This window comes from Neovison vison, chromosome 8 (assembly GCF_020171115.1).
Source record: "Neovison vison isolate M4711 chromosome 8, ASM_NN_V1, whole genome shotgun sequence".
NCBI classification, from domain to species: Eukaryota; Metazoa; Chordata; class Mammalia; order Carnivora; family Mustelidae; genus Neogale; species Neogale vison.
Window position 1 is genome coordinate 106774635 of NC_058098.1, and position 144179 is coordinate 106918813.

The 144179-nt window shown below is 43.4% G+C and overlaps 4 protein-coding genes across 6 annotated transcripts; all 4 read right to left on the reverse strand.

Annotated features, from left to right (window-relative positions):
- Positions 1-10620: 10620 nt before the first annotated feature.
- On the reverse strand, positions 10621-17607 carry IL1F10 (interleukin 1 family member 10). The gene is made up of 5 exons (XM_044261600.1): positions 17523-17607; positions 14151-14210; positions 12022-12107; positions 11590-11717; positions 10621-11308 (listed from the first exon to the last, which is right to left on the reverse strand). Exons 1-5 carry the CDS (start codon positions 17567-17569, stop codon positions 11096-11098), a joined length of 534 nt encoding a protein of 177 aa, XP_044117535.1. The 5' UTR covers positions 17570-17607; the 3' UTR covers positions 10621-11095.
- Positions 17608-20597: 2990 nt separating this feature from the next.
- IL36RN (interleukin 36 receptor antagonist) lies at positions 20598-26129 on the reverse strand. The gene is made up of 5 exons (XM_044262500.1): positions 26092-26129; positions 25836-25896; positions 24183-24268; positions 23014-23141; positions 20598-22837 (listed from the first exon to the last, which is right to left on the reverse strand). The coding sequence occupies exons 2-5, from the start codon at positions 25862-25864 to the stop codon at positions 22613-22615; spliced, it is 468 nt and encodes a 155-aa protein (XP_044118435.1). The 5' UTR covers positions 25865-25896; positions 26092-26129; the 3' UTR covers positions 20598-22612.
- A 23642-nt stretch (positions 26130-49771) lies between these two features.
- On the reverse strand, positions 49772-55709 carry LOC122915757 (interleukin-36 beta-like). The gene is made up of 5 exons (XM_044262501.1): positions 55442-55709; positions 54511-54596; positions 53838-53945; positions 51150-51289; positions 49772-50350 (listed from the first exon to the last, which is right to left on the reverse strand). Exons 2-5 carry the CDS (start codon positions 54524-54526, stop codon positions 50120-50122), a joined length of 495 nt encoding a protein of 164 aa, XP_044118436.1. The 5' UTR covers positions 54527-54596; positions 55442-55709; the 3' UTR covers positions 49772-50119.
- A 9885-nt stretch (positions 55710-65594) lies between these two features.
- LOC122915758 (interleukin-36 gamma-like) lies at positions 65595-108910 on the reverse strand. 3 transcript variants are annotated; one of them, XM_044262502.1, is made up of 6 exons: positions 108794-108910; positions 106721-106848; positions 103169-103231; positions 69333-69437; positions 68504-68643; positions 65595-65936 (listed from the first exon to the last, which is right to left on the reverse strand). In XM_044262502.1, exons 2-6 carry the CDS (start codon positions 106797-106799, stop codon positions 65730-65732), a joined length of 594 nt encoding a protein of 197 aa, XP_044118437.1. In that variant the 5' UTR covers positions 106800-106848; positions 108794-108910; the 3' UTR covers positions 65595-65729. The 3 variants fall into 3 exon arrangements, with proteins under 3 accessions (XP_044118437.1, XP_044118438.1, XP_044118439.1); XM_044262503.1 differs by lacking the exon at positions 103169-103231; XM_044262504.1 differs by lacking the exons at positions 103169-103231; positions 106721-106848; positions 108794-108910 and adding an exon at positions 69908-69977.
- Between the last annotated feature and the right edge of the window lie 35269 nt (positions 108911-144179).

Here is a 144179-nt window from a genome sequence, read left to right on the forward strand (position 1 = left end):
TGATTTTTGAAACCAGCTCATCAGAAATTATATAGCTTCTGCCTGGCTCTCTCTCTCTCAAGACACTCACTCTTGGAATCCAGTCACCATGTTGAGGAGAAGCCCACACTGTGTGGAGAGGTCATGTGAAGGTGATTTGATCAACAGCCCACTACAGTCCCACCAGAGAACCCAGTATTACCTCAGACCTGTTAGTGAAGGAGCCATCAGAAGACCCCAGCTCTTACCCTTTGAGCCCCACCCAGCTGATGCTGGGTGGATCAGAGATAAGACTGAGCCATGTTCAACTGCAGATTCACATGCAAAATAAAATTGTCTTCTTTTTTTTGTTGTTGTTTAAGTTACTAAGTTTCTGGATACTTTATTTCACCATAAGAGATAAATGGAACAGTTGCCTTGGGAATAATGATGAAAAAAGCATTTCCATATCCTTAAATGGCATAAAGACTTAAAAGATTTCTTGTTAAATCTGAAGAAAATCCTTGGCACTTTTTTTTCTTTTCTCACAGATGCATCATGGAAAGAAAAAAGCTACCTAATCTTAAAAATAACTTGAGTATGCCTATTTCATTCAGTTTACTCACAGGAGAAAGAGAAAAACAGGAATTTAAAGTTGCCTAGACTTACTCCAGAGCCCACACACTTACCCACAAACCCACCTCCCTCTGCTTCTTTCAACCCATCCTTCTCCATTAGGGTCTTCCTCGAAGCTTTTACACTTGTTTAAATCTGTCACATCTTGAAAAATTCTTTCCTTAGCCACACGTCTCCCTCTAACTATACCCCCCTTTCTCTCCCCTTCACAGACAAATCTATTAAAAATTATCTCTACTCATTGACCCTCTGTTCTCACCCTCCACTCACTCCAGAAGACCCTTTATTTCAACTTTTGCTTTAGGGTCACCCAGCTCCTAGATCCAATGGACACTTCTCAAACTTTACCAGCCTTGATGTACTGCTAGTATTTGACACTGTTGATTCTCACTCTGAAACCATTCTTTTCTAGACTTCCATACTCCATGCCTCCCTGTCTTCCTTTTGCCTCTTCAGGCCTCTCCTTCCAAGCCTCCACTGAAGGCTCTGTGTCCTCTACCTACCAAACATGTCTCTGTCCTAGACTATTTTCTCTTTTAATCTTTCTGCCCGTTTTATTTACCCCACAAGTTCAATTATCTCCTAAATATCTCTCTAAATACAAAATTTAAACTTCCATTTCTGATTCCTCTCTTGAATACCAGATCCACATAGATAGTTGCCCACTGAGCACCTCTATCTGGAGTTCATATATACCTCAAAATTCAACATAGTCAAAAACAAAGCTTATCATCTTTCTCCCAAAGCTGCCACTTTCTCCCCCATCAGTCCTTATGTCAGTGAATGAAACTACCATTCATCAATAGATTCATTACTGGGGGCACCTGGGTGGCTCAGATGGTTGGGTGACCAACTCTTGGTTTGGGTCCCACATCATGATCTTGGGATTATGGGATCTAGCCCCACACCAGGCTCTGCACTCAGTGGGGAATCTGCTTAAAGATTCTCTCCCTCTGCCCCTCCCCCACCTCTCTCTCTCTCTCTCTCTCTCTCTCCCCCTCTCCCTCTCAAATAAATAAATAAATCTTTTAAAAACCCAGATTCACTACCCATCAGTAGAAACGTGCATCAATAGACCAAAAAAAAAAAAAAAAAGAAATTTGTTGATCAATCTCACCAATTACACCTCCATTCTGCACATAATAAATCACTAAAATCTATCAACTCTGCCTTCTTACTATGCCTTAAATCCATTCACTTCCTTCAAAACCCCTGTGACAATTGTTAGATACTCATCTCTCAACTGGATTGGAGGCAAGACACACTAGAGTAGGGAAACCACTTGAGAGCCTATGCCAATATCCATTCTTCAGCCACACACCAGAAGCAGCTATATGAGGAGGCAAATTCAACCACATCATTCCCCTGTTTGAAATTGTCCACAGGGACTCCATGCTGTCCTGTTAAAGACCAGGGGTTAGCATGTATAGCCTTAATAAATTTCATGATCTGGTCCCTATTTTCCTGTGAGCCACATCTCTTGCCTAAACCCCCTTCCTTGTACTCTGCTCAAACCACTCATCCTTGGAATGAATTGGCATAAAGCTTTATTTTTTTATTCTTATCAGCTAGAAAGTCATTAGAAATACTGTTGTCGTTTTTTTAGTACAGTCACTTTATTGTCAATGACCATAACGTTGTCATAATAAATATTCAAGTAAATGATATCAAAATGTGAGTGGTGTCCTCTAGAATCAGTGTAAAACCTACATGCCCATATGAGGTGATGTTAGAAACTTTGTGCTCATTTATGAATGTATAGAAATAAAAATACCAAGTCTCTGCCCTTTAAGAAGCTCACAGTCTGGTGCTTTTTAATAATAATGTTGATAAAGGGTCAAGCATTCACTTGCCACCAGCAGTGTATGTGGTATGGGCTCTGTTATTCCAATATTCTCTTGTCAGGACATCTACAGAACAGGAGCTCTCACCCCTACAGTTAGGTGATTGGTGAGGCCTAGGAAGTGCCACCTACAAAGTAAAACAAAAGTGTACCCAAGGATAACACAATTAGAAAAGACACCCAACTTCCAGAATGAGAAAGGTAGTAACATCAACCTTGACCCCTCACCTAAAAACCATGCTCCTACCCCCCATACTAGCCAATCCTAGGCAAAGCATCTCCTACCCTAATAGGGTCTATGCTAGTGAATTCTTAGAAGCCATGCTTCCCTGAACTTCCATGCTGGGCACCCACTTTGCCTCTCTCACAGGGAATCTGGGGGAAGTAACAACTAACAAGCAGCCCCTTGTAATGAGGATGATTTTCCATGATCTTGTATGACTAATGAGCCTGAGCAGAGAATGACATTTTAGGTCACAATCATGGCACATGTTTTTTTATAGAGAGTTATGTTCTGATTCTCAACTTCCTGTTTCAGTTATTCCCTTTTTTGTCATGGAAATATACACAGACGGAGTGCCACGTGCCCTGATGGGATTTATTTCTATGGGGCTTGTTGTGGAGGAAGTGAAGTTTCGTTTACACTGGGGATCCTCAGAGACTTACGAAAAATCACTCACAGGCTCCCTTGAAACTCAGGTTTCTGGACTTAGCCCCACAACTCTGTACCAGTTGGTTTGAGGGGGACTTAGCAATCTTCATTTTTAACTAGATGATCTGGTATAAGTGGTCAAGAGATTTGGGGAACCCCTCAAGCTCTGAGAACAAAGTAAACATGCAAATCTGTGCTACCTACAAGGTGATCTGTATTCTAGGAGCTGTATGATGTGAGGGGGAGATAGTCTTGGATGAGGGTCACCTTTCTTAGGATATCTGTGAAGATATTCTTTGACCTTCCTCTCAGTTTACCTCTGCAACTTATAATCATCCCAAGCCATTGACTAAGTCCTCACCATGTGCTCAACACTGAACTCTGGGTTTGGGAGAGCAGGAGAAAAGTATGAGCTTGAGAAGGCTAGGAAGTAAAAACTTAACAGATATCCTCCTAACAGAATCTAAAGTAGGATTCAGTAAATACAAATGGAAGAGAAGGAAGGAAGAAAAAAAAAAAAGAAGGAAGAAAACATGGAAGAACAGCATGCGTAGCTTTATCATAATATTGCCAGGGCACCAGAGGTCAGTGACTTCAAAGAACATGGTATTTTCCTATTTCAGAACCCATTCCTGGGGCCACAGGCCCTTTGCTTTCAGATTTTCCTCTTCTCCCTTAGGTCTGTTTCTCTCAGCCTTGGAGATATGCCTTAAATCCTACCCTCGCTTCTACCATCTGCCTCCCATAGACAAGGGCTCCAACTGGATCTCACTTTCCTCTGGACATCATCCCAAGGGCTAACACTCTTCCTTGGGTTCCCAGTTAGCCTTAAAGTCACTAAGAAAAATGAAGAACATCTGAGAGGGCTTGATCAAGGTGGCTTTCCCATTTTCTTTAGACGTACCAAGTGCTAGACACCACTCATTTCTATATCCCCGCCGTGCCAGCACTACATCATAGGTGCTCCGTAGTGGTCAATGAATGAATAAATGAATGGATGAATGAATGAAGAGTTTACTGCCCTACACAGCCCATTGAATTTGTTGTGAAGGCAGGGTAATGGGAAGGTCAAGAATGCTCGTTCAGTCAGATCTAACCCCTTATTTTCCTCTAGTGACTTTGGGACAAATTTTTTGCAGGGCTTCCCATTAAAAAGTGGAGTTATTTCTCCACCCCCATTCCCTTAAATCCGGGCTGGCCTTGTGAGCTGTTTTGACCAGTAGAATATGGCAAGAGTGACAAGGTGAGTTCTAGAGCCAAGGCTTCGTGAGGTTTTATAGCTTCTACCTTTCCCCTTTTGAACAGCTTCCCTGAGGTTGCCACATAAGGAAATCACTCTAGCCTGCTGGAGGACACACGGAGGAGAGCCAAGGCCCCCAATCAACAGTCCATATCGACTGCCAGACAGATGAGTGGGACCATCTTGGACCTTCTAGCCTAGCTAACCTTTAGCTGAATGTGTGTGAACCCAGGAAAAAACAGCAGAAGACCCACCAGCCAATACACAGAATCTTGAAAAATAATAAATTGTTTTTGTTTTAAGTTCCTAAGTCTTGGTTCAGTGCCTGGGGGGCTCAGTTGGTTAAGCGACTGCCTTCAGCTCAGGTCATGATCCCAGGGTCCTGGGATTGAGCCCCTCATCGCGCTCCCTGCTCAGTGAGAAGCCTGATTCTCCCTCTCCCATTTCCCCTGCTTGTATCCACTCTCTCACTGTCTTCCTGTCAAATAGATAAATAAAATCTTTAAAAAACGAAAAAAATTTCTAAGTGTCGGTTGGTTGTTACACAGAAATAGGTAACTGAGGTACCATGAGAAGCACTTCAGACACTGACTGGAAGCCCTGAGACCCCACCCACCCATACCAGCCCTCCTGGAAACTAGACCCTTTCTCCACTACTCCCACCTACTGTCAGTCCTTCCTAACAAATCCGGACAGGTGTCCTGGCACTATACTTCCTAGGTTCTGACATCCAAATTGGACCATTTGGGGGAAATTCTACTTGAGTTTCTGGGGACTGAGCTCTACAGTGACCTAAATAATGAATATTCCCCCCAACTTATTGTATTCATGCAGCAAATGTTGCTAAGTACCTGACACACTATAAACACTTTTGAATGCTCATGATATATAAACAAACAAAACAGACCAAAATTTCTACTCTGTGTGACTTGCATTCTAGTGGAACAAGAAGGAAAAAAGTAAAACAAAAACTAAATCATAGAGTATGCTAGAATATGATAGTATTATAGAGGATTTGGGAGTGCTGGGATTTGGAGACGGGTACATGTTGCTATTTTAAATGAAGTGATCAGAGTAGCCCTCATTGCGGAATTGAGACGTAAAGACAGAAGTCTAGTGCAAAGGCCCTGGGATGGCATCAAACCTGGAGTGTTTGTCTTTGGAGAGCAGTGAGGAACCTGGAATGGCCAAACAGAGAGTGAATAGAGAAAGGGATACAGGAGAGTACAACAGAGATAACTATATTATGGCTCTCCAGAGAAACAGAACCAAATGGACAGATTAGATAGATAGATAGATATAGAAATACAGAGATATAAATAGCTATATTTATTTATAGAGAGAGAAAAAGAGAGAGGGAAAGATTTATTACAGAATTTATTACAGGATTAAAGATTTATTACTTAACTCATACAGTTATGGAAGCCAGGAAGTTCCATAGTTTGCCATCCACAAGTTGGAGAACCAGGAAAGCCAGTGTCAGAACCCAGTCTGGAGTCTAAAGGCCCCACAGTCTGGAGCACCAGTGTCCAAGGGCTTGAGAAGATGGACATCCCGGCCCAAGAAAAGAAAGAGAATATTTTCACCTTTCCTCTGCCTCCTTATTCTATTGGGGCTCTCAGTGGATTGGATGAAGCCCACCACACTGGTGAAGGCCATCTTCTTTACTCATCCTACCAATTCAAATGCTAATCTCTTCCAGAAACACTCCCCACAGACACTCCCAGAAATAATGCTTTACCAGCTATCTGGGCTTTCCTTAGCTCAGTTGATTTGGCACATGAAATTATAATAACCCATTTTCCTCATAAACCCATGAGCATTTGTTGGAGTAGTGCTCCCTGGAAGAAGTCTAGAAAATACTTAGCTAGGAGACACCTGAGTCTCTAATCCTCTGAGTAGACAGGGTCACAGGACCATGACTTTTTTCTTTTCTTTTACTTTTTTTTTTTTTTTTTTTTTTTGAGCTCAGGTCCTCTGGCTATGGGCCCTCAGAAAGTGTCAGTGGGAGAAGCCTCTGCCAGAACTCCAGGCTTCCAGCTTTCTTTGTCACTCTACTTCTATGATCAGAACTTAGGGGGAGTCCCAAGGGAGTATGAGAGAGGCATTGGTGTCCCCGGGAGAAGGGATCAGGCATACATGTTTTGCTCCTTCCCATATATACACAGGGAGTAGAAGTGAGTATGCATTTACTATCTGCCTTCCCTCCTAGGCTCCAAGCTCCTAGAGCACTAAGAAGGTACCAGGAAACTTGTCAGAAGGAAGGAGCATTCGGAGCTCTATAACGTCTTCACGTGATTTGGATCTACAGTCACACATCGTTTGAGAAGGAAGCATCTATTGGAAGGGAGGCAGAGATCTGGTGCACAGGGGCTCACACACAGGGGATACCAAGCACAGGAGGAATTAAATTGCATGGTTCGAAGTTTCAAAAAGGCAGTGAGGAAGGCTGATCTTTGTTGCCACCTGCAGCCCAAAGGCCTTACTGCAGGCGGCTGGCCTCAGCAGATGGACTCTGGGGACCGGATCTGGGATTGCTTGGAGTTTGTGCCTTTTAGGGACGGAGCTTGGAATTTGCTTTAAGGATACACAGACTTTGTTTTGGCAGAATTGCTAGTGAACCTTCTTAGTTACACAAATGTAAAATCCAACCGGCAATGTTGTCGAATAACTCAAATGCCAGTGCTTCTGAGATGTTCACTTCTCTGTCTACGCTCACTTTTGTTCATTTCTGTGGTGTTCATTGAAGCAGCGGTGGTACGTGTTAGCAGAATGGTATCCGGGAAACCTTGGCTCCCGTTCGAGACTTCTTCCTCGCTTTTATTTCCCTCCCTGAATCCAGGTTTAGACGTGCCTAGAACTGCCATATGTTGTGTAGCCTGGGGTTTGTGTCCAACGTTTTAAGCCATGGTTTGTAGGGGCTGTGATAAAACGCAGGAGTAGGATGAGATGAAAACTGGGGTCAAAGGTAAGTGTGACTAGATGCTGAATCCTGGTTGGAATGGCACATGGGTTACAGGAAACCCTGAACACATTATTCTCTTGTCTAAGACTGCTCCAAGCCTTCCTGGAATAAAGACAGGTCCTTTATCAACAGCTGCCTAGCTGTCTGGCCCCTCTTGTAGATACACAGAGCACACACACCCAGACATTCATGCATACATACAATGCACATAGGTACACATGCGGACACCAGCTCATGCACGCACACAGGCACACCATACATACGTGTGCACACGTACGTGCTCGCAGGCACACACATACACATGGACACTAACACACACACACACACACACACGCAGCCACACTCAGGACTTGCTGCAGCCATGTGGCTGCCTCTTCTGCCTGAAACGTCTTGACCTGCTCCCAGAGCTCCCCGTGTCCCTCACTTGGCTGGCCCCCATGCACGCCTCACTGCCTCTAAACCCCCTTGAGTTGGGACCTGACCCCCTTGGATGGGACCGCTTGTCCTCCCCACCAGCCTGGCTCCCTGATGCTGCCTGAATAAGAGGTTATGACACTGTCTTCCAATCTCTGGCTCCCAACTACCAGTTGTACATAGCGAATGAGACCTAAAGAGTGCCTCTCCCAGAAATTTACACAGTCACAGTTCTGATTGGCTGGTTTCGGAATGAAACCTTTGGTGCGGTCGCCAGGGAGGAGGAGGAATTTAAAAAACAAGTCTTGGGAGGTGGGGAAAGAACATTCCTGGCAGCTCTGAGCTATATATGTTAGAAGTTACTTTCATTTCCCTCTCTTAAATCCCAGCATCAAAACTTCCCATCATTATTTGGAACAGAAGCCTGCAGAATTTCAGTCCAAGGCTCCCTGAGCGCTGTTTGAAGTGTCTTCCAGTCATTCTGCAGACAGCAGTCAATACGGTTATTCCTGATGCCCAGTTTCCCCACACTACACTATCTATACCTTTAAAGGGTAGGTACTGTGTCTCCTAAATCTCCTGTGTCCTCTTCATCTCACAAGCACTAACATAGGACTGGCACATATTAGATGTTCAAAAAGAATTTTTTTTTTTTACTTAAATAGAGAACTTGATCCAATTGACCTTTCTCTTGTGACCCGTGCTCATGACCACCCAGACAGAACCAGTCTTCCTCCCAGCCACAGGCCCTGCACCAAGTTGGATCAAGTTGAGTTCCCACGAGTGAAGGAGATGAGCAGGCAAGAGGAGGCGACAGGGCTAAGTAAACCTTGGAACCAAAGCACCAAAGCCGATCCCAGGGTATTACCAAACAGAGGGCAGGTGGGATGAGAGGGGGAGTGAAGAGGAAAATGGGTGAGGTTCTCGCAGCAGCTGGGTTGGTCCAATGTTGACCTCAGAGGCCCAGGCTTAAAATCCAGGTCCTGCTTGAAATACTTGGATGACTCCTCCAGGTCTCCTGGATAAAGGTAACCTCCCTCGCAGGGCATTCCTAGTCAGGCCCCACCTAACTTCCCATCTTCATTTTCAACAACTCCTCAGCCACAAGCCCTGAGTCCCAGCACATGATGCCTCCTCACATCCCAGAGGTGCTAGGAGCTCTTCTCCATCATGCCCTCCCAAGTCATTCCCTCTGCCTAGAAATGTCCAGGCCCACACTCTCTGCCTGGAAACTACTCTTCCCTTGAGGCCCAGACTAAGTGCCCTTTAGCTTTTGAAGCTCTGTCCAGCCCTCTCTGCCAGCTCCGCCTCTGTCCCACAATGGGGACCATCTACCTTGCTACCATGGCTCTCCTTACACTGCATAATCCTGAATGATCGGCAAGACCCGAGTGATCATCCCCTAATCCATTTGAGACTCTACCTCTTCAGCACCTTTGGTGTTCCAGCAGCTATTCTGGGTACTGGTGACCTGAAACTGAACAGAACATGCCCTCCAAAAGCACAGAGTCGCTTCAACTCATAAACACACAGGTATGACCTGAAAGCCAGGTGACAAAGGAATCAGGGCATATGCAGGCCATGGGGAGGCAGGATAAAGAATCTACACTTACTAAAGGTATCAGGCCAGCATGTCTCTCCTCTGCTAAAACCCTTCCCGTAGCTTCCCTTCACACATAAAGATAAACTGAAGCCCTCACTTTGCCTTTAAGGCCCCCATGGCCCAGCCCCTGCTGGTCTTGCTCACCTCCTAACCCTCTCCCTTATTCTCCAGGCTCCAATACCCCTGCCTCCCACTGCTGTTTGGACACACCAAGCCCCTTCTGTCTCAGAGCCTGCAGTCTTGCTATTCCTCTGCCTCGTCACTCCCAGGCCCGCTCACTCCTGTCCTTCAGCCTCAGCTCAGACGTCAGCTTCCCAAAAGGAGTCACCTCCCCTGACCACCTTCTCCCAAGTCATTCCATACCTACCCTGCCCACACCCTATCATGTAAACTGCACTTGTTTGTTTTCTTCTTCGATTAGTTGCCTCTTTAGTGTTTCTCCTGCTCAATTATCACCTCCAAGGAAGCTTGTTCTTATTTGCCAGCCTGTCCCCAACTCCCAGAATAAGAGTGGAATAAAAATGTGTGGAATGATATTGCGGTCAGATGGGCCAGGATGACCTTGAGTTCCATCATGTACAGCTCATGCGACCTTCCCCAAGTTATTTCATCCCTTCTAGTTCAGTGTCCTCATCTGTCAAATGGGTGCAAATGCTTGCCTTGCAGGCTGGTTCTGAGGGTGAAGACAATCTGTCCTTCAACGGCCTGGCCCCTGGTGCATGTTGAATGGACGCAGAGTAGTCCCACAAAGGAGGAAGAGGGCTGGCAGCCCACTGCTCTGAGCACCGACATCATGGGCTCTCTGCCCTAGCCTGCTCCTGACCCTAGATTGTCTGTGAAATGGAGAAGGCTCCCAGGACGAGTGTCAGTCCTATTCACAAACTCTCAGCCGAGTTCCAGCCCTGTATCGCCGGCTGGGACAAGTCACCTGACCTGAGCCCATCAGCTTCACCACAGCCTTAAACTCTAGCAGACAACCAGTGGCATGGGTCAGTCGGCTGAATGACATATTCACTGTGAAATATCTGATTGGCAAATCACAAGATTTGAACTAGAACTACAGTTGTGAGCAGCTCGAGATGTTGTCCATGCATGGATGGGTGGGGGAGAGCTGGGTTCTTCCTGCAGCTTCTGGCTATTTCTAGAAGCTCTGGAGCAGATGGGCTACAGGAGAAGCTGTGGGCAGCCTTCCAAATACACACCGAGTGACCCATGCACCTTTCATTAAACACTGTTCACAGGAGCCTACTAAGGCCTCATACTAATTTCCTACTGCTGTTGTAACAAATTACCACAAATTTGGTGGCTTAAAGCAACACACATTTATTATTTTACAGTTCTGGAGATCCGAAGTTTGAAATGGGTTTCACTGGAGTAAAATTCAATTGTTTCTCCTAGAAGCTCTAGGGAAGCATCTTTTCCCTTGCCTTTTCCAGCTTCTGGAAACCACCAGCATTCACTGACTGGTAGCCCCCATTCACTACATTTGAAATTAGCAGCATAGCATTTTCTAGTCTCTGGCTCTCATCCTCCTGTCTCACTCTTATGAGGTCCCTTGTGGTTACACTGGGCCCACTGGGATAATCCAGGATGGTCTCCTCATCTCAAGACCCTTACCTTAATCACGTTTGCCAAGTCCCTTTTGCCTTGTGAGGTAAAGCATTCACAGATTCTGAGGGTTAGGATGTGGACATCTTTGGGGGCGTTATTCTGCCTACCACACAGATCCTGAGCAGGAGGAGGTTGCTTTGGGGGATCAGCCTGGAACTCAGCCTCCTGCCTCCCTACCGACTCTGTTCAAAGTAGAACTCAGTGCGGGCCAATGGCTCACTCTCCTTGACAAGTTGTACTGGCTGCTGGGGCTCAGCTGGGCCACAGACAAACCAGCCAGGCCAGGCAGCGGCCTCAAGCCTGAAGGCTGAGCCCAAGCTTCTCTGGAAGAAGGTGAAGCGTGTGGCCTCTTCACCACCCTTGTACAGGTCCTCGATGTTCACATCCTGTGGGGGCAAGGGGGCTGCTGCAGGATGAGGCCACTGGTTGAGATATCAGCCCTAGAAGCCCGCTGGGGGGCAATGAGGGACTTTACAGGGAGGGTCTGTGCCCAGGGCAGTGCCTCCAGCAGGTTCTGGAGGGCAGGGGTCTTGGCATTAGGTGCAGAGGGAAGGGGAGGCAGCTGTGGATCTGGCTGGGAGTCCACAAATGGGTGCCGAGAGGCCAGAGCACCCTGGAAGCCAGGCCATGTCCACAGGGCCCCCCAGAACACAGCGTGGTTTCTCACCTCCAGCTGCAGGGTAGGCCCCTCTCCTGTCTCCACACAGGCTAGGCAGCGACGGCCTCCCTGGATCCCCAGGAAGATGGGGACTTTGGTGCGGTCCAGGCCTCTGTTGGGAAGTATGCAGATCTTCTCTGGGAGGAAAGAGAGAGAAGAGAGCCAGGAGATAAAGGACCAAGATGGCAAGCTCTCAGTGAGCTAAGCCCGGGCAGACAAGAGCTACGCCAGGGATACCTGGCCTGGCCCCTGCATGGAAGCTGCTGGGCAGACTGGGACCCTTGCTGTGGTCATGACACCCTCAGAAGGAGAGGTCCTCAGCTGCTCCATGCCTCTTCTTACTGTCCCCAGAGGCAGGAGGGAAGGGGAGAGCTGACAGCAGGTGGAGCATGGGTGTGTCTGAGGGGAGGGGGACCCCACATGCTCACCCCACATGCTCACCTGCACAGCAATTGTCCGCACTGGGATCTCCCACCAGGAGCTGGTCGCCTCTTAAGTATAGAGCCTTCTGATCCGCATCCTTAATTCTGTAACAAGACAGTGGCGCTGATGGCCTGCTCCCTTCAGGCACCGCCAAGCCCCAAAGTCTTCCCCACCTCCATGCTCTGGCGTAACCACACACAGCACTCAGGTGTTCTTCTCCTACAAGTGAGAAGTAGGTGCATGACCCCACCCATGAGCGAGTGAAACCAGGTCAGCCTTAAGGCAAGGGAAGGTCTTCTGGAACTTGTGGTTCTCAGAGGCTCCATTTACCAGCGTTGGCTTTGGTCAGGGCCCCCGGGGCAGTGAGGAAATCTAGTACCTTCTCACTGATGGGCACACAGAGTTTTCCTGATTATGCTACTCCCTTTACGTGCCCTTCCTGAGAAATTTCCTAGTGAGGCTCAGACGTCTCTAGGATCTAGTGAGCCTTATCCCAGTTTTTCTGGGCCTCACCCAGTTTCACAAAATGTTTCATTTTCTTCAGCAAAGAGGATTACTTGAATGTATAATAAAGTGTGGTTTGTGGGGCACCTGGGCGCCTCCGTCGGCAAAGCGTCCAACGCATGATTTCGGCTCTGGTCTTGATCTCAGAGGCATGAGATCAAGCTTAGCACAGAGTCGGCCTGAGCTCCTCTCTCCCTCTCCTTTTGCCCCTTCCTTTTGCGCTTACTTGCTCTAAAATAAATAAGTAAATAAGTAAGACATAAATAAATGAATAAAATCTTGAAAAAAATAAAGTGTGGTATGCTTTTCAAATATTTTAAAGGCTTTTCTATAGAACAAAATCCACAAATCAGGAAAAAAGTATATCCTATGTTGACAGCAGGTGTGCCAACGTGCCCCCACCCCATTCCATGTGAGGTGTGTTCTGGGGCGGCTCTGCATTATGGGTGCCAAGTTTAGGAGGTTGGTGAAGAGCCGGAGCAGGGCGTGATTACACTCATTTGGGGTTGGCGGTGGTTCCAACGATCAGCCTGGGAGGGTAAATACGTGCTGGGAGCAGGGAGGAAACCATGGAGAGTGTGTGCAACATCAAAGTCACACAGGTTATTAGCTCGGTGGCTTGGCTGGTTTCAAAATGTCTGTCAGCTGCTCTCAGGACCTGGGGAGCCCTCCCAATCTCCCAAGGGCAGAAACTTGGGGCCAATGCCATCGCCTCCAGGAGATTTTTCTCTCTCAATAACAGCTAATTATACTACCCCTAGCTAAGGACTGTATGTATGTGAACCCTAGGTTCACTGGTATAATAAAAAGAAAGATCTGGAAAGACCTTGGGCTTGCTAGCCAGCCTTCCCTCTCCAACCTGGACAACCAGGGCTTGGGGGAAATTCATCTGCGGGCAACATTCTCTTTGGAGACCAGAACCCAAGTGAGATACCCCAAAAGGCTGACGTCTGTCTTGTTATGTGGGTGCTCCGTGCACACATGTTTTGTCTTCTCAGGCACGTTGTAATTTCTAGAGACCCCGACCGGCCCTCTGGTGTCTAGGACAGGGCAGGCCCATGGAGGAACTGAGGAAATGCGGCCTAGAAGTCAGTCCTGTTTTATTCGCCTTAAGTCTCATCTCGTTCCTCAAAGGGCTGGACGCAGTTTACAGTGAAAAATCATAGGCAATAAAGTGTAACCTATAAGGAAAGTCTCAAATGTCAAATGAGGTAAAAGGGAGTTGGGAGTGCAGATAGGGAGGAAAGGCCACAGAGGCCAACCTATAAAGATGCCATCACTGAGATTCAAAATTGTCTCTGAGCCCTTAGGGAAAGGACAGAGCAGCATAGAGGGTGAGTCCTGGCTCTGTGTGACATGCGGTAATTTATTTAACCCCTTTGAGCTTCAGTTTCCAAATCTGAATGGACTCAGTCATGCCCTCCTTGTAGGTTACTCAGGAGGGAGGCAAGATAGCAGAAAGGCTGGCATCCATGGTCAGGGAAGAGAGCTATTGTTATGATGGTGACGATTAAGCTTAATTATGGGACACTTGAGATTTCTCGATGAGAAGGAGCCGCCTCTCTCCCCTCAGCCTTCTTTCTGTCTTCCCACATCATCCCCAGACCCCTGGTTCAGAAAGTGAGAACTCCAGGAAGACTTACATGTAGTATCTTGCCATGGGGAGGGAGCACATTCTTGTGGTTGTGGGCGACTTGTCCTTGCTGAGGGGGAAGGAGAGAAGGGCTATCAGAGAAGGGTGGGTAGAGCTGGGGGGCAGACCTCCTGGGGAACCCCCAAACCGCCAAATCACAGGGTAGAAAAATCTCTCTAGATTGCTTATCTATAACTGGCTTGCCAGAATCTTCCATGGTCTCCCCAGCCCAGCAAGCTCCAGGCAGCTCTGCTTCACTCTCCTTTGGGGCCATCATAGTGCTAGCTTGGGAAAACTAGAGAACAGATTCTCCAAAGAGTTTAGACAGGAGTACTTCCAGGGGCTGAGACTGAGGTTGGCTGTGCGCCAGCTTCCTAGTATGAGGATGAGCTGAGCTCAAACCCTGTCCCACTGCCCAGCCAGGCCCTAGAGTCACATGAACTTTCTGATTCACCAGGGCTTGAAGTGACTCCACGACCAGCTAGGTTGGGGAACTGGTACACCATCTCGATTTTTCTCACTCTCCAGGAAACATATACATCACCTGCCAGTTCTGGTTCCCAAGGTCTGGGCTGGAACCTGAGACTGCATTTCAAACATGCAACCAAGTGATATGAACACCGCTGGTCCCTGGCCACACTTTGAGCAGCAAAGTACTAGATAGATGATTCTCGGCCCAGCCAGGTCACCAGCTGTGTGGCCTCAGTGCAAGCACACTTTGTCGTGCTCTCTCTCAGCCAAACTACTGGTGCTCCTGTGGTTATAGCTGCAAAAATAATGGGCAGGCTAGCAACTATGCCAAGTTCTGACATGGACAGATACAGTGGAGGGCTCTTAGTGGGGAGGATGATTCTTATTCCTGGTCAGTGTGAACATAAGGGATGGGCAGGAATTTAGGGCAGGTCCAGTCCAGCTAAATCTCCAGGGGCCCCAGAAGCCTCCTGTCCTGGCCCAACCCCAAATCCCAGTATTTCTCCCAAAGACTGTCATATCAGGCACCCCCTTCCTGGGTTCTGGCTAGACTGCGATGAAGTAAATTGGAGTGAGAAGCCAGCTTCTAGTCCATCAGAGAGCCTGAGGTCCTGGGGCTGAGAATCTGTCATGGTCCCTCCCAATGCACCACACCCTCCTTCCCCTAAGCTTTCCCTTCCCTAGTGCCCCCAAGTGAACTTTCCCTGGACTCTGGCCTATTGTCCTCCCTGGATACCATCTCTGGCTGTCTCAGACTTCATCAGTTTACCTGTCCTAAGTCAAAGACCACCACCCAAGCAGCACTGGGCTTTCTCCATCACACCCCCACCTTGTTCTTCTACACATTTTCTATGTGGACAGTGCTCTCTCCGAGGCCAATATTAAATCCTCTGGAACGAAATCTAAAGACTGTTTTGATTCTTCTGGTATTTGCCTTCTGCCTCCTCAGAGATCTTGACATTAACTGACTCCCTTCACACTTCCATTTTCCCCTTCTCAGGTCCCTGTAGATTCTCCCTTCCATTTGGCAGTGTCCCTAAGGCTGGAAGTCACAAGTGTAAGCTCTAAGCACTTCTCAGTCATACCCCCGTGGAGTTGCCATTCATCCACTGCCACAGCTGCAGTGATCCCCTTGGTCTAAAGCCTCCCAAGCCCCGACTGAACATGCTTCTTTATCTCCAACAGTCCATAGGACACCTCCCTTTGACTTCTTGCCATCCCACCCAACCAAATAGATCAGAAGTCAAATCAATCTTCTCCTCCTCCCAGCCTATTCATCCCCCCCTTCTCCTTACTCTATGTCTGATTAACCAGCAAGTTCGATAAATTAGTCTTTAAAATATAATTTTGTCTTCTTTTTAAAGATTTATTTATCTTTGAGAGAGAGAGAGAGAGAGAGAGCATGAGAATGAGTGAGAGGGGCAGAGGAAGAGAAACAGAGAATCTCAAGCAGACTCATGCTGAGCATGGAGCCTGAGGCAGGGTTCAATCCCACCACCATGAAATCATGACCTGAGCTGAAATCAAGAATTGCATGTTTAACCAACTGCACCACCCACATGCCCCTGAAATGTAACTTTGTCTTCTTAATAGCCATTGTACCTGTGCCTGTATTCCTGGCTTTTCTATCTTCAATCCAGCCTGACCTCTGGGAGGTACTGGACCTGTGTTCTAGGTATTGCTTTCACAACATCCCCACCCAGCTCCATAGTCTACAGTGACTGCCCATTTCATCATCATCTGGCCCTGACACACTTATGAGTATATCTTGTGGACACCAAACCACCCCTCCAGGCACATGCCTTCTTTCTTATCTTCCCAGTGGGCATGCTTAGAGTTGTCTTTGATTTCCCTCCCTCAAAAGCCATCCCCTGTCCTTGCCAACAATTCAGGTCTTTTGGCATTAGAGCCACTGGATATGATATCATTTATCAACAGGTTGAGCCTCCAGCTCTGCCAAATTAATTATCAGGTCAGAGTAAGCTCAGACATACAAGGTCATGCCACCTCAACTTCAATTCTCAAAGTCAGCATCTATAAGATCATGGAATTAAAATCTGTGGTTACTAAGATTCTTTCCAGATCAAACGATCTATTCCATAACTCAGAGTTTAATGTATCTTTCCTGTATCCTTGCAACTCCTACTCTGAACTCCTATTAAATTTCTCTGTATGGTGTATTGTTCTATATATAAGCATTTGTTTCCCTTATAAAAGTTAACAATACCTTGATCCATGAAGTGTGGCGTAGAGCGCCAACCAACCTGACACAAATATACGCCTACAAGTGGGCCATAGAAATGCTCACAGAAGAATTCAACGGCAAGATTGGGTTCTAGACCTAGCTCTGCTACCAACTGGCCCTGCTGCCTTTGAAAGTCCTCTTTAGTCCCTGGACCTCCAAATAGTCATCACTAGGATGAGAGGCTGGGTAAGATCAGTATTTTTCAAAACTAAGTTTCACAATGAAAATTTACATAGAAACCTAATGAAAGGAAAATGGATAAAAGGGACTTGTTTTTGCTGAATCAAAGAATGAGGGAGACACCAGACCCATGCTAACACTGTCTTTGACCCTAAAGCTGGCACCAGGGTATACATAATGAATGCCAAGCCTCATCACACACTATTGAATACCATTGGCCTGGCTGATTTCTTCTGAAATTACTTTCTAAAATCTATGGCTCTAAATGTTCAAAAGTCTTGACTTGGCTTAATCTATGCCTTCTCTCGCATTCTTTCTATGTGCTCCCAGACTTATTTAGCATCCCACAGTGTTCTGTGGAGGGGATACCTTGTTATCTAGAAAGCTTGCCAGGAGGAGTTAAGAGAAGGGGTGAACCAGAGATATTGATAGAAAGGAGAAGGAAAATGAGAAGAAGAGATTGAATACTGCCTATCAACCACTGACCTGAAATCCTGGGTCCCTGGGACGTCCGAGTGATTTCTCCAGGGCATCTGTCCTGAGTTTATACTGTCCGGTCAGGGTGGGTCAGGCCTGCAGCAATCATTATAATTGGCTTCAGGATGGGAAAGAAGAGCCTAGGGATTTCACAATGTCTTTAGCACAGTATGGATAATAAGGATGTGGGAGCATTAATGAGTGTTTGTTGAAGGGGGAGAGAGTCATCCATAAAGCCCTGGCAAAAGCCAGTCACTGGGCCCCTGCTCATAGCTACTGTCATTGACACTGTTATTGGTGGCTTCAATAGCCAGATAAACAGGCTTGGGGTCAGATGGCTTCATATCACCTTCCCGTTGGTGCCCCCATGAGGCTACATCCTAGGCTTAGAGAGGTAGAAGTGGCAAGAGGGGGATGTGTTTAAGGGGCCCAAGGACAGAGCAACTTCTGGTGTTTTAAGCCAGGCTGTGGCCAGCGAGACAACAAAAGAGAGGGAACTAATGACACTGGGAATATGGCCTTGTTTGGAAAAAGGGTAGAGAATTCTCTGCTTTTCAACAAGTCCTATTAGCTATTACCAGGTTGATGAGATAGAACATTTAAGGAAACCCACCTACAGAAGACATTCACCTTAGATCCATCCTGGGACTGAGCGGCCATCATCTGCCCTGGAGGAGTAGGACACATGATACAGTGTGAGCAGGGCAGGAGTAAAGAGAATACTCAAGCCTCTAATCAACATCTCTTACCTCAGTGCATCCATCCACTCACCCGTCTGCCCAACCATTCGTCCATCTGTCCATCCGTCTACTCATAAGGGGTGGAGAAGCTTGACACTGTGCCCTCTAGAGACTCTATGCCTTACTGTACTTTTTACTCTTAGTTCCACAAAGGGCCTGGTAAGAAAGTAGGAGAGGTTTATCCACATTACAGAGGCTGCAAGAGTGAAAGGTAAGAAAAGATAGGCAGGGAAGGGGACCCAATTTCTGTTTCCTAAGGCCAACAATCATTCTTCACCCCCTCCCAATCTCTTATCTCTCTATGAAAAGGACCAACGCATGGGGTATTTGTCAGACAGTCAATGAGCATTTACTGAGCATTTTCACTGCTGGGTGACAAAGATGTGCATTGCATGGTCCCTGTTGTTAGGAAGCTTTACAGTCCAGCTGGGGAGCTAAGTCATAAATACTTAAGAAGGTAATTAAGAAGACCAGACTCCCTAATCTGCAGGACAATGGCACATTGGAAACAATAAAGGCAGAGAATCTCCTTGGGTAAAAAAAATTCCTAGAATTGAAAGGGCCTTAGACATGGCATATAGGCTCCCTCCAAAGGGAGAAATCTGTGCTATGGCACCCCTGAGACATAGTTAATCAGGCTCTCCTTCAATATCTCCACAGTCTCTTGAAGAAACCCTAACAGTGCGTATGGTCCCTGAGGTTAAAATTTTGGGGTCACACATAACTTCTGCTCTTCAGTCCTGCTTGTGCCTCCTGGAATTACACAGAACAAGTACATTTTTCTACTAGGAAGATCTTTGAATGTTTGAATGGGGATTTCTGTGTATTGCTTCTCCAGGGTAAAGACCTTCAGCTTCCTAGCATCTGTCCTAATGACTTGGTCATGGGACATTCTCTACTATTCAGGACACACTCTGAGTCCTCAATGCCTATTCTTGGCACAAATGCAGTGTGATGTGGACACTACACCTCTGTAAATACAGGTTAAGCTGGGGGCTTATATTGAAATTGAAGAAATCTAAAACCACCATATCTTTTTCATGTGGTTCCCAAGCTCATACATTCCTAAAGGTAGCATATTACATTCCTTCTTTTTTTACGGACTCATGTCAGGTCATCCCTGCTAACACCATTTGTAACTCTATCATCCTACAAATGATGAATCAATCACTTTAGGCAGGAGAAAGCTTCCAGAAAGAGGTGATATTTCAGCTTCTCCTTGAAGGGTGGGCCCATTTAGATGGGTAGAGAAGAGAGAAAGAATAGTCCAGGGTGGAGGAATAGTTTCCACACTCTATATTCGCCAGTTTCCATGTATTTGTCAAATGTTATTTGAAGTGCTTGGAAAAAGTCAATACAGCCTTGACATTAAGGTCATTTCAGGGGTCATACACCCCAAACCAATTATTACAATGAGGGGAAGTTGGCGTAGCAATGTATCACAGTCAGAGCAGATGACCAGAGATCTCAATTCAACAAAGGCTTCTTGGAGGAGGTGATGATGAGACTATGGCTAGGCCCATGGACAAAGAGAATGTGAACTGGGTCTATAGAAACAAGCCTGGTGCCTGGAGCCTGTGTTCTCAGCACTCCTGGGAAGCCTGTGGCAGGACTTGTGCTGTCTGCTACCCAAGGGCTTTAGCTGCATCTGGACCTCAGCAGCTCCACAGAGACAGACCCTTCTGGTCCAGCCACCTCCTTGCTGTGCCTCAGCAGAATCTGAACCTGCCAAGCTGGTCTGACTGGTGAGTTGCAGGAAGGATACCTGGGGCTCAGATTTAGGCCTCTCCTCTGGTTTTTGTTCTGATCACCTAGAGTTTAGGCAGGGGTGTTGGAGTCACAGTCCCAGATACATTGGACCAGAGGTGAAAGGGTAGTCAAGAGGAGCTAAACCTTGCAGGCACAGAGAATAGTCAAAAACTTTATTATGATCAGCTGTTAAACATAATGGTGGAATAAAAGAGTTGATGTTGATTTTGAGAAGGAAAATGAAAATATCAGAGAAAATTGCAATCATAATAAGTGCATTTATTTCTTTTTCCCTATGTATTAGTTATCTATTGATGTGTAACAGGTGATCCCAAAACTTAGTTGGGGCACCTGGGTGGCTCCGTTGGTTAAGTGTCTGACTCATGGTTTCAGCTCAGGTCATGATCTCTCAGGGTCATGAAATCAAGCCCTGCATGGGGCTCCACACTCATCAGGGAGTCTGCTTGAGATTCTCCCTCTCTCTCTCCCCATCCCCACCACATGCACTCTCTCTCTCTCTCTCCTTCTTTCCCTGTCTCTCTCTAAAAAGATAAATACATAAATCTTCTTTAAAAAAAAAAAAAACCTTAGCAACTGAAGGCAAAAAACATTTATTTCCTCAGTTTCTGAGGGTTGGGAATCTAGACCAGTTTAGCTAGGTGTTTCTGCTTCAGAGTCTCTCCTGAGGTGGGAATTGAGCTGTCAGTCAGAGGTGCATCATCTGAAGGCCCGACTGGGGCTGGGGAACTGCTTCCAAACATGCTCATGTGGCAGCTGGCAGGAGGCTTCCTTTTTCAACACATGGGTCTCTCTATAGGACTGCTTATGAGATGGGAGCTGGCTTCCCCCAGAGCAAGTAAACAAAGAAGCAGAGAGAGAAAACAAGATAGAAGATGCAGACTCTTTCATAGTCTAATCTCAAAGTGATGTAATATGACTTCTGCTTCTGCTACGTTCTGTTGGTCACAGAGACAACTCAGGTGCAGTGTGGGAGGGAACACACACATGATGAGAGATGGGGTCAGCAGCAGCTGTGTTGATGTCCTAGGACTGCCATAACCAATTGCCACCAAGTTGGTGGTTTAAAATGATGCAAACTTGTTCTCTCACAGTTCAGGAGACTAGAAGGCCGTCCTCCCTCTGAAGCCTTTGGGGAAGAATTCTTCCTTGCCCCTTCCTAGCGAGAAGTTGCCTCAGTAATAGCATTTCTCGCCTTGTTGCACATAAATGCAATCTCTGCCTCCAGGTCTGGGTCTCCTGTGTTTCTCTGTTTGTCCTCTCCTCTTCTTGCAGGTGTAGTCCTGTTGGATTTAAAACCCACCCAAGTACAGCATGGCCTCTTACCTAATTTCATCTGCAAAGAGGGCCATGGTCTCTGCAAATAAGGCCACGGTCTCAAGTTTCCAGAGGGACATGGATTCCAACCAGCATGGGACTCTTTGGAGGCTAAAACCCACACCTTGAAATCTCAGGGAGCTGTGACAACTCTAGGTCCAGGATTGCTCATTCTATAAACACTCTCTCCAGGAGATTCTAGCCATGCTAACTCATCATATTTTCTTTCTTCATGGCTTTGCTGAGGCCTGTGAGCTGCTTCTCATCACTGCTGAGCAGAGCAGCAGAGCTCCATTCAATTTGAACTTCACTCAGGGAAGTGGATGCTGAAGATGATCAGAAATAGTGTTTGCTCTCTTTTTCTCAAGATTAACTTAGTACACAAGAAGTCCATCTTCACTGTAGAATGATTTGAATATTGGAAATAAATAAAAGAACAAAAGAAAAATCACTTGTAATTGCTAAATTGACATTCCAAAAGTTGAAGTAAATTCTTCCAGACTTTTTTCTGTGCAGAAATATATAGATAGGCATTTTTTAATAAAAATGAGATTACAAGATATGCTACTTTGTAATTTTGCTCTTCTCAGTATATCACAAACATCTTTCCATGTGAAGAGATACCAGCATCTTGGATTTCAGTGGTACCTCAGGTTTCAAATGTATGACATGTCTGGTTGTTTTTTGACCTTCTGAGCTGGAGTAAGTTCCTTGGACACCACCACCAACTTCTGCCATGGCTAGAGCATGAGTGTTGAGATGGAAAAGGTAGAATATGATGGCAGCTAAGTTATAGGCAAGAGGAAGGGGGCTGGGCCTTGGGTCCCAAACTCTATGACCTCCCCCTCCTGCATAGTGGTAGATGACAGGACCTCATGTGGGCATTTGGTGGCCCTAATAGGTTTAACTCAGGATGGGCTGGCTGGTGGGGCTCAGGGGTACTGGGTAAGTTATCGTGAAGCATGAAGGATTTCCACTACTCCCCCTACCCTAACTCCTTGGGAACCTTTTTATGTGGCTTCCAGTTTATCTTGAGTGGTTTTTGCAAGGTTCTACATGAGTAGCATCACTCAGCAGGGAAAGAAACTGTGAACTAAGCCCCCAAATCTCAAAGGATTTATCCAAACTGGGAATCAAAAGGGAGAGTGGCTTAGTGCCCAGCCAGAGGTGGGGCCCTGAGAGCAGATGGGGGGATGGTTGCCACCAGTGTCTTCTTCCACCTCCGCCCCTGCCTAAGCCAGTTCTGACCAGGTAGGTTCTGGGGGGTACATTGCCCTAATCACACTGTTGGAAGTAGAAGTCTGTGATGGGGTTTCCCCAGCTGGCATCCTCTGAAAGCTGGGTGAGTGTGAGAGGCTGGTCTGCTTCAGGCAACGTGCAGAGGAACCAGCCCGGGTAGGCAGCTGACTCGAACCTGGAGGTGAGCCCTGTGTCCCGCCGGTAGAAGGTGAAGCTCTTTGATTCGTTGGCACCAAGGTAGAGTTCCATGATGTTTACTGGCTGTGAGCAGAGGGGTATGACAGGTGAGGGGAAGGAGCAGAGGAGGCAAGAGTGCTGGGCCACAGGCATGAATAGGTAGGGCTATAATCCAGAGAACCCTGTGAGGGAGAGGAGCTCTGGCCCCAGGCTGCTGACTTAGTGAAGTCAGATAGCAAGGATGCCCCAACAGGACTCACCTCTAGTTTCAGAGTTGGTTCCTGCCCTGTCCCACACGACAGGCACTGGCTCCCTCCCTGGACTCCCAGGATGACTGGAGACAGCTTGGCATCCAGAGACCGGTTGGGAACAACACTGATCTCCTCGCCTAGAGAAAGGAAGCCAGATTCAGGGGCCTTGACTGTCCTTCCCTCCCTTTTTCTACATCATGGACCTTGGAGCACAAGAAACTGCATGAGACATCCTGTCCCCAGACTGGGCAGAAGGAAAGCCTGTTAACAGCTGTCATCTAGGGAACGTGGTGTCTTGCAGTTGGCCCAATGACAGCAAGGCATGTAAGCACATTATACCATCTCCCATCTGTATGCCCACCCCCTTGTCCAGGCTCAACCTTTCACATTTTCTCCAAGCCCCAGGGGATATCTGGCCACCTCCTTTAATGTCTCTTGACCCTCTGGCCTTATTTAGAAACTTGATAAGCCTCTCATCAGAGTTATTTGGACATGTTTGTACCACCTGTGATATTCCTGAGAACGGAAGAGGGTCTCATTCCCTTCTATACCATCTCCCACCATGTATACGAACACATACACCCACACACTCACACATGGATATATTCAAGCTTATATACATGTACAAACACACACACAGAAACACACATGGTGGACCCAGAGCCCAGTAAAAGTGTCCCAAGTGGGCATGTATATGCTATTTTAGAGAGACACCTGTCACGGTGTCTGCGGCAGAAAGAGTAAGATGGTGCCACCGCTATCCGGGTCCCATCACTCTGAGGGACCAGGAATTCCCAGAAAGCAGAGGGGACCCAGGACAAAGGGGTAGAAAGTCACTCCCACATGGGAATAAAGGCCTGGAGCTTTTAGCACTGGCTCCCAGGAAAAGGAATGTTTGGCCTAAGTCCACCTATGAGAGAAGAACAAAGCATTCATTCTGGAAAAGATTCCCACCTTTGCATGAGGCTTGAGGTGGCCTGTGGTTAAGTGCCCTCATTTTGCTGGAAGGTGTAGTGTTTTTTGTCTGTGTTCAGAGCCTGCTTTTATGATGCCCCATCTACTGTGTCAGGCCTGGGGTCTGTCGGCCAGTTTACATCACTATTCTAAGTCCCCTCCAGGCCCCCTCCCCTCAGAGTCTATAAGGACCTAGGGAAGTTGGGTCATGTTTTGCCACGAACCTTTGATGACCTTCCCTGCATGCAGCCCTCCAGCTAGAAGCTGGTTGTCATGCAGATAAAGCACCTTCAAGGCCGCATCCTTCATCCTGAAACATCAATGACAGTTAGGGGAGAGGTGGGTGCTCAGGCTTGCTGGGCTCTACAGAGTCCCCCACGGTCAGACACTGCCTCATTCTCCTCCTGCTGTGCCAGAAGTAACCACCCAACCTTCTCTGCCAGCCCTGCTGGGCTCCTACCCTACCAATGGGATAACAACACAGCCCCCCACCTGAGTCTCAGATATGCTCCTTCACCCTATTCACTCTTCTCTATACCAGCCAATCTCCATGTGTGATGTTGGAAAAGAAACTGGACTGTGAGTCAGAGTGCTGGGTTCTTGTCCAGCTGTGCCACCATTGCTACTGAGTCACAACAGACAAGTTGCTTGCCCTCTCTGGGCTTGAGTCTCCCCGTGGCTAAATTAAGACAAGGGTTAGAGCATGCCCATGCCTTTTCCAGATGAAAATCTGATTCTTCAATCATTAGTGAAGACATCAAGGCACATTTACTTCCACCTAGTAAGTGACAAATATCTTTAAATTTAAAATTCTTGGGGTACCCGAGTGGCACAGTCAGTTGAATGGCATACTCCTGGTTTCCGCTCAGGTTGTGATCTGAGTGTGGTGAGATCAAGGCCTGTGTCAGGTTCGCACTCAGTCTAAGGCTGCTTAAGTTCCTCCCTCCCTCTTCCTCTGCCCCTCCCCACTGCACGTGCTTTCTCTTTCTCTCTCAAATAAAAGAAATCTTTTAAAAAATTTTAAATAAATAATAAATTTAAAATTCTTTTGTTTTGTTTTCAAATTTATTTATCATCTCTGATCCCAATTGTTTTTTTTACATCCTGGGAGGTGAAAAATATATCCTAAAATGGGTTTTTTCAGGTGTTATACAGAAATAAATATGCTGTATGCAAATTGGTTCGATGGTAGCTAAACACAAACAAATCTTGTTCAAAGTTACTCATATATCAAACTGCACCATGCTTCCCTTAGAAGAAGACACAGAAAGCAGTATTTCCTACATCTTTTAATGAAGGAGAGCCACTGTCTAAAGTCACTCATAGGATTGGGGCTCCACAGAACACACCTTGGGAAAATGTATGGAAGTCTCTGAGTTCAGAGAGGACAAAGACCATTTTCACTCAGTAGCACAAAGTCCAGAACACAGCAGACCACCTGGCTCAGTACATGTCAGCGGTCGGACAGACTGACTAAATAGTTTTGTTGTTGTTTTGCCCCAAAGGGCAGTATGGGTGTGATAGAGCAGAGTGACATCATTTCACCCCAGAGGATGGTAACACCTCTGGGCTGGGTCTCCGGACTTCAATTCTCATTATGGATACGTGGGGCTGAAGCTCAGCGCAGAGTGATCCACTTGCTCCCCCTTCTTATCAGGAAACCCCATGAGGTGGCCAACCCCAGCCTGACAAAGGCTGGAAAAACTTCTCTGAGGACAATGAGGGGCTGTTTACAACTTCCCAGTTGCCCACCCACCAACAAGAGCCCCAGCTCTGGGCAGCCGCAGCCCCTCCCTACCCACAAAGGATGGACAACGGGTCTACCCGGAATTTTCTTCCCCCAAAGGACACAGCCAATCAGAGGTTCAGATACTCACCGGAAGCACAGCGCCCCACTCAGGACCATCTTGACCTCCACAGTGTGTAGACTCTCTTATTCTGAAATAACACAAAATCTTAGGTGGAGATAGAGGCTGGGCTGGCAGGGGCTTGAGAAGCAAACGGCCTTCTGACCCCACCCTACCCCTTCCCAGAATGTGACCATTCCCCATAGAGCAGAGGACTCTAGGGCTGGGGTGAGGAAAGAGCCCCAGTCCTGCCAGGGAGAATGAAACCCAGCTCCCCAAAGGACACCTCAGAATGTTCCTTTCTCCTGGCAGAGCCTGTGGTATCTGCCTGCTCCCCTAGGATGCCTCAGCCCTTTTAATAATGCACGAGGGAGGAGCCCCGGAAACCACCACAAGCTGAGGAGGAGCAGCGCTTCCCAGGCATTTCACACCACCCTAGGCCTCCAGAAACACCTGCTCTTCAGTACCTCTCCCAAGGAAGGAAGGTTTTGGAGATAATCTTCTTTCAACAATTCTGACGAACTTCCCAGTGGCCTTCAAGTTCGTCGTGAGCTCCTGGACCTCAGGCGCTTCCAGACCCAAAGGGTTCAGTGCAAACAGCCCCTCAAGGAAAGCCGATTTTAGAACAAGCCCCCTGTTCTCCCCTTTCCTTTCTCTTTTCCTTCCTTCCTTCATTCCTCCTTTCTTTCCTCTCTCCCTCCCTTCTTTCCTTCCTTCCTTCTTCCATCCTTCCTTTTTTTGCCAGGCCTATGGGAAATGCTGAAGGTGGGGCTTTCCTGCTTAGGCTATGTTTAGTCTACATATTCATTGTAGAAAAACCTGAAAATCCAGATTGGCCAAATAAATACATAAAAGAAAGAAAGAAAGAAAGAAAGAAAGAAAGAAAGAAAGAAAGAAAGAAAAAAAGAAAGAAAACCAAACAAGCCCACACCATGAATACTTGTCTTCTGTGAGTGTACCATCAGAAAACCAATGTTGACACTTTTCCTCCGTGTATATCTATGCATGTAACTGTCAACTGTGTCTCCCACAACTGTGTCACAGAGCCTATACTCTATTCAACTTGCTTTTTTCATGTAGCAAAACAGAATATCTTTTCATACCAAACATGAATTATGACATAACATTGAATAGCTGCATACATTTCATTGCATAGATGCCTCATTTATTTATAGCAACCAATTATTATTAGTCTATTATTGTTTGCTATTGAAAATCATGTGGTGGCAAACATCTTCATATCAACCTTTTCTTCGCTCATGTGTCTGATGATTTCCTCAGAAAGTAAAAGCTAGCCCATGCCACCTGCGATCGATCTTTCTCCAATACCTATTTGGCAAATTAATATGTAACAATTCATGCAGCTTTGGTACCTCCACACACTCTCTGTGATGGAGCTGAGTTAAAGGCAGAGGGCTGTGCGGAAAAAAAAAAAAAAAAAAAAAACACAAAACAACAACAACAAAAAAAAAAAACAAAAAACAAAAAACAATTTAATGACATCTTGAGTATTGCTGATGGCCATATATTGTTAAGGTACAAATTTTAAAGAAATTGTGTTCCAGTTTATAGGCTAAAAAGCCCTTAAAGTGTTCAAGAATAAATAAAATTTCAAGTTTTTCCAATGTGCCAAACACCTTTCAGAAAACTTTAAAATCTAAACACTACTTTAGGCAAAATCATTAAAGTGACCAAATGGAAAGGACACTGAAAATAAACATTAAAAAGAACAAAATGAAAAAGAACCACCAAAAGGTGTTGGTCTGTAGGCAAAGTGAGTTGTTTTTTTTTTAAGATTTTATTTTTTTATTTTAGATAAAGAGAGTGGGGGGGATGCAGAGCAGAGGGAGAGAGAAACTTCAAACAGACTCCCTACTGAGCCCAGAGGCCCACTAACTGACTCGGGGCTCTATCAAATGACCCATGAGACCACGACCTGAGCCAAAACCAAGAGTCACACACTCAAAGGACTACACCCAGGTACCCCAAAGTGGTTTTAAGCAGGCAGACTTTCATTTGTAAAGTGATAATAGAGAAGTACATATTGTTTCACTTTAAAAAGCTGCCTTCTGGGGCACCTGCGTGGCTCAGTGGGTTAAAACCTCTGTCTTCGGCTCAGGTCATAATCCCAGGGTCCTGGGATTGAGCCCCCGCATCGGGCTCTCTGCTCAGTGGGGAGCCTGCTTCCTCCTCTCTCTCTGCCTGCCTCTCTGCCTACTTGTGATCTCTGTCTGTCAAATAAATAAATAAAATCTTTAAAAAAAAAAAAGTTGCCTTCTCTGATCCCCTGACCATAGTGAATTGCACCCACGTGTCCACAAGACACATCTGCGGGGCTTCCTCATTCTGACTAATATGGAATGACACCAGTGCATGGCTGCCCCCCCCCAGGATGGGGCAACTTGCTGGGGGTACAGGGGAGATGTGTCTGCTCTGCAGTGTGCTTCATGGTGATGGGTACAGGATGAATGGAGGGAGAGGTGAATGAATGAGCTAAGACAGTGAAAGTGACAAAAACAAGACAAACTCCCATTAAGAAATGTAAGTTCTTCAAACTTGAAAATAAGACAGGGTAGCTTGAAGTCTGCCATCATGACGCCACCAGCTTTGGTTTTCTTTTTCAACACTCCTCTGGCTATTCAGGGTCTTTTCTGGTTCCATAAAAATTTTAGGATTATTTGTTCCATTTTTTCCAGTGAAAAATGTCTATGGTATTTTTTTTAATTTTTTTATTTTTTATAAACATATATTTTTATCCCCAGGGGTACAGGTCTGTGAATCGCCAGGTTTACACACTTCACAGCACTCACCAAAGCACATACCCTCCCCAATGTCCATAACCCCAGCCCCCTTCTCCCAACCCCCCTCCCCCCACCAACCCTCAGTTTGTTTTGTGAGATTAAGAGTCACTTATATGTCTATGGTATTTTGATAGGGATTGCACTGAATGTGTAAATTGCTCTGGGTAGCATAGACATTTTAACAATATTTATTCTTCCAATCCATGAGCATGGAACATTTTTCCATTTCTTTGTGTCTTCCTCAATTCCTTTCGTAAGTGTTCTGTGGCTTCTAGAGTACAGATCCTTTTACCTCTTTGGTTAGGTTTATTCCCAGGTGTCTTATGGTTTTTGGAGTAATTGTAAATGGGATTGATTTCTTAATTTCTCTTTCTTCTGTCTCATTGTTAGTATATAGAAATGTAACTGATTTCTGTGCATTGATTGTATATCGTGCTGCTTTGCTGAATTCCTGTATGAGTTCTAGCAATTTGGGGGTGGAATCTTTTGGATTTTTTCCACATAAAGTATCATGTCATCTGCAAAGAGTGAGAGTTTGACTTCTTCTTTGCCAATCTGGATGCCTTTTATTTCTTTTCGTTGTCTGATTGCTGAGGCTAGGACTTCTAGTACTATGTCGAGCAACAGTGGTGGGAGTGGGGATCCCTGTCGTGTTCCTAACCTTAGGGAAAATGTCTCAATTTTTCCCCATTGAGAATGATATTCACTGTGGGCTTTTTGTATATGGCTTTTCTGATATTGAGGTTTTTTCCCTCTATCCTTACACTGTGGAGAGTTTTAATCAAGAAAGGATATTTATAGCAGTAATGTTCATAATAGCCAAACTATTGAAAGAGCCAGGATGCCCATCGACAGATGAATGGATAAAGAAGATGTGGAGTGTGTGTGTGTGTGTGTGTATTATATATATATGACGGAATACTACTCAGCCATCAGAAAGGATGAATACTTACCACTTACATCGGCATGGATGGACCTGAGGGTATTACACTGAGCAAAATAAGTCAGAGAAAGACAAGTATCATATGGTTTCACTCAAATATAGAATATAAGAAACAGCACAGAGGATCATAGGAGGAGGGAGAGAAAATGGAATGGAAAGAAGTCAGAGAAGGAGACAAACCATGAAAGACTCTTGACTCTGGGAAACAAACTGAGGTTTGCTGAAGGGAAGTTTTGTTGGGGGGAAGGGGGAATGAGGCAATCGGGTGATGGGCATTAAGGAGGGCATGTGATGTGATGAGCACTGGGGGTTATATCCAACTGTCGAATTACTGGGCTCTACACCTGAAACGAATGATGGACTATACGCTGGCCAATCGAATGTAAATTTAAAAAAAAAAGAAGAAGAAAACAAAACAAAATGGTGACCATATGTGCTCTCAATGTCATACTAAAACTTGATCAAAGAGGCCCCACCAGGAATTACTCAATTCTTTAGGAAACAGATGCCTTTGGCTTATTGATGACTGAGGATTAAACAACAGACTCTGTGAAATTAGATGTGAACGAAGAGGAGACTGATTGATAAACTGCAAATCATTTCTGCCTGAAAGAAAAGATAGGCCAAGAAGGTGCAGTTTTACTGCTTCGCAATTCATTAAGCAGGTCTTTTTTTAAAATCTAAGTCAGCCAACCCATTCCACTATTTCTTTCCTGACTGATCATATCTTTTGAATCAGCTTTATCATCCTGCTGGTCCCTTCATTGATTAATAATGATAAATCTTTGGCACATTGTTCACTCTGTGTTTGTGTGAGAGTTGTGTTTTGGACCTTTTTGAAAATTAAACTGACACTACTAAGATAATGTTATTTTGTCCCAAGTCACACATCATGTGTGGGGGGTTTTGTTTTTTTTTTAAGATTATTTATTTATTTATTTGACAGACATAAATCACAAGCTGGCAGAGAGGCAGGCAGAGACAGAGAGAGTGGGGGGAAGCAGGCCCTCTGCTGAGCAGAGAGCCTGATGCCGGGCTCGATCCCAGGACCCTGAGACCATGACCCGAGCCGAAGGCAGAGGCCTAATCCACTGAACCACCCAGGCTCCCTATGTGTGGTGGTTTTAAAAATCTGTCCACAAATTCTTTGATATTCTACCATTTAAGAGGTAGAGCTTAATTCTCCTTTGAGTGTGGGCTGGACTTAGTAGCTTGCGTCTAGAGAATTTACTACTTAGTGGAAATGGCAGGGTGCCCCATCTGCGGCTAGATCACAAACGGTTTTGTAGCTCCCTCCCAATCTCTCTCGGCTCCCTCCCCTGGGGGAAGCCAGGGGCCATGTCAGGAGGACACTAGAGCAGCCTGTGGAGAGGCCTGTGTGGTGGGACCTGACAAGCTATGTGTGAGTAATCTTAGAAATGGGCCCTTCAGACGAGGAGATCCTGCTGACATTTTGATGGCGACTTCACAAGACGTCCTGAGCCAGACCACCCAGTTCATCCCACTTTTCTGGTTCCTCATTCTGAGAAGCTCTGTAAAATTATAATGCTTGCTGTTGTAAGCTGCTGCTAAGTTTTGGGATAATTTGTTACACAGCAACAGGTAACTAACACACTTTGTCATCACCATGGGCAGTTTCCACTCCTGATCATTCTCCTTTCATTCTCCTTCATTCAACCATAGAGGTTGTCCCTGAAGCTGTCCCTGAAGCCAGTCTGCAGAGGGTTAATGCTCCCCATGGTGCTTCTCACAAGTGCCCTGGAGTGGGGGTGGCTCCTGCTCTTGCCGAAAAGATGAGGTAGCAAACGGCACAAGGTTCCATCAGTATGTAAGCACACAGTCAGGAGTGATTTATTATAGAAAAATAGTAATTTTTTATTAGGAAGATAACAAACATAATGAAAATAACCAGTATTCATGTGGTGTCCACTATGTTTCTAGAACTATGTTTAGTGGGTTTTTTTTCTTTTTCATGAGAATGTTCTCATTTTATGCCCATAAGTGCCCTATGTGATAAATGCTCTTATGATCTCTGTTTCATGGATGTGGAAACCAAGCAGAGAAAGGTTAATCATGATGTCTGATATGGAACCAATAATCAGAACCAAATCCAGGAAACCTGAATCTAAACTATTGATCCCAAGACATAACACGACAGTTAGACGGAACCATTTACAGTCTGCCCCCAGATCATGTCACTATTCTGCTCTCTGAGTTTTTGAGCATGAAAGGCAAGTCTCTGCCATGCTCCTAGGCCCCCACGAAACCAGATTCTCACTAACACTTGATCTTATTCTTTTACCACACCATGCAGGGCACTCAAGCCCCAGGACCTCTTGCTCTTTCTTGAACAGGCCAGAGAATTCCTGCCTCAGGGCCTTTGAACTGACTATTCTCTTCTCCAAGATATAAGCATGGCTCACTCTCTCACCTCCTTAAAGTCTTTGCTAAAATATCACCTTCTCCATGAGACCTATACTCACCATCCTATGCCTTCCTCTGCTGCTGCCACATTCTGCTTACCATGCTCTATTTCTTTCCAAAGTACTCACTATCTATTAACACACTGTATAATTCAACTGTGTTACGTGTATTATTTATCAGCCCCCACCCTATTCTGCTAGAAGATAAGCTCATACAAGGGAGGTGATTCCTGTCTATTTTGTTCATCAGTGTATTCCAAGCACTTATGGTGGTACCTGGTATACAGTATGTCTTTAATAAATAATATGGCACTAAAACTGAAGGAGTTGTATGCTGTATCACATTGAAAAGGCCAGAGAGGGGCACCTGGGTGGCTCAGTTGGTTAAGCAACTGCCTTCGGCTCCGGTCATAATCTCAGGGTCCTGGGATGGAGTCCTCTGTTGGGCTCTCTGCTCAGTGGAGAGTCTGCTTTTCCTTCTGCCTCTCCCCCTGTTTATAATTTCTCTCTCTCTCTCTCAAATAAATACATAAAATCTTCTTTAAAACAGGCCAGAGAATTGTCTACATTTTGTTCACAGCTATGATTTTTATTTCTCAGAGAGCTTTGATGCTTCTGCTTACCTCTCTTAATAGAGCAGGTAAGACCATGGTGGACAGTCTCAGCCCATGGGCTAACATGGGGCCCACTGTTTGTTTCCCAAACAACACTTGGTCTCAACACAACCATGCTCACTTGTTTACACAGTCTGTGGATCCTTCCGCACTGCAACGGCCCAGCTCAGTGTCTGTGCCAGAAATTGCACAGATAGGGTATTTAGGGCATGGTCCCTTGTAGAAAGGCTTGCCAAGCTCTGGTTACACTGTCTCAATTCAAGTCTAAATCTGTCACTTATTAGCATACATCTTTGGCCAAGTTGTTTGACCTTTCTGCCTTCTGGAGTTCTCATCTGTAAAATGGGGATAAAAATAGTACTTACTCAGCAGTGGCCGTTAAGATGATAAGAGTTCATGTATGTGAAGTGTTTGGAGCGTGCCTGGCACAGGCAGGTGCTTCAGTGTCAGCTGTAATCATCATCGTCATCATCGGTCACGTGGCCTGGGGGAATTTGCCTCATCTCTCCGATCTGATGACTCATCTCACCTCATTTGCGTCTCTCTGTAAAGAAAAGAGGAACAATCACCTCACTGGGTTGTCATGAGGATGGATGAGAAAGACGCAGTGAAGAGCAGGGTCAGCTCTTTGCACAAATCCACCGACACCTGCTTCCCATGTCCTCTGTTTCTCACCTCTCTGCCCCACACCCCCAGGTATATAGAGAGGACCCTGAGAACATGTCTACGCTGACCTAAATGAGTCTAGTTCCAGGTCAAACATCTCCTTACCATTGTGCTAACATATCATTCCTGACCCAGATAGGGAGAAGGCCCCAACCCAGCCTGGCTGAATGACCACAGCACATGCTGTGGATTTGCTGCACGTTCACTGCGTCAAGCATCATCTCGAAAGCAGTACAGGCATTGTACTGCGAAGTGAGTGCAATTTCTATTCCCACGGGCCTGAGAAGACAAAGTCAGGCCTAGGGAGATGAAGTAACTAAGCCAAGGTCACTAACTAGTAAGACATGAACCTGGTATTAGTACTCTGGCAGTTCGATTTCATACTAGCTCCTATTCCCCACTGTGCACAAATAAGCCACATAATGCTTACAGACTTGGATGGAGGGTAGAGCTGGAGGCCCGGGGGGCTCCCTGCCAGAAGTCTTTTATAGGAAGGACCAAGGAGCTTCTTCAGAAAAACAGAGACTTCAAGAAAGACAGCAGAAACCAACAGAGTTGGTCCAGAGACAAAAGGTTCCAGCATGACAGAGTGTGGGACACAATAGGACAGAGGGGATTCCTCACTCCCTGGAGTGACTTGTGGTGGCCTAGAACACCCATGGAGGCCCTGCCTGGCCTAGGAGAGCCGGTGGGGATGCGCAGACACACAGCCTCAGGGAGCTGTGAACAGAAGGTTCCCTCCTGCTACAGCCCAGGACCCCCACCCCGACGACAGCCACATCCTACAGTCACTGTGCAGAGCGACAGAAGGCAAGGTGCCACTTGGCTCATAGTACATTTGGGTAACACTGGAGTCCCTGTGAAATTACAGGGAAGTCTGTGGGTCAGACCACCGCAGCCAAAGGCTGAGCCAGAAACGTGTGGCTTTGTTGTCCTTGCTCAATCCCATAGCATCTTCCAGGGTGGAGGGTCTGGGGAAGGGCCAGTTCTACAGGCTGGGACCGGGGAGTGTGTGGGCAACGACAGGGTGAGACTGTGGTGCGTGTCACACCCACAGGCGGTTTCTCCTGACTGAGTCACCCAGGGCAGGACCAGAGTCACTAGCCACTTCCTTACCTCAGATCCAGGAGAGACCCTCCAGAGCAGGTCCAGTTGCTTTGCTCATCTGTACTTCAGAGGCCTCCAGAGTCTGAGGAGTCCCCTCCCACAGATGACCTGGTTTGGCCATTCTGGACCTCTGGCCACACAACAGCTAGGACTTAAACCAGACTCTGCGGCTGAAAATTGGAAATAAACCAAATGTGGAAGGAAAAAGTCAAAAGGTCAGGAAGAGCACTGGTCTGATTCCATCTTCCCTGGTCCCTGGGCCTTGCACTCCTTCTTCTCAGGCAGAGTACGGGCTCTGTGTGCATGGCTATGTACTCACAGAGAGGGTACTCTCGGCCAGGCTGGACTGGGCAGGCCACACTGACCGATTCCAAACACCCACCTGACTGATCCATGCAGTCTTTCCTCCTGTTTTTTGTTTTGTTTTGTTTTTGTCTCTTTCCACAGAGGACTGGGAGCGGTGAGCACCCATAGCAGAATTAAACAAGGCAAAGGGAACTGCATTGGAAATCCCCCAGAGGAGGTCCCAAGACTTCCATGGCTCTGTCCGTGACACTGGGCACTGATGGAGTAGAATCATCTCCTGTTGCAAACTCAAGAACCAGGAACAACTTCTTTATATAAAAAATATATATATTTGTTTATATATAATATACAATTAATATATATAATATATAGTTATTGTATATTTTTATATATATTATAAATACAATTATGTATTTTATATATAACGATTATTAGATAAGTGTTTGCACATCTGTCCTAATTTTTTGTCATATTTAATTGTAGTAAAATGCACATAAATTTGCCATCTTAAACATTTTAAGTGTACGGCTACATATGTTTTTTACATCCTTTGTTAAATCTATTCCTGAGTATTTTATTGTAAATGGAATTGATTTTTTATTTCATTTTCTAACAGCTTGCTACCCATATATTTTAAAAAACACAATTAGTTCAAGGATAATAAAAATAAACAATAATATTTTTGCAATCATCATAGGTATGACCAATTCAGGTTCGAATGATGAAGAGTAAGATATGCATTGTCTTAAGGAATCTCCTCACCGATTGCTTACCAATTACAAAAGGAAAATTGGTAATTTTGCAGTGGAGAAACCTGGCCCACTTCACCTTAACCAAGTGGCCAAAATGTTGCTCGCCAGGACTGGTGGGAGACAACACAAGGCGTGTCCATCAGGAGATGGCACGCAGAGAAGGACACGTTACATCTTCTGCAGCTTTCCTGCCAAAAGTCTGTAGGCTGAATCTAATCATGAGGAAACACCAGACAAAGCCAGCTTGAGGATGGTCATAAAGCAACAGCCCCTTATTCTTCAACAATGAATGAACAACAACAATGCGGATGGAGTAAAAGTAGGCTGACGCGGAAAATATTTAGAAAATGTATCTCTTCAAGAGTTCTCTTCTCTATGTGGTATGTGCTACCATTTGTGTGGGGAAAGTACACATTCAGAGGCCTGCTGGTGCCCCAGATTCCTCTCCAAAGATAGCCTGCAGACGGGTAGCATTCGTTATCACTATAGGCCAGAGAAAACTGGATGGGGAGAAAGAACTGATTTTCACTTTTGTTCATTTAGATGTGTTATTCATTTAAAGTTTGCTTTTTTACTTAACTCTAAAAGGTGGTTCTCAAACATAGTCCTAAGTGAAAGAAACCAGGCACAAAAAAAGAACGCACGCTATATTATTTCATATACATAATTCAAAACTAAGCAAAACTAATGGTATTTGCCATCCGACCAGGGGTTAACCTCACCCTGAGGTAGGAAGAGGGACTGGAAGGGGCACAGGGCTCTCTTCTTTTTCTTTTTCTTTTTATAAACATATAATGTATTTTTATCCCCAGGGGTACAGGTCTGTGAATCCCCAGGTTTACACACTTTACAGCACTTACCATAGCACATACACATAGCACATAGCCCAGTGTCCATAATCCCACCCCCCTCTCCCAAACCTCCTCCCCCCAGCAACCCTCAGTTTGTTTTGTAAGATTAAGAGTCACTTATGGTTTGTCTCCCTCCCAATCCCATCTTGTTTCATTCATTCTTCTCCTACCCACTTAACCTCCCATGTTGCATCTCCACTTCCTCATAACAAGGAGATCATATGATAGTTGTCTTTCTCCGATTGACTTATTTCACTAAGCATGATACGCTCTAGTTCCATCCACTTCGTTGCAAATGGCAAGATTTCGTTTCTTTTGATGGCTGCATAGTATTCCATTGTGTATATATACCACATCTTCTTTATCATTCATCTGCTGATGGACATCTAGGTTCTTTCCATAGTTTGGCTATTGTGGACATTGCTGCTATAAACATTCGGGTGCACGGGTGCACGGGGCTCTTTGGGGACACTTATGAGTATCATCAGAGAATTCAGCAAACTATATCCTCATGAGCTGTGCAGTGTTCTCTATGTGTGCTAGACTCTAATTTTTTTAAGGTTTAAGTTTTGTTTTAAAAAATACAATTAGCTTTTCTATATTAACAGAGTATCCCACCACCTTACACTTATTCTTACTTCTGGTAGTTATTCTCTAGATTGCTTAAAATTTTCTACATGAACGATCATATCATCTGCAAAGAGGGACAGTTTTCCTTATATTCTGGTCTTCATTCTTTGGATATTTTTTTAAATGTTTATTTATTTATTTGACAGACAGGGAGCACAAGCAAGGGGAGTGGGAGAGAGAGAAGCAGACTTCCTGTGGAGCAGGCAGCCCGATGCGGGGCTCGATCCCAGGACCCTGGAATCATGACATGAGCCAGGCAGACGCTTAATGACTCAGCCATTCAGATGCCCCCATTCTTTGGATATTTTTAATTGACTTTTGCAATGGCTATGACTTCCAGTAAAATAGAGAGAACAACCATTCTTAACTAGTTACCATTCTTAGGGGGAAAAAATCCCATCTTTCACCATTGGGAGCTGTAGATATATCTATTTTTGGTAGATGCCCTTTCAAAATACTGAAAATATCTTTTCTATTTGTAGTTGGCTGGGACTGTATATCGTGAGTAGAGCTTAACTTCAACCTAATGCTTTCTCTGTATCCACTGAAATAATTGTCTGGTATTTCTCCTTTATTTTGTTAATACAGTTCCCTTTTCTAGTTCTTATCTCTTAATTCTGACATCTAGGGAATTTCAGGATTGGTCTTCATTGCCCTAATTCCTGACACAGGGCCACACATTCCTTCTTCCTCATGTGTTTGAATTACTCCCTAGATATCGTTAAATATTATATTACAGAGGCTATTTCACTCCTCTGAAGAAGTTTATGTTTCTGTTTACCACACAACTAACCTCACTGGACACAAAATGCAAATCCTGTCTCTCAGGTGGTGGCAAATATCTCAGATCAGTTCCTTTACCTTCACGGGGGCTTCTGGGCATGGCTCAAGGGTCACCCAGAGATTTGGGCAGTTTTTACACTGAATTTTGTGGCTCTCCCTCACTGCCTCTCCCCTTCTAAGATTACCGCCCCCTCACTTTCCAGTGGCAGTGGTTGTCCCAAATCTGTCCCACTGCTTTTTCAAGGAGGACTATAGGGTTTTCAATCACTTTTAGTTGTCATGCTGTGCAGCTTAAGCCTGCCCTGAGTGCAAAAACAGGACATATGGGAAACTGACCCATTCACATCATTTTTTCCCAACTAGCTACTCCCCTGCAGAATCAGCCTGCATGTGTTTGCTTATGCTCGTTCACTGATGCATTCAGTTTCCCTCCCCATTTCCCACCAGATCTTATAGCTCTTTTTGTGCAACCTTGGTCCAGTCAGAGCCAACTGGGCACCAAAGGAAACTCATATCTTTCAGTTCCAAGTATGTCTCTTGTGATGAGCACATTGCCATATTTCTTTACTAATCTGTTAATCTTCTTTTAACTGGAGAATTGAGTTAATTTAAATTAACTGATTGCTGAAATATATCCATTTATTTCTATTATCTTTTTATTTTTTTTCATTCCTTTCTTTTTTTATTCCTTTCTTTCTGATGCACTTTTTTTCCTGTTTCTTTCTCTCCTTCCTTTAGTGTCTTCAGTGGGATTGAGTGAGATGGTTTTCCTTGTTTTCCCTTTGTTCACCCTTCCCTCAAATTTGGAAGTTACATTCCCTCTATTAACTTCTTAGTTACTCTAACTATTTTAATAATCTTTCATGACCCAACTAAATACAAGGTTAACCAGCGTTTTCAGCTGGAGAACTGTGCTTTAGTGAAGATGGCCATAGGGGTAAGATGGTGACCACCTTTTGGGGTATCTGGTTTTCCCTCCTTGGGTGTTCACTGAATTTGTGATGAGGGCACAGTGGCACTCTGCCATCTGGCTGGTAATGATGAAGGCTCAAGAAAGAACAGAACTTGATGTTGGTGCCTGCCTCATCTTACAAAGCACATACTGATTACATTCTTGGACACCCAAGATGCCTGGAGTGAGTTTGGCATCCAGGGTCCAATCTGCACTAGTTGACATCCAAACTAGAGACAAGAGGCCAGATACAGAAGTCCAAGACCACCCTAGCCTTCCATTCTCCTCAACCCTTAGACCAATGACTATTTGCTTTCAGTCTGGTATTAAGGGGAGAAGATCCTAAGAGGACATGGTTTGTCCAGTCCTCAGTGGGCAGTTTCCCCCTGACACACTCTTTGCTCCGTTCTCACCTGAAACACAAGAATAGATGGAGATTCAGCAGTTGAGAGCATGGGTTCTCTCCAGCCTGTCCCTGAATCCATGGATTCCCCGAGGCTTAATCTTTTGTCTTCATTTCTGTCCCTCGGTCTCCCTCTCCTATCACTGGTCCTCAAAGTCATGATGCTTATCTCTTCTCCTCGCATTCTGTTGTCATGCCTTCCTAAAATAACCAAACCCACAGCCTCTCATTTGAGCCTTAGTCTTCATCGCTTCTCGGCCTTTTGGCTAAGATCAAGTGTTGAACCTTAGTCTTCACTATCCATTATCTTCCCCCATATCAACCAGGCTCCTCAGACTGGACTGACACACAAGGATATCACCCACTCTCATACATCTCACTCTGTATGAACTACCACAGGGATGCAACCAGAGGTCACAGCTGGGTTTGATATCTCCCATCAGGAAATTATCTTTCTTACAGGAACTGAACCTTCTAGAGAAGACACATGGAGCAGAGATTACTGGGGGGAAAAAAAATGGGCATGCCCAGAATCATTTGACTTCCCAGTAAGAAAGCTCCTTTTTCTGCAAGGAAATAAAAGTACCTCAAAACAGGGTCTGGTCCAGGGGCACCTGGGGGGCTCAGTCATTAAGTGTCTGCCTTCAGCTCAGGTCATGATCCCAGGGTTCTGGGATCGAGCCCCACATCGGACTTCCTGCTCAATGGAGAGCCTGCTTCTCCCTCTGCCCCTGCTTGTGTTCCCTCTTGTGCTGTGTCTCTCTCTGTCAAATAAATAAAATCTTAAAAAAAAAAAAAAAAAGAAAGAAAAAAAACGAGTTCAGAATGAAAACAATTTTTTTTTGTTTTTATTTTTGGGTTTCTTGCAAGTGTCCATATATACTTTATTCACACAAAGTATTGTCACAACTTGAGTCTCTGTGTTTAAGCAAAAGTGTGTGGCCAGGCCACCCGCACCACACCTCAAGACCACCCAACTGAGGACATTCTTCCAAGGGACACTCAGGCTTTGGCAGAGCTGGGTTTTTTGCTTTAATAAGTAAATAAGTAAATACTCAATAATAAGTAGTAAGTAAAAATATATACTAAGTTTCACTATAAAACTTATGCCAATAAGTTTTACTTTTTTTAAAGATTTTATTTATTTATTTGACAGACAGAGATCACAACTAGGCAGAGAGGCAGGCAGAGGGAGAGAGGAGGAAGCAGGCTCCCTGCTGAGCAGAGAGCCCGATGCAGGGCTCCATCCCAGGACCCTGAGATCATGACCTGAGCCGAAGGCAGAGGCTTTAACCCGAGTCACCCAGGCGCCCCTGCCAATAAGTTTTAAATAAACTTAATAATAAGTTTAAATTGTAAAATGAGTAAATAAGTAATATTTAATAAGTAAATACTCAGTAATAATAAGTAAAAACTCAATTCTAATAATAAGTTAGTAATAAGTAAAAATAAGTATAAGTAATAACTCAATTTTAATAAGTAAATAATAAGTAAAAACTCAATTCTAGGGGCACCTGGGTGGCTCAGTGAGTTAAGCCTCTGCCTTTGGCTCAGGTCATGATCTCAGGGTCCTGGAATCGAGCCCCACGTCGGGCTCTCTGCTCAGCAGGGAGCCCGCTTCCTTCTCTCTCTGTCTGCCTCTCTGCCTACTTGTGATCTCTGTCTGTCAAATGAATAAATAAAATCTTTTTTAAAAAACCTCAATTCTAAAAATACATATACACTAACTGGGGAGAAACTAAGTTTTCCAGCAATGGAACTCAAAATTCCAAAATGGAAAATGTGCCAAGTGAGAGCCAAGATACACTGTACCCCCTAGCTATACCACAACTCCAAGCTTTGGCATCAGAGAAGGGCTGTCCTGGGCACCTAGATTTCTCATCCCCTAGCTCTGGCCCCTTCCCTCTCATCTGCTGCTGGTCCCACATGGGGATAGGGCAGAGTTTGGTTTTTGGTCAGAAGCCAAGAGCAGTTGAAGAAAAAGAATGAAGGAATGATAATCAACTTGCTCTGCACAGAGGACCGGCAAGGACAGCTCAGAGATGAATAGCATTTGGGTTAAAACTACGTTATTTACCAATTTAGTTCTCATATCTTTCACTTTCTTGGGCAGATCCCTGAGCCCAGCCAGCAATGAGAAGCCCTTTGGGGCTGGGATTATCTGGTCTGGATACTCTGTTCTCCAAAGCCTCCTCTCCATCCTCTTGTAGCAAGAAGAAAAGCATCTTTCCTGTTTGGGAAGTGCAAAGCTCAGATCACAAGCTGTTTCCTGGCCCAAGTTATCAATACAATCTGTCCTCTGGGGATATCTCAACCACACGTAGTGCTTTGTAGTAGAGGGGAGAGAGGTGCCTATCAAGCTGTCATTTACTCTGAGGAGGAACAATACCAATGAACTACAAATATCTGTATCAAAGGCACACCAAAAGTCCTATTATTCATTCTCTCAAGGAGGGAAATGCCCAGGGAAGTTCTCTCATTGCAGAACTGCCCTAATTATGGTGCGGAAATCAAACTGGACTAAGAAACACAAAATTATCCATGCAAATTTAGTAGTGCCAAACATCCACTCCTTTAATGGAGCTGACCTACAGTCAAATCAGCACATAAAATTTAGCATACAATTTTGATGAAAATCTGCCTCTAAAGCATAATATCTGGTAGTTAATAAGGCCAGCTGCCTAAACAGTCCTTAAATATGTTCAAAACTAGACAAAATAAAAAGACAACTGTAAGGATCTAGAAGAATCCCATCATTCATATAATGATTTGAAGAATGTACAAAAACAGATAGTATGGACCTATCGGATCTTCTACAGGAGCTGGGTTGTCCAAGAGCAAATGGTTACATTCTCCAGGATATTGAGAGAATCCACAAATGAGTCTCAAGAGAACTCCAAAACAACCAAGGGTCTTGATGGTGGCATATCCACAGAGGCCCATGACAGAAAGAACCTGGATATGGTGGATACATAGCCTCGTGGAGGTTGAGGACCACATCCTCTATCTGTGGTCCCAGATGCCTTTAGACACCCATGCTTATCATGGGGAGGGACACAGATAGATGCCACTTGGTTCTCAAGCACTTATAAACATATCTAAGCGTCAGAAGGAGGCATCTAGAGCCAGGGCTCCTCCAACTCTACAGATTCAGGTTTAGTTTCAGCAATTATTTCGCTATAGTTATGGGGACTCAATTACATTCTTCACACTGGAGAAACTTAGGGAAGGGCAAATTGCCTGCAGGTGGAATGCAGGCAGGGCAGTACAGCCCTAGATTTTGTCTTGCCCAGACACAGTCTCCTCTGACTGACTGAATCACCAATGCTGGGCCTCCAACAGTATCCACCTTAATCTAAACCAGGAGAGGGACATCTCTGAGTTCCTGGCTTTGAGAAATCAGGATGAGGCACTCTGGGCAGGATCAAGTGCTTACTCATTTCATAGCTCAAGGGCCACTGAGGGTCTGAGAATGACCTATCCAGCAAATGATAGGTCGTTTGGGCACCCACAAAAATGCACTCTTCCAAAGGGTCAGGAGATGGAAATTCTAGTTCAACATTGACTTTATCACTAAGAAGAACAGGGATTGAGGCCAAAACTCTGGTACCCAGGTGAATGTGATTACAAAAAATGAGCTTGGTGCTCTCTTAAGTATATTCATCAAAGGTTTGGTTTTCCTCTCCAGAAAAAAGAGGAAAGATGCCATGTTTCATGATTTTGGATGAATCCTCCTGGATTTCCGATATTTATCTCCTTGAAAGGATCTAAGTCTTCACCCCAGTGAAAAAAGAAAAAGACACTTTTAGATGAGTAAAACAAGGGCACAGAATCATACTATTTTCACTCATCTTAATTTTTATCATAGTAATACATGCATATTGCTTTTAAAATCCAGATAGGATTTTTAGAATGCATAACTATAAATGGCAGATTCCTACCCATACCATCTTCTTTCTCTTAGTCCAATCTTCAGATCCATTCAGGAAAGATAATCTCTATTTGCAGGAATCCCCATACCTCTCTCCTGGGCTAAGTCTTATCCTATGACTCCTGGGTCTTTTTCTTCTTCTTGGTCTATTTCCTTTTCTAATCCACTTCTTTTTTTTTTAAGATTTTATTTATTTATTTGACAGAGAGATCACAGTAGGCAGAGAGGCAGGCAGAGAGAGGGGAAGGGAAGCAGGCCCCCTGCTGAGCAGAGAGCCCAATGCGGGACTCGATCCCAGGACCCTGAGATCACGACCTGAGCCGAAGGCAGCGGCTTAACCCACTGAGCCACCCAGGCGCCCACTTCTAAGGGGCCATCTAATCATCTAGGTATAAATGTCAAAATACTTCATGGTTTTCTTTTCCTTTGGTGCAATCACTTCTTTTAGAATTTGCAATATTCACTCCACTTTCCCACTTGGTATTGGGCCCCCTAACAACATCTTAGTCAAGAAAACTCAAGTCACTTTCTTGTCATTTTTTGCAGAATGTTTGGTGGGGGAGGGTGGGGGCGAGGAAATGATATTTTGGTTTTTGAAGGTGTTTGTCTTTTTTACCAGACCTGGTGCCAAAATGTTGCAAGCAAAGAGCAAGAATAGGAAGGGCAGAGCCCCTCTCAGGACACCCACTTTGGGTCTGCAGGAAAGGTGTTCCCACACTCCTGGGTGTAGTCTCGTTTCATCAGATTTCAGTAGGTGGCGTGTGCGTGGCTGTTGGGGAGGGTATGACGATCAGCATCACCTTGCCTCTACCCATTGTTAAGCACCCTCAGAGAGACCTGAGTAGTTCCCAGACTCAAACTCTTTCCAGACCATATCTCTTTTCAGACCATATCATTACTTGACCTATTGCTCCCTTGGAGAAAAGTTCCATGGTTCTAAGCCTTCTGCCAACCCCAGGCTTCTTTACATGTGTCATGAGAGCTTCTGGAATTATCTTCTACCCTCCTACGTATCTCAAAATTCTGAGTGGGAGTGGGAGTTTCCACCAACTGCTTCTGAAGAATATTATCCCACAGTCACTTCAAGCTCTGCTGGTGTAGGGAATGCTAGTAGAGTCTTCTGTCTTTGTATATCTCTAGAAAAGCCCACACTTTTTAGGCACTGGGAATTGGGAAGAGGTTATGGGAAAAGCTATAAGCAGAGCCATAACCTTGGAGAAGATGCCTTTGTCTTCTGAATTCCTAATGGGATTTTGAGCCTCTTTTAGGGACCAGGATGCTTACTATGGTGAACCTCCCTGAGCTCTGAGAAGGGGAGGAGGTCAGTTCCTCAATCATTCATTTATTAATTTATTAATATGTATTTATTCAACATGTATTTATTCAATTCGGACACTGCACCAGGGACTGGGAATATAGTGGTAAACTAGACAAATACCTCTTCCCTGGAACTGAGGACTTTATAATGTAAGGAGGGAAGTAGAGGTAAAAACAAACAAGTTTATTACAACTGTGTGAAGGAAACAGTAACAAATGGGAGAGAAAATTCAGGAGGTAGAAGAGGCTTACTATGGACATGTTGCTTAAGGGAAGCTTCTTTGAGGAGGTGACATATAAGAAAAGCAGAGAATGAGAGTAAACTAATATATGTATAAGGATGTGCACAAGCACAGCATATGCAAAAGTCCTGAGGCTATAAAGAATTTGGCCTATTCAAGGAACTGAAAATTGACATGACTGAGAAGAGCGATAGGGAAAAGAACAACCTTGGAAGGTAGAGGAATTGGAGGCAGGGGTCAGGCCATCCAGGAAACCCTCAAAACTTCAGAAGGGAATTTATATTTTCTTCTTAGTGCACATGGAGAAACCGAAGGAGTGAACATAGAAATGACATAGTTTAAATTCAAAGCAAAACCATAGTGAGATACCACATCATACCAGTCAGAATGGCTAAAATTAACTGGTCAGGAAACGACAGGTGTTGGTGAGGATGTGGAGAAAGGGGAACCCTCCTACGCTGTTTCTGGAAATGCGAGCTGGTGCAGCCACTCTGGAAAACAGTATGGAGTTTCCCCAAAAAGTTCAAAATAGGGCTGCACCATGACCCAGCAATCACACTACTGGGTATTCACCCTAAAGACACAAATGAAGGGATACAAAGGGGCACATGCACCTGAATGTTTATAGCAGCAATATTCACAATAGCCAAACTATGGAAAGAACCTAGATGTCCATCAACAGATGAATGGATAAAGAAAATGTGGTGTATATATACAATGGAATACTATGCAACCATTAAAAAACAAAATCTTGGGCGCCTGAGTGGCTCAGTGGGTTAAATCCTCTGCCTTCAGCTCGGGTCGTGATCTCAGGGTCCTGGGATCGAGTCCCACATGGGGAATCTCTGCTCAGCAGGAAGCCTGCTTCTCCCCACGCGCCACCATCTGCCTCTCTACCTACTTGTGATCTCTGTCTGTCAAATAAATAAATAAAATCTTAAACAACAACAGCAACAACAAAATCTCACCATTTGCAACAATGTGGATGGAACTAGAGGGTATTAAGCTGAGTGAAATAAGTCAATCAGAGAAAGACAATTATCATATGATCTCTGATATGAGGAATTTGAGAGACAGGGTGGGGTATTGTGGGGTGTAGGGAGGGAAAAAAATGAGACAAGAAGTGATCAGGGAGGGAGAAAACCATAAGAGACTCTTGATGTCAGGAAACAAACTGAGGGTCACTGGGGGGTAGGGAGGAGGGTTAGGGTAGCTGGGTGATGGACACTGGGGAGGGTATGTGCTATGGTGAGTGCTTTGTGTGAGTGAATTGTGTAAGCCTGATGATTCACAGACCTGTACCCCTGAAGCAAATAATACATTATATGTTATTTAAAAAAAAAGAAATGACATAGTTTAGATTTACATTTATCCAGATTATCCTGGCTGACTCATGGAGACTGGATTGAATGGGCAGATGGTGGAATAGATGGAACTCACCAGTCAGGAGTCTGATTTACAGCACCAGCCAGCTATGGTGGCTGCCTGGTTTGGATTGGAGAGTGGCAGAGAAGCTGAAGAGAGATGGGTGGATTGGAGATCTTTGAAGGTAGACTTCTTAGGAGATAGGCTTCATGGATTAGAGGTAGGGCTTGAAGGAAAGGAAGAATCAAGGGTGACTCCTAAGATTCTATCTTGAGTAACTGAGATGGAAAAGATGGGGTGTGGGAATGGGGATGTCTCATTCCTTCAAAATTCATATGGTGAAATCCTCACATCCAATGGGATCAGATTAGGAGGTGGAGACTTTGGGAAGTAATTAGATCCTGAAGGCAGGGCCCTCATCAACAAAACCAACAACCAAATGAGAGAAGCCTAGGAGACTTTCTCCCCTTCCACCATGTGAGGACACAATGAGACGTCTGCAACTCTCTGAGGGCTCTCACCTGACCATGTCGGCACCCTTATATCACACTCCCAGTCTTCAGAGCTGCAAGACATAATGTTTGTTCTTATTATGCCTACCAGTCTATGGAATTTTGTTGCAGTAGCCCAAACAGACTAAAACCTCCCCCAAACTAGGAGAGCCAATAAAATATCTGAGAATACCTCGTGGGTCCTTCTACGGTTTCTCCTCCTCCTCTACCACCACTTCTTCACTTCCTCTGTTGGAGGGTGCAGTGTTGGATGGGCCAGCCATCTACCTCCTGCTCACCCTCAATGCTCTTGGGATTTCTGAGAAGTTAATATTTATAATAACATCCTAGTGTTATGTTGTGGTTTTTATTTTATCACTGTCTACTATCTTTTCTACACATTCAGCTATTTACAGAACTCACATTCTTTGCAGCTTTTCTGAGAAAACTTGCATACTCTGTGTCCATTTCATTGCCACTACAAGCCTCTCAAAACCATTCTTGGGGTTATTTATGCTTAGTTCTGACCTTGTCAGAGAAAAAAACTGAAATAAGGGATTCCCCTGTTATCCTTTTCCTGTGCCCCTAAGTGCTTTATGAGTATGCATGAATGTATGTTGGTGCAGACTTGGACAAAATCCAAGAGGGAGGTGCTGTCGATTCAGTGGACATTGGCTGGAGGTCCAATGTCCTCCAGCTCTGACTTGTGCTTTGGGTATTCTTTGTTGTGCTTTGTTTCTGCAGTCATCCCCTCCTGGAAGGATTTGCTAACATCATTGCAGTCTCCTAAGGTCAGATATTGGCATACGGGTAAGAGGAAGAAGAGTTGAGACAGGGTAATTCCTAGCCAACTTTTCTGTGCTTTCCTTCCCCACCATATCTGAAGAATTTGATGTTCCTTGCACCCTTCTTTTTTTTAATATTTTATTTATTTATTTGACAGAGAGAGATCACAAGCAGGTAGAGAGGCAGGCAGAGAGAGAGAGGGAAGCAGGCTCCCTGCTGAGCAGAGAGCCCGACATGGGACTCGATCCCAGGACCCTGAGATCACGACCCGAGCCAAAGTCAGCGGCTTAACCCACTGAGCCACCCAGGCGCCCTCCTTGCACCCTTCTTGCAATTAGGACTGACTCTGTCACGATAAAGCAAACTCCACTCTGACACATTTCAGTATCACCGGGAGATGCTAATACATGCAACGTGAATTCATTTGTTTCAACAATATATTTTGAGCAGCTGTTATGTAGGAGGCAAGATTTGGCACCTAAGGAGTATAGATATATCAAAATCACAATCTCTGCAATCTGTATACCTAAGATTTGGTTGAGGAAAAAAGGAGCAAAGAGACCAAGACAAGGAGAAATAACTCTAGCACAAGTCTAACAAAAGAAATTTCTGTCATATGAAAAGGCAAAGTGCCATAGAATCAAAGAAGATAAGATGTTCACTTATTTGTGGAGCATAACAAATAGCATGGAGGACATGGGGAGTTAGAGAGGAGAAGGGAGTTGGGGAAAATTGGAAGGGGAGGTGAACCATGAGAGACTATGGACTCTGAAAAACAATCTGAGGGTTTTGAAGGGGTGGGGGGTGGGAGGTCAGGGTACCAGGTGGTGGGTATTATACAGATTGCATGGAGCACTGGGTGTGGTGCAAAAATAATGAATACCGTTATGCTTAAGATAAATAAAAAATAAATTAAAAAAAGATAAGATGTTGGATTTACTTGGGAGGATAAGGAACAACCTCTAAACACTTTGGACAGATGTAGAGTGTTAGGAAGACATGGGCAGGGGTCATCACAAAGTGATGAACGTGGTTGATATGTTTGCAAAAACATGTGCAGAGCCACAGAGGGAAGAAACCCAATGGGTTGGGTGTAGTTGGTAGAGAAAAAAAGCTCATTTTGACTGAATCTGTCCTATCCTGGGTTTATACTGGAAAGCAGAACCTGAGACAAGGGTTTGCATTCAGATGGTGAGAAGTAACTCTAGGGAACAGGAATGGGGCATGGAGAAATGAAGCAGGGAAACGAGATAAGCCAGTGCAAGGGTATGTTCTTGAGCTCAGTGCTGCCATGGGTGGCTATGACTCAATTTTACTGGGACCCTCTGAGGAACCATGTAGGTAGAATGCATCTCAGAATTGTGCACCTGAAGGACCCAAAAGAGTAGTAGGTTCCCACCCACTCCCACCCCCTACTGGTCAAGGGTTCTTCATGGGCAGGCCCATCTCATTTCCAGGTATGTACATGTGAGTGCCAAGCAAGTTTCTGCAAGTGTCTTTCCCCAAGATGTCTTAGGAGGCTCCGAGCAGAGAGAGACAGCTGCTTGGTGCAGCTGAGATGACATGATGTTAGGTTTACCTTCTCAGAGCTGGTCACACAGCAATGACTAGAGTAAGAGGCAGGCAAACAGGAGGTAAGGGGGGATTCTGGGATTATCTCAGAACCATGGCCAGTGAGGCACCAGAAAGTAATGCCACAAGGGTAAGTTCTGGAAAAATTATGCCTGGCTAAGAAATTTGAACTTAGTTAGCAATGGGTATCCCTTGCAAAACCTGATACCCCTGCTTGTCATGTGCAGAAAAGGGCAAGATCTCCTGCGGGGAGAGAGCCCATCATGCTCACATTCATGTGCATGATATTATGGTAAATTGTAGCTCCTTGTGATTGGCTAAGTGAATTTGGAGATTTTATGATGGGCTTTAAATAAAGTAACCCTCACCAAATGGACAACTGGCCTAAAAGCATTCTAATAAAGGAACTGTTGATTAGAGATTTGACTAAAATCCCAGAAAACATGAATAATAACAGGAAAATATCAAATACCCAAATCTCAAATACCCAAATATCAAAGCTGGCACTTCTACTTTGTGCTAATATCAAATACCCAAATATCAAAGCTGGCACTTCTACTTTGTGCTAATTTATAAGTAAAAACAAAGGCAATACAGTAAGTTCTGAGAAGTCACCTGAAAAAAATTTAAACCCATACAAGTGATTCTCCAAAATATGGATTGATTTAAATTCACTAGCGTTAATAATTAATCTTAACCAAAGTACATATTATTGTCAAATTGTTCACTAATGATATTATGAATCCATTTTGTTTACAAAACATGTAAAATGTTTACAAAGCATTTAAAATTTTTATTTCACATTTATATTATCCTTCAGATTCATCTTTGGTGGGGCACCTGGCTGGTTTAGTCGGAAGGGCCATGTGACTCTCGATCTCAGGGTCATGAGTTTGAGCCCCATGTGGGGTGTAGAGATTAAATAGATAAAGACCTTAGATTCATATTGGAACACACATCATAATATTTGTAATAAACATGCAGAATTAACAAATAATACTCTTTTATTGACAGTACTGTATGAACAAAAATGTTTGGAACTCACATCTCTAGGCCATAGGTTGTCAGAAAGAAAAAGAAGAGAGAGGTGTGTATAGGAGGCATTTTGGATGTTGACTTAACTGGATGTGGCAGCTAAGTGGATGGCGGGACAAGATCTGGAAAGAATTAAAAAGTGACCTGGGTTTTATACTAGAATAATGTTCAGAGGGGAGACATGGTACAGAAAAGGATGTCTAAAGGAAGAGGTGGTTTTGGGTATTGAGAGTGAGATGGGCTATGGATGGGCATCAGTGCATGCTGGTCTCTCAAGATGACCTATGGTGTTTCAGAATGGAAGGTTCTCTGACTGCTTGATCCTCTGTTCTGGAATCAGCCTCTCACAGCCCAGGCTGATTATAGTCCTCAGGATCTAAATAGAAGTTAGTGGTGTAATTTTTGCCCCTCTCCTTGGTGAGAATAACAGGCTGCCCTGCCATTGTGGAAGTGGCTATGAACCAGTCCGGGTAGGAAACAGACTGAAAGGTAGATGTGGAGCCCTCCCTACTATGGAAAAAGAGAAAGGGCTTCTGTGCTTTCTTCTCCTTGGACATATCCATGATATTTTTCTCCTAGGATCAGGAAAAAAGCTTATTAGAGAGGATTACTTAGAGAAAGGTCTAAATCAACAAAACCCTGAGAGTGACTGCTTTTCCCAAAGGGAGGAACAGAGGCCAGGGACACAGGCAGGTGAAGGGACACCAGGTGTCAAAACAAACAACCTGCTGGCTGCAATAGCTTGTCTCTACCTCAGCATCCCACAACACCAAGTGCTTCTGATTCTCTGAGAAGCACTATCTTCCATGAGAACAGAGACAGGCTTAAGCCCCTTTTGTGGGAGCTTCTAGTGGGCCCCCATGCCCACACCATGCAGATGTGGACATTTCACAAGATTCCCAGCCTCCAAGTGGGTTGACATCTTAGGGCATTCATCATAACCAGAAGGATTCACTTCATGACTACAAATGCTACCTTCAGTGCAGAAACCACAGGCATATAATCCACACAATTCAGACTAATAACTTCCCCTGGTCTCCTATACCACTCGGTGGCCTTTGCTTAAGTGGGAGCAGCCCAGCATCTTGGAGGAGTTTTGGGAGGCAGTTAAAGAAAACTGAGGATGAAGAAACCATAATTCCTTGCCTTTTGAAACATTCTCATGGGTGTACCCTCTGGCTTTCAGAGAATGCTCTGATGTTCAAATTAATGTTACAACCATGCCCATTGACTTGGGGGTCAGTCAAGTCACATCTCCTTCCTTAAACTGAACAATTCAGGATTGAAAAACTGTCATTTTTATTCAGTGATATGTTAAATGAAATAAAAAGTGTATCTCCCAGTGTTTCTCTCATGAGCTGTACCACCACTCACCTTAAGCTGCAGAGTAGGCTGGCCCTGAATTTCTGCACAGAAGAGACAAAGATGGTTGCCCTTGATTCCCAAGTAAACCGGATTTCCTTTCCCCGCATCATGAAATTCTTTGTCTGTACATGTTATTAAATCAAGACTGACTGGAAACACAGGAAAAATGGAAAAAGGTATCAAGCCCCAAGCAGCAGAAAGTCCAGTCCATCTGGCCTGACATTACTCCTCCCAGCCAGGGGAGGGGATGCTGAGCCATCAGGACATTCCCAGAAGGCTCCTCCCATTCACCATGTAGCTAAGACCCTTCATCATTATCTGAAGCCCACTTTCATTCTCTTACTTAATATCAGAACCCCAGTTGTTACCAAGGCATATTGCAACCCAAAAATAAAAATAAAACTCCCCACCATATTTGCAGCTAAATTTGATCACATGCTGAAGTTGTAACCCATTAGATAAATGTGGATGTGTTATGTGGGATTTCTAAGAATGTTCTTTAAAAGGAGTTGACTCAGCTAAGAGGAGCTCCTTTCTTATACCCTGTGTCTTCTTACTGCTGGCCTCAAATACTTGGATAATGGTTGAGGAGAACTTGGGCTTGATAAGCAGAAAGCTAGAATTTTTGGACTATGGGGGTATCATAGAGCCACCACACTGGCCTCAGCCTGCCTGCTCAGGCTTCTTTTTCATGAGAAAGAAATAAACTTCTTATTTAAGCCCCAGTTATATGGGTTTTCTGTCACTATTAGCTAAATTTAATTCCCAACTAATTTAGCCCAGGGGCCTGGATGTTCTGCATCTATCCTTCTAGGCAGGGGCCAAGAAATCTCCCATCAACTCTCTTTATTGAATTCCCACTCAGGACAAGGCTGCATGTGTGCCCCAGAGATTTAACTGAGGATAAGAGAGACATTGTCATTGCCCCCACAGAAAATGAGACCAAAGATGTAAGTAGAGAAATGACCAGAATAAATTGCAATGCCTGTTTTGGGGGAAGAGACCAAAGCCTGGGACAGTAGGAGTCCAAATTTAGAAGAATCAAGAAAGATCTCTCTGCAGACGTGAAGTTCAAGCCAAGAACTTAAAGTTAAGAGGAAACTAATATAGGAAAACATGGGGGTTAAAGGAGGTCTAAAAGGAGAGCGTCACAGGGAAAGGATGGGTCTTTACTGGTGCCCCCTGAGATCTCCATACTAGCTCCCATCTCCCACCCCCTAAATACAAACACATGGGAATGTTACTCTTCAATTAACGTAGTTCAGAAGGTCAGTCACTTTTAATGCTTTGCAGAGAATGGATGAGACACTACACAAATGAAGGAGGAGGGAGGACAGTGAGGAGGAAATGGCAGTGGCCCAGGTAAGAGATGATATTATCTCATAAATAAAGCATATTTTGCACATTGACTCCTCCATCTTTGCTGATGGATTGGATAGAGATCAAATCAAGGATGTGTCCTGAACTTCTGGCTCGAGGAAACAAGTGATGGTAATGCCACTAATAGAGATGGAGAAGACTGGGCTCATCAGCAGTTTTGAGAAGTCAGACCCCTAGTTCTGCTTGGGATAGAGGAAGCTGGAGATGTCTGAGGGGGACATGGAGAGGATGCGGGTAAATCGTTCAGAGTGGACTTCTGGGTTGGAAGCACAAATGCCAGAGTGATAAATGTGATACATTAATCTAAGAGACCAGATCCCAATCCTTTCAGAAGGGTTACATAATGATTGCAGACTGAGATCTGAGTATCTTCAACATTTGGAGATTTTATAGAGAAAGTGGAGTTGGAAAGGAGAATGCCAAAGAGAAGTCAGGGAACCACAAGAGAATATTTCTACAGAAGGAGATGGGAAGTGTTCAAGAAGGAAAGAGTTACTGATTATGCTGACTGTAGCTGAGGAACCAAACATTGTGAGGATAGGGAAGCATATCTGGTGACCTTGGGAAGAGGAGCGTGAGAGAACAGTTCAGAAGTCAGGTTGTTTGATGCAAGCATGAGCAGCAGAAGAAGTAGAAACAGGTTGTGTAGCCAGCTCTTCCATGAAGACTAGTATATAGTACTGTGTAGAGATTAGTATATGGGGGAAAGCATGGTTATCAAGAATGGAATGTGGGAATCAAGAGAAGGAATTTAGTATTAAGCTTAGAAATATTATATTAGAGCATGTCTGTCAGTGATAGAAAGGATCCACCAGACAGACGAAGGTGGAATATACAGGGAAGAGAAAAATTAAATCAAACATTGAAGTCCTAACAAAAGGGAAAGAAGGTGAGGCAGACTGACTTTTGCTGGGAGGAAGGAATATCTCCCATTATTAGAAGAGAGGACACCCAATTAGGAAAGTGTACAGGTTTGGTGGTGAAAAGATGATTAAGTTTGATTCTGGAGACATAAGTGGCGATGGTTGAAATTTAAAGAAGAGAAACTCCAAGGGGAAGCTCAACTGCTGCCTAAGTGGGCAACCTCTTCTTATCTGAAGACATTATCTCTTGATAAAGAACTGTCAACTCCTCACACCCTCATCTCTAGGTACAGGGATTCTTCCGTGGAAGAGAACCTTCTTGTCCTTCCTGTGAACATTGGGCTGCCACCCAGAAGTAGGAAGGGCCCAAGGCCAGGCTCAAGCAAGCTCGGTCCCATTCCCAGTGGAGCTGGTGTCCCTTTTACAGGCAACAGTGGCTTTGATTGTCACTCACCAGGTTTGACATTCCTGCTAAAAGGAGTTGCTATTAGTGAATTTTCTCTCAGGATCCACACCATTTGTCGAGAATCATGAACACCAAAGATTCTGGGAAACTCTACCACTGAGAGAAGACAGAAAAGCACAAAACACATATGAGGTTATTCTACACTTCAGGACTCTATCTGCATCGTGGTAATAATGGTTTTTGAATCCTTGAGGGTAGGATCACTGCTCTGAAAAAGAGTAGCTATAAGGAAAAAGGAAGAAGAAATACGGCAGGAACTGGTTTGTGGATCAAAGCATCTGTAAGATTCTACGTGCATTTATAGTTCCCAACAGATTTTCAAAATTTGTCTTTTTTTCTAGGGATGTCAATGACTTGTTGTTTTCTGATTGATAGCCTCTGGGTAGTGAGAGAACCAAAAATATTCAAATTGTCATCAGTAGGTTTCTCATTTTTTTTTTCCTTTGCTCTCTTTACCAAAATAAATAATAATTCTGAACATATGTAATAAGAAAAGAGCTAAATGCTCTGAGATTTTCAAATGCAGGTTTTGTAATCTGCATGGTTTAGTAAGAAATAAATGCATCTATAGCTGATTAAATGATAGGAGCCCTTGTACTTTATTGTCTTTGGGGAGGCAGGATGGAGAAATTTCCAAGCTGGTTTTAAATTCACCACTCACCTTGTGGGGTAGCCATGACGGCTTCAGATCTTCCTGGGATAGAAGAGGTAGATTAGATAATAGAGAAGAGGTTGTCAGCAGCTGGTCTTGTGGGGGAAAGAAAGAAGAAAAACATGTCACCCATTTCTCACCACCCCTTTTCCACCCTAGAATTTTGTGTAAAAAATTTTTTGAGAAACCTGCCCCAAGATCCTGTCCCAGATGCACATTTGAGACTAAGGATGGGGTTTTCCAAGGGCAGAAAACCCCAAATGGAAACTCTCATCTCGTCTCATTCCCAGTGGACTAGGTAGTCCTTGTTCTCCAGACTCTGATGGCCTTGAGATGCCCTCCACCCATCACATCTGTGGTTGTGAGGAGGTTCCAGAGCATCACCTCAGGCACTACTTAGTACAACAAGTCTCTGGATTTAAAGGAAGGAATGAAGGTGGGGGACTGTGCACCTATCTCCAGTCTGGCCTCCCATATGGCTGCTGAGGCACCAATCATCTTGATTTCAAGCTTGAAAACCTCTGAATAATGGGCAGCAAATCTACCTCTCTGACCTGCATCTTCCCCCATTCTTCACCCAAAGAGGCATTGCTAGGATATTGCACATGGACATCCACAAGCTCTATTAGGTATTTTGACTGTCAGGGGCCATCTGTCCCTGGGCTTCTAATTAGAGAACCCGGACAGTTCCCCAAGAAGGCCACAAACTCCGCATATTGAGAGCCAGCTGTTCACATCCCTCCCCATCCCAGGATCCTCACAGCCTAATTGAACAGTTATCACTGGACAGGGAGTAAGCAAATCACCACCTGCACTCTTAGAAGAAATCCTCACTCCTCCAGCACCTTGTGCTTCCGCCAAGGTTCCCCAAAGCCCCCCAAGGCTACACATAGAATAGTGAAACAAGACTTCCCACAAATGGCTTCTGAACTGAAATTACCTTTGTCCAAGAGATCCTCTTATTCCTGGATCCAAAGTTAAGGTTCTATCTGCATCCAAGGGCACTGGAAAGCTATCTAAGACTCTTAACTTTTACTGAAAAGACAGGAGAGACCAGACACCCAGATGCAAGAGAAGATCACGGGTCAACAGTCTTCATGACTACAGGCTGCACCTGTAATCTCTATTATGGACTATGGCTTTCTCAGGACTCAAGTGCTATGACTGAATCGAACAGGTCCCAAGCATTTTATCCACACTGGGAAGGAAGGAGGTTCTGCCTCACTTGGGCTGGGACTGCCTAACACTCAATATTTACTGGTTCCTGGTGCCAGAGGATTCACTGAATATGTAAATGTCAACCAAGCATTATTATGACTTGTCTATTCACCCTGAAAAAGTAGGGCATGCCAAGCCCTTAAGAGCAACAACCAGGAAATAGAGTCATCAACACTGAGCTTGAGGAAAAGAAACATTATGGGACTGCCCCAGGGCTGATGACTGGATTCTTTTGCCACAAAATGACACACTGAGAAGTTATTCCCAGGAGTGAAAGCCCCTAGTAGGTTTAAGAAAGACTAAAGAAGAGGTGGGTCCTCGAAGACCTGTGAAGCTTACTCCTGGACCACAGTCACCATACTCTCTATCAATCCCAGACCAGTTAAAAATGCCCCAGTATATGCTTCTCCAGCTTTTCAGAGTCTGTGTACATGCTGCTTCTCCATTCAAGGGAGCCTCCCCTGGACAAAGCCTGCTCCTGGGCACCTGCCTATCACTGACTCTGGATCACTGCCCTGGATTAATGGGAAGGGGAGCCTGGCTCCCAGTATTCCACAGCTCTGAGCTAGAAGACACACATCAGGCCTTACATAAAGGAAAACTAAGGCTGTTGATACTCTGGGTCAATCCCTTCAGGCCCATTGAGTTCACTGTCCCTGGGACATTTCCTTGCACCTATCAGCTTCACACTTCAAGGGTATTCATCTCAAGGGAAACCTCAACCAATGGGGGAAAGGGCTTTTGGATAAATGTCAGTTTCCCCAGATTCTGGTGGGACAATGGTAGGGTTTCTCAGGGAGAACCCACACTAAGAGAGTAGTTAAGTGTTCAAAAGCCATAGATTTGAACTCGAAAGATGTATGTTCACAATTAGGCTTTGCTACTTTCAGATTTGTGTCCTTGGAAGAGTCCTTTCACTTCTCTGATCCTCAAATAACTATTATATGAAATGCATTGTACCTTGCTGGATTATCATGTGGGGTAAAGAGTAATCAAAGCACCCAGCACATGACAGCTTCCTGTAGTAACTGATCTACTAAGTCTCCTATGTCTCTCACAAGACCACAGATCAGCCTACTTGTCTCTATCAGCCTTTTTCTTTGACCACTAATACATCATCCCAGCTCTTGACGTTTGTGCTACCTCATCAACCTAACATCCTTATGTCTACACTGTATACACTTCCAAGGGATTCCCACTGCACAATGGGAAATGAAAGGTCATTAGGGTCTTCTCCTGGATAGCCCTATCACCATTCCCTCGGGAGCATGGAATCATGAAGCACTCACACTTAAATGTGCAGTCGGTGCCTCTGAGTCAAAACTATGATTCAGAATCAATCTGTGGCTATGATGAGGAGTTGCCCTAGGTATCCATTAACATGATTTGATTTCTATGCTTTAAGAAGAAAGTTCAAAGCCTATGACATCACCCCCATGCTCCCTGTATAGGACCAGACCCACTTGGATATCTTGAGGAGAGAGATTCAATGTCCTGCCATAGGGTACAAAGAAGCAAATATTCAGGATACAATGGTATGGATGATGCATGCAAACACATTCAGGGCCGCAGCCAATAAGACACGGATCCTTTCAGAGTCATTATTTCATCCTATAAATATATGGGGCTCCATGTAGCTGGTGCCATTGTTGAGGTGATTGGGGTTTTGGTGATACCAAATAACCCAAGACCTCTACTTATGTCTCCCTAGTATGGAGGTGCATTCTTTACTACCAAGGTAGCAAATGACCCTGAGAAGGGACACTGTGTCAAATATGTGAAGGAAATTTCTCTCTCTCTAAGAAAAGCAATCCATAGGAATAAAATCCTACTGTCTTCTAACTTCCATTGTTGTTAGTGAGAAATTAGTAGTCAGTCTTCTGCTTCCTTGAAGATGGTGCCTTTTTATTTTCTGTTTCTCTTACTTGCTTATCTTTGTCTTGGATTCTATGCAATTTCAGTCTGATACTGATTTCTTTTTATTTACCTTACTTGGGATTTATTGTGTTTCTTAAAACTGTGAATTGGTGTCTTCATCAGTTTGAGGAATGGAAAGAAAAAACTTGTAATGGAACTCCACACTCTGGAGAATTTCTTTCCAGATTAAAGGCAAATCAAAAACCGTCTCAGATAACTTAAAGCTCAGGATGTGGAAAGGCTCACTTTAGGGAATAATAAAAAAGGGGCATCAAGCCAAGAATTCTCTATAGCAGAGAATTTTTTTAAGATTTTATTTATTTGAGGGGCACCTGGGTGGCTAAGTGGGTTAAAACCTCTGCCTTCGGCTTGAGGGGTCCTGGGATTGAGTCCCACATCAGGCTTTTTCCTCCTCAGGGAGCCTGCTTCCTCCTCACTCTCTGCCTGCGTCTCTGCCTACTTGTGATCTCTGTCTGTCAAATGGATAAATAAAATCTTTTTTAAAAGAGGAACTGAGTGAGAGAGAGAGAGCACGAGCAGGGAGAGGAGCAGAAGCAGACTTCCTGCTGAGCAGGAAGCTTGATTTGGGACTCAATCCCAGGACCCCAGGATCATGACCTGAGCCAAAGGCAGATACTTAACCAAATGAGCCACACCAGTGCCCTCTATAGTAGAGAAGTCCATGCTTTTTTTTTTTTTTTTTTTTTTTTTTTTTTTTTTTTTTTTTTTTTTCAGAAATAGCTCTTCGTGTGTTACTGAGCCCTCAGGGAGAAACAAACACATATATGAGGCACCTAGTGAACATTCATCCCAAACTGTCCATTTTGATTTGAATTATGTCAGACTATCAAGCAATAAAGTTAGACACATGCCCAGAAGCTCTTCACTCTCAATCCAGAATTGACCCCAAGCAGAACTAGAGGGTTCATGTAAGCTATATGAGCATGTAATGAAGATCCCCATGTCACCAGCATAGTTGCCACAGTGCCCTTCCCCTAGCTTGCCTTTCCAGTCATATGGAGGATCCCCCTATAACCAGTTCAAAGAGGAGAAAAAAGCCCAAGTATCGTTTACACTTTGGTCAGCTCAATATGAGCTATCAGGCAAAGGTGGATGAGAGCTGTTTTACAAACACACTTGGCAGTGTCCTTAAGGAACAGTAAAGAGAGGAAATAGTCAATGGGAATAGCTGGGAATAAGGCAACAGGTCATTCACTTACTATAAAAATAACAATGTCCCAAAGGAACAATACACACAAATTCCTTCCTAGACAGTAGTCAATGAGTGGATTGCTGATCAGAAGACTGAAAGGTAAGGAGATACGGAGTAAAGGCATGTGGATGGGTATATGGGAGTGGACACAAAAGGTGAAGATGTTTGTATTATATGTTAATGCCCACCAGTGACCACAGAAGAGTCATTAGATACACAAGCAAATAAAACCACTCTGCTAGTTGACATTACCAACTACCCTAGAACAGACATGATGGGCATATGAACAGTGGGAGTGCATTCTATTTTGTAAGGTCCTTAGTAAAACATTGATTCTTAGGCTGTGCTGTAAACCTACTAATTTGGAATTTTGAGAGAAATGTTTTTTTTTTTTACACTAATTTTTTTTCTTTTCAGGGTAACAGTATCCATTGTTTTTGCACCACACCCAGTGCTCCATGCAATACGTGCCCTCCCTAATCCCCACCACCTTGTTCCCCCAACCTCCCACCCCCCGCCCCTTCAAGATCCTCAGGTTTTTTTTCAGAGTCCATAGTCTCTCATGGTTCACCTCCCCTTCCAATTTCCCTCAACTCCCTTCTCCTCTGCATCTCCCCATGTCCTTCATGTTATTTGTTATGCTCCACAAATAAGTGAAACCATATAATTGACTCTCTCTGCTTGACTTATTTCACTCAGCATAATCTCTTCTAGTCCCATCCATGTTGCTACAAAAGTTGGGTATTCATCCTTTCTGATAGAGGCATAATACTCCATAGTGTATATGGACCACATCTTTCTTATCCATTCGTCCATTGAAGGGCATCTTGGTTCTTTCCATAGTTTGGCGACCGTGGCCATTGCTGCTATAAACACTGTTGGTGGGAATGCAAGTTGGTGCAGCCACTTTGGAGAACATTATGGAGATTCCTCAAGAAATTAAAAATAGAGCTTCCCTACGACCCTGCAATTGCACTCCTGGGTATTTACCCCAAAGATACAGATGCAGTGAAAAGAAGGGCCATCTGTACCCCAATGTTTATACAGCAATGAGAGAAATGGGTTTTGATTCACTAGATCCAGAGAGAGCCCAAACATCTGAGCTTTTATTTCAGACCCCAGATGATTCTGATATTACTTCAAGTTTGAGAAATGCAGATACACAATATATTTCAGCACTGACGCCATTTATTTTATTTTTTTTCAGTGTTCCAAAATCCATTGTTTATGCATCACACCCAGTGCTCCATTCAATACGTGCCCTCCATAATACCCACCACCAGGCTCACCCAATCCCCCCACACCCTTCCTTCCAAAACCTCAGATTGTTTCTCAGAGTACACAGTCTCTCATGGTTTCTCTCCCCCTCCAATTTCCCCCAACACACTTCTCCTCTCCATCTCCCAATGCTTTCTGTGTTATTCCTTATGCTCCACAAGAAAAACTATATGATAATTGACTCCCTGCTTGATTTATTTCACACAGCATAATCTCTTTCAGTCCTTTCCATGTTGACACAAAAGTTGGGTATTCATCCTTTCTGATGGAGACATAATACTCCATTGTATATGTGAACCATATCTTCTTTATTCGTCTGTTGAAGAGCACTTTAGTTCTTTCCACAGTTTGGCGACTGTGGCCATTGCTACTATGAACACTGGGGTACAGATGGCCCTTCTTTTCACTACATCTGTATCTTTGGGGTAAATACCCAGTAGTGCAATTCCAGGGTCATAGGGTAGCTCTATTTTTAATTTCTTAAGGAATCTCCATACTGTTTTTCAAAGTGGCTGCCCAACTTGCAGTTCCACCAACAGTGTAAGAGGGTTCCCCTTTCTCCACATCCTCTCCAACACTTGTTGCTTACTGTCTTGTTAATTTTGGCCATTCTAACTGGTGTAAGGTGGTATCTCAATGTGGTTTTGATTTTAATCTCCCTGATGGCTAATGATGATGATGAACACTTTTCATGTGTCTGTTAGCCATTTGTATATCTTCTTTGGAGAAGTGTCTGTTCATGTCTTCCACCCATTTTTTAAGAAATTTTTTTATTTTATTTTTTTAATTAATTTATTTATTTTCAAAAAAACAGTATTCATTATTTTTTCACCACACCCAGTGCTCCATGCAATCTGTGCCCTCTATAATACCCACCACCTGGTACCCCAACCTCCCACACCCCCGCCACTTCAAACCCCTCAGATTGTTTTTCAGAGTCCATAGTCTCTCATGATTCACCTCCCCTTCCAATTTACCCCAACTCCCTTCTCCTCTCTAACACCCCTTGTCCTCCATGATATTTGTTATGCTCCACAAATAAGTGAAACCATATGATAATTGACTCTCTCTGCTTGACTTATTTCACTCAGCCTAATCTCTTCCAGTCCCGTCCATGTTGCTACAAAAGTTGGGTATTCATCCTTTCTGACGGAGGCATAATACTCCATAGTGTATATGGACCACATCTTCCTTATCCATTCGTCCATTGAAGGGCATCTTGGTTCTTTCCATAGTTTGGCGACCATGGCCATTGCTGCTATAAACATTGGGGTACAGATGGCCATCTGTACCGCCCATTTTTTGATGTGATTATCTGTTTTGTGTGTGTTGAGTTTGAGGAGTCCTTTATAGATTTTAGATATCAGCCATAGCAACTTCTTTCAACATATGTCTCCAAAGGCAAAAAAAAAAAAAAAAAAGCAAAAAATGAACTTTTGGGACTTCATCAAGATCAAAAGCTTCTGCACAGCAAAGGAAACAGTCAACAAAACAAAGAAGCAACCCACAGAATGGGAGAAGATACTCAAATGACACTACAGACAAAGCACTGATGCCATTACATTAAAATAATTAGGTGGCCAGAAGTTTTCCGCCCTAGGTAGGTCATCTGCTGACACCCTGCTAGATAAGGAGAGACCCAATGATGGGAACTAGATGGCTCATACTTTGCTCTAGCTGTCTTGCTCTGTGTAATTGTTGCTGATTTCTCACACAGTGCTTCATAACATACCAACACAAGGAGACAGAAATTGAAACACCAAAAATCAAGACTATCATATTTCCAGTCCTCTACTAAATGTCAGTGTAGTCCTCAGCAAGTCATACCCACTTCCATGTATCCCCCTTTCCTTACCCATAAAAATAAAAAGCTGGAGGAAAATTATGTCATTCAGAAAAATTATCCAAATCTTGAAAAAGCAAGGAGATTATGGTGTGCCTTTTCAGTAGTAGAGCATTGTCTAACAGGCCTACCCAAAGGTCAGCTGACTCTCTATAAAAATAATTTTGCTTGACTTAATAATTACTACTTCTATTAAACAGATAAAGAGCATATGATTTTTGTATAGTAGAGATCCAAATGACATCTCTCTGGTAGAAAAGATAATGTCTAAAGTTGGTAGTTCAAGAAGTAGAAGTAAAACATATCCCTAGACACATGGAGGAAAACTGAGAAAAGAGCCTCATAGAAAGAGGATCAGGACAGAAGAATGTCGCTTTTAATCATAGACATGTATGGTTCTGGAAGAATTTTCTTTTAAACAACTTTTTAAAGCCTGGGAAAGAAAAAGTCATGTTTTATTGACATGAATAATTGTTTATTACAGCCACTGTTCCCAGGGTCCCGGAGGCAGCACCTTCAGTCCCTTATGCCCGATCGTTCATGAGTTCAGGGATGGTATCATCAGGTCCAGCTTCAGGAAACATCCTTTGCCTTTCAGCAGTCCTGGTGTCAGAAGATACGATCCCCAAAGGAGAAAAACATCCCACTCAACTGTTTTCACTGCAGTTGCGATTTGGGTGGCAAGGTTCTTTTTTTTTTTTTTAACTTTTTAAAAAAATTTTTATTTATTTTAATTTTTTTTCCCAATTTATTTATTTTCAGAAAAACATTATTCATTATTTTTTCACCACACCCAGTGCTCCATGCAAGCTGTGCCCTCTATAATACCCACCACCTGGTACCCCAACCTCCCACCCCCCCGCCACTTCAAACCCCTCAGACTGTTTTTCAGAGGGGTGGCAAGGTTCTTAATTCCTTCCCTAAATCCCAAACCCCATCTCTCAGTATAACCTGTCACATTACACTTCCTCAGGAGCTTCCTGGCTATAATATGAAACCGCTCCTCATATGTGGGGGTCAGGATTGAGACCAAAAGGAAAGAGACGATTTGCCCCAGATTGGTAGGTGACAAATTTAATAAACAAGGAAACTCATATAAGACACTTGTCTTCGGGCAGCTGCAAGACAAGTAGATCTCCATACTCACCCACTAGAATATTAAAAATTTATATTGAAGTTTTAACTGGGTTTGGCCACATATTCCATCCAGATGTCTCAACAACACATCACTGTCTCTGGGCTGTGTCCTTGGGAGAGCTTCTGGGAGCAAGGAAAGCAGGCAGAGCACACACATTGAAAGGACAGGGGAGAGGGTGAGGAGACTTCAACTGTCAGAGACTGGGTCATGGGTCAAGGGGTGGTCATATCCTCTCCATGACCTCCCCCAACATACTGTGTCAAGTCCTTTATACCACCCCATTGCTAAAGACTCAAAAGAACTGAATCCTTCAAGGAATGTTGATCTGGAGCTCCTGGAACTCAAATGCCAGAGCACTGATACTCAAATGTGTGGAAACCAGGTGTTCATCAGGCCATAAATTTGAAAATAAGGATGTCACTACTCACAGGAGCCTTCCACGATTTCATATGCTGTGGTATTTCTCAAATGTGATGGATAAGCCAGGGGTCCCTGGAATTCTGTTCTCCAGTTCCACAAACTATGAGATTACTATGTTTATACTTGATCACTCTCTAAATATGTTATCAGAATCTCTGATAGCCAGGATAGCCAGTGACATGACACCAAGACTCATATTTGAGCTTTTGTTTGGGCTCAGATCTATGCCAAGTGACAATCCAAAGTGTCACAGTGTCTGCACGAGCAATTTTTGTGATAGAGAAAAGAGATGGGACAATGGAATTACCACACAGCCTGTAGTAGCCTGGAAATGCTATAACACTCGGACCATAATCATGTCACAATCAAATGTGTCCTTGGGATCCAACTGTCAAATTTAATAACCAACAATGTAACAATGTAAATTGGCAGATGTAAGACACTGCCACCATTTGTTAGTAGGGAGCATAGTCATAAATATTCAATAACCAATTCTTCTATTTCATATCCCAGAACTAATTAGCTCAGTGTCCATTTTAATGTTATTTTTTATAAAACTACAGTGTTAAAACTATATGTAATGGAAGAAGAAAACTTTAAAGAATCAAGACCCCTTGCATTAAATGGTTCTTACTGATTGTTTACTGCCCTGCCTAGCAGAGTATGTGGTCTGATTGTCCAAAAGTAGGAAAAAAAAATTTAATTTATTGGTGCTATTTTGGAAATTGTACTTAAGCAAACAAAATTTTCTGCGTTTGTAATAACAGAGTCAAAATAAGAAAAGTATTATATACAGAACCAGATCTGAGCTACATCTTTCTACAATTATACCCACAATCAATGCTTTAATTTCATCAGATTTCATTAGAATACATCATCCGTCAGGTCCTGGGCTCTTGTTTTTTGGGAGGTTTTTGATCACTGCTTCAATCTCATTACTAGATATCAGTCTATTCAGGTTGTCAATTTCTTCCTGGTTCAGTTTTGGGAGTTTATAGTTTTCCACGAATGCATCCATTTCATCTAGGTTGCTTAGCTTATTGGCATATAACTGTTGATAATAACTTCTAATGATTGTTTCTACTTCCTTGGTGTTAGTTGTGATCTCTCCCTTTTCATTCATAATTTTATGAATAGGGGCTTTCTCTCTTTTCTTTTGGATTAGTGTGGCCAATGGTTTATCTATCTTATTGATTCTTCCAAAAAACCAGCTTCTAGTTTCATTGACACGTTCTACTGAATCTCTGATTTCTACCTCATTGATCTCAGCTCATCATCTGTAGCATGGCTACTGGAAAAGCTAGGCTCTCTGTTCCAAAAAAATGGACCTTTTCTGCAGTTTTTAAAGGATTATGTGGATGGTGAGTATGCCTAAAAAGAAAAGTCTAGAAGAGGCAAAGGAATCAGGGCTGTGAGGCTGTATAGAAAGTAGTGAAATAATAGTTCTCTTTTACATGCATCATCTCACCCCTAGTCTTTCACCAGCAACAAGCGTTCTCCTCCCCCCAGTTAAGCCCCAGTCCCAGGCTCATCCACCCAGCTATCCTCATTCAATTATTCTTGCTAATTTCAGCTTACTATGTTTGCTATTTCATTTTATATCTTAAGTTTTAGCTTTCTTATTGTATAAACACATGAAGTTTATATTTGGCTTTATGTTTACATATTAAAATTGGGGAAAAGTAATTTAATTATTATTAAAAGTCTTTATCTTTAAAAGTTCTTTAACCCTTAAAAGCATACATAATACAACTTGAGATATACTAGCAATATAAAAACTATATGGAAAATGTAATCCAAATAGGAAAGGAAACAAAACAAAAAACAATCAATCAGTTCCATGCTAGTTACCCAATTCTGGGTAAGATTCATGAGCTCCAACCTTCTCCATATCCACCCCCAGGGAATGCCCTAATGTCTTTGGGTCCAAACATCCTCATACTCACACTGTGGGATGGCTGTGGGATGAACAGCTTCAGCCTAAGAGGAGAACCTTTCATCACCCCTCCCTTCTATGTCTGAGCCCACATTCTATGCCTCAGTTGCCGTGAAGTCATTCATAAAGTACGGTGATAACAGGGTCCTGCCCACCTCTGAGCATTGATGTGAAATGACACTGAGATAGTATAGAGGAAAGCATGCTGGTAACTACAAAATTTAATACAAATATATCTGACCAGGATATCCCCTCCAGCCTGAGTTCAAGCATTGATACTTAAATTGAAGTTAACATTATTTTCCCCCTGGTGTGAAGTGAGGAAGATGGGGTGGCCTTTGTCAGAGGAGGCAATGAACCAGCCAGGGAAGGCCACAGACTCAAAGGTGGAGGTACTGTAAATCTCTAAGCGGTAGAAGAGGAAGGGATCCACGGGCTCCACTTCATTGTACAGACGCAAGATCTTCTCCTCCTGAAATATGATAAAGAACACCCGGCAGAAGAAGCAGAGACAGTGTGAATCATTCAAAGTTACTTGTACACAAACAGTAAATGTTCCAAAGTATGAGAAAGCCTTATCCCTCTTTTAAAACGGGTTGGGAACAGCAGAGGGAGCACACAATCTCACCTTCCCAGTCCCCAGCCTCAGATCCAGAAACAGAGGAGAAAAGACATGAGGAACAGGTTTTTGAACAAGTGTCACACTCCAACAATGAGTTGGGACTCTCCTCACACAAGAGGCCAAGCAGAGGAAAAGGAAGGACTATGCAGATTTGCAGCAGTAAACCAAGGACCTCTCCTACCAAAGCTGCAGCAATGAGGGCTGCCTCCCTGCAGACACCACTGCGCTAACCCAAGTTTGCATTCGTCTTTGACCAACTGCCAACGTGTGAGAGAGGTCACTGCCATGAAATAGACACAAGAGTCTCTAAAAAACTAGAGAATTTGCATTCAAAACAACAACAACAACAAAGTAAATAGAGCAATCAGAAAATGCCTTCTCTATCACATATAGAAGTTTATTTTGTATATTTATATACCATGTATTTAAGTAAAATAAATATTTCTAACTAAATTACACATGCACAAATACCTCCAGATAGCTACTACATGGAATGGTCTGTAATTCAGCCACATTCAAAGCCCCTCCCTATCTTATTTTCTTCATTAGTTCCAATTATCATTTGAACTTAGTATATTTAACTCTCAGGCATATCATCACTGCTAGACTAGTTCATCATTGCATTCCTCAACACAGAGAAATTCAAAAGAGATGTGTTCATTAAATAAAAAGACACTTTATCATTTCAAACTCCAGTACATCGTCCTCCTCCCTTCCAACTTACAGCCTGGAAAGCACTGGGCTATAGGTCCCCTCTGCCCTCCCCAGTTTATGGCTGCTTCTCTAGCAAGTCATCATTTTGTCTTTCTGTCCATCACTCCCAGTAGCATATTTGCTGTCATTCCACCATCTTAAAAAATAATTGTTTTGAATGCCCGCCACCATCCCAGCTCCCCTTTGCAGAAACCTCGCTGTAATAGTTGTCTATAAATGCTGTCCTGGATTTTTCCCTTCCTATCCCTCTCTTAGACCCCCTTCATCCAGGCTTTCCACCTCCAGCACTGCAGAAACACTGCTATTACCAAGGTCCCTAAAGACCCATACATGGCAGAAGGCAGTGGTCAATTATTAATTTATCTGAAGACAAAACCACAATAGAAGGGCAGCTTACTAGACAAGACGTAGCTGAAAATGTAATTGTCAGTCCTCCTTCACCACACTCTACATTCATTCTGTCAGTAAATCTTATTGTCTCAAATTAAATATTTTCAGAATCTAACTGGATACCTACCTCCTACCTCCACTGCTATCCCCTAATTCATCAGATCTCCCCTCGATCACCTAAAAGCCTCCCACAAGACTTTTACCTTTGCCCCCCACCACAGTCTGCTTTCAACTGGCAGCCAAAATAATTATTTTAAAGCCTGTGTCCACTCATGTCACTCTTCTATTTAAAACATTCTAATAATTCCCCCATTTCACTCAGATTGAAAGGCAAAGTCCTTACAAATACCAGCAAGGCCCTTTATGATCTACGTTTGTCTCTCCAAATTCGTCCTCCCTAATTCACTGCTGACACACTGTTTTCTCCACTAATCCTTGCTCTCCCCACATGCTGCTGGCTAACTCTCTTGTTGCCTTCTATTGTCTGCTAAAATCTTAGCATGCCTGCTGCACTATATTCTATGGCAGCCCAACTCCACCTGGGTCTAGCTCTACCAGCCTCTCTCCTGCTTTGCTAGGGAACATAACACTCTTAAAGACATCACCGACTTACCCATCATGATACTTATTGTCTACCACTTCTCTCCTCCTGCTAGAATCCACGCCCTGTGAGGGCAGGGCTCTCTGCCATTCTGGGCCTCCACGTGTGTCAGATGGCCACAACAGAGCTGGAGGCCAGTAAGAACTCTCATATTTGCTGGACTGAATTGGATGGGGTTAAACTAAATTGAACTGAATTAAATAAGTTATGGAACTGAAGTTTAAGGAACAAGAGTAAAGACTGAAATTTCACAAAATGGCAAGGGGAAAATGACTTAGCAGACAGGATGAGCTTAAAATGGAATCATGACTTGGAAGATGGAACCAAGAAATTCTCCCAGGATGCAACAAGCAAAAAACAAAAACAATGAAAGGATAGAAAGTATGGAAATTTAGACAAGATATTAAAGAGGATCTAGAAGTTCCAATAACCAACGCATAGGAATTCCAAAAAGAAATATAAGGCAGAATGAAGTTTACTTGACATAATGGTTGAGAATATCTCAAAATTCAAGAAGGACAAACACCCTCAACTAGCGAGGGGGAGGATAACTCAGTTTCATGCACAGGGACTCAAAAACATCTAGGAATAGTAACTATGTTTAAGAATTGGAGAGTGTTTATTTTTTAATTCTAAAATTAGATTATCTACCAAATAAACATCTTTTAAAAGAAACTGGCCTTTTTTAAAAAACGTCATTTTTCATACTTACCTTCAGTTGCAATGTGGGCTGCCCTTCAATGTCCTCACAAGACAGACACATTTCTGGATTCTCTATTCCCAAGTAAATGGGAACGCCTCTGCCTTGCTCGAGCGATTCTGGATACTTGCATGGGACAACAGTGACAGTTACTAATAAAGATAAGAGCGGAGATGGTGTCAGTTTCCTCCGAAGACAGGACAAGGCCAGCATCTTTCAGGTGTGGCAGGAAAAAAACTTTGAAGTATCATCCCTGCTACCCCAGGTCCACCAAATAGCCAACTACTGTATTCATTCATTCATTCATTCATACATTCACTCATTCATTCATTCATTCATACCACGTACCAGTCACAGCCCTCGGAAATGCAGCAAGCACACAGTTAAAGAGGTGGCAGATTGTCACACCTCTGCTTAAATTTCTGGAGATGGGAAGTTCCAACTCCAAGCAACCCCTCTGATCCTTGAAGAGTTCCATTCATTAGCAAGTTTTGCCTGACGTGATGTTGAAATCTGCCTTCCTGTACCCACTCATTTAATCCTTTTAAGACACTTTGAAGTCAGGCAGGAGAAGATACTCCTCTTCCACGGGACAGGCCATCAGTCACTGAAAGCAGATCTCCTGCCCTGCAAAGAGGCTATTCTACCCTCTCTGCTTTCGATACCCTGGTCCAGACAAATTTCTCCCTGACATGGCTTCCCAGGCAGCTGCGAAATTCTCCTCCTTCCACGTGGACCCTGTTGTCAGGCCACCCTTTCACAAAAGGCCAGTGCCAGCATCCCAGGTGCACTGTGACTCTTCCCTTGCCTCCAAGGCAGCAGCCGTGGAATGATCACTCACCTGGGGTCACACTGTTACTCCGTGGAACTGTCACAATGGTCTGACCCTGAAGGACCCACACCTGCTGATTCAAGTCGGATACCTCCCCAGTATGAGGTTGATTCACTGCAGTTTAAAGAGAGAATAATGGAGAGCCATTATAATTAGGCCGTTTTGCTAGATGCTAGGCTCTTCGGGAAGGAAGGTCCAGGGTTTACACACCAAAACTGACAGCATTCACATGACCCTCAGCTCGGCCTTTCTTTCTGGGAAAACTATGGGTTGCGGTGAGGAGGGCCAGGACTGCAACTAGTCTAACAGGGTAAAATGTCCCATAGGACATGTGTGCTGAGTCCCAGCTACTCCCTCTGATGCCTCTTCTGTGCTCGGCTTGGTGCTGGGTCTGGAGCTAGAGCAGAGGATAAGCACTGCTCCCCACCCTGCGGAAGCTCACTGTCCGCAGGAAACTGGAGAGCACTAGGTGGTAAGAGCCATACACAAAGAGGGGCAGAAAATGCTGGCGCAGCCAGGAGATCCAGAAGAGACAGGTGTGAGTGCAGGTGTCCCAGGCCTCCAGAGCCCCAACTCAACATCACCTGCTGTAAAGGGTTCTCCAGAAATAGGGATTCCTCGAATGCATGTCATAGTGGGGTTGTCTCAACACCTGTGGGGACAGTGATAGTAGATATGAGCATCAGAAGATATTTCCAAGACCTTTGTAGGACACTAGTTACTGAGATCCTCATTCTGGACAAGGAGTTGGGAAGCCTGGCCTGATGCAGAGCTCTACTCAGAAAAGCTGAGCCACCACCTGAGACAAAACTTCAAGGTAGCAACAGCGAGAAAACCTCGGGCAGAACTTCCTCCACCCAAAGATCCAGGCAGTGACCAGATCTTCCTAGAAGTTCTAAGGCATGACTTTTGACCTTAAGTTGCCTGCATGCATCTCCTCCTCCTTCCCCCATTGACATCTGCTTCTGCCTGGGGGAAGGGCAGCTCTGTTCGGATCCTAGCAACTCCCTGGGAAGTGAGAAAGTGAGAAGCAGCTAGACAGGCACTGGACAAGTCACAGAGCCTGGCATAGCCCCATCTCTTCCTTGAGCCCTAAAGCACAGAAGAGAGGGAAGGCTAAAAAGTTGGAGGACTTGCTGGACCTTTATCAATAGTTCAGGGGACTGAATCACAGCTCCAACAGCTCCCAAGAGCAGTAAAGGGCTCTGACAGAGACTGCCATTTATTTGGTAGAACAGAGGATGTGTCACTATGTGGGGCGTGGCAATTGTATGTCAGAAAATCTTGGGAGTCTCAGATGGCAAAATCATAGCATCAGCATTGAGCTGCACCAATCCACGCCCCAATCCACACCCATGGGGAAATAGAGCTGATGACAGTCCCCAGGTTTCTCAGCAAGGGGACACTGAGGGACTTCCCCAGAACCCATTTCTCCTACCTTGTCACTACAATTGGAAATGCCAGGCCCTTCACAAAAGAAGTCCATCTGCTGGGGCAGGCAAGCTTGCCCTCTACAGTTCCACTAAAGGAGCCCTGTGATTGCAAAATTAGCTGTGGGCTTCAGGCAGGGTCCACATGGCATTCTTGGCCATCCAACCATGCCTGAACCACCTCAGGCCACCCCTGAAAAGAGAGCTAGGCTGAAAGCTCCCCTACTGTACTCTTTTAGCACCTCTACCCCCCCTTGAGAAGCCACAGACACTGAGCAGTGTACCCTTAACCGAGGTCCCTGGTACCTCCAAAATGCAGTGGACTCCCAAGCTGCCTGAGGACTAAAATGGTCGGCAATGATCTCCCTAAAACCTGAGCCCCAGATCCCAACTTATCCTCTACCCTCTGGTCTAGTGATGCCATTTTCATTTGCATATGCATATGCATAATGCATTTGTAGGTTTACAATGAATGGTAACAGTTATTACTACTTTTGGGGCAGGGGGACCATGTTTATTATACTCCCACCCTCCATCCACTGAGGTCAAGCACAAAAATTTTCTGAGGCAGAAGCTAACTTGACTAAGGAGAATTTCAAAAGACTTGAAATTTTATATTTACCTGCCTAGCTGGGGGGTGGGAGGCAAGGGCTAAGACAGAACCTTCTAGGCAAGCACCTCCATGAGCCCCTCTTCCCACCCCTGAAAGTCTCCTTGCTCATCCTCTCATACTTTTCACCCCTATTTCCTTGTTGACCTTGGAGGAACATGGTCCTTTCCTTTGAGCCCTCAATCCCATCACTTTTGCCTTCCAGTTTATCTGTTACTCCAGGAGAGAGTGTGATAATGAATTTGGACACACTGTGTTCAAAGCCAGGCTCAGCCAGTGTCCCCTCTCTTAGGTCCCCTCTGTCTAACAAAAGAGCTTCTCAATTATGTATCAGTCAACATACCTCCTTTCTTGGGAAGTTCACAAAAAAAATGACATCTAAAGGGTCCTATCATCTGGCCCCCAAATTCCTTAGGCTTCTGTTTCAATCAGGATCTAGTGTAGGAAGAACCCACACAAGGAATTTCAAACAAAGGGAACTGGTTACAAAATATGTTAGAAGGCTAACCAGTAACAAGAAGGTGCTGAAGTATCCCTGACATTAACAAGTGCAGGAAAGAAACAAGAGGAAACAAAAGAAGCTAGGAGCTCAAAGGAAGGACCTTGTAGGCCTGATGCCCAGACCTCAGGAGGGGACTCTCTGCCAAACTGATGCTCAGACCTCTGAAGAGAGAGTGTAGTCTGTTCGGTGCATGAACACAAATGCAGAGAGGAGGCATCAGCCCAAGAGATGCTCAGAGGACCCAAGGGACACAACCCAGAGAGCTGTATTTTCACTGATGCCAAAGCCTTTGGGTATAGCTTGAATTTTCCATGCCCAGAAGAAGGTTGCAAAAACCTATGTCTTATGATGACATGTGTCCCTTTCAGCTTCAGCCTCTTATTCCACTTAATCCTGACCTTCCCCTCACTTCCCAATATTCAGAGCATCCAGTAATTTCCAGAATTGCCAGCAATCAGTATCGATTCTGAAGTCCCCAGTTTAAAGTTTACTGTGAATGAGTATCAGAGAAATTAGAATAGGGGTGATGGTGATGAGAGGGAAGAACTGAACCACTGGGGTGGATAATTGAGGAGCAGAGATGCCATATCTAGTAAAGAAATGGACCATAAGTTTAGTCTTAGAGTAGAAGGGATGGATAATATAATTATATGATATCCTAGCTATATTTGAGAGGACTATCAATATTTATGCCGGTTACAGAAAGTAAGGAATATGATTCTCCTATGTAAACATAACCCAGTTTGTCAGATTCTTTCTATTAATGTTCTATTGTCACATACGAAGTGAAAATTATGCACACCATTAAGTGTGGCTTGAATTGAGTTCAGGTAAGTACTCGTAAACCCAAAAAAGATCCTAGACATGGAAATAATTTTAAGAGATCATGAAGTCCAGATTCCAATTTTTAAGCTCTAAGATATTATCATCCATGCTTGTTTGGTATCAAGTCCTTCTATTTTGCTCACTTAACATGCTCATGATCTTGGTAAGTGGAGGGAACATCAGTGGAAACCAAGAAGGGAGAGAGAGCTTGGTCATTCACCAGGACTAGAATCTCTAGAACCTGTTCATAGAGGCACAATATCCACAACAATGTATTCATGTAGCCAAGCTGACATTCACAAGGAATGAAAGCAGAAGGAACCATGAAGTAGTAGACGTTGTCTGACCCCCACAGTTGAAAAATACACAGAATCAAATTCATAGTCGAGCTGGGTTTAGAATCTGTAACTCCTAATTCCCCAATCCAAGGCTCTCTGCTCTAGTGCTCACCAGCTCCACTGTGGCTCCTAAAAGGACCAAAGCCACTGCAACTTATATCCTATCAGGGGCTACCTACAACCAATCTAGCCTGGGCATTGCTACTGGAAGAGACATGCCATCACCTCGATTGAACTAATGGGGCAACACAGTGTGCACCACAGACCACAGAGAACAGCCTGGGCCATTTGTACTCAAGTAGATTGGGGAAAGGGGGACAATGCCAAGGAAATTCCCAGTATGACCTCTACAGAACTGCCTCTACCAAATGTGGGTGTGGTGATGTAGTTGAACTTGCCCAAACCTCAGCTCCTCTAAGCAGCTCAAGCTCATTGTCTAAAACTCCCTTCCCTGTGGGCTGACCCATCTCATGTCTTTCCCGAAGCTGGGTCCCCCATGAAAACCCACACTTTGGGTTGTGGGCCAACATGCTATTTAATAGCTTCCTCTCCATGTGAAAATGAAAGATAGCTTAACAAAAATAACCCCCAAACTCCTCACCAAAATGGCAGAAATAAAAGAACCATTAAAGGCATTAAGACAAAAGAATTCAACTATACAGGACAAACATCAAGGTACCTTTCTGTAAATTTAAAACATCTGTTGACCAAATTGTACACTTGTGTGCAACCAAAAAATAAAAACAAACAGCTAAAGCCTCTATCAGACAGCTTGTAGTAAAACATTTAAGGAAAAGCTTAGGTTAAATCCCTAAAGTTTGAAATTCCTGGATAAAAAGCTAATGACAGAGAACTTTTAGCCCAATGAGCCATATCACAGAAAATGCAAAAGCCATGAAAGAAAAGATGATAAACTGAACATCATCAAAATTTTAGAATTTTGAACAAACTTGCACAAAGAAAACCATGGGTGAAAGTTAAAAGATAAGGCACCTGTGAGAAAATATTTAAAACATATCTAACAAGCTAATACCTAACATTCAAAGTTTTTAAGTAGTTCCCACTAGCTTAAAAAATGCAAGTAATTTTATAGAAAAATAAACAATAAATGTAAAAAGCATTTCTGAGAGTAAAATATAAATGTCCAACAATAGAAGTAATTATAGTTAACCATACCAGTAATTAGCAAAATGCAAATCAAAGCAATAATGAAATTCCATTTCCACCCATCAGGAAGGCACAAATTAAAAAGGTGGTAGGCAATGGTGGTGAGGAAACAGATTCACTGACTATATGGATGGATGTGTGAATCAGCACAGTCTCTGTAGGAAGCAATTTTGCAGGAGCTAAATCTAAATATATGTGCCCTTTGACTCATCAATCCTACTTACAAGAATCTATCAGTCAAGTTTAGCTTCAAAAGCTGGAAAACTCCCATTCAAAGTGATCAAAATATTCATTAGATCACATACTTGGAAGTCCAGAAGTGATATGGGATCAGAACCACTGATCTGGTAATTCCATAATGGCAGCAAGGATCAACATTGAGTTTCTCTTCTGAACTGGCATTCAGTACATAAGGCCAGGTTGCCTCATGTCTGTAAGATAATTTTCTGTGAGAATCAGAACTACATATTCAGACATTAACATCTTTGCAAGAAAGAGAATGTCTCTCCCACATCAAAGTCTTTCAAGTCTGCTTGGGTGAACTTGAGAGTCATGCTGTGCCCATCAGGTCCTAACAAGAAATATATGACACATTCAAAATTTGGCCGTTTGAGGCAAATGTAATAAAGGGGTTATTTATAAAGATGTGGGCAGAGTATAGGGAAATCCCAAGGCATAGATAATGCTGAACCCTGGGGCTAGTAACAGTAGGATAATGGGCCTGAATGGACAAGAAGAGGAAACAGTTACCAGAACCCACAGAGAGAGAGAGCTTTGTGGAGAGGGCAACGTAATAGAAGCCATGACCTACCTCAAGAAAAAAAGCCTGGGGTGACCCCAGAGGGAAGGAAACAGAACTAAATACCCTGACTTCTCTCTCTTCCCACCTTCCAATTTCCTTCCAGTGAATTGTGAAGGCAATGGTGGTGGAAGTCATCCAGCATAGGCTAAGCCTTTTGCCCCTCAAGTCCAAGCTCTTACTCCATGAGTCTGAAATCTGAGGTCCCTATCCCAAGTGAAATATAAAAAGACAGCAGCTTCTGAATCACCACAAGTTAGGTCTATGTGATCATACCCCCAACTGAAAGTTTTTAAAAGCCATTCCCACTGTTGCTCCTGTAAGGTGGTTAGAGGAAAATACAGGAGTGGGGAGGAAACAGTTAAGAAGTCAACTGATAGACTACTTGATTCTGTAGCTATTCACAGGGTCTAATTCAGTAATCATGGCTGCTTTCTCCCACCATCTATCCCATATTTCCCTTGCTTTCTACGAGTACCTTAGCAGGATGCTCTTCTTCACCTTGAGGGTAATATAAGCCTTTGTGTCTATGGACTCTTGAGTCCTCAGTGCTCTTTTTAGGGTTTAGGGTGTTACAGTTTTTCATTGTCTGAAAGTACCAGGCAGGGGAGTAATAAGACCTTCTCCAGGGAACCCCCTGGGTTCCAGACACAATCCTGTGTACCTCCATCAAGTAGCACCAACCTAGTTTTCCCTAAATAATCAGGATTAAACACCCCACCCAGTAAGTTGACTCCTTTCTGCGTGTTTATTCAATGACACGGGGGCCAAATGGCTATAAGGCAATCTCAGCTTCCAATTCCTCCAATCCTTGACTGTATTCCCTAGTGGAAGCATTGCATTCCTGGGCACTAAAACCTCCTTTCCATGGAGCTTAGGGTCATGTAACAAGAAGAAAAATTTCCTACAGTATGCCATTTAGTTTAAGAGTAAGAGGGTCTCTTCCCCACTCCACCTTTTGGCTCTTGAACCTCTGCATTCCCATCATGAGGAAGACAGTAATATTTATCAAGCAGTAGTTTAAAGAATATGCTGCTTTCATAAGACAGCCCTCTCTCAAAGTGTTGTGTTCTACTTGGCACCACATGTGACTCTTCCAAAGACCATTCCACTAGTTTATCAAGACATCTGCACATGGTAAAGCCAACAATGGTTCAGGTAGAAAAGCCAATGAATTATTATATGCGTGTGAACTTGTAGCCACAATGCCTTTACTGAAAAATGGAACCCTTAGTTAAAAATGACGCCCTGTGGCATCAAGGAGTAAGTCGCCGCCCATGGTGTTGCTGGCAGAAGTACTATGAGTTGAGAAGATAAATCAATACAAAAATTTAGATGTATCTCTACAAGAAAAAATCGTTGGCCTCTTCATAATGGAACAGTCCAATACAATCTGCCACCAGGGAGTCGGCTGGTTGCATTAGGAAATGTTGTCGGGGTTTTCTGTTGATCTCTGCTGATGATGGTTTGAGCACTCTTCAGTGGCAATAACCAAATCGATTTGTTGAGGGGAAATCAAGCGTCTGAGTCCATGCATAATCTCCATATCTGCAACCATGGTCACTTTGTACGTGGACCCACTGAGTAGGCAAGGGACTGGAGAAGACTGGCATCCACAGGTTGGGACACTTCGACCTCTCATTTACTGAGAGCCTCCTCTGCAGTAGATGCCATTTGGTAGGCCCTTGTTTGGAAAACAAATATCTTCACATTTCCCATTCTGTGCCCATTCTGTGAGGTTCACCTGCATACTACTCTCTACACATCCTTGTAGCCGATGTCCTAATCTTTCTCCTTCCAAGTTTCTGCCCAGCTAGCCAACTCATTGCCCCACAGATCAGTGTAGATCTGCCTCACAGATCTCCTCCAACATGAAATGAATAACCAAATATGCTTCCTCAAGTTCTGCCCAATGGGAGGATTTCCCTTCGTCATTATTTTTCAAGGCAAGCTGAAGGGGCTATAGTGAGATGGCAGTAGCCATCTATTTCCAGCTGGGGCCAGCATACTATGCAGATCCATACATACATCCAGTCAGGCCTACGCTTTTCCTCCTCCATTCTACATCGTCCCATGAGACTCTGGTATGAATTAAGAAATGGGTGGAAAAGCTGTAAAAGCAGGTACCATGGGTGTCTGAGCTACCAACTTATGATGTTGACTTTTGCCTTTCAGATAAGCTTGGGCCTGGTCTCCTTTACATCATTATTTTTAAAATAGACTGTTCCTGTGCCTGTCCAATCTTATGGTTTGGTAGATCAGGACATTCCAAGCTCATGGTGGGCAGTTTAAATCATTTCATATCTCATGGTTAGGAATTCAGACTCTATAATAAACAAATAGCAGCTCTGGAGCTGATTTTCAGCAGGGCTGAAGAGGACACGGCCTTATTCCAAAACCCCAGGGATTTTCCCCGTCATTTTTCACCTGGGGCTTGTAAGAGCTCTATTTGCAACAAACATTTCTAGAACCAGTGGGTCTGTAAATTCTTAAGGCTCATGGGGCAAATAAGCTTATATCCCAACCTGGATATTCAGCATAATCTTTTCTGGATCTAGGACCCATCAAAACTAGCAGCTTTATGAGTTATTTGGAACATGGATCACAACAGCATGCCCAGACAAAGAATGTGTTAACCCTAAAATCCAAAGAAGCCCATTAATCACTATGCCTTTTTTCCCCCCTGCTGGGAGATCTAAGGTCCAACAATCTATCGCTTTTTTTTTTTTTAAAGATTTTATTTATTTAGGGACGCCTGGGTGGCTCAGTTGGTTAAGCTGCTGCCTTCGGCTCAGGTCATGATCCCAGGATCCTGGGATCAAGTCCCACATCGGGCTCCTTGCTCAGCGTGAGCCAGCTTCTCTCTCTGCCTCTGCCTGCCACTCTGCCTGCTTGTGTTCTCTCTCTCTCTCTCTCTGACAAATAAATAAATTAAGTCTTAAAAAAAAGATTTTATTTATTTATTTGACAGAGAGAGACACCGCGAGACAGGGAATACAAGCAGCGGGAGAGGGAGAAGCAGGCTTCCCACCGGGCAGGGATCCCGATGCGGGTCTTGATCCCAGGACCCTGGGATCTTGACCCAAGCCAAAGGCAGATGCTTAATGATCGAGCCACCCAGGCATCCCGGTCTATCACTTTTTAGGCAATTTCTTGAGATGCTTAGACTACTAGACCCCCAGAAATTTCATCAATATAGCAGACCCCTGAATGCATCTCACTAGCATTTCTCTTTCTAAGGCATCTAGTGTGTTTGCTACTTCTTGCTTACCAGATTCAATTAGCATAATGTCATCAATGTAATGGACCAGCACGTTGATCCTAAGACTTATGACGATGAGGAATTGGAGAGCTGATATAGACATGAAGCAACACAGTCTTGCATGTGAAGGCAAATTGCCTCTGGTCACCTTTGCTCATAGATATGGGGTTTAAAAAACATTTCCTAGGTGAATAGCTGTATACTAGGTCTTGGGCTGTGTTTATTTGCTCCAATGAGGACAATATATGCAGATCAGCAGCCTCAACTGGCTTTACAAGTTGAAGTTTATGATGATTTCCTGGCACTCTCTGCAACCTATGCAGTATTTGTACCAGCCAACAAGACAAATTAAATGGGATGTGAAATTAATACCCTTTCATCTTTCAAGTCTTTGATGATGACACTAATTCTAGTCATCCCTCCAGGTATGTATTGCTTTTGGTTTGGGACTTATTATCTTGGCAGGGGTGAGGAAGAATTCTAGGGGCTTCACGTTTGCATTCTGTCCACAGTAACCTAACTTAATAAGAAGGAACTGAAAATGGGGCATGTTGCCAATCACTAAATTTATTGATTTAAATTAGATAAATTCTAAACCTGAGAAAATAATCTAAGGCTGAGCCTTCAGGCAGATTCAACTCCAAAATCCATCTGTCTCCTGACTTTTATAACCTTCTACTTGACTTGATGGACCACAGCAGCATTTGGCATCTCTGGGGATCAGCATCAGTGAACCAATATCTGAAGCCCCTGGAAAGTCTTTCTCTCTTTCCAGTACACGGTCCTCTGATAAATGGCAACACGTGTCTCTGGGTAAAGCTTGGGGAAGAGTCCTACTATTTACCTGTCACTCTGTATTTGTCTGCTTAGGCTGCCATGGCAAAATACCACACACAGGGTGGCTTAAAGAACAAAAATCTGTTCCCACATTTCTGGAGGCTGGCGGTCCAAGATCAAGATTTTGGCAGCATTGGTTTCTCCTGGGGCTTCTCTCCTTGCTGTGCCCTCTTGTGGCCTTTCCTCTCTGCACACACATCCCTGCTGTCTCTTCCTCTTCTTATAGGGACAACAGTCATATTTAGATTAGGACCTCACTCTCATGACCTCATTTAGCCTCAATCACTCCTTTAAAGGCCCATCTCCAGACACAGTCACGTTGGGAGTTAGAGATTCAACATGCGAAGCAGTGGGGGCAGGTGGGGAGACACAATTCAGTCTGTAACACACCACTGTGCAAAATTCTTCTTCAAAGGGACCTGGCCTTTGGCTCAAAGGGCTTCAGGTCCGTGATCTCCCTTCAGCCTGGAAAGCGGGTAAAAAGCCATAAATCCTCCACTATACCAATTCCAGTTAAGTGTTCTGCCTACCACACCTAGGGCCTTTTTTCCCGTACTTGTTAAGCAGAACCTTAGAGGCATCTCCATCTATTCCACTTCTAGAAATCTACCCTACAATGAATTAGTCATTGCCACAGAGTGCTGACGTTGTAAATACATAAGTAGCTCACTTTGAGCTGTTGCTCAGGGAGATGGAGAGAATGTTGGGACACGCCTGTGACTCAGCGGCCCATTAATCACCCACCCCAGGATGACCCAAGGGACCACGAGCAAATGTGTTGGTGAGGGGCATCCAGTCTCCCGAAGAACTCATGGTAACCATCCTCTCTGGGCTAGAGATGATGTTATTCAAGTTTCTAACATTAGAGGAAGCTAGATGAATTATATATATTTTTTTTATTTGACAGAGAGAGATCACAAGTAGGCAGAGAGGCAGGCAGAGAGAGGGAAGAAACAGGCTCCCTCCTGAGCAGAAAACCCCATGCGGGGCTCGATCCCAGGACCCTGGGAACATGACCTGAGCCCAAGGCAGAGGCTTTAACCCACTGAGCCACCCAGACACCCCTAGATGAATGATATTTATAAATGCCTGTACTTTTTTTTTTACTTTTCCTGTATCTATTATTATTTCTAATAAAAAGTTTAAAAGAAAAATGAAATGAATGTATTATGGTAAACTGCTAGAGTAGTTCGTTTGGTACTGCTGATTCTCTGATTATTTTTCCATACAAACAAGGTGTTTAGACTAATGGAAAGAATTATCAGTTGGGCAAATCCAAACTGAGGAATTCTCTGGTATACTGCCTAAATGATGATTTAAACCTGGTTTCTCAAAAAAAAAATTTTTTAATAAGATAAACTTAGTTTCTTGTTTTTCCCCAAACAAAACAAACATCTGTCTTGTCAATCTGAGACTTTAATCAAAAATCAAAAAGCTTGGGTGGCTCAGTGGGTTAAAGCCTTTGCCTTTGGCTCAGGTCTTGGTCCCAGGATCCTGGGTTCGAGCCCCGCATCCGGCTCTCTGCTCAGCGGGGAGCCTGCTTCTCCCTCTTTCTCTCTCTCTGCCTACTTAAGATCTCTGTCTGTCAAATACATAAATAAAACCTTTTTTTGCATTTCTTTTTTTTCCAATTTATTTATTTTCAGAAAAACATTATTCATTATTTTTTCACCACACCCAGTGCTCCATGCAAGCCGTGCCCTCTATAATACCCACCCCTCTAAAAAAAAAATCAAAAAGCTTTGGTCACCCTAGCTTGGAGCTGAGAGGTCCGCTGTGCTCCCTGGGACCAGCAGAGGGCGCTGCGGCACCGAATTACATCAAAAGCCCGAGCCTCCGCAGGCCACATCCCACCCATCTGGGGTGGGAGCTCTGAACTTAGCACAGCGGCGCCTGAAGACAGGACCTTTGTTGAAAGCCTAGAACTGTGCTTTCAAACTTTATGCATCCCAGTTTGAAATTACCTTGCAACCGAGTTCACGCATACGTGTAAATCTATAATCAGCTTGTAATGTTAACCTACCAAATCTGACTGATGGAATATCATAATAAAATAAATTTCCAAAAAATACAAAATAGTTTAACAAAATTAAATTTAGCTAGTAAGTGGACTTTTGGTCTTTGTAACTTCAGCAAATTATTGTTTTAAATAATCTGCATTTTAATGAACCCTTTTTTTGGTGAAATATTAAGATTTTTAGTTACTGAATACAAGAAACATACTATATCCATATATCTTATTTTTCTTGTTGCAGGATTAATTTTTTGGAATTTTGAAACATACTTTAAAATGTAGGTAATATAAAAAAATATGAAAATTTGACTGGGTAAAGTCATAAAGGCCTATGGCCTCCTTAAGATGAAACATTTGTTTTTCGTAAGTTGTTTGCTTTATGGGGAACAGGGTGTATAGAATTCAAATAAAACTAGAAAGGTATCTAATTCACAAGTCATTCACAGCTGCGAGGACAAAACTCTATCATCAACATGTTAAAATTTTAAGAATTGGGATGCCTGGATGGCTCAGTCATTTGGGCCCCTGCCTTCGACTCAGGTCAGGATACCAGGGTCTTGGAATCGAGTCCCGCACCAGGCTTCTTGCTCAGTGGGCAGCCTGCTTCTTCTCTCTGCCTCTGCCTGCCACTCTGACTTTCCCCCCTGCTTGTGCTCTCTCTCACTCTCTGATAAATAAGAAAAGAAAGACAGACAAACAGACAGAGAGAAAGAAAGACTTTAAAAAAGAATTTTAAGAATTTATTTGAGCAGAAATAAATTTCAATCAAGCAGCATCCAAACTAGCAGATAGGAGCTAGATTAGGAGCATCCAATCTAGCAGAAAGGAGCTCTGAGGAGCTGTGCAGAATGAAAGACTTTAGTAGGCAGAAGGGAGAGGAAATAAGGAAGTTCTACTTGGCAAAAAATCAGGTTGATTATTGCTTATTGCAAGGTTACTTCCCCTTAGGTGATGGCAGAGGTGTCTCAAGTAGATTACCTAGCTAGTGCTGATCAGGTGACTCCTGAATGACCTGCCCTTTTTTTAACCTCTGGTTTCCAGATTCCATTTCAGGGACAACTGAAACTGTTATTGAGCCTCGGTTCCATGACATGGGGCTTAGCATGAATGACTTTGGTACAGATGTCTTGTTTTGTAGCCGACATAATAACAATTATCTTAAATTTGATTCATGCTCCAAATAATTCTCTTCCTTCATTTAAATGTCTTGTTTGCATGGAAGAGTTATCACCAGGAGCAGGAAACAAACCGTGAGGACACCTTGCAAGGTGAATGGAGATTCCCAGAGTGTCTACAGATTTTGTGAGCTTGGTTACAACAGGAGTTAGTCACAGAATGATGCAGTTAACTGTTAAAGGCAAATGCCTCACAGAGTGGCAGAATCAGTCCCTTATCTAGCCTGTGTGAAAGTGTTATACTGTTTGAGACTGAGGGAGCAAAAAAAAAAAAAAATGTTCCACTCTCAAATAATAACTATTAATAGAATATTAAGTTAAAATTTTCATTTCAGATTGGTAAAAATGCATAAGTAACTATGCCCAGTTACTACAGCAGTTGAGATCCTTAAAGAGAAATTCTACAAGACAAGCTACTGGAGATGAATATTCATGAGCCAATAAATGCTTTAAAATAAATAAGATATTCTAGAAGCACTGCAGGAGTTTGTGTCCTGGTAATGGGGCTGCAGAAATAGAAAGGTGTCATGGCTTTATGTCAAGTTCTTTCTGAAAGCACTGAGATTCAGTTACTTTGGGCGATTATCGAATTCACAGGGAAGATCTAGGGTGTAAAATCTTGCCAGGACATCTGAATTCCACACCACATGATGCTAAAACATCGATGTGTCTTAAAAAACCCAACTGCTCTCATCCAATCCATTTTCAGCTCCTTAAAACATAGAAGCAGAATATTCCTGAATAGTAAAAAAAAAAAAAGCTTAATAAGAATGTGCGAGCTAAAGGTAGAATAGACATTTCATTATATATTATTCCCCCTCACTATGTTTAATGGATTCTGATATATGTCCTATTCCTTTTTTTTTCCAATTTATTTATTTTCAGAAAAACAGTATTCATTATTTTTTTCACCACACCCAGTGCTCCATGCAAGCTGTGCCCTCTATAATACCCACCACCTGGTACCCCAACCTCCCACCCCCCCACCACTTCAAACCCCTCAGATTGTTTTTCAGAGTCCATAGTCTCTCATGGTTCATCTCCCCTTCCAAGTTACCCAAAAGCACATACCCTCCCCAATGTCCATAACCCTACCCCCCTTCTCCCAACCCCCCTCCCCCCAGCAACCCACAGTTTGTTTCGTGAGATTAAGAGTCATTTATGGTTTGTCTCCCTCCCTATCCCATCTTGTTTCATGGATTCTTCTCCTACCCACTTAAGCCCCCATGTTGCATCACCACTCCCTCATATCAGGGAGCTCATATGATAGTTGTCTTTCTCCGCTTGACTTATTTCGCTAAGCATGATACGCTCTAGTTCCATCCATGTTGTCACAAATGGCAAGATTTCGTTTCTTTTGATGGCTGCATAGTATTCCATTGTGTATATATACCACATCTTCTTGATCCATTCATCTGTTGATGGACATCTAGGTTCTTTCCATAGTTTAGCTATTGTTGTCCTATTCCTTTTTTTTTTTTCAACTCATTTTTATGCCTTACTATGGTTCTCAGCCCACAGTTGATAAGGCATTGTCCTAGCATTACAGCTAGGAGATAACAGATCATTGTCAGTTGGCTCTGGAGGGCACAAGGGCCTTCTGGTCTTCTCCAGCGCCTAGCCCCACAGAGAAAAAGGAGCTTGGGACTATCAGAAATTAGTCCTTTTGGCCCATCCTGCCCCTAATCATGCTTGAACACCACAAGCACTTCCTCTACAATTCCTTCAAAAATACTTTGCATTCTATTTCTGTTGTTGCTATGTGAATTAACTAGTAAATTAAAGAAAGACTTTGTGGGGCCAGTGGGGGTGGGCACACAGCTCTGTGGAGGTGTATCAGGAGAATCGCTCAGCAAGGACCTCCTGTGTCCCCAGTCCTGTTCCTGGCACCACCTCTGTGCCTCATGGCCCAGAGCTGCAACTACTCATTGGGCCCAGCTAAAAGGCGCACATAAAGCCAGAGTTAGGAACAGACTGTGTCCCATAGGTCTGTTCCTGAGTCAGTTGTTCAGAGCCACAAATGCTCACATAACCCACACTGTGGCTGCTTAGGCCTCTTTAGAGAATGGTCTCTGTATTCAAGAACAAGTATCCCAGCCTCCCAAAGAGCAGAAGAATAGTCTGCTAATCTTTCAAGGCCTGGACCCAGAAACTGGCAATCTGTCATAATTCTCTTGATCTATCGCAGAACCTGCATTGATTCAAGAGGGTTGCGCATAAATGCCATCTCTCAATGAGAAAAATATCAAAGAATTTGCCTTGGGCACCCGGGTGGCTCAGTGAATTAAGCCTCTGCCTTCGGCTCAGGTCATGGTCTCCAGCTCCTGGGATCGAGCCCCGCATCGGGCTCTCTGCTCAGCAGGGAGCCTGCTTCCCTTCCTCTCTCTCTCTCTGTCTGCCTCTCTGCCTACTTGTGATGTCTGTCTGTCAAATAAATAAATAAAATCTTAAAAAAAAAAAAAAAGAATTTGCCTTTATTTTTCATCTGTCATAGTCTGCCTTATTTCTAGTCCTCCCTTATGCAAAATACACTTGTGCCCACCCAAGGGCTCCCAAAGTCTCATCCAGTTAAGGCATCAGCTTGATGTCCAGGACTTCATCAGCTCAATCAGGTAAACTACAGGCCGGATCTGGTCTGCCTACACATTTACACACTGTGAAGTCTCCCTTTGTGCTCCAATGGCACCGTTGGGTAGTCAGGACAGAGACTAGATGGCCTGTTAAAAAAAATGTACCATCTGGTCCTTTACAGAAGAAGTTTCCCATCCCTAGTCTAAATCAGGTCCAGGTATAGATAGGGCTTATTGGATGAAGTTTCTCCCGATCTGAAGACCTGTGAACCAAAGAGAGATGTGATCTGCCCACATGTACCAAACCTGCGGTGGTGAACAGGTAGAGAGCAACCGCAAGACATTTTCCTGTTCAGGAGGGACTCCAGACATACACAGCAGTCCCCGGTTCACCGCAGTCTGCATGACCAGCTGGGACCACATGGCCACCTCCTTCATTAGGGGCAAGGCCGGCTCCCGAGAGCAGGCTCCCGAGAGCAGGCTCCACCCTGAGCCATCAGCCCACCCTCCGAGGCTGCTTCCGAGCCACCCTTCCTTTTCCACAGGGAGTAGCCTGCAGCCCCTATCTGCCGCAGGGAACTTCTCTCAGCATGCTTCCGGCCCCTGGAAAACTGGAAGTCTGTGTTTTCTAGCGCTACTGTAAAAAAATTTACACAAACTTCATAAAGCAAATGGCTCAAATGTATTCCTCCAGTTCCAGAAGTCAGAGGCTGGAAATGGGTCTCACTGGGCCAAAATCAAGATGTCGGCAGCTCGCTCTGGAGGCTCTAGGGGAGAACTGTTTTCTTGCCTTTTCCAGCTTCTAGAAGGCGTCTCCCCTCCATCTTCAAGGACAGCAGTGGCTAGCTGAATCCTTTTAAACACTGCATCACTCTGACTCTGACCCTGCTGACATCCTCTTCTACTTAGAAAGACCCTTATGATTACCTGGGCCCACCTGGGTAATCCAGAATCATCACCTGACCTCAAGATCCTTAACCAAATCACATCTGCAAGGCCCTCCTGTCATGTAAAGTAACATATTCACAAGTTCTGGGGTTAGAATGTACACATTTCTGGGGCCATCATTTTTTTTCTATAAAATGTAATATATATTATTATATATAGCAAAATATAATATATATTTGAATCACACATAAATATATTTTAATATATTATATATGTGATATATAGTATCTATAAATATAAATAATATTTAATGTATATCTTTATATATTAAAATATATTTATATTTTATATCATATCATATTATATATCATATCTAATTATATGATATATTTTATTATTTTGTATATTATATATTGTATATACTAAAATATATTTTATAGACAGTGTATTTATACTTATATAATAATTAATATTTCCTATATAAATATGTTTATATACTATTTTATGTTATATACATATTTATATTTTTATATATTTATATATGTTATATATAGTTATATAATATTTTATATATTAAGGCCTCTCTTTATTTTTTACTTCTCTGTCCCTTTCAGTCCAACCTACTACAATGCCTTTAAAAATGTTTTGCTTTCTGGGACGCCTGGATGGCGCAGTTGGTTGGACGACTGCCTCCAGCTCAGGGCGTGATCCTGGAGTCCCGGGATCGAGTCCCACATCAGGCTCCCAGCTCCATGGGGAGTCTGCTTTGCTCTCTGACCTTCTCCTCGCTCATGCTCTCTCTCACTGTCTCTCTCTCTCAAATAAATAAAATAATTAAAAAAAATCTTTAAAAATGTTTTGCTTTCAAGGGGCGCCTGGGAGGCTCAGTGGTTTAAGCCTCTGCCTTCGGCTCAAGTCATGGTCCCAGGGTCCTGGGATTGAGCCCCACTTTGGGCTCTCTGTTCAGCAGGGAGCCTGCTTCCCCCTCTCTCTGCCTGTCTCTCTACCTGTACTCTGCCTACTTGTGATCTCTCTCTCAGTCAAATAAGTAAAATCTTAAAAAAAAAAAAAAAAAAAAAGGTTTGCATTCTCAATGTATAATCAATTCCATTAGGGAAAGAAACACACCTCCGTTCCTTTTCAAGACAGCCCACTCTACCTTGTGTCACCTGTGAGGCTTCTGGTTTTTTCAAGGACGTACGAGGCATGCCCTAAATTCCTCTGAAGACTCCCAGTTTGCCACATTACTTCAGGCAACACTTTTTCTAAACTTCTCACCCCTACAAAACACAGGTCATTTTAGTCAGTAGCACTTTCCTCACTGTCCTGGCCCTCACTAACAGTCTCCCCAGAGCCTTCCAACTTCCACCTGTCACCAAACACAAAGCAATGGCACACATTGTATGCTTTAGTCACTGGAGCACCTCACTGCTGGTCCTAAATTTTGTTCCAGTGATCTATTACTGCTTCACAAATCACTCCAAAACTTAGTGGCTTATTTTACTCAGAATCCTATGCTGTGGGCAGGGCTCAGCTGCAGTGGCTGACTCTATTTCACATGGCTGCAGGATGCATTGCCAGGAGGCCACTCACTTGGCTGCCATGTTGGTGCTGGCTGTCAGCTAGGAACTCGGCTGTCCGGACTGTCAGTGGGGCCCTAATTCCTTTCCACGTGGACCTCTTCACAAGGCTGTTTAGAACTTCTCACAATGTGATGACTGGTGTGCAAGAATACATATTTCAGGAGACATGACATAATAGCCACCAGTCCACTTTTATCAAAAAAAGACAAGAGATAACAAATGTTGGTGTGAATGTGGAGAAAAAGAAACCCTTTACACTGCTGCTGGCAAATGGCACAGCCATATGGAAAACAGTATGGAGGTTCCTCAAAAACTAAAAATGGAATTACCATATGATCCATCAATCCCACTCCTGGGTACTGAAATCAGTATCTTGAAGAGAGATCTGCACACCCATGTTCATTGCAGCATTATTCACAATAGCCAATGTATGGAAACAACCTTAGTTTCTGTCAGTAGATGAATGAATTAAGGAGATACATATACAACTGAATATTACTTGGCCATGGGAAAGAAGGAAAACCTGTCATTTCCAACAATATGGGTGGACATTGAGGGCATTATGCTAACTAAGTCAGAGAAAGACAAATACTGGATGATATCTCTTATATGCAGAATCTAAAAAACTGAACTTGCGAAAACAGAGAGTAGAATGCTTACCAGGGGTCGGGGGTGGGGGAACAGAGGAAATGTTATTTAAGGGTACAAATTTGCAAATAACGGATAAATTCTAGAGATCTAATGTATAAGATAGTGATTATAATCAACAATACTATATTATAAATTTTAAAGTTGCTAACAGACCAGATCCAACACAAAAAAAGAAATTATAAGTGTGTGATATGAGAAAGATATGTAAGTCAAATACAGTAGTAGTCATATTACAATATACACATGTATCAAACCAATACATTGTATATTTCCACAATGTTATATGTCAATTATATATCAATTTTTTTTAAGTTGCCAGTCCTTAAGACCTGGACCTGTCTTGAAATGGCACAATTCTACTGTATTCTGTTAAATACTGGTTAAGCAATCACAAAGCCCAGCCAGAATAGAGAGGAGGGAACATTGATCACCCCTGTCAAGAAGAATGTCGAAGAATTTGCATGTATTTATTCTGCCCTACCAGAATGAGTTACTAACAAACTGTTTGTTGCTTTCATTGTTTCACATCAATCCCTCCCATTTTTTTTCCAATGAGGCTATAGTCTCAGTGTTATATAAGACACAACATATGGGACTCCTGGGTGGCTCAGTGGATTAAGCAGCTGCCTTCAACTCAGGTCATGACCCCAGGGTCCTGGGATCGAGCCTTGCATCAGGTACCCTGCTCAATGGGGACCCTTCTCCCTCTCCCTCTGCCTCTCCCCTCTCCTTGTGCCCTCTCTTCCACTCTGCTCTTTATCTCTCAAATAAATAAATAAAATCTTAAAAAAAAAAAAAGAAAAAGACACAACATAGCTCCAGACATCCATTCAGAGCTGCACGCATGGTACATCCCTAGCCCAGCTATGTGGTTCTCACCCCCAGTTGCAGAACACCCTCCTGGGCTGTGGACACCATAGACTTTGGCCCTTCTCAACCCTCTGGCCCAACCTAAAAATGACTTCCTTGGCAGTGGACCTCCATGGATGGGGAGATGGAATAGCACTCACTGGCTTGTCCGGGCTGTTGTCTCACTAGGAGGACCTCCTCCTTAAGGCTTTTCTAACTTTTCCAAATTCTACTCTGAGCAACCTGCTCCAAGGTACAAGAACAGCCATTTTCTCCCAGGGGGGATTTCCCTAGAAATCAATGTGTTTTCAGTGATCTGGGGGAAAGAAGAAGATGGATCTTAAGAAAATACAAACCTTGGTATGCTGTGGTAGGGTACCACTGATATGTCATTCATTTCCTCTAGTCCAGGGTCTGGACTGACTAATTTTGCAGGCAAATAGAGAATTTTTAGGAAGGTGCTTTTTGGAACCCCCTCTCTTGAGCCTTCTTTGCTTGACAGATACAGATCCCAGAAGACTGAATATAGCATTTTTTTAAGGTGGCTCTATGGATAACCTGAATGAATACCCTCTGAAGTTCTACTGTGAATTTTATTAGCTTTGTGAGCCAATTCTTTTTTTTTTTTATTTTTAAGATTTTATTTATTTATTTGAGGGATAGAGACAGAGAGAGAGAGAGAATGAGTGGAGAGAGGGAGAAGCAGTCTCCCCACTGAGCAGAAAGCCTGACATGGGTCTTGATCCCAGGATCCTGAGATCATGACCTGAGCCAAAGGCAGATGCTTAACTGACTGAGCCACCCAGGTGCCCCCTCATGAGCCAATTCTGTCTGTAATGGATATCAGTCACCTACATGTCTCTTACCCCTCCAGGCTATTGGAGTCATCCTTTTTGCAATGTTTAAGTAGGAATTTGCTTAATCCCCTATCCAACATAGAGTAGAAACTCAATTTCCCATATAACCTATCCCCTAACGCTTTAGGAATACCTCTTGTAGTCCTTGATTTCTTATATCTGTTGATCTCTCTCATGGCTCACATATTTTAGTTTTATCCTATGTTTGTCCCAAACTGACACAGAACTTTGGTTTCCCCCACAAATCCTAACCCTATCAAAAACAAAACACTAATTTTACAAAGCAGTTGTTACCAGCCAGTATTTCTCAAACTTGGCTTTAGAAACACCTAGAAGGCTTTTAAATATCCTCATGCCAAGTCTACTCCCTAGATCAATTAAATAAGAGTTTCAGTATTTTTTTTTAACTCCTTTGGATGTTTCACTGTCAGCAGTGCTTGAGAATCTCTCAGCTAGCACACATTCCTCAATACCTGTGCAAAAGGGTCATCTGGGGATCTTGTTATAATGCAGAGTCTGGTTCTGGGTCTGGCATGGGGTCCCAGATTCATTTCTCACAAGCTCTCAAATGACGCTGCCGATCCCCAGATTGCATCTTGATACCAAGGAGCCCACAGACATGGGGGATGATGACGGCCCAGCAAACAATTTATGCCCTTCGTGGTTCACACCGGTCAGTGATGTTGCTCTCAGAACTTCTCAGAGACCACCTTACTCTTCTAGTCCCACCTCCCAGGCCTCCCTTTCCTTGCATCTCCTTCAGCTTCTCTCTATTCTCAGACCCCATGCCTTATCCTTCCCTGGCTGCTTGTGGAAGCATCAGAGTGTTCCTTCCTTTGTTTTTGTTTTGTTTCATTTTGTTTACTATTTATTTATTATTTATTTATTTGGGGTGGGGGGACTGCATGGTGGGGAAGGGCAGAGGGAGAGGGAGAAAGAATCTCAAGCAGACTGCACTCTAGGTGGAGCCTAGGTGGGGTTGACCTCAGGACCCTGAGATCATGACCTGAGCTGAAACCAAGAGTGGGACACTTAGTCAGCTGTGCCACCCAAGTACCCCCAGAGTGTTCCTTCTTTATCAGGCAGATAGATATAGTAGGGCTTCCTAGCACATCTCAGTCCCACTCGATGTGATTTCATCCCACAGCTAAGAGGACTGTCAAAAGAATATACTAATCCCAAAGCAGTAATCTGCCCAAGACACATCACCTTCAACTTGTAAGTCAAAGGTTCCCAAACTTTGTCAACTCACTGTGCCCTTAGTGTCTCAGGAATTTCTTCACAGAGCCTCTAAGACAGGAGCGCCTGTCAGGTCTGTTTATTAAGTAGTCAGGTTGAAACAACTTAATGATAGTAGCTTTTATGGGTCTGACAGATGTCTGTGTTTTCCTTAAAATTTTAAAATAATCCATGGCACCTCTATGAGTATGGTGAGGCACCCAGGGACCCCCTTGGCTCACACTTTGGGAACCATGGTTCTAAACTAACAATTGGGATAAATGTGACCTCCAAATGTCCTAGATATGTAAGAAAACTTTGTAGCAAGGACTCTATCTGATAGATATGTAAGAAAACTTTGTAGCAAGGACTCTATCTGATCAAATGGGAGCTGAAGTTGATGGGATAGAAAAGGATTTCTGGGTACTGTTTTCCTACCAGTCCCAACTAGATCTGGCACAAATGCTAACACTTAACTCTACAGTAGCTAAGAGATTAAATTTCTAGATTCATCACCCATTAGGATTTCCAAAGGACTCTGGAGTTAGAAGAGTAGAAGAAAAAACACAAGAACAAGAAAGTAGTTCTTCTCCTGATACAAACCTGTAAACATGACTCATCTTGTATCAGAAAATCTAGGCAGGGAGCTTAACTGTTTTCGAAACTGTATTGCTTCATGGTGCAAACTGTTTCCAATTAGGAGCCCAACACTATAGCACAGTGACTCTTCACCCAGGCCATACATTAAAATCACTTGGGAGCTTTCAAAAAATACCAATGTCTGGGTACTACCCCACATCAGTTAAGTCTATAATTTTAAATTTCCTCAGGTGACCCTAAGATCAGTGAGTAACACAGAAGAGGGTACAAACTATAGATTCCCTCTAAAGGTATCATGTTTATGGAGTCAGAAACAAAATTGTTGCATTTGTTTGTGTTTGTACATAGTTATATAGTATAAATGCTAATCTATCACATCAATCACATTTTATATCTGTTGTTCTACGTAGACTCAGTCATCAGTCCTGTATGTGGGCCGATACCCTCCCCCATCCAAAACCTGAATCCAGTCACAAATGTTTGGTCATCCCTATCAAAGATGGCATTGGGACAATTTCCCTGTCTAGAATTGTCCCATACCCTTAACCCCATAAACAGGGCTGATCAACTGAATCCCTACACCCCACCCCACCCCTGCCTATAGTCATCCAGATCCCTAGCCACTGATGCAGCTGGCCCTGCCCACTCAGACAGGCTCCACAAGGGCAAGTACAACCCCTCTGCACTCTTCTTAAGACTCCTGCCATCTCCATACCCTTCTGACAGAATGCCGCTGCTCCTGGGTGCTTCCTGCCTCCCCTGTCATCCTCACCCTCTCACTCTCCTCACTATCGGCCCAGCTGGTGCCCAATACCTCAGAGATCTGTGCCACCTGGGCACTGCTGATGTCATGGGCCCACCAGTAAGGGGGTGAAGAAGAAAGTGTTATCAATACTATTATCATTGTTACTACTACTCTTACTACTACTACTAATAATAATAATAATAACAATAACAAATTTCCATTGGATATTACCAACACAACTACCACTAATAATAATGTTGAACTTCCATTGGATGTTTTCAATACTACTAATAATAATTAACTTTCATTGAATCCCCTTACACCATACCTCAATTCTATGTAAGCTAGTTTTCATTATCCTCATTTTACTGATGAGCAAAATGAAATTGGTGAAGCTTAGTAACTTGTTCAGACTATAAATGACTGATAGGGTTTTGGCCCCAACTCGGTCTGATTCTGGAGTTGTGTGGTTAATTACCAAAGTTCCTCTATGAATGGATTAATGGGTTGGGGTGAAAAACTAATGAAAGGAGCACATATTGCCTGAGTTCAATGGGCAAAGTAGGGATCCAAGGCTGGTGAACTGAGGCATGTTCATTGTTCATAATCTCTGGTACCGTTTTTCAGGAGTAAAAACCAATCCATAACCTTAGATACATACACTATTCGAGACCCAAAACCCAGCAAGTTCTGGTTCTAGAAGGCAGGGTTCTCAAAGCAATTCCAGACAAAAGCGCCATAACCTCAGGTGACTCTCCACATTGCTTTATTTATGATTTATGATTTATGAATTTATTAATGATTTATTTATGAATTTATGGTTCTCGTTCTCTCACTTCCCACCTGGCCTGTATAAAAGCCCCTCTCCTGATGGGGCCTTCAGCCCCTCTTTTCTCTGGAATGGGCAGAGGGCTGCCTCTTGGGGAGCAGCCTCAAAGAACAGGTGGTGGTGGGTAACAGTGAAAGGAGATGGGCCCAAGGAGGTCCTGGATCTAAAAGAAGTTTATCTGAAAGGGTTGGAAGGGAGAAGGAGCTAGAGGCACAGGAAGAGGGAAATTCCAAGAATCTAGATGTTCTCAACCCTAGGCCAACTCACTTATGAGAATTTGATGACGAAAGAGGGTGTTGTACCAGAAATGTTAAAAGAAAAAAAGATCATTTTTCACTACAAGAGCTGACCCTGTTTTCTGACTTTTTCCAGACACCTTTTATGTATCAACTTCACACTACAGAAAAGCTAATATCAAGAAAAATCTTACTTTTTGGCTGTCTCTAAAGGAGAACTCTGTCCCTCCTGTGATAGAGTCAAAGAGCCAAAACATCTCTCATGGAACTGAAAGTAAGAGATTGGGAAAGAAATGTTCCCTGTCCTGATGCCTGGGTGGCTCAGTCGTCTAAGCGTCTGCCTTCGACTTGGGTCTTAGTCCCAGGGTCCTGGGATGGAGCCTCACATCAGGCTCCCTGGTCAGTGGGGAGTCTGCTTCCCCCTCTGTCTGCCTCTCCCCTTGCTTGTGCTTGTGTGCTCTCTCACGCTGACAAATAAATAAATAAAATCTTAAAAAAGAAAGAAAGAAAGAAAGAAAGAAAGAAAGAAAGAAAGAAAGAAAGAAATGTTCCCTGTCCTCCCAGTTCAGGGAAATGGGAAGCCTGAATGCTAAGGCTGAAAACCCAAACTTCGGCAAAGACTGCCTGATCTTTCCTTCTTCCCTTCACAAAGTAGCCCGATTACCTGATAAATTCTCTTTTGCATTTCCAAACAAGAACATCAAAGAACCGAACTCACTGCACAATGAGGATCCATTCACCTCCCTCAAGGAATAGGTTGGTTCCTGTTTCACTTTGGAGTCAGCTGCAAATTCCAGGTACTTCCTCTATACCTCTAAATACACAGAAAAACTATGGGAGTAAGGAAAGATCAAGGAAAAGAAAAAGAAGTTCAATTCAGATTTCAAAACACCAGTGTGACTCTCAATACATTAGGAGACAATATGCAAATGGGAGTGGACAGACCCTCTTTGACAACAGAACTCTCACCCTCAGCTCTACAGCAATTGGCCCGGAATCAGGACGTGTTTGATGACTGCCAGCTTTTCTATTTTTGTCTCCACTTCCAACTCAGGACCAACCAGAGAAAGCCAACCCTGCCCTTCAAACCAAGCTCATGGGATGACCCACCTCCAGCTTCCCACACCAACTCTGGTCAGTCACACTTGAAGCCCTTCCCCGTCTTCACCATCAGCTTACCCACTCCTCTGCCTGCCTTTGAATCACCACCAAATGCAAGTGATGGTGGCTGACTCCTTTGCTAGAGCAAACTCTGAATAAAGAGCTCCTGTTTGTTCTTATCTGAGTGGTCTTTATGATTGAGGTCTTCTCTAAAAGCCATTTTAGATTTCTTTCTGTATGACCATACATAAACTTTGTTTAAACAAAAAGCCTGATTTATGGCTCACCGAGCACACATTGTACACCTTTGTGAATGGGTAGCCTGAAGGAAACCATCTTGTCCTTAAAATCTCAATCAATGCTCTTACTGCCTGCATTCCTTGACATTAAAATCTGTGATTCCTGCTTAAATCATAATCTATTGTGTTTTGAGCACTTACAAGTTGTAAAAAGGTATATAACCATAAAAACTGTTCTTTCTCTGGAGCACTTTCTTCCCTGTGAAGAGCATGTTTCCCAGACATCTATCTTGGGCTCAAATAAAATTCTTTCTTTCTTTTTGAGATTCTTTTTTTTTTAAAGGTTTTATTTATTTATTTGACAGACAGAGATCACAGTAGGCAGAGAGGCAGGCAGAGAGAGAGGAAGGGAAGCAGGCCCCCTGCTGAGCAGAGAGCCCAATGCCGGACTCAATCCCAGGATCCTAAGATCATGACCTGAGCCAAAGGCAGCGGCCTAACCCACTGAGCCACCCAGGCGCCCTCTTTTTGAGATTCTAAAAGGTTTATTCATTTTGTATCAACATTTGTGTGTTTCTTTTTCTTTTTAAAAATATTTTATTTATTTATTTATTCGAGGCGGGGGGTAGAGAGCACAAGCAGGGGGAACAGCAGAGAGAGAGAGAGAAGCAGGTTCCTAGCAATCCCCATGAGATGCGGGACTCTATCCCAGGACCCTGGGATCATGACATGAGCTGAAGGCAGACGCTTAACCAAATGAGCCAACTGGGTGCCCAACATTTGTATATTTCAATAAAGGATAGCAAATAAGAACCTATCTTCTCCCTGTACCATTCTGTCTTCACCCTACAAGCATATGGGCTTTGTTTTCAGTGTCATCTGTCCCTTTAAAGTGTATGTTATTTGGGCTATAAGAAATAGCATGTGGGGGAGCGTGGGTGGCTCAGTCAGTTTAGTGTCTGCCTTGAGCTCAGGTCATGATCCCAGTATCCTGGGATCGGGCCCTGCACTGGGATCCCTGCTCTGAGGGAACTTGCTTCTCCCTCTCCCTCTGCTGCTCCCTCTGCTTGTGCGCTCTCTCTCTCTCTCTCTCTCGCTCTCGCTCTCTCTCTCAAATAAATAAAATATATTTTTAAAAAAGGTAGAGTGTGGTTAATTATAAGGTTCTAGGGAAATAAATTTCTGGGAAGTGATGATCTCAGGGCCTGTGGGTTTGTTGCTTTCCTAAACATGCCCAGCCTCAGCCGGGTGCTTCTGTTTCTCAAGATACAGCCAGGCTATACTGGTTATTGTGCCTCCAGGAGGAAGATGCAAAAGCTCCATGGTAAGGGATGCGTGTGGACGGTGAATTCTGGGGGCACTGATCCAGCTGTGGGTACACTGAGAGAGGTTCAGTGGGGTCTGGGGTCCAAGAGGTACAGCAAATCCCTGTCCATGAGTCCCCAGCGGAGGAGGAGGGGGCAGCAGCTGTGAACAGGTGGGAGGAATCAGTAACAAAGAATCAGGAGAAGCTGCTTCTTCTAGGAAGCCTGAAGGCAGAGAGCAGGGCCCTCATGAAGTAACTGCGTTTAGGTCCAAAGCAAAGCAAGTTCCTGATACTAAAGTGCTGTGGGGGTGGTGGCCAGGCAGGCAATAAGAATAGGGACCAGGAGTCAGGTACAAATTTAGGGGCAAGGGATGTTGGAGGTGAGTATCAGTTTTATTTCTAGGTTGCATATATAACAGATTCAACGCTTAAAGTCTAGGGGATCCTCACCCACTCAGAAATTGTCATCTGGACTGGGAAAGCCTGGTAAAAATGTGGGGTCTGGAAGTTGGTGCCTCCTTTTGTTCCGTTGTTGGTCTTTACCCTTGTACCCTTTAGAAAGGCGAGCCCGGGTTTGGGGAGGTGGTGTGTAGGGATAGGTTGGCTGGGTTATGGACATTGGGGAAGGTATGTGCTACGGTAAGTACTGTAAGCCTAATCATTACAGCACTTACAGAAATGTGTAAGCCTGATGATTCACAGACCTGTACCCCTGGGGCAAATAATACACTATATGTTAATAATTTTAAAAAAGGGGTTGCCTGGGTGGCTCAGCTCATGGGTTAAAGCCTCTGCCTTAGGCTCAGAGCAAGATCTCAGGGTCCCGGGATGGCGCTCTGCTCAGCAAGGAGTCTGCTTCCCCCTCTCTTTCTGCCTGCCTCTCTGCCTACTTGTGATATCTCTCTCCCTCTCTCTCTCTCTCTCTGCCAAATAAGTAAATAAAATCTTTTAAAATAATAATAATAATAATAAAGAAAGGCAAGCCCTGTTTGAGTCATCTTAAGATTAAGCCAACAGTTCACTGAAATACTGCGCCTTTTTCTTATAATTCAGTGAGCTACACAATTATTTTCTAATTGAAAATCTTGATATTTACAAAATTAGCTTACTCACTTGATTTATCTGCTGCTCTAGAGTCCCAAACAACATGACGAATATCTAAAGTTAAAGTGGATGAATAGCAAGATTTAACAATTCAGTTGCTTTTTACTTTAACTACACCCCAAAAAGAATATATAGTCAAAATTAATTTTTGGTTACAAAGTTTTCAAGCATTCTCCATTTTATATGATTATGTAAGTACTTAACTAATTTTAATGTGTTTTGTTTGCATTTACTTTCATTTTGGAAGCTCTAGCAACTGACAGTTCTTGTTTGGCAGTGGCATTTAGCCCTTGATGTGTGTTGTAAGGGGTCCCTCAACTTCATTATGCTGCCTTGAAGTCATTCAGAACAGGTTCAGATGAGAACATTAATATCCTTAGTCTGACACCAGCTGGCAAATTGACTGGACCTAACTCTGAAGGGACCATGTCTGATATATTGCAATAAATATATATTTATTCTTGAAGGACTGTGCTTGATAAAGATGCAGGTCCCCAATCTTATCTTCTATGTAAGCCTGCCACTTTGCAGCTTCCATCACCCATACATAAGCAGTTGGCTTTCCTAGTCCTGAAGAGGTAAAAAAAAAAAAAAAAAGAGGGGGGTGGATTTGCAGTGAACTTAGACTGCAGGCTGCAGACCAGCCCCTTCCTTAGCAAAGCAGTGTTTCCCTCCATCTTTGCTTGCCATCTGGTGAGAACTGGTCTGAATCTATGCTTCTCTTGAAGGATTTTGCTGACCGAGCCAGGAAGTAATTAGCACACACCAACATTATGAAATTTACCTTTCCTTTCCTCTCCTCTGCAGCCTTCAGTAATATGTGGGCATGACCACAGTTTCAGAAAGTGGATCAGGGGCCAGGATCTGCTTTGGGGTTATGTAAAGAATAGAGCAGTTTTCTCTTTCCAAATTTCCAAGGAAGAGGCACAGGCTGTCCAGTGCAGTGGCTGTGCCCAAGGCCCATTTTTATTCATTGCCCTTCCGGCACCACTTGTTTTCCTTGTCAGGTCAGGAAATGGGTTTTGTGCATGTCAGGAGACAGAGTAGAAGAAGGGTGGGTGGCAGGAGCTCCCTGGGCCTTTACAGCACTGTCCTTTCCCTTTGGGCTGCCATAAGAAAGGAGGTGCCCAAAGGCATATCAATGGTGTATCAGGGTACCACAGCTTGGGGTGTGGTAAACCGTTCCTGCTGGATAAGGAGATGCAGGTGGCTCCATCCTGTGCGTGTCTCTCCCTTTTCTCCACCTTTGCTTTCTTTCGTATCTATAAAGGAAACTCATTAGGACCACTCACAGACAGACAGCAGAGCCTAGACTAACCTTGTCCAGAACCTAAACAGAACTTGAGCCAACTAATACCTACTCTTTCTTGTGGCCTTGCTCAAGTGTCTCTTCCCCAAAGAAGCCCTTCTGAAGGGCGCCTGGGTGTCTCAGTGGGTTAAGCCTCTGCCTTTGGCTCAGGTCATGGTCTCAGGGTCCTGGGATCGAGCCCCAATCAGGCTCTTTGCTCAGCAGGGAGCCTGCTTCACCCTCTCTCTCTGCCTGCCTCTCTGCCTACTTGTGATTTTTCTCTCTCTCAAATAAATACATAAAATCTTCAAAAAAAAAAAGCCCTTTTTATTTCCTGATTGGGTTACAACCCACGCCCATCATGCGCTGGGCACCACTTCTCCATTCATACTTGCTGTTGGTGTGATTAATGTCTATCTCCCCACCAGACCATGAGCTACTTGAAGAAAGAGTCTGCATCTGAGTCTGCTCAGCCTTTCCTCCTTGTCACCTAACACAGAGCCTGGCACAAACCCTTCTGTAATGAGTGAGTCAGCTAGCAGGGCGCTCAGCAGGCCAACCCACACTACGCAAGCTCTGTGCAAGTAAGCATCTCTCAGTCACTGTCTTCTACTGGGCACATTGCTGCTGGGAACTGTGCACAGTCACCAGATGAGCTATGCAGTGGATTTTCTCCATGGTTCAGGCTCGCGTCCCCTGAAGTGGGACAATCCCTAAGGACGCATGTTTCAGCCCAGATTGAATGCTAATGCAGTTGGCTGCTGGCACCCACTCGCTCAGAAATGGTTCTCAATCACAAAAGCCCATTACTGTTTTCTAATGAAATATATGGAAGGAAGCAGTGTTTCTCAAAGCGTGGACCAGAAAGAAATACTTGAATCAGAATTACTTAAGGCTTTTTAACAAGGGAGCTAGATTCCTGAGTTATATCTCAGAATGCCTAGATCAGAATCTCAGGGGTGAACCCTGAGAATCTGTATTTTTTTCCAGCTTTATTGAGATATGATTGACATATAAATAAGCTTCAGGCATACAACCCGTTGGTTTGATGCATTTATATACCCCACAATGATTATCACATAGCATTAGCTAATGCCTCCATACCATCACGTAATTATTTTGCGTGGTGAGAACATTTAAAATACACTCTTTTAGCAACTTCCAAGTATACAGAACAGTATTATCAGCTAGAATCACCATGCTGTGCATCAGATCCCCAGAATTTGTTAATCTTATAACTGGAAGTTTGTATCCTTTGACAAATATCTCCCCATTTCCTCTGCCCCCAGCCCCTGGTAACCACCAGTCTACATTGTCTCTCTGAGTTTAGCTTTTTTAGATTCAACATAAAAAAAAGATAACATACAGTATTTCTCTTTCTCTGTCTGACTTTTTCTCACATAGCCCAATGCCCTAAAGATTCATCAGAAGCTTCCCAGGTGATTCTTTTTTCTTTTTTTTTAAAGATTGTATTTTATTTATTGATTTGTCAGAGAGAGAGATGGAGAACACAAGCAGGGGGAGCGGCAGGCAGAGGGAGAAGCAGGCTCCCCACTGAGCAGGGAGCCCAATGCAGGACTCGGTCCCATGACCCTGGGATCATGACCTGAGCTAAAGGCAGACATCCAACCAACTGAGCCACCCAGGTGTCCCTTCCCAGCTGATTCCTAAGCACAGTCACTTTTTAGCCCTCAGGGACAGGGCAAATCGCTCTGTACTGGGAGTCAGAACATCTGGAAGTCTGCCACTTACAATCTGGGTGACTGGTCAAGTTACTGGTCTCTGAGTCTGTTTACTCATCTATGAAATGAGCATAATAATCCTCACCCTGCCCTCCTCACAGCATTATGTTGATTATTGATGTGACAATCACCCAATGCATTATGACAATTACCTCAAACACCAGAAATCACCATGAGGGACTGCCAAACGGTCCCTCCCGCACACTCTGCAAAGATAGCCTAGCCTGTCCTGCTGCCTTGGGCCAACTGACCTCTGATCCTTCCTTGAGCTTCTGTGTGGAGCCGCCCTGACAAACCTCCCTCTGCAAGAGGGCTGTGGGGAAGTAACACTGGGTGTCTTGGTTAGGTGGAATCTAGAATGCATTTTCCTACTGAAAATTGCCAAGACAAACTAAGCTAAGTAAAAACAAACAAACGAAACCACTAAAACAGCTAAGGTTACTTTTGTGGAGTAAAATAGTGTAGACTTTTGTGACCATCATGCATTGTAGCCGTTTAATGGAAATTGTACTTCAAGTACCAGACTGACTCAAGGGTAAATGTCTAGAGGCTGCCAATAGTCTCTGGTCTCCTACCCTCTACAGCAGGAGTTGGCAAACTTTCTGTTAAGGGATATATTGTAAATATTCCAGGCTTTGCGGATCAAGAAACCACATGCTCTATGGTTATAGTTTGAAGGCAGTCATAGATGACCAATGAGCACGACTATGTTAGCAAACGACATGAAACAGGCTGTGAGCTGGATTTTTGCCCACAGGCTACAGTTTGTCAACCAGTTCTTGCTCTAAAATGAAGATCTGAAAAGTGGCTGCAGTGGTGTGCTGGAACAAGCTTTTATCAGCTTGCAAGAGCCAACGGCTAGCATCTCTTCCCAAATCCATGCTCAATGACTTCATGTTGGCAGTCTAAAGTCAGCCATGCTGGGAATCATCACGCCATGAAAACTGGCAAGAGCTACATATCAGAGCTCCCTCCCACTCCCCCATTTCCAGAGAACTGGTTGTCAAACATTTGCCAGCACATCGCTAAGTGCGTGTCTGTGGGGACGGGGGTGGAGCGTGGTGGTTGGGTGAACCAGACAGTCCACTGGAATGTGGGAAGGAACCACTAAATGTCGGTTCTATTTTATTTAGTCCTTCTGAATTTTCTAATTTTGTGCAAGTTTCATAATGTATAACGCCCACATTTCAAAGATGTAGATCCTCAGTTTTGTTTAATTGGTGGGGGTAACTGGGATCCAAAATGCTTCGAGTATACCACTCCTAAAGCTGTCATCTCTGTACAGGTAACTCAATGCCAAGCAGAGTACAAGATGGATAGAGGTCTTCTTCTATCCCCAAGATAGCCTAGTTCTTGCGTTCACCTGCCTCACCCTGCCCCAGGATCTTGAATGGGAGCAGGAGTGGCCAACTGTGAAATCAATCTCAGTTTGGGGTGCTCCTGTTCTTGCTACAGATTAAATTCCCTGAGACTGCCCTTTTATAAGCAATCCTTTCTAGCCCACAGGTGAGAGTCCCAGCCCCAAGCCTACACCTGCCTATGACCTCAAACATCACAGCCCACTGAAGATTTCTCCCACCCAGATTTTCTGCCTTGCTCTGAACAAGCAATTTAACATGGGTTATCCATTTTCAAAGATAGGTTCAATCCAAAGTCCCATCACTTACTGATTTAGGACCTAGGAAATGCTACTAAATCTCTCTAAATCTTCTTATCTGTGAAAAGGGGCTAATAATAGCACCTACCTGGCAGACATGTTAGGAAGATCAAAATGCTTACTCAAATGAGTAACATTTAGCCAGGTATCTGAGCCATAGAAAAGACCCAGAACATGTTATTCTTTAGTTTTCTTAACCCTCTTTCCTGTAGCCTATCACTGGGGGCAACATGTCATCAGCAATGCCTGGGGCAGGACAGTTCCTTGCACTGCAGGGCCAGTGGAAGAGAAATAAGGCAGGGGTGAGAAATAAGACAGGAAGGACCTAGGAGCGAAGCACCATACACTGGAAATCCCCTGATGGGTGACAGTTTAGGGCCATGGATGCCTGGGCCCCAAAGCCCTGAGATTCTGATTGGTCTGGGGAGACACCTACACGTGCTCTGTAAGTTGCATTTCCATCACTGCATTGGGTCATTGGCCTCTTGAATATTTCTGGAACCTGTCCTTCTTTTACTTCGGTTTCCCTCCTGTCACGCTGACGTGGTCCTCCCATTATGGTGCCCTGAGGCTCCCATTGTATCCTCTTAGTGGGATCAGTTCACATCACATCATTCCTGACCTCATATGTGTTCTTCAGAGTTTCTTCCCAAAGCCACAGCAGAGGTGTAAGTGGCTTTCACATGCTGGTAATTATTTTCTCTAGGGAGTCCACTCCCAAACAACAGTGGGAGCCGCAATGGCAGCAGCCATAGTGCCTGACGCGACCTCCCTCACAGAGCCCCCCAGGGTGTAACTGCCGGTTTGCCAGACCTGGGACTCGACCTCAGGTCTCTAGACTCTGCCTTTGCAGGGGTGGTGACAGGGAGCCTTAAACCTGACTTGGGCAGACAGATGTTACAGTGCTTTTCTACCTATGTCACTTGGGGCAGGTGCCCTCATTTGCTGCACTTGAATTTTCTTAAGATCATCCGGAGATTATCTAGGAACCTGTGAGAAACTTCTAGATCTGTGAGGGCTGCCAAGGCACTAGCTGTGTGAGCTTCCTGTGCGCCCTCTGCTGGCCAAGTTCCTGTTTTTCATAAATTATGTGAGGAGGTCAGCATTGCCAGCTAGCGGCATGGCAAAGGACAGAAGAAGGACATGGAAGGTTCCCAGGCTCATAACCTTTCTTCTCCTGTGCCATTTGGCAGATATGTGTTACTTCACCTCTCTGGAAAGGCAGAGGCCCACCCAGGGTTCATCTTTCTTACTGACCCTCCTGAGATTCACTTCCACAAAGGAAAAGCCTTAGCCTCATCACAGTATCCTTAGGTATCCCCCCGTCTCTGACCCTCTGACTCCCCAACGAGAACATAGTGGTGTAACCCTCATCCCCACTCTCACAGATCTCCACCCTCATCAGTTCAGCCTGCGGCCTTACGTGAATAGGGAGAACTCATTGTGGGGAGGTTCATGTTTGGCTCCGAGAGGCTTCTGGTGAAGTCTGGAATCAGAGACAGTGAGGTTAGCACAGACAATTGAGATTTTCCAGGGATTTAGGAACATCAGGGCCCATTTAATGTTTTACTTCTTTTTTGTATGTTTTGAGAAACCCTAAAGCAGAGAGACAGTAATGACGTAAAAAATAGCTTTCCTGGGGGTGCCTGGCTGACTCAGTCAGTTAAGCCTGATTTCAGCTCAGGTCATGAACTCAAGGTTGTGAGATGGAGCCCCACGTCAGGCTCTGCGCTGACCATGAAACCTGCCTAAGATTCTCTCTTTCCCTCTTCCACTGGCCCTTCCTCCAACCTCTCTGTCTCTGTCTCTCTCTCTCTCTCTAAGAAAAAAGAAACAAACAAACAAAATAAAACAAAACTTTACTGGTCAAAAATGGTGGAAATGGAAATGAAATAGAGCTAACTTGGTTTCTGAATGCAGAACTTCCTTACTTGCAACAAATACATGCATTGCATTAATTCAGGGGTATAGTATACATTGCCCACATTAATCTGAGACTTAACTGGAGGCTTCTACCTGATAAAACATTAAGTTTGATAATTGCCTGCATGAAATCCCTGGCCATAATCCAAACAAACTTTGCACATTGAGAGCACATAGCACCTAAGGAATAAGAAAACTCAAAACTGGGTGCCTGGGTGGCTCAGTGGGTTAAGCCGCTGCCTTGGGCTCAGGTCATGATCTCAGGGTCCTGGGATCGAGTCCCGCATCGGGCTCTCTGCTCAGCAGGGAGCCTGTTTCCTCCTCTCTCTCTCTCTGCCTGCCTCTCTGCCTACTTGTGATCTCTCTCTGTCAAATGAATAAAAATAAAATCTTAAAAAAAAAAAAAGAAAACTCAAAACTTGTGCTCTGTTCATATCTTCACTTCTCCAATGAAGATATATAAATGGCTATCAGACACATGAAAAAATGTTCATCATCACTAGCCATCAGGGAGATTCAAATTAAAACCACATTGAGATACCACCTTACACCAGTTAGAATGGCCAAAATTAGCAAGACAGGAAATAACATGTGTTGGAGACGATGTGGAGAAAGGGGAAGCCTCCTACACTGTTGGTGGGAATACAAGTTGGTGCAGCCTCTTTGGAAAACAGTGTGGAGATTCCTCAAGAAATTAAAAATAGAGCTTCCCTATGACCCTGCAATTGCACTCCTGGGTATTTACCCCAAAGACACAGATGTCGTGAAAAGAAGGGCCATCTGTACCCCAATGTTTATAGCAGCAATGGCCACAGTTGCCAAACTATGGAAAGAACCAAGGTGCCCTTCAACGGATGAATGGATAAGGAAGATGTGGTCCATATACACTATGGAGTATTATGCCTCCATCAGAAAGGATGAATACCCAACTCTTGTAGCAACATGGACGGGACTGGAAGAGATTATGCTGAGTGAAATAAGTCAAGCAGAGAGAGTCAATTATCATATGGTTTCACTTATTTGTGGAGTATAACAAATAGCATGGAGGACAAGGGGCATTAGAGAGGAGAAGGGAATTTGGGTAAATTGGAAGGGGAGGTGAACCATGAGAGACTATGGACTCTGAAAAACAGTCTGAGGGGTTTAAAGTGGCGGGGGTGGGGGGGTGGGAGGTAGGGGTACCAGGTGGTGGGTATTATAGAGGGCACGGCTTGCATGGAGCACTGGGTGTGGTGAAAAAATAATGAATAATGTTTTTCTGAAAATAAATAAATTGGGGAAAAATGCATGATAAAAAATAATGAATACTGTTTTTCTGAAAATAAATAAATTGGAAAAAAATTAAATATAAATAATTAATTAATTAATTTTAAAAAAAGAAAGAAAGAAATTAAAAATAGAGTTTCCCTATGACCCTGCCATTGCACTCCTGGGTATTTACCCCAAAGATACAGATGTAATGAACAGAAGGGCCATCTGTACACCAATATTCATAGCAGCAATGGCCACGGTCGCCTAACTGTGGAAAGAACCAAGATGCCCTTCAATGGACAAACGGATAAGGAAGATGTGGTCCATACACACTATGGAGTATTATGCCTCCATCAGAAAGGATGAATACCCAACTTCTGTAGCAACATGGATGGGACTGGAAGAGATTATGCTGAGTGAAATAAGTCAAGCAGAGAGAGTCAATTATCATATGGTTTCACTTATTTGTGGAGCATAACAAATAGCATGGAGGACAAGGGGAGATGGAGAGGAGAAGGGAGTTGAGGGAAATTGGAAGGAGAGGTGAACCATGAGAGACTATGGGCTCTGAAAAACAATCTGAGGGTTTTGAAGGGGCAGGGGGTGGGAGGTTGGGGGAACCAGGTGGTGGGTATTAGAAAGGGCATGGATTGCATGGAGCACTGGGTGTGCTGCAAAAATAATGAATACTGTTATGCTGAAAAGAAATAAAAAATTTAAAAAAAAAAAACAAAACCTTGTGCTCTGGTATGAAGGTTCTACCCAGTCTTAGCCTTGCTAACTACATGGCTGATCGAGGCAATTCTGCCTCTCACCACTCTGAGCCTCGTTTTCCCTGTCTGTCCCTCCAGCTCTGACCATCTATGCTTCTAAGAAGCAGGAGGACTGGACCTGGTGAGTAGGAATGGAGAAAGTTGGAGCTGCCCCAGGCCAGGTTCAGACAGAGCTTCTCAAGAACTGTGTTGGAATCAGAGGAAGACTCTTCCCTTTCCACACATGCTACCTACAAAGAGGCAGAATTAGGACATGGCCTCAATGTCACCATTTGGAGTTCCCCAGGGCTGGGAAATTATAATGTCTAGTGCTTATGCCTTCCTGGTGTGCACTCCCTGCTGCCTAAGGGACAGAATGTGTGCAGTGGCCATCACATGACCCATGTTTCAGGAGCAGGGCTAGTTCTAAATCTGTCTGTTGACAGATCCACATTTGCCTGACAAATGTCCTATTTTTAGTTTGGGAACACTGTCACATATGAGTTGAAGGCTCAGGGGTTGGGCCTCCGTCATGTTATAGGCCTCTCCATTCACACTCCATGCATTAGACAGTCATTTGAGTTAAAAGCCTCTTCTTTTCATTCCCCTTGAGCCAACACCCAAGTGCTTTCCTCGGTGGGGCCCTCAGAAACCCTAAGCTGGTGTCATTTTCCCACCCTAGATTCAGACAACCCCTTCCGCTGCAGGGCGTTCACCTCTGCTTGAGCAGGCTGGGAGGACAGAAATGCATTTGGATGATCCAGAACCATCCAGTTGTCAGTCAGGACTTCAGTCAGTCAGGACTTCAAAGCCCCAGATCTGTGGGTGAAGGTGATCTGTTTACCTATTACCTAACATACCGAGGCACCCATGGCAAGGCTTCATTTTCCCTTCAAGGATTTCTCTCACCTAATTCATTTACCAGGGAAGTTCTCAAAGGTCATTTATCATGCAAGTCAACAGGAAGGAACAGATCTGCATGCAAACTTGCAAGGTCCTTCTTTAGAAGTTATTTTTGGCCCTGGTATGCATGTTTGCAAAAATCTTACCTTCTGAGCAGCACTGGGGCTCATCTCTTTCCAGGTCTTCAGACTCCATTTTCACACTGAAGTCCTTCAAAAATGACATTTTTAACACAATGAAATGACTCAGCAATGGCCTGGGATGAAAGGAGGACCTGAGTAGACAAGAAGGAGATCAGTTATGGCACTTCTGACCCCAGGAAACCTTGCTGGACTTCCCTAGTGCTGATTATCCACCAGCCTTGTTCTCTGCTTAGAAATGTTTGCTGTGTCCAGAAGTCCTTGTAAGACTTGACCATGCTTCTTCTATCACTCTTTCTTTGATTTTTGCCCTTCAAAGCAATGTTTCCAAACTGTGGGTCATGATATGATTTTTATGGATCTTGACAACATTTGATAAAAATGTAATCAAGAGTTCAAAGTGTATTATTGCTCTAGTTCTGGGGCTATCAAACTACAGCTCACAAGTCAAATCTGTCCCACTGCCTATTTTTTTAAATAAAGTTTTATTGGAACACAACCATGTCTTTTTTCATACATTGTTTATGGTTGCTTTCTGGCTTTAACAGCAGAGATGAGTATTTGAAAGATCATCTGGTCAGCAAAGCATAAAATGCTGACCATCCTTAATACCCATCACCAGATAGGTATTAAGGAGGGCACGGATTGTATGGAGCACTGGGTGTTACACTCAAACAATGAATCATGGAACACTACATCAAAAACTAATGATGTACTGTATGGTGACTAACATAACACACACACACACACACACACACACACACACACACAAATACTGACTGTCCCAACATTTATAGGAAAAGTTTGCTGACTTTCTGCTATAGTCTAATCTTTGCAAAGAAAGTCGGTTTCTTTGAAGCCTCTTGTCATGGCAAACTAAGCCTCCAAAGGTCCCAGAAGGCTCAACTTTTAATGTCTTGGGGAAGAGTAACACAAGAGCTCTTCACTGCGAGGGCTTAGACAAGAGAGATTTCCAAACACCCCTCAATTCTGCAGGACACATCTCACTCAGTTCACAAAGAACTTTCCCCAACATTATTTCAGGACATCAGAGTAAGGGAAGTGAGGGAAGAATTGCTATTCTCATTTAACAGATGAAAAACCCGAAGGTAAGTGAATTCTCAAGGATCACACCACTTTTAGTTTGCAGAGATGGGCAGTCTGTGTGGAAACCCAATCCTTTGAGAAGGGCTTAGGAGTGAGACAAAGGGAACTAGATGCTTTTGCAAAAATTAAAAATGACGTGAGAGGGCTCCAGGACTCAGCAGCAAAGACAATGAAAGACAGGGGAGTGGCTCTCAGAGGCAGGGACACCTGATAGATCTTTAAGGGCATGGATAGCCACTATCTGAGTTTCACTTATTATTCAGTTCTCCCACAAATCTACAAAGTGCAACTGCTTTTGCAGTTTGGGGATACATCAAGGTACACAGGGAATTGGTGGCAGCTGAAAAGGCAAAGAATTTCGCAGCCACATGATATCAGAATAAGAAACATGTGGCAGAAATAAATGTAGGTACCCAGATACATGAAGACAATGGTGGTCCTGACGGAGGACAGAATGATACCTACAGACTGAGGTACTTGGGATGTCCCTGTGAGCCGCTATGGAATTTGCCACCAGCATCAAAATAAACACAGGTGGCTTCCAGAGAGTTCCCTAGAGAAGTAGTGCACTCAACGGTCTGAGGCGGATCTCTTTTCACCTAAGAACACTCAAAATACGGAGGCTTCCAAAATCTCTTTTCGGAAGACCAGTACTTTCTAGATTCTGAAATCAGTCTTCTCTAGAATCTGGAAATCAGAGATAGCGTTATCAGGGTTTCCAGGTCTCCAAAGCTCAGTGTCTGCCTAGCCCTCCAGCAATGCTTGGCCCCTCAGCAGAAGTACTCCTGGCAGACAACAGGCTGCTCTTGGGGCTGAGAGCAGGCCGTCTGGGCAGGAATCAGAGACAGTATTTAGAGATTCAGGAAATCCACAGGAGTCATGCTTCGGGAAAAAAGCAAGGCAGGGCCAGACCCTGCTCCGCTTCCCTATCTATGTCAGTTGGCCTCTTCAGCGCGAGTCAGTACCCCTTACCTGAGCCAGGGATCCCCACGCGCTGTGGTTCCTGGAGCTCAGCTTGTCTTCTCCCTTTGGGATCTCTGATGTGGAGGGGCCAGGTCTGGTCCTTACTTTGAAGAATCGGTTTGGGAGTGTGCGTGCAAATGTAACAGCAGCATTCCTTTACCCAGTAATAAATAGCGTCTTGGGTTATTAGGCGTTACGTCATCATCCATTGCCTGCCATTTTCCATACTGAGGGAACAAACAAATTCCTGGGGAGTAGTGTCACTCTGCCAAGAACTGTGCCACATCCACTGAACACATTTCAAGGCACCTGAAACAGGCTACATGGCTGCCAGTCCAGTCCGACAGTGAAGGTATAGGAAAGACACATGAATAGAAGGAAAGGGGAGACAGGGTGTAGGCCAGACACTGAGCCTGGGAGGTGCAGCCAAGTCTCTGTTCTCCTGCTGGTTCTTTACTCCAGTCCCAGAGTTCAGCCAGGTGGGGTTCCACATCTCAGAGAAAAATATCCTTCTTTCTGTTCTCCTTAAGGAGTACTCCAGGGTATCACTGACACTCCTGTCCGCCTCATCTCTGTTCACTCTTCTTCGGTGGTGACATGCAACACATCCACAAGGGACCTTCCTTGTTCAAGACCACCAAGAACCAGCTTCTCCCTACAGCCTGTTGGCATTTACTTGCTTTTTTATTCTTTTGTATTGCATTTGCTCTTGTCAGTTAACAAGTGTGGTTGTGCTTCACAAATCCAGTAACAGCTGGTTCATTCAGAGGAAAATCCACATGACCAGGTAAGGTCATGGCAGCGGGGCCAACAGCAATGGCACAAGAGCCAGGGCAACCGCCACAGCAATCCACTGTATGCTCTCAGCATGCCAGGCCTAGGCTAGCCCACTGCATTCCTTAGCTCCCCTAATCCTGTGCTGATCGGGGGCTGGCTGCTGGCCTCCCAGCTGCCGCTGTAAAAGGCAGTGTCAAGCAGAGAGAGTCAATTATCACATGGTTTCACTTACTTGTGGAGCATAAGGAATAACACGGAGGACGTTGGGTGAAGGAAAGGAAATGTGAGTTGGGGGAAATCGGAGGGGGAGATGAACCTTGAGAGACTGTGGACTCTGAGAAACAAACTGAGGGTTTTAGAGGGGAGGGGGTGGGGAGGTTGGGTGAGCCTGGTGGTGGGTATTAAGAAGGGCACGTACTGCATCGAGCACTGGGTGTGAGGCATAAACAATGAATCTTGGAACACTGAAAAAATAAAATGAAAAAAAAAAAAAAAACAGTGATCCACAAAACTCAACTGATGACCAAAAAAACCCTCTAACTGACATGTTAGCACAAACTGGTAGGACTCACACGATGCCACAATCCATCATACACCTCCCAATTCCAGAAATGTAAAAATATGAGTAAATGTATGTATTAAAATCATGACACAGCATTTGGTCTTGAAAACCTACCACTGTTACAGTGCTTCATATTCCTTACTCCTGTTCTGTTTCTTCTCCCCATTCTTGCTTTCTTTTGGTTTTGTATTATTTGGTATTCCATTTATCTCCCTACTAGTTTGAAATTTATATGCTTTTACACTGATTTTCTATTCTTTTAGTCTTTATCCTAGAAATACCCCCATGTATCCTTAAATTATAAAGACTTATATTAATGAATAACATTATCCTCTTCCCAGACAATCCAGAATCCAGAACTCCTGCATTTACCTCAACTTCACCCTATTTATAGGCCTTCTACTGTCATCTATTTTAATTTCGTATACTCTCAAAACTTTAAGATACTATTATTATTATTTCATAACATGAGTGTTAATTTACTTTGGGCTATATATTTAGTAACTTCTTTACTCTTCATTTCTTCTTATATCTATACCTTTTATCTGGGATCATTTTCTTCTTATGTGAAGTATGTATTTTAGGCTGCACTGTCTAATAGGGTAGCTACCAGCCACATGTGCCTATTTAAGCATAAATTAAGTAAAATAGAACAAAATTTAAAATTCAGTTCCTTGGTCTCATTAGAGACTCATTTCAAGTGCTCACTAGCCACAAGTAGCTAAAGGCTCCTACATGGCAAATATAGAGAACATTGTCATCATCTTCAAAAGTTCTATTGGATAGTGCTTATCTAAAGTTTCCTTTCCTGGGACACCTGGGTGGCTCAGTGGGTTAAAGCCTCTGCCTTCGGCTCAGGTCATGATCTCAGGGTCCTGGGATCGAGCCCCAAATTGGGCTCTCTGCTCAGTGGGGAACCTGCTTTCCTCTCTCTCTGCCTGCCTCTCTGCAAACTTGTGATCCCTGTCTGTCAAATAAATAAATAAAATCTTTTAAAAATGAAGTTTCCTTTTCTGCTGATCTTATGGTAGTGAACACCCTCTGTTTTTGTTTAGCTGAAAATAACCTCATTTCACCTTCATTCCTGAATTGCCAAGTTCATCATGACCAGAAGAGAAGCTCCAGTGTGTACTCTGCCTGTATCAAGATACTTCTGCAGGTCCTATTGTCCTATAATTTTGCCTCAAAAAACTTCAGTCTCTGTCAAGAGACAATCTTAAGAACTCACGTGGAACTTGGATTTTCTTTTTTTCCAGATAACAGTCTTATCCATGGGGTCAGATAAATAAAATGCCACTATTATGGCTGGAAATAAATAAGTAACTGAGTGGGATTTTGTGGGTAAGACTGGGAAGCCAGTCATTACTTATTACATTTCTTCCTGTCAGAAAATGCATCTTACATTACAAACACACACATATGAGCTTTTGGAAACTTCAGGGAACATATGGCCCTTGTCCTCTAAAAGGGCCGCCCCCACCCCCGCAAACTGCAGGTAAACAGGTAGAAACTGTTAGTATTTCTAATTATATAACAGTAGAAAAGCACAGATATAAACCACTTTTTTAAAAAGCTAATATTAAAAATGTGTGCTCAAAAGTTTTAATTGTTTGGGTGACCCTGATTGAAAAACCATATATGTGCGTGTGTGTGAGCAAAGAACCTGATACGGGCAGGGCTTGATCCCAGTACCCTGGCAGACACTTAACTGACTGAGCAGCCCAGGCACCCCAAAAACTATATATTTTTTAATATTTGGGGAGTTTAAGACACAAACTTATATGAATATAAAATGAAATGTATTAAATATAAAATTTAAATATAAAGTTATTTAAATTAATTGAACTTATTTTATTTATTCAGCTTTATTTTTTTTAATCCCTGGTTGGAATGCAGACTGTAACAATAGAATCTAAATATAGTAAAAAGGTATGAAATAACCTCACTGCAGGGAGTGAGGAAGAAACCAAAGGTGCTGACCTAAAGTCACATTGGAAATGAGTGGAGTCTTTAATTTAAGACCAAAGGCAAAGAAACTACCTAAGCACTGTATGCAGTTGGTAAAGTTTCCCACAGAGTCTGGAGTACAAGTGAACAACAATGAAACCATTATCCATAGGTTACTGGCATTTAACCAAGAAGCATATAGATGGTGGATGAGAGCAGCCAGGTTTCTCACTGTTACAGGGAGAGTTCACAAACAAGCATGGGGAAAAGGCTGAAGTGAACCATGCGGAAACGGATTAGAGACATCCATATGAACTCAGGTTTGGCTTGATATAGAAAGGACAGTTACATACAAAAATATTATCAATCTGTGCATATACCTGGGTTAGTAATCACATGGATAGTTCCCTGATTGGTCAGATGGAAGAGCATAGAAACAATGATACCCAGTACAACAAGCATACCTAGTGCCCAGTTCATAGTTTTTAATACCATTCTCTAATAAAAAGAATCAAAGGGGTGGGAGGTTGGGGGAACCAGGTGGTGGGTATTGGAGAGGGCACGGATTGCACAGAGCACTGGGTGTGGTGCAAAAACAATGAATCCTGTTACGCTGAAAATAAATTTAAAAATAAATAAATAAAATTTTAAAAAGAAAAAAGAAAAAAAGAAAAGCCACAAAAAAAAAAAAAAAATCAAAGCTCCTTAGGAAAATGCCTGAAATTCTAGGGCTGGGTCAAGAAATGCACAAGGTGAAGTCCCAAAAGTTCATTTTGGCTTTTGTTTCCTTTGTCTTTGGAGACATACCTTGAAAGAATTTGCTGTGGCTGATATTGAAGAGGTTACTGCCTATGTTCTCCTCTAGGGTTCTGATGGATTCCTGTCTCACACTGAGGTCTTTTATCCATTTCAAGTTTATCTTTGTGTACAGTGTAAGAGAATGGTCGAGTTTCATTCTTCTACATATAGCTGCCCAGTTTTCCCAGCACCATTTATTGAAGAGACTGTCTTTTTTCCACTGTATATTTTTTCCTGTTTGGTCGAAGATTATTTGACCATAGAGTTGAGGGTCCATATCTGGGCTCTCTACTCTGTTCCACTTGTCTATGTGTCTGTTTTTAGGCCAGTACCATGCTGTCTTGGTGATCACAGCTTTGTAGTAAAGCTTGAAATCAGGTAACGTGATGCCCCCAATTTTGTTTTTGTTTTTCAACATTTCCTTAGCGAGTCAGGGTCTCTTCTGATTCCATACAAATTTTAGGATTATTTGCTCCAGCTCTTTGAAAAATACCAGTGGAATTTTGATCGGAATGGCATTAAAAGTATAGATTGCTCTAGGAAGTAGAGAAATTTTAACAATGTTTATTCTTCCAATCCAAGAGCATGGAATGGTCTTCCCTCTTTTTGTGTCTTCTTCAATTTCTTTCATGAGTGTTCTGTAGTTCCTCGAGTACAGATCCTTTACCTCTTTGGTTAGGTTTATTCCCAGGTATCTTATGGTTCTTGGTGCTATAGTAAATGGAATCGATTCTCTAATTTCCCTTTCTGTATTTTCATTGTTAGTGTATAAGAAAGCCACTGGTTTCTGTACATTGACTTTGTATCTTGCCACGTTGCTGAATTGCTGTATGAGTTCTAGTAGTTTGGGGGTGGAGTCTTTTGGGTTTTCCTTAAAGAATCTTGTCATCTGCGAAGAGAGAGTGTTTGACTTCCTCATTGCCAATTTGGATACCTTTTATTTCTCTTTGTTGTCTGATTGCTTCTGTACAGCAAAGGAAACAGTCAACAAAACAAAGAGGCAACCCACAGAAAGGGAGAAGATATTTGCAAATGACAGTACAGACAAAAGGTTGATATCAGGATCTATAAAGAACTCTTCAAACTCAACACACACAAAACAGACAATCATATCAAAAAATGGGCAGAAGATATGAACAGACACTTCTCCAATGAAGACATACAAATGGCTATCAGACACATGAAAAAATGTTCATCATCACTAGCCCTCAGGGAGATTCAAATTAAAACCACATTGAGATACCACCTTACACCAGTTAGAATGGTCAAAATTAGCAAGACAGGAAACAACATGTGTTGGAGACGATGTGGAGAAAGGGGAAGCCTCTTACACTGTTGGTGGGAATGCAAGTTGGTGCACCCACTTTGGAGAACAGTGTGGAGATTCCTCAAGAAATTAAAAATAGAGCTTCCCTACGACCCTGCAATTGCACTCCTGGGTATTTTCCCCAAAGATACAGATGTAGTGAAAAGAAGGACCATCTGTACCCCAATGTTTATAGCAGCAAGGGCCACGGTCCCCAAACTGTGGAAAGCAAGATGCCCTTCAACGGACAAATGAGGAAGATGTGGTCCATACACACTATGGAGTATTACGCCTCCATGGGAAAGGATGAATACCCAACTCTTGTGGCAACATGGACGGGACTGGAAGAGATTATGCTGAGTGAAATAAGTCAAGCAGAGAGAGTCAATTATCATATGGTCTCACTTATTTGTGGAGCATAACAAATAGCATGGAGGACAAGGGGAGATGGAGAGGAGAAGGGAGTTGAGGGAAATTGGAAGGGGAGGTGAACCATGAGAGACTATGGACTCTGAAAAACAATCTGAGGGTTCTGAAGGGGCGGGGTGTGGGAGGTTGGGGGAACCAGGTGATGGGTATTAGGGAGGGCATGGATTGCATGGACCACTGGGTGTGGTGCAAAAACAATGAATACTGTTACGCTGAAAAGAAATAAAAATTAAAAAAAAAAAAAAAGAAATGCACAACGTGGGGTGCCTGGGTGGCTCAGTGGGCTAAGCCTCTGTCTTCAGCTCAAGTCATGATTCCAGGGTCCTGGGATCAAGCCCCGCATCGGGCTCTCTGCTCAGGGGGATCCTGCTTCTCTCTCTCTGCCTGCCTCTCTGCCTACTTGTGATCACTCTCTGTCAAATAAATTAAAATCTTTAAAAAGAAAGAAAGAGAGAAAGAAAAAGAAAGAAAGGAAGGAAGGAAGGAAGGAAGGAAGGAAGAAATGCACTACATAGGTCTAGAATACCTTGTAGTACCAGAAAGTAAAAAAACAGGGGAGAGGGACACCTGGGTGGCTCAGTCATTAAGCGTCTGCCTTCAGCTCAAGTCATGAACCCAGGGTCCTGGGGATCCAGCCCCACATCTGGCTCCATGTTCCACGGGAAGCCTGCTTCTCCCTCTCCACTCCCCCTGCTTGTATTCCCTCTCTTGCTGTCTCTCTCTCTCTCTCTCTCTCTCTCTGTCAAATATATAAAATCTTAAAAAAAAAACAAAAACAAAAACGGGGAGGCAGTAATTAGGTACGTCAAAGGGACCCCAGAGCAACTGAAAGCGTTCCCAGAGGCCAAAGTTGGAACAATTTGAGCAAAAAAACACATAACGTAGCATTGGATTGTAAAGTATAAAATAAATATCCATGAGTCCATACTGATATAAATAAATGATTAAATAAATTAATGGGGGAGAACAGATTTCCTCTGCAGAGGAATTTATGTATATACGTCCTCGTTCAAAGAGGCAGAACATAACTCCCTTCACCTTAGGTGTGGGCTGACCCATATTGTCTCCCTTCCAAAGAGCACAGTGTAAATAGGAGGGGGAGGAGAGGTAATATAACATGTAATATAACAGTGAAGAAATCTGGCAGACACTTCCCCAGTCAGCTGATCAAGTCAATGATCACCAACATTGATAAGTCATATTGATAACATGTAATTTTGATATGATGTCATGAGACTGGTAATTTACATCAATGGTCTTCCTCCCAAAAGCCTGTAACTCTAGTTTAATCATAAGCTTAAGTTAAGCATCTGTCTTACTTCAGATTTTATTAGTTTTATTTAAATTAATTTAAATTTTATTTATTTTTTTAAAAAACTAATAAAATCTGAACAGGTCTTGATCCTGGGTCCCAGGATCCAGCCCCACATGGGGCTCCCCCTCAGTGGGGAGTTCGCATTTCCCTCTGCCCCTCACCCTGCTCTCATGCTCTCTCTCACTTTCTCTCAAATAAATAAATAAAATATTTAAAATAATAATAATGAAAAAAATGACGATATATTAATATTATTAGTTCATTCATCATGATAAATGTGTCCTAACAATGTAAGAGGTCAACAACAGAGGAAATTAGGTGTGGGGTATATGGGTATTCTCTGTATTATCTTCACAGGTTTTCTATAAACCTAAAAATATTCTAAAATAAAATAGATATTAATTTTTTAAACATTTAAATTTTTTATTAAAGTCCATATGTCTTTTTATACTTTGTGGTTTGGGATCATGTGGCACGTATTCATTTTTTAAGATAACAACAATAAATGCAAATTCTCATGCTCTTATACCCTGAGCTTCTTGTTTAGCAGGCCCACGGTTAAGCCCAGAAATAGGTTTTTTCACAAAGTTCCCCCATGTGATTCTGGTACAGGTGGTTCAGATCATATTTGAAGAATTACCACCTCTTCCCAATATATTTTAATTAAAAGTCCAATAAAATGCATGACACAGCTGAGAGCTTGGGGTGATTGGGACCTAGCAATCCGCACTAATAGTGTTTAGTCTAGCCTCAAATACAGATAATGATCAGCATCCTACCACAATAAAGAAAAAAAAAGGAACATAAGCCTGAACATGGAGAACAACAGCATCAAAGAGGAATCCAATACTTAAACAAACAAACAAAAAAAAGTAGTTGCTTTTTCAGCACTGCTAACCCATTCATTCACACAGTTATTCATTTCATTTTAAAACTTATTTGCACAAGGCATGGTGCTAAGTGCTGGGAATAAAAATGATGAGCAAGGGGTGCCTGGGTGGCTCAGTCATTAAGCATCACCTTCGGCTCAGGTCATGATCCTAGGGTTCTGAGATCCACTCTGTGTAGGAGTGGGAAGCCTAGCTGGTGGGAAGCCTATTCTACCTCTCCCACTCCATCCTGCTTATGCTCCCTCTCTTGCTGTCTGTCTGTCTGTCTGTCTGTCTCTCTCTCTCTCTCTCTCTCTGTCAGATAAATAAAATCTTAAAAAAAAATGGTGAGCAAATGCAGACACCATCCCTACTGTTAAGGGAACTGTAGCCTCCTGGGAGATACCGATGTCAACCCAAGTTCCACCTAAACAAATGTCAAACAACTCCCAGCACAGGCGCTGTGAAGGAGAGGGGGCCAGCTTATCACAGGGACTTTAGTCAAGGGGAGAGGGAAGGCTTCTCCGAGCAAGTGACTTTTGAATTGAGATCTAAAAAGGACATAGGGTTTAACTAGCCCAAGAGGGGAGGTAATAACTCTTTGGGGTCAGTCTATTTCTGTTATTAAAGTTAGAATAAGCAAAAGCAGAGCAAGGCCAGAACAATGAGGACTCCATGAGAACTGCTGCATCTCACTATCTGGCAGGTTGACACATCTCACAGATACCTCATCTGTGTGCCTTTAATCTTCACGCCTTACTTCCTCATCCAAGAAAAGGATCAACGCCCCAGAAATGGAGAGCTTATGGCACCAACCTTTGTTCCTCCCCTACTCCACCCACTCCATCCTCTGGCATCCATAAAGCCAGCTCCCTGACAAAAATTAATAAATTATTCATGAATATCTATTTATAAGAAAAGACTTTGTGTACACCCAGGGCATTCTGCTGCTCAGAATTCAGCAAAAAATGGAAGGTTTCTTTTTCCTTCCTTCATCTACCCATGAGTTGTGCTCACCTTGAGATCCACCAAGGTAAGAGTGGGGTGGGTGTCATGTGCTCTTCTCAATATTTCAAAGTGTCAGGGAAAAAAAAGAAACATATTTAACCACATGTAGGCCTTCCAAGTGAACCCAGAGATCAGATCTCTTTGCTTTTAAGTGGAACTACCTCAACTCTATACTGTGATCTAACGATCTTGTACTAAGCAGAAGTCATGATTGACCATTGCATGGGGATTTTTGTTTGTTTGTTTGTTTGTTTGTTTGTTTTTAATTTAATTTTTATTTATTTTTTAAATGTCTTTTCAGTGTTCCAGAATTCATTGTTTATGCACCACACCCAGTGCTCCATGCAATATGTGCCCTCCATAATACCTATCACCAGGCTCACCCAACCTCCCACCCCCCCGCCCCTACAAAACCCTCAGATTATTTTTCAGAGTCCATAGTCTCTCATGGTTCAACTCCCCCTCCAACTTCCCCCAACTCCCTTCTCTCCATCTCCCCTTGTCCTCCGTGTTATTTCTTATGCTCCACAAATAAGCAAAACCCTATGATAATTGACTCTCTCTGCTTGACTTATTTCACTCAGCCTAATCTCTTCCAGTCCGTCCCTGTTGATACAAAAGTTGAGTATTCTTCCTTTCTGATGGAGGCATAATACTCCATAGTATATATGAACCACATCTTCCTTATCCATTTGTCCACTGAAGGGCATCTTGGTTCTTTCCACAGTTTGGCGACTGTGGCCATTGCTGCTATGAACATTGGGGTACAGATGGCCCTTCTGTTCACTACATCTGTATCTTTGGGGTAAATACCCAGTAGTGCAATTGCAGGGTCATAGGGAAGCTCTATTTTTAATTTCTTGAGGAATCTCCACACTGTTTTCCAAAGAGGCTGCACCAACTTGTATTCCCACCAATAGTGTAAGAAGGTTCCTCTTTCTCTACATCCGCTCCAAAACACGTTGTTTACTGTCTTATTAATTTTGGCCATTCTAACATTGCATGATTTTAACACACAGTTTAAACCATAAATTAATTCTTGCTTAGGAGTGCAGTTTGTTTATAAAAATCTGTCAAAGTATACTGCGGAGTTGGAGGGATAAAAGCACAATTCAGTAAGTTTCAGTTAGTGCAAAGCCCAGGAACATTGATACAGCAGAAAGAACTGGTTTTTGAAAGATGCTGGCTCCATCCGCTTGGGTTCTGTGAACTCACTCACCTCAGCTTTTCTGACCCACCTGCTCCTGTAGTAAAGTAAGATCATGTCAGCTTCTCTGGACGGTTGTTAGAATCAGAGTTATAGCACACAGCACGGGGCCTGAGCAAGGGTGGATAGTTCATAGGTGGAGTTCTGATGATAAAGATGATGATGATGATGATGATGATGATGGTGATGACGATGATAGTGATGAAGACGATGACGATGGTGGGAATGATAATAGGACGAGAATGATGGGGATGGTAACAGTAATGATGATAATGATGGGGATGACAATAATGATAACTTCCCATCTACAGAGATTCTGGATCTGTTGGTTTGGGATGAGGGTCAGGCAACAGTATTAATGGAAAGCTCCCCAGATGGCTAATACAGGCAGGATGGACAGTCCCTGTCCTAGACCAGCAGGCCTTAAAATTTTTAATCTCAGGACTTCTTTATACTCTTAAATATTATTAGGACCCCAGAGAAGTTTGCTTCAAAACAAAATTTTAAAATAGAAAAACATACATAGAAATCTTTCATTAGTCATTAGAGCAATGACATCATCATCTGCCATATAGCTTCTGTAACACTCCCCTGGACACACATTAAAAAATGAGAAGGAAAAAGGTAAATGATGCCTTGTATTGTTATAGGAACAGCTCTGACTTCATTGACCTTCTGATACTGCCTTAGACTAAACTTTGTACATCTAGCTATTGCCCTTTGCACCCCCAACATTGCGTGCGTGCGCGCGCACACACACACACACACACACACACACTATCCGCTTCCATCCCTGGCATCTCCACCACACCTAGAAGAGAAATCACACCCACTGACTCTCAGTCAATACAGGAAATTCATATTCTACATAGTCTGATCAATGGAGCATTAGAAAAAGGCTAGAATGAAGCTTTACTCAGCTCTGGCTGCTTAAAACAAATGATGAAAGATTTGCAAAGTAAATGTGCAGTGTAAACAAGACTGTGAGTTCTGCATAAGCAAATAAACTGTTTTTATGTACCCTCAGACTCTATGGAAACAGACCAGACACAGCACATACTTGCTTCACCAATCACACATTACCTTCCTGACTGGCAATAACAAACCAGGCCCAGTCAGCTGACCCAGATGAGTAGCAGAGGTTGCAAACTGGCCACCCATGGGAAAGATTAGAGTCACAGACAAGTTCATCTGGCCCACAAGGTGTTATTTTAAAATACTGATTGATTCCCAACATTAAAAGCCAAGAGAGTTCACATTTTTTTTAAAAAATCTGGATTTCGGCTTTTATTTTATTTTATTTTTTATTTAAATCTGGCATTACTAAGGCTTTGTTCCCACAGAGGGTTGGAGCAGGTGGTAAATGAATCTTCAGATAGTGGTTGGGTTTCTTTCTTACCGCAATCCACTTCTTTCAATTCTATCACCTGCCATGCCCACCAGGTACAGTATTTGGTGTTATATATTCTTGGAACTAATACGGCAGCCTTTGTTTTGAAATTTCATGGATCTTGAAGACCTCTCCTTTTGTATAAGCTAGTTTAGTAAGGTGAGACTCGCTCTATTTACACACAGGTCAGGATTACTACAATCTCTACCATCCAGAAGCTCCTCTGAGATCTGATGGGCATGAAGAAGGCCTCTGAAAAGCCAAGAGAATGGGCATTAAGTCCATTGCAACCTTCACCAGGTAAAGGCATCACACTTAACCAATTTACTTCTATTTCACACAAAATTCTATAAGCTTCTTCCAATCAGATTTTCTAGTGCAAAGATGAAAATAATTAGGAGAAAAAAATGTTCAGGTTGTGAACATAAGAAGGAATCTTTTGCCCTCCAGTCCTACTCTTCCAAAAAAAAAACACAGTCCAAGGAATTTTTTCATCAAAATTAATGGTGGATATAGGAGGAAATACTCTTCCCAACTATAATGCTACAATAATTAAGACAGTGTGATACTGGTAGAGGAATAGACACATAGATAAGTAGAACAGAATAAAGAACTCAGGGGCGCCTGGGTGGCTCAGTGGGTTAAAGCCTCTGCCTTCGGCTCAGGTCATGATCTCAGGGTCCTGGGGTCGAGCCCCGCATTGGGCTCTCTGCTCAGTGGGGAGCCTGCTTCCTCCTCTCTCTCTGCCTGCCTCTCTGCCTACTTGTGATCTGTCTGTCAAATAAATAAATAAAATCTTTAAAAAAAAAAGAATAAAGAACCCAGAAATAGACCCACACAAATATGTCTAATTAATTTTTGACAAATGAGTAAAGTAACTCAATGGAAGAAATATACAGAACACTCATGAACGAAATTGAAGAAGACACAAAAAGATGGAAGACCATTCCATGCTCTTGGATTGGAAGAATAAACATTGTTAAAATGTCTATACTGCCTAGAGCAATCTACACTTTTAATACCATTCCAATCAAAACTCCACCGGTATTCTTCAAAGAGCTGGAGCAAATAATCCTAAAATTTGTATGGAATCAGAAGAGACCCTGACTCGCTAAGGAAATGTTGAAAAACAAAAACAAAATTGGGGGCATCATGTTACCCGATTTCAAGCTTTATTACAAAGCTGTGATCACCAAGACAGTATGGTACTGGACTAAAAACAGACACATAGACCAGTGGAACAGAGTAGAGAGCCCAGATATGGACCCTCAACTCTATGGTCAATTAATCTTCGACCAAACAGGAAAAAATATACAGTGGAAAAAAGACAGTCTCTTCAATAAATGGTGCTGGGAAAACTGGGCAGCTATATGTAGAAGAATGAAACTCAACCATTCTCTTACACCGTACACAAAGATAAACTCAAAGTGGATAAAAGACCTCAATGTGAGACAGGAATCCATCAGAACCCTAGAGGAGAACATAGGCAGTAATCTCTTCGATATCAGCCACAGCAACTTCTTTCAAGATACGTCTCCAAAGGCAAAGGAAACAAAAGCGAAAATAAACTTTTGGGACTTTATCAAAATCAAAAGCTTCTGCACAGCAAAGGGAACAGTCAAAAAAACAAAGAGGCAACCCACGGAATGGGAGAAGATATTTGCAAATGACAGTAGAGACAAAAGGTTGATATCCAGGATCTATAATGAACTCCTCAAACTCAACACACACAAAACGGGCAATCATATCAAAAAATGGGCAGAAGATATGAACAGACACTTCTCCAATCAAGACATACAAATGGCTATCAGACACATGAAGAAATGTTCATCATCACTAGCACATTGAGATATCACCATATACCAGTTAGAATGGCCCAAACTAACAAGACAGGAAATAACATGTGTTGGAGGGGATGTGGAGAAAGGGGAACCCTCTTACACTGTTGGTGGGAATGCAAGTTGGTGCAGCCTCTTTGGAGAGCAGTGTGGAGATTCCTCAAGAAATTAAAAATAGAACTTCCCTATGACCCAGCAATTGCACTCCTGGGTATTTATCCCAAAGATACAGATGCTATGAAAAGAAGGGCTATCTGTACCCCAATGTTCATAGCAGCAATGGCCATGGTCGCCAAACTATGGAAAGAACCAAGATGTCCTTCAACGGATGAATGGATAAGGAAAATGTGGTCCATATACACTATGGAGTATTATGCCTCCATCAGAAAGGATGAATACCCAACTTTTGTAGCAACATGGACAGGACTGGAAGAGATTAGGCTGAGTGAAATAAGTCAAGCAGAGAGAGTCAATTATCATATGGTTTCACTTATTTGTGGAGCATAACAAATATCATGGAGGACAAGGGGTGTTAGAGAGGAGAAGGGAGTTGGGGTAAATTGGAAGGGGAGGTGAATCATGAGAGACTATGGACTCTGAAAAACAACCTGAGGGGTTTGAAGTGGCGGGGGGCTGGGAGGTTGAGGTACCAGGTGGTGGGTATTATAGAGGGCACAGATTGCATGGAGCACTGGGTGTGGTGCAAAAATAATGAATACTGTTATGCTGAAAATAAATAAATTTTATATATATATATATATATATATATATATATATATATATATATATCCTTTTCTTTTATTTTTAGGTTATTTATTTATTTATTTGACAGACAGAGATCACAAGCAGGCAGAGAGAGAGGGGGAAGCAGGCTCCCCGCTGAGCAGAGAGCTCGCTGCAGGCCTCCATCCAAGGACCCTGAGATCATGACCTGAGCCGAAGGCAGAGGCTTAACCCACTGAGCCACCCAGGCGCTCCTGAATATACCTTTTTCAGTAAATGGTGCTAGACAACTATGTATCTACAGGCAAAAAATTAATCTCAACCTAAACTTCAATGATATATAAAAATTAACTCAACAATGGGCATCCTATAAGACTGATAAATCACAGATCTGTACCCCTGAAACAAATAATACATTATATGTTAATTAAAAATACTTTAATGTAAAAAAATTAACTCAAAATGGATCATGGACTTAAACAGAAAAAATGAAACTATAAAACTTCCAGGAAAAAAAATGGAGAAAATCTTTGGTACCTGGGACTACCAAAGAGTTCTTAGACTTGACACCAAAAACATGATTCATAAAAGGGAAAATTAAAAGTTTAGAATCATCAAAATTAAAATGCTCAGTAAGTGATCGTGTTAAAAGGATAAAAAAACAAATTACAGACTGGGAGAAGATATTTGCAAATCACATATCTGACAAAGAACTTGTATCCAGAATATACAAAGAACTCTCAAAGCTCAACATTTAAAAAACAAACCATGCAATTAGAAAATGGGCAAAAGGGGATGCCTGGGTGCCTTAGTCAGTTACTCTTGGATTCTTGATCTCAGTTCAGGTCTTGATCTCAGGGTCATGAGTTCAAGCCCAACATTGGGCTCCACATTGGGCATGGAGACTACTAAAGAAGGAAGGAAAGAAGGAAGGAAGGAAGGAAGGAAGGAAGGAAGGAAGGAAGGAAGGAAGAAAAAAGGGCAAAAGACATGGACAGACATTTCACCAAAGATAATAAGCAAGGGGCACCTGGTTGTCTCAGTCATTAGGTGTCTGCCTTCGGCTCAGGTCCTGATCCCAGGGTCCTGGAATTGAGCCCCACATCGGGCTCCCTGCTCAGTGGAGAGCCTGCTTCTCCCTCTCCTCTCGCTGCTCCCCCTGCGTGTGCTCTCTTTCCTCTCGCTGTCTCTCTCTGTCAAATATAGAAATAGATAAAATCCTTTTTTAAAAAAGATAATAAGCAAATGACAAGTAAACACATGAAAATATATTCAACATCATTAGCCATTAGAAAAATGCACATTAAAGCCCCACTGAGATATTACTCCATACCTGTCATGATGGCAAGAATGAAAAAGTAATGATAACATCAAATTCTAGCAATGATGTGGGGAAAATGGATCACGCATACATTGTGACAGAAATATGAAATGGCACAGCCACTCTGAAAAATTGTTTGATGGGTCCTTTTAAAACTAAAAATGAACCTATCATATGACCCAGCAATTGCACTTTTGGCATATATCCCAGAAAAACGAAGATTTAAGTTCATACGAAAACCCATACACTGATGTTTTATGTTTGCTTTATTCATAATAGTCCCAAAGTGGAAACTATCCGCATGTCCAAGAGGTAACTGGTTAAACAAACTGTAGTACATCCAGACCAGGGAATACTACTCAGCAATAAAAAGGAAAGAACTATTGATAAACCCAACAACTTTAAGGAACCTCAAGGAAATTATGCTGAGTGACGAAAAGCCAATTTCAAAAGAGTACTTACTTCATGGTTCCATTTATATAACATCCATTAAATAGCATAATTATAGAGATGGAGAACCGATGCATAGTAGCCAGGGGTGAGGGATGAGGGGAACGAGGTGGGTGTGTCCATGTAGAGGGAGATGTGTGGAGTGGCACAGCTCAGCATCTCGATTGCGATGCTTATGTGGAGCTACCCAGGCAACCAAATTACATGGAGCTGCAGATACACAAACGAGTGTGTGTGTAACTGGGGCAATCTAATAAACTCTGGGGATTGTACCAAGGGCATTTTCCGGGTTTTGTCATTGCACTGTAAGAATGCAAGATGGTAACACTGGGAGAAGCCACCTGAAGGGCACTCAGAACCTCCCTGTATATTCCTTTGCACTTTCCTGCCAATCTGCAATTATTTCTAAATAAAATGTTTTCTTACAAGGCTACGTCATTTAATTTTAGAAGACCCCTTTTACTCCTGGAACTCATATTTCTCTGTAATGGTCAAGATACAGCACCAGCGGTCCCTGGCCTCCAGGAGCTCAAGGTTCCTACTGATGTGTTCTGTTACCCTGGCCAAGCCACTTCCTTTCTCTGGCCCTCAATGTCCCATCTTCAAAATGAAAACTGAATGACTATTAAAAACTCAAGCAGTTCTTGAGATGAAGGGCCTCAGATGGCCTGAAGAGGGTGCCATATAATACAAATGTGGGCTTTTTACTCAGTCAACCGTAGGAGACAGAGGGCAAAAACCAGGGCATGACAAATAAGGAGACATGTAAATGAGGACCATTAGACATCTGCTCTGGGCCCTGGGGCCTGACTGGGTGTCACCTGCTGGCAGAGTATGAAGACAATGGGGGATTCTAGAAAACATGTGAGTGGAGCTACAGCGGGGAGAAATGAGAAAGATGTGGGAGCAGTGCCAGTCCCCAAATGATTCAGCCACATGTCTGGGTATGAAAGACTCAGCCTGTGAGCCAGACTGCACCCTGGCCTCTCCAGTCCCCACCAGGTGGCAGGATTTGGTCATGGTCTTCCTGCCTAAGCCGGTGCCCAGACACCAGCATACTAAAGGCATTTCATCCAGTCTTGTGGCTTCAAATCCCATCTCTTAGCCAATGACGTCCATGTTTACAATCTTAGCTCTCACCTCTCCCATGGAATAGAGACTTGTCTAACTGCCAATCTCACATTGATATTTGACATCTTGAACTGCAAATGGCCAAAACCAAACTCTTGCCTCCCTGTCATCCAAACCTGCTTCTTTCCCAATCTCCTCCCTCAGGAATCAGCACCCCCGACCTGCCATTCCTCTACAGCCTATAAACGAGTCCTGGTGATTCCACCTTCCAGGATATATCCCAACTCTGTCCACTTCCGTCTGATGCCACTACTACTGCCCAACCCCAAGGGTGGGGCTCTTCTTTCCTCCTCTGGACCTGAGTCCCTGCTTTACCCCTGCTCCAATAAGATGATCCTTTTACAATGTACATTAGGTCCTGTCACTGCCCAGCTTAAAACCCTCCAGTGGTTTCCTGTCTCACTTAAAATAAAATCCAAACTCTTCACCTCCCTCACCCTCTGTGCTGCACTGGCCTCCTTCAGTTCTTCCAATATGGTGGGGCTTTGGTACTCACTGTCACCTGTGCCCAAAGCGGAGGCTCCTCCCCAGATGTTCTAGTGCTGGGCTCCTCCTCATGGGCACCCTGAAGAGACCTTCCCTAACCAACCTCTCTCAGGTTACATACCTGCTGCCCTCCCCAACATGTTTCATTTTCATTATAAGTATATCACTATCTGAACATTTACTTAATTTATTATTCATAATTGGTCCCTTGCCTGTCCACCGTGGGAACATAACCTCTATATGAACATGGACCTCATCCACCACGTCACTCCAGTGGCTATAACATATCCTGTTACACAGCAGAGGTTGAGTAATATTTGTTAAGTGAATGACTTACTAGAGGCCCACTGTGCAGCCCTGGCTGTGTAAGTGTGTTTGTCCTGGTTTCCTGACATACAGCAGTTCTCCCACTGTGACCGCAGGCCTGCCTTGATTTATTGGACTGAACCCTAACACCCAGCTCTCTGTTGCTTATCATTCAGGTGGCAGCTTACATGTGGTTTTCGAGGAATGCTGTCCTCAATATGCCCCTACAGGGCCCCTCCCTGAAGACAGCGAGAATATGCTCAGCACCAACCCCTGGGAGAAGTTGCTAATCAGATGTTGATATTGCACTGCGGTGCCCTTGACCAGAGAGTGGGCTAATATCCCATGGCTATGCCCATGTCCACTCACTCCCTTCACAGGCAGAATGGGCCCCCTTGTCATTGTGGAGTACTCTGAGGAAGGCCATTGTTCCTAAGACAGATTCTGACCATACTCTCCCTCAAGACAGAAGATCCAGCCATCCTCCTTTCTTCTTTCTGCTTCCTCTCCCAGGTAGTAAATATACCTGGTCAGAGCCTTCTGGAAAGAAGCCCAGCAGTGCATCACACATTTTCCATAACAACTTTCTCTGTGTCGTTAACTTGTATTATTTCACACGCTTAACCATCCAGATTCTGAGGGGAGGAAACTTGAGTGAGGCCCTTCTCCAGCCTTGAGCCAATCCATGGACCCCCCCAACACAGATACCACAAGAGCCCTATATCGAGTGCCATCGGATGCTTGTCCAATTGTTTACAGAAGTAGTCCTCTGTTCTCTGTCAAACACACTTACAGATTCCTTTATAGGGAACACAACAGGGAAGGAGAGATATGGAGTAAGATTCACCACCAAATCTTACCCCCAAAACTTCATTAAATAAGGTGCACAGCACATGGTAGGTACTCAACATATCCACTGAATGATTGAGTTCAAGTAGAGAGGACAACATAACCTAAGATCCTAGGGGTAGGAAGAAGCCAGTCTTAGCTGGAGAGACCAGAATTGGGCTGCATGGTTGAGAAAGTCCCTCGCAGCACCTTAGTGATGAAGAAAGTCACCCCATGAAATCTAGAGGTTTCTAGAGGTTGCTATTTCACCATGCCCTTCTGAAGGCTGACCCTTCCTCCTCCACTTGCTAGTATGAAAAGTTTTTTCTCCTTCCGGGGCTGTGTGTGAGAATCCCTGCAGCAAGCAGTAAGCAGGAGTTTTACTGTCACTTCTACCCAACAGTACAGCTGTGTGGCCAGTCTGAGGACACCTGAAGCTGGCTTATCTGCTAACTCACTCTTCGGTTTGGGAAACCTAACCACATCTCTGGCCATTTTCCAAGCGTTAGCTTCCTCATTTCCTTCATCCCTAATGAGTTACAGCCAGCACCTCTTCTCAGTAATTTGCCCCAAGGCCCAAATCCAGTGTTAATAAAAATTATTCTTTTAGGGGCACCTGGGTGGCTCAGCTGGTTGACTGTCCAGCTCTTGATTTTGGCTCAGGTCATGATCACAAGGTCATGGGATGGAGCCTCACATGGGGCTCCGTGCTCAGCACTGGGTCTGCTTCTCCCTTTTCCTCTGCTCCTCCCCCTGCTCTCACTTTCTCTCAAATAAATAAATAAATAAAATCTTTAAAAAAATTACTCTTTTGTAAATTTTCAATCTTATTTTTAAGTTCTTATTTTACAATTCTTTTTAGTAAGAGCACCTAAGTGAAGATTATTTTCATCTAAGAAAGGTTAAAACTCAAAGATATGACCATGGCCTGAAGATTCCTGTTAAAATGGCTAGAAGAAAAAAGTAATATGACAGTCTAGAAATACATTTAGCAGTGGTTGCTTTTGGAAGACAGGATTAGGATGATTTCCTTCCATTTTTCCATACTTTCCAATTCTCTGAAAAAACCTTATATTACTAAAATAATATATATTCATATATATTATGTATTATTTATATATTATTTATATAATATATATTGGATAACATATATTATCCAAATATATAATATTTGGACCAAATCTAAATACTTAAAAAGACTAACACTCCCAAACATGGAAACCAGGGCAGAAAAGAAAACACTAAAAGGCCAGAAATGATACTTAATGTGAGAAGAAAATGGGGATTTGAGGGGATGGAAATATTTTTCCTCTATGCTATATTTCCAAAGTTTCTCAACTCACCTTATTGCTTTTAAGAATAAAGTATCAAGGGGAGCCTGGGTGGCTCAGTGGGTTAAGCCACTGCCTTCGGCTCAGGTCATGATCTCAGGGTCCTGGGATCAAGTCCCTCATGGGGCTCTCTGCTCGGCAGGGAGCCTGCTTCCCTTCCTCTCTATCTGCCTACCTCTCTGCTTACTTGTGATCTCTCTCTGTCAAATGAATAAATAAAATCTTTTTTAAAAAAAAGAATAAAGTATCAAATAAACACTATACTTATGAGAAATCACATTCATGAAGAAGGGGAGATGGTCTTCAAGTTATCTTGCCAGATGGTCCACTTCCATGAATTCATGTTAACAGAATATGGTGTAATAAGACGAGCAAAGCACACAATTGTTGCAAAATCAGGGAAAACCACTTCACATCATCCCTTGGCTTCCCAGGCCAGTGTCATAACCGAAAACATATGTCATGGTTGATTGCGTGTCACAAATTAGAATGACGTGGCAAGAAAAGACAAACAAAAACCCTCTGACTAACTAATGGGAGCCAACACGGATGGCCTGGCTAGCTCCACATGCCGGTCTACAAAATCAAGGGAGAAGCAGCTTCCGTGATCACAACAGGAAGCATCTTATGGCCTTAATGAACAACATTTGAATTATGCTCCCCCATTTGCATGCCATTTTCCTGCTCATTATCTTATCTGACCAGTCCTAGTAGGTGACAAGACAGATATTACTGTAGCTGAAAAAAGACTTGTATACAAGATAGATAAAGAATAAAAAAGAAATATGGAACTCTTTTGTAATGATTTTAAGACCCAATTACATTGGAGGCTGGGAGGTTCACACACATATCCACCAAGCAATTCTCTGCAACACAAGCTGAGTGTCCTATAATTCAATTCAATTCTCACACATCTCCCTGGAGATAGTGTCAGAAGCCACCAGTTAAGGGCTAAGTCCCACAAGACTGCTCCCCACTTAAGATGCCTGTCACATAGAGTAGGTCCCCAGGTTACCCACAACTTCTGTCTGACTTGGTTACAAACCAGGGATTCCCATGACACATTCTTGGGTTTGATTAATTTGCAAGAATGGCTCACAGAACTCAGGGAAACACTTATTTACGTTTACTAATTTATTAAAGGGTATGATAAAAGATACAGATGAACAGCCAGATGGAGAAATTGATAGGGTGAGGTCTTGGAAGGTCCTGAGTGCAAGAGCTTCTGTCTCCATGGAATTGGGATGCATCACCCTCCCAGTACAGACATGTTCACCCACATGGAAGCTCTCTGAACCCTGCACCAACGTGCTTTTATAGAAGCTTCCTCACATAGGCATGATCAGCTATTATCTTCATTTCCAGCCCCTCTCCCCTCTCTCATAACAAGTCTTTCTAGTAACCAGTCCTCATTAGGAGGCCCTCAGAGTAGCCTCATTAGAACAAAAGATGTTCCTACTGCTCTTATAACTTTTTAAGGGTTTTAGGAGCTCTGTACCAGGAATCAGGGGCAGAAACCAATGTAAATATTTTCTATTATCTCATATTTTCTGACACAAGGAGACAAACCACCAAATTTTCTAAATGGGCAAAAGAGTTAAACAGAATCTTCACCACAAAGATATGGGAATAGTCAATAAGCACATGAAAAGATGCTCAACATTGTTAGTCATCAGGAAAAACAAAAAATAGAAACATAATGCAATGTCTCTCTATATTCATTTAGGTATCTATGTTAAATAGAACAAAAGTGTTTGCAAAGATATGAAACAATAGGAACTCTCACACATTGCTGAAGGGAATACAAAATCGTAGAGCTGTTACAAAGAACTCTTTGGTAGTTATTACAAAGTTAAACATATACTTACCATAAGACCCAACAATTCTGATCCTAGCTACAACCGAGAGAAATGAAAACACCAGTCCGCAAGAAGACTTGTACATGAATGTTCATAATAGCTCTACTCATAATTGTTAAAAGCTGGAAATAGATCAAATGTCCATCAACAGTTGAGTGAAGAGCAAATTATGGTACAACTATAAAACAAAAAACTATTCAGCAATAGAAAGGAATTAACTATTGATCCAAAAAAAAGCCACATTTCAGAAATAACTTGAGCAAAAGAAGCCAGACACGGGCGCCTGGGTGGCTCAGTGGGTTAAGCCGCTGCCTTCGGCTCGGGTCATGATCTCAGGGTCCTGGGATCGAGTCCCGCATCGGGCTCTCTGCTCAGCGGGGAGCCTGCTTCCTCCTCTCTCTCTGCCTGCCTCTGCCTACTTGTGATCTCTGTCTGTCAAATAAATAAATAAAATCTTTAAAAAAAAAAAAGAAGCCAGACACGAAAGACCACACAGTATATGATCTCGTTTATATGAAATTGTAGAAGAGACAAACTGAAACTCAGTGGCAGAAAGTAGCTGAGTGGCTGCTGGGGGGGATGGGTTGGGAGGGTTGGCTGAAAAGGGGAATAAGGGAACTTTAGAGGGTGTTGGACACATTCTATTACTTGACTAAGGTAGTAGTTTCACAAGGTTTTTGTTTGTCAAAACTCACCAAGCCGTACATTTAAAAATGGCTGTTTTGTTGTACATAAACTATACCTCAATAAAGTCAATCTTTTAGGAAAAATAATACAGCTACGTGTGACCTCATTTAGGCCAGTAAATAAATAAACAGTGTATATGTACTATGTATACATGCAAAGGAAAGGATTTAACCTTATAAGTATGCCAACCAGCTAATATATGGTTATCCAGGCTTCCCGGAGTTCATCTGGGAATGAGGAGGTATAAAAGGGGACTCGAAGATTCTCTTCTGCAAATTCTGTGTTTTGTTTGAATTTTGTGAGGAAAAAAATAAAACCAACTTAGAAGGAGGAGGAGGTGAGGTTGGAATTTAAGTGATTTGTACAAGGAACACCAGAGGCAGATGGGATTCAAGTCTAAGCTTTCTAATTGCATGTGTGGAAATAACCCAAATCCCCAGAGGAGGCTCCAAAGAAAGATGTTCTCCATCATCTGTTGTTCGTTCTAACAATATGCAAAACCACGTCCAAATGCCACTTAGAAAACTCCCGAACATGAAAAACATTGCCAAAGTTTAGTGAGAACACTTTAATGCAGTGGTTTCTGATTTCAATTATTAAATAAATATTTCTATCATTTTTTCCCATTAACTTCTTCTCAGAATGTGGAGTCTTTCAGCCTTCTCACCACCAGCTGTCGCTTTGGCAGGGACAGTGTTCACAGATTCATCTGTCTTAATACTCTCCATGAAGGTCTGAGCTAAGGCAGCCATTCAACTTTCCTAGCCCCACCAGAAATGGTTCTTTGAGCATTCTAGAACGCTACAGCCTAGACTTTAAAAAAATCCTACACGTTACCCCAAAAATATGAATCATAGCAAATTTTATATCAACTATCTTTTAATGCCCATAGCCTGGGAACACCTAAAAATGTATTTTCAGTTTTAGAATATTGTCTGGCACCTATAAGCACTATTTATAATGGCAATAAATTGACATAAAGCTGAAACAGACAAATGCCAATTTTCTCTTAAAATACTTGTGGGGTGTGTGTGTGTGTGTGTGTGTGTGTGTCCCATTTCTTTACAGAGTTTTAGCTTATCTTTACTAAGGTCTGTAACACCCTGGACAAGTGAACTCAAGGAGGTGCTTCCTGGGTAGCACATAGAATGTGGGCACATGGCCACTAGGTGGCGAGAGAGAGTCCCCTGCCGGGTTGGGGGTGTTGGCGGGGGAGTGAACCCCAGCTCTGCCAATGAGTGGGGTGAACCAGAGCTTTCCAGTAAACGTAGGTTCTGCTCGTTAAAGTCTCAGAACATGCCTATTTAGTGATGAGAAGGCCATACTTCGGAAGAAAACTTTTATGGCCAATTCACTTCTTAAATTATTTTTACTAACATAAAATGTATTATTTGCCCCAGGGATACAGGTCTGTGAATCATCAGGCTTACACATTTCACAGCACTCACCATAGCACATACCCTCCCCAAGTTCCATAACCCAACCATCCTCTCCATACCCTCCCTCCCCCCAGCAACCCTCATGGTCAATTCATTTTTAAAGACGTTCCCAACTTAAGGTTCTGAAGGCAGACACTTTCCAGCAAAGTAGTCATTTACCAGCACCAGGGACCTGGCACTGCTCTGCTTGCACGTCCACTTTTCCTAAAGCAGACTAGAACGAAGACAACATCTAGCTCACCTTTTAACCACTATCTCAATATGAAGGATTTGTCTCTGTCACTGCTTCCTTTATCTTTCTCTAGGGAGAAATTGCTGATACAATAGCAATTAGCCCAAATCTGGGAATGGGGATAAGGAAAGCCTTGATGGCAGGGTTAACCTAAGAATGAAACTGAGGATTGTCTCTACATGCATCTGCTTATTTTCTTTTGCCCTTCCTCAATCGCTCTCTGCAAACCCTCTCCACACCCTAGCCTCCCAAACTGCCCCAGGAAAAACTGGTTTGTGGACTTAAGGAAAGGCAGGTGACAGTGTCAGAATGATGGCTATCTCAAGGATTTCCAAGGGCAACTCTGATTCCATATGAGATCTGCCTTACCCTCAAACTATACCCTTCAAAGCCCCAAACCTATGTGCAAGAGCCAGACAACCCTGACCACTAAGCTAAAATAGGCTGCCCAGGTGTGGAGAGAAGAGGTTCTGGGAGGAAAAGGGGCCAGGAGAGCCGGTCCTCCAACCCTCTCCTTCTCCAAGCAGAGCCCTATAATGGGTGGATGACAAAAAACCAGATCCATTTCAACATCTAAGGGAGTCCAAGGAAGCTGCAAGCCTTCCAGAAACTACAAATAACAAAAACAGTAGCAAGAAAGGTCTGGACAGAAGCAGAGACACATTCAGCTTCCTGTGGCCCCAGGAAAGTTTGGGAAAACTTCCAGAAGCTGCCCTTATTCCGTATCTCAGCAGTGAGAGAGGCCTGTGGGCCTGAAAGCTGGTGGTTGGGAACAAGAAGGACACAAAGTATCCTGTGATGGGAACCATGGGGAACAAGGTCGATGACCAGAGGTCAGACAGGGTCAGTCAGAGCTCAGCAGTTCCCAAGAACCACCACAGACCTGTTGCCACACCCCACCAACAGGTCTATGCTGCAAAGACCCCTCCACACCTTGGGTGCCCTAATAGGAGAAAGGGAGGAGGGGCAGAACTCTGCCTTGGCTGAGTTTACACTAAAATGACTGCAAAATTGTTGAACTGCCTAAAAGAAACAAAAACCAAGGGCTTCGATCAGAGATGAAAGGGAATTATAGAAAAATAAGGGAAGGTCCACTTGTGCTCTCTGGAATAAGTGGCCTATCCAAGAGATGACCAGCATCTGAGTTCTGGCCAAAGGGACACAGGCTGACTTCTGTTTCTGGACCTTGAACAAAGGGCAGGGAAATCAGTTTCAGGGCATGGGCTGCAGAACTTACAAAGAAGGAAGTGAGCCCCAGAAGCTTGATGAAATAACATTTTCTAAGTTGACATCTCTGTGAGGCAGACAGTGGGATCCCCATTTTGCAAATGAGGAAACAGGCTGAGAGCCGTAGAATGACCTCCCCACAGTTGCTTGGCTAGTGGGGGTAATTGAGTTCAAACAGGAACCCATCAGTTCTACACCTCTACATGTCTTTTCATCACATCTTCACAATATGTGAAATGTTTGACTTTCTGAAATCAAAAAATAATAATAGTAATAATTTAGGCATAACAACCATGATCTCACCATACTTCTTGCTGATATTTTCAATGTCCCATGCCAGAGTAAATCTCAACTCCGTAAGAGTTAGCCATGACATTGACACTCAACAACCATCCTTCTTGGCATATTTTTCCTTTTCCCTATTTGTACACCTGCACTGTCCAATACAGAAATCACTTGCTACATGTGGCTATTGAGTACCTGAAATGCAAAGTATAATACACAGACCAAACCTCAAAGATGCAGTGCAAAATAAAGAATTATATCTCATGGATCATTTTTACATTGATTATGTGTTCAAATGATAATATTTGGGATGTACTGTGTTAAAAATGTATCAAAATTGCAGGGTCATAGGGGAGTTCTATTTTTAATTTCTTGAGGAATCTCCACACTGTTCTCCAAAGTGACTGGACCAACTTGCATTCCCATCAACAGTGGAAGAGGGTTCCCCTTTCTCCACATCCCCTCCAACACATGTTGTTTCCCATATTGCTAATTTTGTCCATTCTAACTGGTGTAAGGTGGTATCTCAATGTGGTTTTAATTTGAATCTCCCTGATGGCTAGTGATGATGAACATTTTTTCATGTGTCTGATAGCCATTTGTATGTCTTCATTGGAGAGGTGTCTGTTCGTATCTTCTGCCCATTTTTTGATATGATTGTCTGTTTTGTGTGTGTTGAGTTTGAGGAGTTCTTTATAGATCCTGGATATCAACCCTCTGTCATTACTGTCATTTGCAAATATCTTCTCCCTTTCTGTGGGTTGCCTCTTTGTTTTGTTGACTGTTTCCTTTGCTGTGCAGAAGCTTTTGATTGAGAACAGTGTGGTGATTCCTCAAGAAATTAAAAATAGAACTTCCCTATGACCCTGCCATTGCACTACTGGGTGTTTACCCCAAAGACACAGATGTCATGAAAAGAAGGGCCATCTGTACCCCAATGTTTATAGCAGCAATGGCCACGGTCCCCAAACTGTGGAAAGAACCAAGATGCCCTTCAACGGACGAATGGATAAGGAAGATGTAGTCCATAAACACTAGGGAGTATTATGCCTCCATCAGAAAGGATGAATACCCAACTTTTGTAGCAACATGGACGGGACTGGAAGAGATTATGCTGAGTGAAATAAGTCAAGCAGAGAGAGTCAATTATCATATGGTTTCACTTATTTGTGGAGCATAACAAATAACATGGAGGACAAGGGGAGTTAGAGAGGAGAAGAGAGTTGAGGGAAATTGGAAGGGGAGGTGAACCATGAGAGACTATGGACTCTGAAAAACAATCTGAGGGGTTTGAAGTGGCGGGGGGTGGGAGGTTGGGGGAACCAGGTGGTGGGTATTAGAGAGGGCACAGATTGCATGGAGCACTGGGTGTGGTGCAAAAATAATGAATACTGTTATGCTGAAAATAAATTTTAAAAATAACTATATGTAATAAAAAAATGTATCAAAATTAATTTTACCTACTTCTTTTTACTTTTTTAACATGGACACTACAAACTTTTGAATTACATGTCTGGCTAATTGCAGCTTACAATTAAATTTCTATCAGACCATGCCACTCTACAAAATTAACTTGATGTCTATTTTTATGTGAGCCTTCATTGATTATTTCCCAAGGTCAGTGATTCAACAGAAAGACAAAAGGTGGGGTGCCTGGGTGGCTCAGCGGGTTAAGCTTCTGCCTTCAGTTCAGGTCATGATCTCAGGGTCTTGGGATCGAGTGCCACGTCAGGCTCTCTGCTCGGTGGGGAGCCTGCTTCCTCCTCCCTCTTTCTCTGCCTGCCTCTCTGCCTACTTGTGATCTCTCTCTGTCAAATAAATTTTTTTAAAAAAAAAGACAAAAGGTATTTATTCTGAGCAGGGCTCAATCTCATGACCTGAGCTGAAATTCGAGAGCCACCCAGCTGACCCCTTAAAACTGTATTTAAAATCCACTTGCAAAGGCAGTCAATGTATGTGGAGAAATGTGACATGCAATAAAGCTATCAAAAAGTACAAAATTGTGGCTACAGAAGGGAACTCTACCTGGTTTGGGAAAGCACAGTAATTTGTTTTGGATGCCTCGGTTTCGCTATGTGTAAAAGAGGGAGAAGGTTATGTGGCAATAACATTTGGAGGCCCTAGGCATGGGCCCAGAGGTAGGCATGGAGGAGGTCTACAGGGCTATACTGCCTGATCCACTGTAGACCCAGTGGAGGGACATCACTGGGCTCTGATGGGGACGGAGTCCACGATGTGGTGGTCACTTTAACTTGGGTTTCTCCCACTGCTTTTCTTCCCTTTCCATTTTCTGCAAGGACAGTCTCCAGCCCTTGGGCCCCCAGTGTGCAATCTACTGGCATGTCCTCTTGTCACATAGAAGATGTTCAATCCATGGTCACTACTATTGTCTCGTTCTCTTCAGAAGCAACAGTCCAGAGAGATGCTCACTGTGTATGGTATATCATACTGGAGAGAGCTGTGTGTTAGTTACAGGCTAAGTGAAAGGACTCATTGGAATAGAGTAGAATATTTATAACATTTTAAGGAGGACTTAATGACAAGATCCTTCAAGCTATAAAATAATGCACACATCAAGAAAGATAATGCATGGGCACCTGAGTGGCTCAGTGGGTTAAGCTGCTGCCTTCGGCTCAGGTCATGATCTCAGGGTCCTGGGATCGAGGCCCGCATCGGGCTCTCTGCTCGGCGGGGAGCCTGCTTCCTCCTCTTTCTCTGCTGCCTCTCTGCCTGCTTGTGATCTCTCTCTGTCAAATAAATAAATAAAATCTTAAAAAAAAAAAAAAGAAAGAAAGATAATGCATGTGTAAGGTTGCACTTGGTGTAGTGTGGGCATTACGGTGGATGGCGGCAGCTGCCTTCAGGCCTGGCTGAGTAGCTCCAGGCAAATCGCTCCATCCCTCATCCTTCCTCATCCTTAGGGATTGAACACCCTGGGTCTCTTCTAATATTGAAATCCTTTATTCTTGTCACTTCAGAAATACCTACTTTTTTGTGATTAAAACAATCAAGTAATTCTTCTGTTTCCTAATGTTCAAAGCTAGCTACAAAACTAGCCCCCAAAATACCTAAATGAATCAAATCAATAAAATATTATTTGTAAGTTTCAACTGTTGAAACTCTTGTCTTAGAAACTTACAAAAACAGGAAGCCACAAGTCTCAGTTTGGATAAAGCCAGCCTTCCTGTCTAGCCAGGTAAATCATCATGGAGACGCTTTTCATCTTGCCAGTCCCAGCTGTTCAGGTGGGCCACACTACACTGCAGTCGCCCTTCTGATTTATGGTTTCTTGGATGTGTGGCATATTCCCACTGTAGCTCAGACATGGGAGCAAAACCAAAAGAGCCTCTGACCTCAAGAAACCATTGGAGACAAAAGCTTCAGGCCCAAGAATCTCAGACTGGGGCAGTGAAAGAGCCCAGCCCTGACTTCTTCTCCAATAAACAAACAAGAGGTTCTGGGCCTGGCTTTGTTCTGGATATAAAGACTAATGGTTTTTATTAAATCTTCCTTTAGTCAGTGCTGCCCCTACCTGGCACCCCAACATCCATGGCCCCTACCTAGTAAATATTTGGGTCCCCACTTCCGTTATTCTTGCGTTTCTGACTTGGAAATGTCACTGGTCTTTGTTAAGCGGCCTGTGTTAGGCAATTCTCGGTTTGCAAGTGGGTGAGTGTGTCCTCTTTCCTTCAGCAGGACACAAGGTCCCTGGGGTCAGATGGTGTGCCTGCACTCCCCTCTAGCCATGCCTTCCAGGCCACGCTGCACCTGGTGAGCCTGGCCTATCTGCACATGAGCTCCCTCGAGGGACCTCCCTGGAGGCACCCCTGGAAAGCGCTCCCTGCTTCGCCCTAGGCTGCAGGAATAAGCCCCAGCCCTGGGGTTGGGCTCATATTTCTAGAGCAGACAAGATGCCGAACAGGATGGAGCTTCTCCCTTCAGCTGGATAGCAGGATCCAGTCCCAACTGTGGTGGTGCCCCAGGCATTTCCTCCTGTGCCATCTGCCAGACTCCTCACCCCTCTTGTTTGATTTGCAGAGGCTGAAAGTAACAAGCCCAGGCTCCTGCTGTCATAGGAAGGGAGTTTCTCTAAGATTAAACAGAGATGCATCAACACAAGTATCTACAACATAAGCCATGAGTGAAGCCAGGAGTTTCTTTGGTCAGTCCAGGTGCTAGGGCCCCTTGGCTGGTCTCCTTCTTAAATGTCCACACAGCAGCTCCTCCTCTGTGGCATGTCCAGCTTTGGGAACAAGGTTTGAAAATGGGGATGGAAGTCAGATGCCATGAAGGCCCCTCCCCATCCCAAGGGAAATGCCATTTGGATAATTTTTCTTTGGTTCACCTTCTCTATTAGTTATTCAAATAGTTACTACTCCTTGCCTGAGCCTGGGGCCTCCCCTTCTATAAGCAGAGAGAGGGCACAGAGTCTTTCATTAGCTAGAAGATATCACAGAAGGGTAAAAGACCAAAAGCCTGCCCTGAAACCCAGCCTCAGAAGAGCAGGCACCTGTCAACATCTGTGGGCTGGACACAGGGTCTCCGGATAGATGGGCTCCCCAAAAGTCCTTTATCTTTATGTAATAAGTCCAATCAGTTTTCCCACATGACAGAGCCAACTCAGCCTAGACATGGCCCTGGTGGTGAAAGGGGAAGTGACAGCATGCCTGCCAGTACATGTCTGTGTGCCTACATTCCTGTAAGAGTGTGTAGTAGTTTGGCAACACGGCTCTCTGACCAGTTCGCCTTTTACCAACTGGGCTCAGATCCAGCAGCAAAGAAGATTCAGGCACTGGATGGGGCACTGCCTGAGACTCTTAGCATCTGTGGTGGCCTGACTCACAGGTGTCCTCCATTCCTCGCCCATTTGATCAGTCCCCGAGGGCTCTCTGGCTGGGAGTCCTCGAAAAAACAAATCTAACAGAGTAGCCACCTGTGTGTCACTCTGTCAGCCAATCTGCCTGCTGTTGCCGATGTCAGGTTTCCTCTGGTCTTGTCCCATAGGGCAGCTGCAAAGACTTTGCACCATGGAGATGGCTGAGACCCAAGCTAGCAACTTTGCTGCTAGAGAGCCCAAAATGCATCAAGAAATCAGAGAAGCATGATAAGAGTGCCATCAGCCATGAGTTTGTGGGTTTATAGTATGCCATTTTCCCCTACATCAGCCCCCAACACCTGGATGACCACTCCCATCTTTGTTGCCCAGCCTGCTCGATGGGATTTCCTACACCCCATCAGCTTCTGGGCCTCCAGTTCCTGCCTTGCTCTCCTCCCCAGGACCCAGCCCAACAGTTCAAAGGTGCATCCCATCCAGCTTGGCAAAGGGGCACATGACCTCAAGCTAAACCATTCCTCCCTAAACTCTGGATCTAGAAAACCCTAAATGGACAAGCATCCTTCCTTCCTAAGAGCCTCAGAGGGCCCGGATTCCTTGGCAGACACTTCCAGGTAGTCCAAGATGACATTACGTGGGCTCTGATGACTCCATACCAGGATGCCCCTCACAGCTGACTACCACTGCAGGCTATTCTGAGCCCAATGTGGGCACAGAAGCCAAAGGGACAAGTGGCTAATGAGCCCCATGGGAAATATCCCCACTATGTGTCTATCTTTGTGAGACTGCCAATGATTTTCTGTGGCCTACGCTAATGTCAAGCCTCCTAAGCTATATACCCCAAAAACCACCAAACTGGAAAAAAATATCTCTATTGATGGCAATAATATCTGGGCCACAGTATCTGTCATCAAGCAGAGACAGAGCATAGTACTTTCTACAATTAATTCTTCTGCTCTCTTTGATTACTCACCCTAAGTTCACATACTTTTTTAAAACTAATGAAAACTTCTAGGGGGACGCCTGGGTGGCTCAGTTAAACATCTGCCTTCGGCTCAGGTTGTGATCTCAAGCTCCTGGGATCAAGTCCCTCATTTGGCTCCTTGCTCAGCGGGGAGCCGGCTTCACCCTCTGCCTGCTGATCTCCTTGCTTGTGCTCTCTCTGTCCCTCTCTCTCTCTCTGACAAATAAATAAATTAAATCTTTTTTTAAAAAGCCTTCTAGGAATTTCAATATTACAGTATCCAACTTATATATCCTGAAACCTCAGTAGCAGTAGAAAAACCCTGGATCAACTATGCTTTTATATATACATACATATGTATCATGATATGTATGTCATATATATGTGTATGTTTATACATGTTTGTCTCTCTATATATATTTTATATATATATGTCATATCATATAGCCATGATACACTAGCCAATATGAACCTGTGGGCGTTTTCTTACTCGCTCACCATGCACTCAGCTCTGTGCCGTAGGGGTACTAAAGCAGCATTAGGGCCCAGGGTGTGTCTCTAAAGAGTTCCCTGAGCACATGGGCATGAAAACATGCACATACACCACCACTGCCTGCCCGCTAGTATGCCGCAATTCCACCTCGGTCTCTAACATGGGCACTTCCTTTTCTATCAGCTACCCCTCAGGTCTCTCCTCTTCCCACTCACTGCCAATTCTATGGCCATTCATCCCACAGTTCCAACACTAAGTGCTACATCGCTCATTCCTCATCTCTTTCCACAGCCTTTATCCATCCCACTTGGATTCATCTGTAATCCACCCAGGATCTTACTAGTTCTGATACGTGATGAAGATGAAGTAGGGTGTTTTGCTTTCAGAAGGCCAGTCCAGACAAAGTGTCCATGTCCTGATTCCAAGGCCAAGAAGCAAAAGTGGAAAGAGTAGAGACCCCAGATGGGCCGATGTATTATCATTATGAAAGGACCCCGGTTGAAAATACCCCAGACATACTTAGAGCAGCCCTGTCCATCAACACCACCTATCTGTTTATACCTGAGTTTAATTATGCCAGAACATTCTAAAACAATAAATTAAATTCTTAGGTTTAGAACCAACTGCTTTTTTACCTCACACTGCAGCCCTAGGTCAAACACACCACCACCCCATTACCCACAAATACTTGGAGGTTTACTAGCAAGAGATCCTTAATATCATACAGGATTGCTGTGGGAATGAAAGGAGTTGCGTGACCTAGAAATTCCTAGGCTTCCACAGGTATGACTACCCTACTAGTCCAAGGTTTCCTGGATGACTCAAGGTTCAAGGATCAGGTAACTTCTCTGAGAATATCCTCCCAGTTTGCCTCAGAGAAAATTATAACATAATCTCCATCACCTTATCATTTCCACCTCCACCTGGGAGATCCTTGGACATGCTGAACAGCTACCTTGTCTAGCTGTTTAAATTCTTCAAGTATAGCTGTTTCAAGGTAAGTAAAACTTTAAGAATCTAAGAAGCTTTTTAAAAGTGTTTTAAAAGCTACAAGGCAACCTCCATATGCTCAGGGCAGGCATCAAGCAGGTGCCAGGGGTATCTCCCATGATTCTATTTTGTAGTCCCCCAGCTGGTCCTCAGAATGAGACCCAATAAGCTAGAGCCATTTTATAGGGATTTGAGGGAGAAGCCACAGTTGGAAACCCAGACCCAGTGTGGGGTGCTAATGTCATCTTTTTATATAAATCTGGAATTGTGGAAATGCCAATCTTTTCACAGAATTTCTCTCCAGGCTGGGAGAATTTTAAATGTTTCCTAAGCATGCTGTCACTAGGGCCTCACTCACACTCCCATACATCAGGCCCCTTTGTCACTTAGAACTGTTGGAAAAGTCCAGGACTGGAATAACTCCGTGGCCCACTCTGAACCTCAAAGACTATCAGATGAGATGAAGCCCCAGAAAGACAAATATAGAAGAGCAAGAGCTGGGAGAATGAAGAAATTGCCATAATCCTGGGTACCTATGAGCACTCTCTTCCTCAAATCAGGCTTGGGGTAAGATAGTAATATCTTGCCAAGCAACATGATTTTTAAAAATTTTTTTGAAAGATTTTATTTCTTTGATAGAGACGTCACACACATGCACAAGCAGGGGCAGGGGGAGCAAGTTTGTAAAATGGGCTAACAGAGATGGCCTCCCTCAACTCTCTCCACCCTGCTTTCCTGCATTAATGAAGCTCTTGTTGTAATTCCCAGGACCATCCCTAACGCCACTTGGGGAGGGTATGTGCTTTGGTGAGTGCTGTGAAGTGTGTAAACCTGGCGATTCACAGACCTGTACCCCTGGGGATAAAAATATATTATATGTTTATAAAAAATTAAAAAAAGGAACTGAGAAATATAAATTCTAAACTAAAAAAAAAGTTACAATCTAATAAAAAATAAAACTAAATAAATAAAATTATAGTCTGAGTCCTGATGGATCCTTATGACTGCTTTTCTAACACCACCTCCAATCTCATTATTACGCCCTCTTTGATCTTTCCTCCTCCTGCTCCAGGCCATACTGGTGCTCCCAGCCCCCAAAGCCCTTAGTTATCTCTCAGTGGTCTTCATTCAGAACTGCCCTCTGGTGTTCTACCTGTTACCGTCTCTTAAAGGGGACAGGGCTTGTCGGTTTCTTTTTAATTTGGGAACAAATTACAAATACTTATCAAGCACTTATCAAGGGCTTAATACATGCTAGGCCCTGTACAAGGTATCTTAAGTAGTTTATCACATTTACTTCTGACAACATATTCTATTTGACTGAACTTCTTACCTACATTTCACAGAAAGACTTGTACCAGTTGTGGGGTACCATATTCCAAGTATATCCATTCAACCAAACTTGTTATTTCCTTACTGATGTGGGTCCACAATGTCTATCAATTACTAAGAAATGTGTATTAAAATTTCGCACTGTATTAGTGGCTTTGTCAGTGGCTCCTTGTGGATCTGTCATTTTTTTAAATTTAATTTTTATTTTTTTATAAACATATAATATTTTTTTTCCCCAGGGGTACAGGTCTGTGAATCGCCAGGTTTACACAATTCACAGCACTCACCATAGCACATACCCTCCCCAATGTCCATAACCCCACCCCCTTCTCCCAACCCCCTTCCCCCCAACACCCTCAGTTTGTTTTGGGATCTGTCATTTTTTACTTTAATATATTATTGGTGCACACATTTTTAAATTTTATATCTTTGTGGGGTTTTTTAATCAATATGAATGAACCTACTTATCTCTAGCAATGTTATTTATCTTAATGTTTATTTCTTTTGTTATGAATCAATAGCTTTATCTTGTTTAAAACTTGTCTAACACATATTCTTTTCACCATTTTGTTTTCAGAATCTTTGTACCTTTATTTTATATATGTATATTACTATGTATCTTCATGTGTGTTTGTAGTAAAACATAGCTTTATTTTTTTTAATCCAGCCTGATAATCTTTGCCTTTTATCTAGTAAGTTTAGCTCACTTACTTTGATGGTGATTTTTCATGTATTTTAATTCTTTCTACCATCGTATTTTGTGCAGTTTGTCTACTTTTTCTGTTTCTTATTTTTTTCTTCTCTTAGATGGTTTGATTTGCTTCATTTTGTTTTCATTATGCCATTAGTGTTTTGGTTACTGGGTTGGGCATTATATATTTTGGTGCTTACCTCCAAGAACTTTTTATTTTCAAATTTTATTTATTTTAAATATTTAAAATATTTAAATATTTAAAATAGTCCAGATTTTATTTATTTATTTATTTATTTGCAAAAGAGAGGACAGGGGGAGGGGCAGAAGGAGAGGGAGA

Bases quoted from the DNA above. Each gene is read 5' to 3' on its own strand.
- IL1F10 (XM_044261600.1), bottom strand. From the start codon at position 17,569: ATGCCCTGGAGAAATCACTCGGACGTCCCAGGGACCCAGGATTTCAG. The intron at 12,108-14,150 runs GTAAGTCTTCCT...GTCTTGTTACAG, and splicing joins CCCATGGCAAGATACTACAT to AATTAAGGATGCGGATCAGA. The intron at 11,309-11,589 runs GTGAGAAACCAC...TTGCCCCCACAG, and splicing joins GGCCTACCCTGCAGCTGGAG to GATGTGAACATCGAGGACCT.
- IL36RN (XM_044262500.1), bottom strand. From the start codon at position 25,864: ATGGTCCTGAGTGGGGCGCTGTGCTTCCG. The intron at 24,269-25,835 runs GTGAGTATCTGA...TTGATGTTTCAG, and splicing joins AGTGGGGCGCTGTGCTTCCG to GATGAAGGATGCGGCCTTGA. The intron at 23,142-24,182 runs GTTCGTGGCAAA...TCCTTTCTCTAG, and splicing joins TGCAGGGAAGGTCATCAAAG to GCGAGGAGATCAGTGTTGTT.
- LOC122915757 (XM_044262501.1), bottom strand. The intron at 51,290-53,837 runs GTGAGTGACAAT...CTGTGTTTCCAG, and splicing joins TAGCAGGAATGTCAAACCTG to TCAGTCTTGATTTAATAACA. The intron at 50,351-51,149 runs GTGAGTGGTGGT...TCCTGATCCTAG, and splicing joins AGCCTACTCTGCAGCTTAAG to GAGAAAAATATCATGGATAT.
- LOC122915758 (XM_044262502.1), bottom strand. From the start codon at position 106,799: ATGTCATTTTTGAAGGACTTCAGTGTGAAAATGGAGTCTGAAGACCTG. The intron at 68,644-69,332 runs GTGAGTGATCAT...TATCTTTATTAG, and splicing joins GAGTAACAGTGTGACCCCAG to TAACTGTCACTGTTGTCCCA. The intron at 65,937-68,503 runs GTAAGTATGAAA...ATCATATTTCAG, and splicing joins AGCCCACATTGCAACTGAAG to GAGGAGAAGATCTTGCGTCT.